Below are 111,232 nucleotides of genomic sequence, written 5' to 3'. Positions count from 1 at the left end.
GCCAGCTTACCCTTCCCCCTCCCCGTATCCTCAAGTCCATTCTCTAGTAGGTCTAGTCTTTATTCCCGTCTTGCCCCTAGGTTCTTCATGACCATTTTTTGTTATTTTTTAGATGCCATATGTATGTGTTAGCATACGGTATTTGTTTTTCTCTTTCTGACTTACTTCACTGTATGACACACTCTAGGTCCATCCACCTCACTACAAATAACTCAATTTCGTTTCTTTTTATGGCTGAGTAATATTCCATTGTATATATGTGCCACATCTTTATCCATTCATCTGTTGATGGACACTTAGGTTGCTTCCATGTCCTGGCTATTGTAAATAGAGCTGCAATGAACATTTTGGTACATGACTGTTTTTGAATTATGGTTTTCTCAGGGTATATGCCCAGTAGTGGGATTGCTGGGTTCTATGGTAGTTCTATTTTTAGCTTTTTAAGGAACCTCCATACTGTTCTCCATAGTGGCTGTATCAATTTACATTCCCACCAACAGTGCAAGAGGGTTCCCTTTTCTCCACACCTTCTCCAGCATTTATTGTTTGTAGATTTTTTGATGAAGGCCATTCTGACCAGTGTGAGATGATATCTCATTGTAGTTTTGATTTGCATTTCTCTAATGATTAATGATGTAGAGAATTCTTTCATGTGTTTGTTGGCAATCTGTATATCTTCTTTGGAGAAATGTCTATTTAGGTCTTCTGCCCATTTTTGGATTGGGTTGTTTGTTTTTTTGATATTGAGCTGCATGAGCTGATTGTAAATTTTGGAGATTAATCCTTTGTCAGTTGCTTCATTTGCAAGTGTTTTCTCCCATTCTGAGGGTTGTCTTTTCATATTCTTTATGGTTTTGTTTGCTGTGCAAAAGCTTTTAAGTTTCATTAGGTCCCATTTGTTTATTTTTGTTTTTATTTCCATTTCTCTAGGAGGTGGGTCAAAAAGGATCTTGCTGTGATTTATGTCATAGAGTGTTCTGCCTATGTTTCCCTCTAAGACTTTTATAGTGTCTGGCCTTACATTTAGCTCTTTAATCCATTTTGAGTTTATTTTTGTGTATGGTGTTAGGGAGTATTCTAATTTCATTCTTTTACATGTAGCTGTGCAGTTTTCCCAGCACCACTTATTGAAGAGGGTGTCTTTTCTCCATTGTATATTCTTCCCTCCTTTATCAAAGATAAGGTGACCATATGTGCGTGTGTTTATCTCTGCACTTTCTTCTTGTTCCATTGATCTATATTTCTGTTTTTGTGCCAGTAGCATACTGTCTTGATTACTGTACCTTTGTAGTATAGTCTGAAGTCAGGGAGCCTGATTCCTCCAGCTCCGTTTTTCTTTCTTAGCGTTGCTTTGGCTATTCGGGGTCTTTTGTGTTTCCATATAAATTGTGAAATTTTTTGTTCTAGTGCTGTGAAAAATGCCAGTGGTAGTTTGATAGGGATTGCATTGAATCTGTAGATTGCTTTGGGTAGTATAGTCATTTTCACAATGTTGATTCTTCCAATCCAAGAACATGGTATATCTCTCCATCTGTTTGTACCATCTTTAATTTCTTTCATCAGTATCTTATAATTTTCTGCATACAGGTCTTTTGTCTCCTTAGGTAGGTTTATTCCTAGATATTTTATTCTTTTTGTTGCAATGGTAAATGGGAGTATTTTCTTAATTTCACTTTCAGATTTTTCATCATTCCTGTATAGGAATGCAAGAGATTTCTGTGCATTAATTCTGTATCCCGCTACTCTACCAAATTCATTGATTAGCTCTAGTAGTTTTCTGGTAGCATCTTTAGGATTCTCTGTGTATAGTATCATGTCATCTGCAAACAGTGACAGCTTTACTTCTTCTTTTCTGATTTGGATTCCTTTTATTTATTTTTCTTCACTGATTGCTGTGGCTAACACTTCCAAAACTATGTTGAATAATAGTGGTGAGAGTGGGCAACCTTGTCTTGTTCCTGATCTTAGTGGAAATGGTTTCAGTTTTTCACCATTGAGGACTATGTTGGCTGTGGGTTTGTCATATATGGTCTTTATTATGTTGAGGTAAGTTCCCTCTATGCCTACTTTCTGGAGGGTTTTTATCATAAATGGGTGTTGAATTTTGTCAAAAGCTTTCTCTGCATCTATTGAGATGATCATATGGTTTTTCTCCTTCAATTTGTTAATATGATGTATCACATTCATTGATTTGCGTATATTGAAGAATCCTTGCATTGCTGGGATAAACCCCACTTGATCATGCTGTATGATCCTTTTAATGTGCTGTTGGATTCTGTTTGCTAGTATTTTGTTGAGGATTTTTGCATCTATGTTTATCAGTGATATTGGCTTGTCGTTTTCTTTCTTTGTGACATCTTTGTCTGGTCTTGGTATCAGGGTGATGGTGGCCTCGTAGAATGAGTTTGGGAGTGTTCCTCCCTCTGCTATATTTTGGAAGAGTTTGAGAAGGATAGGTGTTAGCTCTTCTCTAAATGTTTGCTAGAATTTGCCTGTGAAGCCATCTGGTCCTGGGCTTTTGTTTGTTGGAAGATTTTTAATCACAGTTTCAATTTCAGTGCTTGTGATTGGTCTGTTCATATTTTCTATTTCTTCCTGGTTCAGTCTCAGAAGGTTGTGCATTTCTAAGAATTTGTCCATTTCTTCCAGGTTGTCCATTTTATTGGCATATAGTTGCTTGTAGTAATCTCTCATGATCCTTTGTATTTCTGCAGTGTCAGTTGTTACTGCTCTTTTTTCATTTCTAATTCTATTGATTTGCGTCTTCTCCCTTTTTCTCTTGATGAGTCTGGCTAATGGTTTATCAATTTTGTTTATCTTCTCAAAGAACCAGCTTTTAGTTTTATTGATGTTTGCTATTGTTTCCTTCATTTCTTTTTCATTTATTTCTGATCTGATCTTAATGATTTCTTTCCTTCTGCTAACTTTGGGGCTTTTTTGTTCTTCTTTCTCTAATTGCTTTAGGTGTAAGGTTAGGTTGTTTATTTGAAATGTTTCTTGTTTCTTGAGGTAGGCTTGTATTGCTATAAATTTCCCTCTTAGAACTGCTTTTGCTGCATCCCATAGGTTTTGCGTTGTCGTGTTTTCATTGTCATTTGTTTCTAGGTATTTTTTGATTTCCTCTTTGATTTCTTCAGTGATCTCTTGGTTATTAAGTAGTGTATTGTTTAGCCTCCATGTGTTTGTATTTTTTACAGATCTTTTCCTGTAATTGATATCTAGTCTTACAGCGTTGTGGTAGGAAAAGATACTTGATACGATTTCAATTTTCTTAAATTTACCAAGGCTTGATTTGTGACCCAAGATATGATCTACCCTGGAGAATGTTCCATGAGCACTTGAGAAGAAAGTGTATTCTGTTGTTGTTTGGATGGAATGTTCTATAAATATCAATTAAGTCCATCTTGTTTAGTGTATCATTTAAAGCTTGTGTTTCCTTATTTAATTTCATTTTGGATGATCTGTCCATTGGTGAAAGTGTGGTGTTAAAGTCCGCTACTATGATTGTGTTACTGTCAATTTCCCCTTTTATGGCTGTTAGTATTTGCCTTATGTATTGAGGTGCTCCTATGTTGAGTGCATAAATATTTGCAATTGTTATATCTTCTTGGATTGATCCCTTGATCATTATGTACTGTCTTTCTTTGTCTCTTGTAATAGTCTTTATTTTAAAGTCTATTTTGTCTGATATGAGAATTGCTACTCCAGCTTTCTTTTGATTTCCATTTGCATGGAATATCTTTTTCCATCCCCTCACTTTCAGTCTATATGTGTCCCTAGGTCTGAAGTGGGTCTCTTGTAGACAGCATATATACGGGTCTTGTTTTTGTATCCATTCAGCCAGTCTATGTCTTTTGGTTGCAGCATTTAATCCATTTACGTTTAAGGTAATTATCGATATGCATGTTCCTATTACCATTTTCTTAATTGTTTTGGGTTTGTTATTGTAGGTCTTCTACTTCTCTTGTGTTTCCTGCCTAGAGAAGTTCCTTTAGCATTTGTTGTAAAGCTGGTTTGGTGGTGCTGAATTCTCTTAGCTTTTGCTTGTCTGTAAAGATTTTAATTTCTCCATCGAATCTGCATGAGATCCTTGCTGGGTAGAGTAATCTTGGTTGTAGGGTTTTCCCCTTCATCACTTTAAATATGTCCTGTCACTCCCTTCTGGCTTGCAGAGTTTCTGCTGAAAGATTAGCTGTTAGCCTTATGGGGATTCCCTTGTGTGTTATTTGTTGTTTTTCCCTTGCTGCTTTTAATATTTTTTCTTTGTATTTAATTTTTGATAGTTTGATTAATCTGTGTCTTGGCGTGTTTCTTCTTGGATTTATCCTGTATGGGACTCTCTGCACTTCCTAGACTTGATTGACATTTCCTTACCCATATTAGGGAAGTTTTCAACTATAATTTCTTCAAATATTTTCTTAGTCCCTTTCTTTTTCTCTTCTTCTTCTGGGACCCCTATAATTCGAATGTTGGTGCGTTTAATGTTGTCCCAGAGGTCTCTGAGACTGTCCTCAATTCTTTTCATTCTTTTTTCTTTATTCTGCTCTGCAGTAGTTATTTCCACTATTTTATCTTCCAGGTCACTTATCCGTTCTTCTGCCTCAGTTATTCTGCTATGGATCCCTTCTAGAGAATTTTTTATTTTATTTATTGTGTTGTTCATCACTGTTTGTTTGCTCTTTAGTTCTTCTAGGTCCTTGTTAAACATTTCTTGTATTTTCTCCATTCTATTTCCAAGATTTTGGATCATCTTTACAATCATTATTCTGAATTCTTTTTCAGGTAGACTGCCTATTTCCTCTTCATTTGTTTGGTCTGGTGGGTTTTTACCTTGCTCCTTCATCGGCTGTGTGTTTCTCTGTCTTCTCATTTTGCTTAGCTTACTGTGTTTGGTGTCTCCTTTTCGCAGGCTGCAGGTTCGTAGTTCCCATTGTTTTTGGTGTCTGCCCCCAGTGGCTAAGGTTTGTTCAGTGGGTTGTGTGGGCTTCCTGGTGGAGGGGACTAGTGCCTATGTTCTGGTGGATGAGGCTGGATCTTGTCTTTCTGGTGGGCAGGTCCACGTCTGGTGGTGTGTTTTGGGTTGTCTGTGGCCTTATTATGATTTTAGGCAGCCTCTCTGCTAATGGGTGGGGTTGTGTTCCTGTCTTGCTAGTTGTTTGGCATAGGGTGTCCAGCACTGTAGCTTGCTGGTCGTTGAGTGGAGCTGGGTCTTGGCGTTGAGATGGACATCTCTGGGAGAGTTTTGCCGTTTGATATTATGTGGAGCTGGGAGGTCTGTTTTGGACCAATGTCCTGAAGTTGGCTCTCCCACCTCAGAGGCACAGCCCTGACGCCTGGCTGGAGCATCAAGAGTCTGTCATCACATGGCTCAGAATAAAAGGGAGGGGAAAAAAAGAAAGAAAGAAGAAGATAAAATAAAATAAAATAAAGTCATTAAAATAAAAAATAATTATTAGAAAAAATTTTTAAGTAATAAAAGAAAAAAAGAAAGAAGAGAGCAACCAAACCAAAAAATCCACCAATGATAACAAGCACTAAAAACTATACAAAACAAAACAAAAGGGACAGACAGAACCCTAGGACAAATGGTAAAAACAAAGCTATACAGACAAAAATCACACACAGAAGCATACACATACACAGAAAAAGAGAAAAAGGGAAAAAATATTTATATATCGTTTCTCCCAAAGTTCACCTCCTCAATTTGGGATGATTCGTTGTTTATTTAGGTATTCCACAGATGCAGGATACATCAAGTTGATTGTGGAGATTTAATCCGCTGCTCCTGAGGCTGCTGGGAGGGATTTCCCTTTCTCTTCTTTGTTCGAACAGCTCCTGGGGTTCAGCTTTGGATTTGGCCCCGCCTCTGTGTGTACGTCGCCTGAGGGTGTCTGTTCTTCGCTGACAGGACTGGGTTAAAGGAACAGCTGATTCGGGGCCTCTGGCTCACTCAGGCTGGGGGGAAGGAGGGGTACGGAGTGCGGGGCGAGCCTGCGGCGGCAGAAGCCAGCATGACGTTGCAACAGCCTGAGGCGCGCTGTGTGTTCTCCCAGGGAAGTTGTCCCTGGATCTCGGGACTCTGGCAGTGGCGGGCTGCACAGGCTCCCGGGAGGGGCGGTGTGGATAGTGACCTGTGCTTGCACACAGGCTTTTTGGTGGCTGCAGCAGCAGCCTTAGCGTCTCATACCCGTCTCTGGGGTCCGTGCTGATAGCCGCGGCTCACACCCCTCTCTGGAGCTCCTTTAAGCGGCGCTCTTAATCCCCTCTCCTCGCGCACCAGGAAACAAAGAGGCAAGAAAAAGTCTCTTGTCTCTTCGGCAGCTCCAGACTTTTTCCCGGACTCCCTCCTGGCTAGCTGTGGTGCACTAGCCCCCTTCAGGCTTTGTTCATGCAGCCAACCCCAGTCCTCTCCCTGGGATCCGACCTCTGCTGCCCGAGCCTCAGCTCCCAGCCCCCACCCGTCCTGGCGGGTGAGCAGAGAAGCCTCTCGGGCTGTTGAGAGCTGGTCGGCACCGATCCTCTGTGCGGGAATCTCTCCGCTTTGCCCTCCACACCGCTGTTGCTGCGCTCTCCTCCGTGGCTCTGAAGCTTCCTCCCTCCGCCACCCTCAGTCTCCGCCCACGAAGGGGCTTCCTAGTGTGTGGAAACCTTTCCTCCTTCACAGCTCCCCCCACTGTTGCAGGTCCTGTCCCTATTCTTTTGTCTCTGTTTTTTCTTTTCCCCTACCCAGGTACGTGGGGAGTTTCTTGCCTTTTGGGAGGTCTGAGGTCTTCTGCCAGCGTTCAGTAGCTGTTCTGTAGGAGTTGTTCCACGTGTAGATGTATTTCTGATGTATTTGTGGGGAGGAAGGTGATCTCCACGTCTTACTCCTCCGCCATCTTGAAGCTCCTCCTCTCCTCTGCCTGTTTTTTAAATGCTTGTTTTGTTGTTGTTGAGTTGTGTAAATTCTTTGTATATTTTGGATATTAACCTCTTATCGGATATATGATTTGTTAATATCTTCTCCCATTCCATAGGTTACCTTTTCATTTTGTTGATGGTTTCCTTTGCTGGTCAGAAGCTTTTTAGTTTGATGTCGTCTTATTTATTTTGCTTGTTTCCTTTGCCTTTAGAGTCAGATCTAAAAAAACATTGCTAAGACTGATGCCAAGGAGGTTACTGCCTATGTTTCTTTTAGGAATTTTATGATTTCAGGTCTTACATTCAAGTCTTTAATCCACTTTGTGTTAATTTTTGTGTAAGATAATGGTCTAGTTTCATTCTTTTGCATGTGGCTGCCCAGTTTTTCAACACAATTTATTAAAGAGACTGTCCTTTTCCCCATTGTATGTTCTTGGCTCCTTTGCCATAAATCAATTGCCCATATATGTGTGGGTTTATTTCTGGACTCTCTGTTCTGTTCCATTGATCAGTGTGTCTGTTTTTATACCAATCCCATACTGTTTTGATTACTATAGCTTTGTAGTATAGTTTGAAATCAGGGATCACAATACCTCCAGCTCTGTTCTACTTTCTCAAGATTCCTTTGGCTATTCAGGGTCTTTGTGGTTCCATACATATTTTAGAATTTGTTCTATTTCTGTTAAAAATGTCACTAGAATTTTGATAAGAATTGCATTGAATCTGTAGATTGCCTTAGGTAGTATGGACACTTTAACAGTATTCATCCAATCCATGAGCACGGAATATCTTTTCATTTATTTCTGTCTTCTTGAATTTCTTTAATCTTGTCTTACACTTTTTTTGTGGGGGGCATGCCACATGGCATGGCTTGGCATGGGGGATCTTAGTTCCCTGACCAGGGATTGAACCCACCCTCCTTGCAGTGGAAGCATGGAATCTTAACCACTGGACTGCCAGGGAAGTTCTGTCTTACAGTTTTCAATGTGCAGGTCTTTTACTTCCTTGGTTAAATACCTAAGTATTTTATTCCTTTTGATACAATTGTAAATGGGATTGTTTTCTTAATTTCACTCTCTGATAGTTTGTTACAAATGTATAGAAACACCACATATTTCTATATATTAATTTTGTATCCTGCAACTTTACTGAATTTGTATATTTCTAACAGTTTTTTGGTAGAGTTTTTAGGGTTTTCTGTATATAGTAGCGTGTCATCTGCAAATAGTGACAGTTTTACTTCTTTCTTTACAATTTGATTGCCTTTTCTTTTTCTTGCTTAATTGCTGTTCTAGAACTTCCAATACTATGTTGGGTTTTTTTTGGCCATGCTGCATGGCTTGTGGGATCTTATTCCCCAAGCAGGGATTGAACCCACGCCCTCAGCAGTGAAAGCACGGAATCCTAACCACAGGACTGCTAGGCCTCCAATACTATGTTGAATACAAGTGGCAAGAGTGGGCATCCTTGTCTTGTTCCTAATCTTTATAATATTATTTTTACCCTTCAAAAATGTGGTACATTCTTAAATGTAGAAACTCCCTTTAAAAACAATCTCATATAATGTATTTAATGAACCCATAATGAATGTAGTATGGTGTAAAAAAAATTTTTGTCATAGCATATAATCCTGAATATAAGAAAACACTAGTTTTCTAAACATTTACATGGTTGGATTATATTAACAAAAATATTCATAGAAAATACTATTGGAGAACTGACACACTTTCCACCTATGGTTGCTTATTGCTCACCTAGAATATAAGCAAGATATTGTACTGTTTCCTAACATAAATTTATTCCTTAAAAAAAAAAATGCTAACAAACATCCTACAAAGGTAGCATCCTTAAGCATCAATGTATGCAGTTTCTTTTAAAAACTTTGTAGTTAAAGTAGAAGTCTTTCTCTTGGTTATTCATCCATAAGTCTATCAATCTTCTATCTACCTACCTGTTTGTTGTGGGAAACTTCATTTTTGTGTGCTAGCTGGAGGTTTTTAATATTTACTTCAAAAAGGTGCTTTAAAGATTCTGCAGAAAAGAAATTATTTTATACTACATTAGGCAGGTTGAAGCTCCCAAGAAATCGATTTTTTGTTTTTATGTGTTGCATAATGTTTTGATTTGAAAATGTAATACTTTTTACAACATTTGAACATTGTTGTGTTAATCAATATTCAAATGCTTTTTAAAATAGCTCACTTTAGTACATTCCTTCTTGGTAAATAAAGACTTCCTGAAGATTTACAAGTTAATTCACTTGGTGGGATGAGCATCTGAGTGAACCTGCCCCCTACCAATCTTGTGATATTCATTTGCACCAGTACAGTTTTGAATTTTGCATTTTTTAATCAATTCTATTTTCTTTCCTGGTTCCTCATATTTTTATTATCACTAAATAATTATATCCCATTTGTGCCTATTTTAAAAAATATGTATATACATCTTGCATTAATTTGAGTGTGATTTATTATAAATCTATAGTCCATTCAGATCTGTTTTTGACTAATCATGTACTCATTCATTTACCTTTTTTAGTGTTCACTCCAAAGAATAAGATATTCATCCCCTTCCCCCAAATACTAAATAAATTAATGATAATTTAGTTTAAAGGAAAACTTGATTAACTTTATGTGCTCAATAACTATCTCTTCTATTTTTGTTTCCTCTTCAATGAATGACCTTGCCTTGGCTTATAACCCAGTGAACTTCACAGGGATCTACCATCTCCCTCTAAAGGATTTACCTTTAGACCCTGAGGTGTGCTTTAGAAAATCTTTCTCATGATCCCTTTAAATGGAGGAAGCCAGTCCAATAGTGAATGAAAGACCTAGAAGCCTAAACTCTTTTGAGAAAGGTTTAATTTTATATTTCCTATGTCTCCTTGAGAGCAGCTGGGTGCTCAGGAAGGAATTTTGTCAAACTGGGGAGATGTTTGAAGGCAGTATTAGTCATTGGTCCATGTAGTTCATAGTGTTTCTGTTTTACAGAGGCTCAGAGAATTTGGATGAATTGCTCATGGTCACAGTAGCCAGTGAGCAGAGAAGCAGAAGGTAAACATAGTATTTTACTCCTGATCCTATGACAATTCTATTTTACTCAATTGTAGAACTGTGAATTTCCCTTCAAAATCTACCAATTCCCTATGTTCTTTTGCTAGTTGCCCCTTTTCTTCATATGCCTTCTGAATTTGAGCTATACAAAATTTCAGGCATGGGTAGTATACTGAGATTCATAACATTGTCTCTAAGAGGTTAAGGGGAATTCCCTGGCAGTCCAGTGGTTAGGACTCTGCGCTTCCACTGAAGGGAGCATGGGTTCGATCCCTGGGTGGGGAACTAGGATCCCGCAAGCCGCCCAATGGAGAAATTTGAAAAACAATGAAAAGTATCTAAGATAGAATGCACCCATAAACCTACCATCTAAGGTAATTATTAAAATTTTGGTGTATGTCAGAATGTTTTATATGTATAACTTTATGTAATTCTTATCAAGATGGGTATGTTTTATAGTCTGAGTTTTTATTTAACTCTATCAGACATCTTCCAATGTCAAAGATTCTATGATATTTAAAATATTTTAATATAGTCCAGTGTATAAATATACAATTAATCCATTTTGCATGTTTAGCTTGCCCTTCTTTTCAACCTTGGAATCAGTCTGGAAGCCAAGCAACTAAACTTGTTAAAATTGTGTCTAAGTAAATAATAAACAAGCTCTGATTGAAGTGATATGGACTTCTCCTAAAGTAATGTAAATTTAAATTCATGGAAACTTTGACTTGCAGGGTGATAGAGCTTTTAATCTCTGTCATTCAGCCTTGGGTTTGAAAATAAGTCCCATCATATATTAACTGTCACCTTGGGTGAATCATTAATCTGTATAATACAATCTCAGTTTCCTATCCATGAAGTAGCAATGGCCTACCTCACAGAGTCATTGTGAAGATTAAGACAGTGCTTGATACATAGTGAGCACTCCGTTTAAGCCATTTTTAATCTACTTTTTTTCCTTTCTCCCAAAAAGTTGAAAAGGCAAGTCTCACTACTTCAGCTTTTGTAAATACATTACCTGTTATTCATTTTTGTGGCATAGTTACAAAAGTATCTAAAAAGAAAATAAAATACAGGTTAAAATGTACCCTGTGTACATGGCAAAAACCACATGTTTCTAAATGGTTACGGATGTGTGGATCCATAGTGGGAAGAATTGCCTTATAAAGGACAGTAACTGGGACAACTGGTGAAATTTGAATACTGACCATATATTAGGTAGCATTATGACATTTTAAAATTTCCTGAATTTGTAGTTATATTGTGGATATGTATGTATAGTTTTATAAGAAACTGCCAAACTGTTTTCTAGATTGGCCTATACCTTTTTACCAGCAATGTATGAGGGATTCTGTTTCTACACATCCTCACCAGCATTTGGTATTTTGAATATTTTTTTTATTTTAGCCATTCAGATAGGTATATGATGATATCTCATTGTGTTTTTTTTGTTTATTTATTTGGTTGCATCGGGTCTTAGTTGTGGCACGCGGGATCTTTTGTTGTGGTGCGCGGACTCCTCAGTAGTTGCAGTGTGCGGGCTCCAGAGAACACAGGCTTCAGTAGTTGTGGCACATGGGCTTTCTAGTTGTGGTGCGTGGGGTCTCTAGTTGTGGTGTGCAGGTTTTCTCTCTCGTTGCAGTGCATGGGCTTCTCTAGTTGTGGTGCACAGGCTCAGTAGTTGCAGCGCAGGGGCTCCAGAGAGCACGGGCTCTCTAGTTGTGGTGTGCGGGCTTTCTCTCTAGTTGTAGTGCACGAGCTTCTCTCTAGTTGTGGCATGCAGTCTCTCTAGTTGTGGCACACAGGCTCTCTAGTTGTGGTGTGCGGGCTTAGTTGCCCTGCGGCATGTGGGATCTTAGTTCCCTGACCAAGGATCGAACCCATGTCCTCTGCATTAGAAGGTAGATTCTTAACCACTGGACCACCAAGGAAGTCCCTCATTGTGGCTTTTTTTTTTTTTTTTTTGGCTACGTTGGGTCTTCGTTGCTGTGCACAGGCTTTCTCTAGTTGTGCCGAGCGGGGGCTACTCTTTGTTGCGGTGCACGGGCTTCTCATTGCGGTGGCTTCTGTTGCTGCAGAGCAGGGGCTCTAGGCATGCGGGCTTCAGTAGTTGTGGCATGTGGGCTCAGTAATTGTGGCTTGTGGGCTCTAGAAGCGTAGGCTCAGTAGTTGTGGCGCCCGGGCTTAGTTGCTCCGTGGCATGTGGGATCTTCCTGGACCAGGGCTCGAACCTGTGTCTCCTGCAGTGGCAGGTGGATTCTTAACGACTGCGCCACCAGGGAAGCCCCCTCATTGTGGTTTTAATTCATATTTTCCTAATGGCTAATGATGTTGCATCTTTTAATGTGTTTAATTGCCAGCTGTATATCCTCTTTAGTGAAACATCTATTCATATTTTTTGCCCATTTTCTAATTGGATTATTTGTTTCTCTGCTATTGAGTTTAGAGAATTCTTTATATATTCTAGATCCAAGTCTTTTGTCAGATATATGGTTTGCAGATATTTTCTCCCAGTCTTGGCTTCTCTTTCTTTCATCTTAAAAAGGTCTAAAGTTTTAAATTTTGATGAAGTTCAATTTATTGATTTTTTTTCTTTTATGAATTATACTTTTAGTGTTGTGTGTAAGAACTCTTCACTTAGCCCTATGTCCCACAGACTTTTTCCTATGATTTCTTCTAAAAGTTTTATAATTTTATGTTTTACCTTTAAACCTATAATCCATTAATTTTTATGTAAAGTTATGAGGTTTAGGCTGAGGTTCCTTCTATTTATTTATTATTTTGTTTATGGTTGTCCAATTGCTTTAGCACCATTTGTTGAAAAGACTTTCCATCCTGCATCAAATTTGCTTTTGCATCTTTTCTGACAAAAAATCACTTGAGTGTACTTGTGGGTCTCTTTTGGGGTTCTCTGTTCTGTTCCATTGGTCTATGTGTTTATCCCTCCACCAATATGTAAATTGGGTATGTAAGAGTATGTCTTTTTTCTTAAGAGATACATCAGAACTATTTGGTCATGATACCTGCAATTTGTTCTTAAATGGTTAAGCTAAAAGGAAAGACACACAGATAAACAAATGTGACAAAATATTAACACCTAAAGACAATAGAAGAAGGGTATATGAGAACTTACTGTAAATAGTCTCGTAAATTTTCTGTAAGTTTGAATTTTTTTCAAAATAAACCAAAAAATGTGTGGTCTTTTTTTAAAACAAAGCATTTTTAACAGGGGCAAAAAGTGACTAATTTGTGACTTGCCTTTTGAAATTTAAAACTGTGTCTTCAAGTTGACAAACTACAGAACTCCAGCAGTTTATGGAGAAGATTAAGCTGAGCAGAGATGATGATTTAGAAGGAAATAGTGGTTAAGTCTGTGATTCTAGTACTATGGAGCTGAGAGGAGCACTTTCCAAGGTAGTAAGCTTTTCCAGAATGTTTTCAGACTGTGGCATGCATGATTCTTTCCCATTGAAGTTATCTCCATAAAATAGCTCCATCATTCCATACTCTAGTCTGATCAAAATTAAATAACAAAATTTTGGCCTCTGCTTTTGAATACGTGAAATAAGACATTCTTGCAATATCAGGAGTTTTAAAAATTTCATTTCAGTTTAAACTTAGTCATTTTCTTTGATCATTCCTCATGGCCTGGTTTTAGGGTCTTCATTGTCTGGTCCTGGTTCAATTTTGTTAATGCTCTGAATTGTTGATTCCTTGATCACCATACAGTGCTTTAAATTTTCTTCTGATCAGTGCAGGGTAATTTGGTACTATTATGTACATCGTTTTAGAAACCACATTTTTATCAAAATTGCTCAAGTGTACATGAGCACTGATGGCAATCTATGTCAGTTATAACCTCTAAAATATTTTTTATAATTTAGGACCTTACATTTATGACTACTGAATTTATCTTTTTTAGTTTTGGCCCCTGTTGCCACTTATATGTTTTGAATTTTGATTTTGGCATCTTACATATTAGCTATCACTCCAAGATTTATTTGCAAATTTGGTAAGCAAGATCTTGACCTTATTGTACAGGACCAAGGCCAACTCAGGAGCATGCCACTAAAGACTGCTTTAGACAGGCTCCATCTACTAAACAATAATCTTTGAGTACAGTTATTAAACTACTTATAAATATGCCTAAATATCCTAGTCTCTTGCCCTTGCATATTGATCATGAGACTAACAATTCTTAATCTACCGGTCTATTAAATGCATTAAAATAAGAAATGTTTTTAGTTCAATTTGACTTACTGAATATGCAGTGGGTCCTTTAATTACTATTTTCTAATTACTTACAAGTCAGCTATTCTAGAATTTTGTCAAGTAACATGATTCTCACTGATAATGTCTAGAGTACCCTTTCTCTGTCCTTGGAAAATTAGTTCTATTAGGGATGCTTAAGGGGGGACTATATGTGAGATGTTGTATTGTCTTCACTGGCGAAAGGTGTGGTTATTTCAATGTAGTTAGAAGTTTTTGTTTCTTCCATTAGTTATTTAGGCCATGGGTTTTGGGGAGGGCATTCTGGTTCTGAAGAAGTATTTCTTTTTTTTTTTAATTAATTAATTTATTTTATTTATTTATTTTTGGCTGTGTTGGGTCTTCGTTTCTGTGCTAGGGCTTTCTCTAGTTGCGGCAAGCGGGGGCCACTCTTCATCGCGGTGCGCGGGCCTCTCACTATCGCGGCCTCTCTTGTTGCGGAGCACAGGCTCCAGACGCGCAGGCTCAGTAGTTGTGGCTCACGGGCCTAGTTGCTCTGCGGCATGTGGGATCTTCCCAGACCAGGGCTCGAACCCGTGTACCCTGCATTAGCAGGCAGATTCTCAACCACTGCGCCACCAGGGAAGCCCTGAAGAAGTATTTCTTGCACCAAAAATCAGGAACAGGTTGATCTAGATAGAGGTCTATGATATCATGAGTATGAGGTTCTTCAGTGCAAACATGTCTAAATTGAAGTGAAGATTCTGTTTTCAGGCTTGTTTGTTTCTTATTCCTGATAAATAACCCTGATGCTTATTATGGGATGTGGGCCAATAGGATGGTAAGGAGGCAAGTTGATCTGAGGTTTGTGAAAATTATAATACAGGAAAGGGCATATTAATTTTATAACAGATTTTGAGTTGGGTTTGAGACATTACATCATTTAATCCAAAGATGGAAATGTACACATGAAGTCAGTGTAGACTATGTCCTTGTTATTCTAAACCTGGGACTTCCTAGTTTACTTGTCTCTTGTCTTGCCTTTGTCATTACTTGAAGATTATTTGTAACATCAAAAAATGTAAAGTGATTATTGTCATAATCATCATCGATTGATATTTATCCCACCTTGAGAACATGACAGGGCTGGGTCCCCCTGGGCTGTGTGTCTTGGGTTATCTGTGAGCCCAGGCCCAAAAATCAAAATTCTGAGGTAAAGCTAGAGGTTGGTTAATGTGTGACAAGTTCAAAATCACTGAGACAAGAGGGAAGGGATAAACTCTAATGAACTGGTTGTGGGATAGAGATGCTGGTCAACACAAGCAGACACAGTAGGAAGAGAAGGAGTCAAGTATGAGTATTGTGGGATGTGTGTCGGGTTCAGGCAAACCTCAGCAGAAGTAGAACCTTGGAAGACGGGCATCCTTTATGTTCTTTTCATGTTACCTGCAGATTGGACATGAAGCTTTAACGTGGAAGGCTCTCAGCAAACAGCTGTCATTGTCACCATTGTCATGGGGTTGTCACTCTCATCCTTATCATTCTGGTATGCAATTTATCTGGACCTAGAGATGTGAATTCATCTGAAGCAGCTATTTACTTTTATTCATGTATATTGTGCTTTAACTATGTTTATGCCACTCTTTCTAGTTAAATATTATTTTCCTCGGTAGAAAAGATGGAAGTCAGGGTTTGTATCTCTAGAACCTTAATACTGAGAAGTCCGTTGTTTCCTTGATGGAGGTCTCATAGCTAGTTAGTACTTGTTTAATTTTACTGTGCTGAAATACTTGTTTTTCTAGTCATATATATGGCACTATACTCTCCTGGCTCTCCTTAGATGCCTCTCCTTTGCTGGTTGATCTTCTTTGACCAGGCATTTAAATGTTCTTCAGGGCTCAGTCCTACCCTTCCTCTTTCTCACTGTATTCTTTATCCCTAGTCAAGGATTCTCATCCTTCATTGTACATCGGTGATCATATTCATACAGGTTTCAAGTACCGTCTTCGTGTTAACCAATCTCAAATTTTCATCTGCACCTCTCCTCTGAGCACCAGACCTGCATATCCAACTATTTGCTCAGCATCTCTGATTGTCTCCCAGGCATCTCAAACTCATGAGAACTAAGACCACACTTACCTTCTCCTCATTCCTAGTTCTCTGTGTTCTAAAACTCAGAATCATAGTAGCTTCCAGCACTTCTTTAGGCTAAAAAAGCCTGGGAGTCATCCTTAGCTTTTCTCTTTTCCTTACCTCACATATGCAAGTCTTATCAAATCCTGTTTATTTTATTTCATATATATCTCTTAAATTTCTTTACATTTCTTCCTATTCACTGTCATCCCACTACCCAAAGATATCACCCCTACTTGTGGGATGCTATCAGTCTTCTGCATCTCCTTTTGTTCCCCTTAGTATATGTCCTCGAATTTCTCATCATTTTCTGGTTAAAACCATTCAATAACTTCCATTGTTCTCACACAAAAAGGGGACAACACAGAAGCTTTTAAGTTGGCCTCCAAACCTACATGGTTTGCTTCTTGCTTAACCTTCCCAGCTGCATCTACACCACTCTCCTTACTAGAGACCAGGGCATTGTAGCCGTAGATTCTGTTCCTCCAAAGTTGCCATACACGTTCCCACCAGAGAGACTTCACACCTGCTGTCTTTTCAACAGAGGACACCCTTACTCTGATGCCCTCCCCCATCTAGATATGTGTGATCTATTCATCTGAAAGTTCACTTCTCACCTTATTTGCTCAAGGCAGTCCTGGTGGCCCCGTACTGGCTAGGTTTTGCTAAAAGCTCCCAGAACACTCATTTCCTGTCTTCCCTACACAAGTACCTCCAAATACACTACTTACACTGAATCCTTGTCTCAGGGTCTACTTCTTGTGGAAGCCAAACCAAGACATGCACTAAACCTCAGAGTGTGTCTGAGTGAGGTGCCAGAGTAGAGGCATCAGCATTACTTGGGAATCTGTTAGAAAAAAAATTCGTAAGCCCTGCCCCAGGCCTTTGATACAGAAACTCTGGGGATGGAGTCAGCAATCTGTCAGCCTCGAGGTGATTCTCGAGCACCCCACTGGAGTAAATTGTACCTTCTGCCCTCAACAAAACCTATTTCTATTTCTTCCCTCTTTTTAAAAACATATCTCTAAAAAATTAAAAAATAAAATCTTCAGAATTTTTCAAGAGTCCTAGATATCCTGGGCACTAACCTTCTTGAAATGATTCTTGAGAGGTTTAGGCCATCACTGCTATCTATCTTGTGTATATGTCCCACTTACGAGACTGATCCCATTTTTAAAATGTGGTGTCTTTCCAACGTGTGGTTTGATTTCTTTAAATATTTCCCCCTGTCCTTCCTCATTGGGATCAGTTTATGATAACATTGTTAGAATACCCTTTCTAGGAACTTTTTTCTTTTTAAAGTCTCTGGCCTGGGGATCATACTACCTTCCTTTGAACTTGTTGAAATCTGATATTTTTTCTCCACTAATTCATCAGTCTTCCGCCAAAGAGAAATTTTCCTTTAAAGAATTTCTTTGCAATCTATTAAGACATTCAATTCAGAATTATTTTCAGTTGTACCTTAATAATTTAATAATCTGCTTTATTTTAAGAGGTATTCATTCTCAACAATGTTATATATTTTCACCATCTTCCAATATTGAATCTCGAACTGAATCTTTCTTTGTATTTTGTGTTTCTATAATGAAATCCAGGCACCTGCCACTCTCGCTTCTTTGGTCAAACTCTTAGTGGAGTTTTGAACACAGAAAGATTAAACTTACCAGCTTTCTTCCACTATAAAAATGGAGGCAGTCATCTTTTTTATAGGAATGCTGGTGCGTAAGTAGAAATATTTGATGACCTTAGAACTTGAGTGTAGTTTTTGAAAACTATAAATTGTGTACTGTTTTGTTCTTTTGATATTTACCAATTTCTGCACACAGTAGATAGAACAACTTCCTTAGCCTGGAAATCGATACAGTTTTCTACGAGTCTCCATTTTAGAATCTACGACCTGGTTTTAGTCAACTGAAATTCTTTCCACATAGTCTGCACTTATTCTCATGTCTCTTGTTAGTACCTCTGCTTTGAATGCCTTTCCCATACCTTATCTTGCTGAAATTCTATTTATTCATTTTAAAAGCTATAGCTCAGCAATATGAATTGAATGGTTACATTAGGTATGTTCTAGTGCTTGAGATGTATCAATAAACAAAACAAAGATCTCTCCCTTCATGAAGCTTATATTCTGCTTGATCCCCAAGCAGAATTTATTACTTCAATAGCAATTTGTTTATACCTCTATCATTACAATTACCTCATTCATTACAATTACATACCTCTACATTACAATTAATTTGTATAAGTCTCTTTCCCAATTAGACCAGTGGTTTTCAACACTGCCTGTTCAACAGAATCACCTGGGAAACTTTGGGAAAACAACTATACCCTGGTCCCATCTCCAGAGATTTTGATTTATTTGGTTTGGGGAGAGGCCCACATGATCCTACTGTGCAGCCAGTGTTAAGAACCACTGCAACAGACCACACTATGAAATTTTTTTTTTTTTTTTTTTTTTTTTTGCTGCCCCATGCAACATGTGGGATCCTAGTTCCCCGACCAGGGATCGAACCCGCGCCCCCAGCATTGGAAGCACGGAGTGCTAACCACTGGACCGCCAGGGAAGTCCCCCACACTATGAAATTTTTGAGGGTTATGGTTATGCTACTCATTTGGTGTTGCCCTACACCTAACATGTAGTAAGCAGTCAAAAAGCATTGAGTGTGGCAGTAAGAAAAATGGTACTGGCTCTTCCTTTACTGAGCTACTAAGACATTGATATGTATAGTCTCTATGGGGCCTTTAAGAAATTGGGTTCATTTCAGGTAATTATTAAGACTTATAATCAATAAAAATTAACAGGTAGACAGTATCCAGAGAAACTGTGGAAAGCATTTCATAGAGAAACTTGAGAGAAAACTTGAAGGTTTAAAAAGCAAAGGTAAGGAGTGAATTATAAATTAGGAGAAACTGAAGAGGAGAATTATGAAAGAGAAGTAGTTAAAAAAAAAAGCACCCTTATATTTATTAAATACTCTATAACTTTAATGTATTTGGAGACCAGTGTTCTGCTTGATTCTCACAATGATGATGAGTCAGGACAAATATCATTCCCACTTTTCAGATGGTGAATCTGAGTCGAGGTAGATGAGTTTGGGTGACTGGTCCAAGGTTATATACCAGTGTTGCTGATTGCAAGTTCATGTGCCCATGGCACAGTGAGACCAAACAAACCAAAACATTGGAGTTTGGAACAGAGAAAGGTTTACTGCAGGGCCAAGCAAGGAGAATGGGTGGCTCATGCTCAAAAACCCAAACTCCTCTATGGTTTTTGAGGCAGTTTTTAAATTTACTTTTTATTTTTAAATATTTTTTGGCTGTGTTGGGTCTTCATTGCTTCATGCGGGCTTTCTCTAGTTGTGGTGGGCGCTGGCTTCTCATTGCGGTGGCTCCTCTTTGTTGCGGAGCATGGGCTCTTGGCACGCGGGCTTCAGTAGTTGTGGCATGCGGGCTCAGTAGTTGTGGCTCACGGGCTTAGTTGTTCTGCGGCATGTGGGCTCTTCCTGGACCAGGGCTCGAACCCATGTCCCCTGCATTGGCAGGCGGATTCTTAACCACTGTGCCACCAGGGAAGTCCCCAAGGCAGAGTTTTTATAGGCAAAATTTGGGGTGAGGGCTGCAGGTTGTGTGACTCTCTTCAGATTGACTGGTGGTGAAGTAACAGGGCGGTGCTCCAGGGATCTTGCGCTCAGCCTGAAGTCACCATCCTGCACCTGGGTGGGGGCCATACAGAAGAACTTAAGATATTGTTATGTATATCCCTTGAGGAGGAACCAGGATCCTGCTTTAATAGCTACACTATTGTTTCTTGACTGCCTTTCCTTTGTTTCTGCATTCCCTCACTCCCCTAATTAGTAACTGAATCTGCCCTTTGGAACACAGGGAAGGTCTCAGAGGCTGAAGCCTTTTTCCTACAAACTAGAAACAGGGGACGTGGAAAGGCTTTGTACCCTGGAGGGACCCACAGGGTCCCGCTCGGTTTCAATTCTCCTATGAATGTTTAAACAAGTCTGTTAAAAGCAAGATCCTGGAGTGCTGCTTGGGCTGATGACACTAGGAATAAAGTCCCAGAATGGCATTGTGTGTGCCCCACCAAACAGTGCTGCTCTTCCCTCTCCCTGCAATGTTTAACCCCATCTCCCCACCCCCCCAGCCTTGGCCCCTTGACCTTCTGGCTCAAACCTCAGCCCAGTCTCTTCTGTGACGACATCACTGACCCCTTCAGGGGGACCTGAATGCTCTTTCCCAGGCCCCCAATGGACGAAGATGTCAGGTGAAGGTGATCGCATCACAGCAATTGTCCCTCACATCTCCTCACAAGGTGGCGTCTCCTCCAGGCAGTGGCTAATAGGTGCTCAATAAATGCTCATGAAAGGAATTTGTTATTGCTTGGAGGATATTGGGGTTTTAAAATAAAGATTACATGGTAATTTGGGAGAAAACCATAATTATGTCTAGACTGTAACGTAATGTGCAACCCTGCCATGATTTTAAGTTCTTGAGACACTTGTTATCCTGAAAGATGTAAAGGATTGTAATCCATTTTCATGAGTCTATGAGAGGAAAACTGGTGGTGTTGAAAATGCAGAAGGTGTTAGGGATGGCATCAAATCACAAGAGACACAATAAGAAGACTGGTTAAAACACATACGTCAGGACTTACCTGGTGGCGCAGTGGTTAAGAATCCACCTGCCAATGCAGGGGACACGGGTTTGAGCCCTGGTCTGGGAAGATCCCACATGCTGCAGAGCAACTAAGCCTGTGTGCCACAACTACTGAGCCTGCGCTCTAGAGCCCACGCACCGCAACTACTGAAGCCTTCTGTGCCACAACTACTGAAGCCCGCACGCCTAGAGCCCGTGCTCTGCAACAAGAGAAGCCACTGCAATGAGAAGCCCACGCACCACAACGAAGAGTAGACCCCACTCGCCGCAACTAGAGGAAGCCTGCGCGCAGCAACGAAGACCCAACGCAGCCAAAGGTAAATTAATAAATAAATAAATTTATAAAAACAAAAACAAACAAGCAAACAAAAAAACCATATATGTCTAAACAGCCACTAGGTGGCAGCCTAGAACTATGACATTATGGAGAGAACACTGAAAGACCAGTTGCTTGGAATATGGCCAGAGTGGAGAAGAGAAAGCAGGCATATTGAGCAATTTGAACCAGAAAGGGAGAAAGACCATGATTTGTAGTACTTACTGCACACATCTTTATAATTTTGTTTTTCCTAGAAAAAAGGACAGGCACACACGTATACACTCACACACAGCAAATTCTCATCCCATACACACTTAACTTGTGTCACTCTCAAGAAGCCCCACAGTGAGTCTGAGGTGTTTCAAGCATGAGCTGGCTGTTTCCTCAGGGGGGCCTCACTTTCTCTGTACCCTGTATGTAGGGTTTATAGACTATTCAAGCACTCCCTGAGGGTTATTTTATTTTATTTGGTTTTCACCTGACATATTTACTTTTGAACCTAATCCTCTTAATAAATTTTACTCTACTCTGCTTATAAAAGTATACACAAATATAAATTTATATATGTTCTATATAACATATATTTTATATATTATGAAAACATAAAACATATACTGATAAGTCAGGCAACCAGTGCTTTCCAACATGCCTTGAATACAGTAGGTGCTCAATATATGTTTGCTGAACCGAACTGAAGGGAAACAGAGATAAAATGTCCAGGAAAAGGAAGGGGCAGACTTAGTAGTAGAGCTGCTAGATTCAACACAGTATAGACAGTCATAGTGTAGAGGGTCATGCACTATTCCACATGGTGCAGGGGGTCCTAGAGGGACGCAGTGTAGACGGGCAGAAGGCAACAAGGGGGGAAGAGAATGCCTACCTTGCTTCCTTTTCTCAGAGTAAACCTGCTGCATCTAGGGATCTATGAAACTCAGCGTTCACTCCTTAGTTTTGATCCAAACTGACATCATGTCCACATGTCCTTCTAATGATTTAAACACCTGTTCCTCTAATACAATTGTGATTCTTTAGGAAAAATAAGAATATCGTGAAGGTGATTGATAGAAGGCAAAGTTTATGAGGGCAAACATGCTGTTTGAACTCTCATATTTCCAGTTCCTTACACAGAGTAGGTATTTAATAAAAATTGATTATACTCCAACCTGCCCGAAAAGAAGTCCAAAAACTATTCACTGAACCATGTGAATGTAGGGGATTACTGAAGTAATAGAAATGTTATTTATAGTAAACCACGTGTATACCACTTCAAATATAGCTTTTATGTATCTAACAAATGGAAATCACATGTAGCAAAATCAGACTCACACTAGGCTACAAACTATGGATATAGGGCAAAGGGTACTATATCACCCTGACTTCAAGGAACTTATAACTTAGAGGGAAAAGACGATATGTCCATAAAAACATCTCCAATGATGTATGGCAAAATAAATTCCATAGAATCTCAGAGGAGGGAGAGATCACTTTATTGACATCAAGGAAGAGGAAACTAACATTGACTTAGACTTTGGAAGGTGCATCATACCTAGATCATAATAGGAGGGGCAGAGTGCCAGGAACAGACTCAGGAAGATGTGTTTAGGAGAAGGTGAGGAGAGCAGGATGGACAGAGCAGAAGTTCATGGAGGGTGTGGTGGGAGATAAGATAGACTCCGATAGGGCAGAGCGTGAGGACTCCTGGGAGCCAGGCTTTAAGGGTCTGTTCTTGTGTACCCAGGGGCACTCAAGGTCTTTGAGGAGGGTAATGACTTGTGGAGGCTGAACTTTTGAAAGATTACGCAGTGAATATTGGTTTGGTTATAATGAGAGATTTAGATGGTGTTTTACTTTGTTTTTTAAAAAAATCACCCAAATACTATAAAATACAATCCGTAGCTACTATGCATATATAAATGTTCAAACATTACAGCCAATAGATTTATCACACAATTACAATTGGATGACAAAATACATTTTTGTATTTGTATTGGGGCCAAGATCAACAGAGTCCAAGCTTTAGTTGATTGAAGTCAGGAGGGTCAGTTACTTTAGGTTCCAGTTGATGTGATGGTTTAGGGCCCAAAGGGGGTTTCAATTCTGCAAAACAGCTCAAGAAAGTGCTTCAGGCTAATCTTTACCCCTGAAACAGAACTGGGAGTCTTTACAACTGCTTTATTTTCTTTGCTATTGTTATTTCTCTTGCCTCATAACAGTTTGTTCTTTTGTTCCCTAAGGTCATTACAGAGACCTGTTCAAGGGTAAGCATTGTGGCCGGGCTGAGATCACAAAATGGCTTAGGCCAAAATGGCTTCGCTTATGTCAAGAAATCCATGCCTGCTTCTCTTTCTCCAGGGAACCCTCTACCCTATCTGCTTACCAAATGGCTCAGGCGTGAGTGTGAGGAAAGCAGGAGATCCAGAAAACTGGTATCCTGGTTGATGTTCCCTGGGAGAAGGAGGAACCATTCGCTGTGATGAGCTTGCAGGAGATGGAGTTGCCCTGAGAGGGACAAAGTGAGTTGAGTTCTAGATCTGTTGATTTTGAGAGATGTCCAGTAGAAGCAGGATTTTAAATGTGAATCAAGGATAGGAGGTCATAGTTTCAATATCACGAGAACAGATTAGGTCACCCAGACTAACCTGTAATAGTATTTAATATTTAACATTTATTACACACCTCCTATGTGTTATGCATTAACTTATTTAATTCTCCCAATAGATCTATTCAACTGATACTTTTATCCCATTTATATAGAAATGAGAGATTAGCAATAATAATAAGAGAATTTCTACAACCTCTTCCCCACCCCCATCTACCCACCTGCTTCAGGTACTCAGTCTACTCACCTCACATTCTTGGTCTGCTGTGGATGAAGTTCACCATTTGTGTGATCTCATCCTCACTCACCTACTAAATGACATCGTTCCAGCAATTGTCCCCTGTCTCTGTCCATCATAAAATTTTCCCTCTCTACTGGCTCATGCTTAAAGGGTTACAAATGCACTATTACTTCTGGTTCAAACAAAACCAAAACCCAAACTCTCTTGACCCCATTCTGCCTCTAGTTCCTGTCCCATTTTTGTTCTTCTTCTTACACCTCAAAAGAGTTGTCTGTACTCATTGTCACTAACTTCTCTATTTCATTCTTACTTGACTTACTCCAGAATGGCTATTATTGCTTCAAGTCTCCCAAAACTGTATGTAACAAGGTGGCCAAAGATAACATTTTGCTAAATCCAGTGATCAGCCCTCAGTTCTCATCCTGTTTGACCTACCTGCAGCGTCTGACTCAATTGATCACCCCCTCCATCTTTTTGTGGCTTGCTTTGGAGGCTGCCATGCTCTCTTGGTTCTTCTGTGGCCCTCTCTGGTCACTCCCTCTTAGTTTCTTTTCTTATTCCTCCTTGTGTCCCTGAACTTTTAGTGGGTAGGGCCTCAGGGTCCAGTCCTTGCAGGCTTTCTCTTTTCTATTTTACACCTTAGTGGTCTCATCCAATCTCATGGTGTTAAATACTCTTTGCTGTTAACCCCAAATTTCTGCCTTTAACCTATACCTGCCCTCTAAACTTCCTATTCATAGATCTGTCATCTTCAATTTGATGTCTAAAGGAAAACTCAAGCTTAATTTGTCCAAACTGAACTCCTGCTCTCCCCGTCCCCATCCAAGCTTGGTTGTCCTTCAGTTTTTCCACTTTTAGCTAATAGCAACTCTATTGTGCTAGTTGCTCAGGCCCCAAACCTGGACTCATCCTTGATTACTCCATTTCTCCCATATGCCATATCCAGTCCAAATTCTGTTGATTCTACCTTCAAAAGATGTCTAGGAATCCAACCTCTTAGTACCATCCCCATTGCTACTTTCCTGATCTAAGCTGTCATCAGCTTCCCTGTGGATTTTTGCAATAACTTTACAATCTGCATTTGCTGACCTTTCAGTCTGTTCCCAAGATAGCAGCCAGAATGATTTCCCTAAGACTTTTTTGATCTTGTTATTCCCCTGCTCAGAATCATCCAGTGGATGCTTATCACACACAGAGTAGAAGCCAAGTTTTTGGCAAAGTCCTACAAGCCCTCTCCCTACCACCACAAACACACACACACAGACATCTGGCCATTACCCATTTGACTTCCCTATAGATACTCTCTCTTTCACATACACACTCTAGCCACACTGTCATCCCTGTAGTTCTTTTAACATGTCAGGTATGCCTCCAACTCGGGGTCTTTCATTTGCTGTCCCCTCTGCCTGGAACTTTCTCCTCATAAAAATCCCCAAAGTTTTACTGCCTCACTTCCTTCAGATTATTATTCAAATATCACTTTCTTAGTAAGTCCTTGTGAAACTGCACCTGAGATGGGACTGGAACCCACAATCTTCCAACTGAAACCAAACAACTCATCTCAGGACTTAATGAAGCTCAGGTTCTTTATGTCTCGGCACAGAAGGAATTCAGCAAGAGGCAAAGTGATAGGTAAGAAGTAGATTTATTAATATAGGATGCTTGTGAAGGATCCAAGTGGGCAGGCAAGAGGGCTCTGCCCCAAGAATTAAGTGGGCTACATTTTTATAATCAAAGGAAAAGTGGGGAGGGAGAGAAGACCACCTTCCTCCTTTTCCTTTGTAAAGATGTTGCAGGAAAATATGGTGCAAGAGGATGGTTATGTCCCAGGTCTTGGGTGAGTTCCTGGGACGGGCCGCCAATGAGGGTCCTTGGCTTCGCACAGGAAAGAATTCAAGAGCGAGCCATAGTAAAGTGAAAGCAGGTTTATTGAGAGAGACACACATTCCATAGACAGAATGTGGTCCGTCTCAGAAGGTGAGAGTGGCCCTGAATTATGGGGTGGTTAGTTTTTATGGGCTGGGTAATTTCATAGGCTAATAAGTGGGAGGATTATTCCAACTATTTTGGGGAAGAGGTGTGGATTTCCAGGAATCCCAGGCCCACTTTTTGGCCTCTTATGGTTGACCTCGGAACTGTCATGGCACCTGTGAGTGTGTCGTTTAGAATATGGTGATGTGTTACAGTGAGCATATAATGAGGCTCAAGGTCTATTGGAAGTCGAATCTTCTGCCATCTTGGGCCTAATCTGTTCTAACTAGGATTTGTCGTATCCTCAAGGGCTATGTCATTCTTTTAAAGGTTGTGCCCTGCCCCCTTCCCTCCTGTCTCACTTCCCTGAAAATCCTATTGAAAATTTCTACCAATACTCCTTATTCCCTTTCCTAATCATGGTGGATTTGTATTGTCAACTTAGCTGAGCTGGAACTCTGTTTCTCAGGTTGTCTTCCCTACAGAGTTCCCAGGTCATACGGGCCAAAGAAACATTTTGTACGAGATTTGGAAGATGGAAGTGAAGGTACAGCCATATTGTTTTTACACTCAGAGGACTGATAAGGTGTACAAGGTGCTGCTGGTGTAGTCACATATGGTGTCGATTACCTGCTGCCTCTCCTGGCTGGCTCACCTGGCTGGCATGGAGCAGTGGCTGGACCCACAACTCCTATAGCTCTAACCGGATCCTCCTTTAGTTTCTGAGACTCTGAGATCAGGGGTGTGTTTAGCTCCATGATGAAGGGCACCAGCTTCCCCTGTAAGACCTCCCTAGCCCACCCTCCACATCACTGAAGTTGGAGGCTTAGAGATGATGAGAGAGCAATGAGAGTTCCAGTCCGTCCTCTTGGTTTCTAGCTCAGCCGCGCAGGTTCCATCTTCCTTCTATTACTTCATGTCCATCTCCCCTTCCTGGCTACCTCCCTGCTGACTTCAGGCACCAGCAGCAGACACAGAAGCAATAGCCCCATACAGACTGTTCAACAAGCCCCCGCACTGCACAAAGTCAAAATCTCCATAATAAATCCTTGTGTGTTTGTGTGTGTGTGTGAGAGAGACAGAGAGAGAGAGAGAGTGTGTGTGTGAGAGAGACAGAGAGAGAGAGAGAGAGAGAGTGTGTGTGTGAGTGTGTGTGTGTGTGTGTGTGTGTGTTATGCTGGGAAATGTTGAACCACTAACTTTCCGGAAAAAAAAAGAAAAAAAAAGCCCTGATTCATAGCATTTGCCAATTTCCCTGGTAGAATATTCCTACCTTGGCAATTTTAAACTACTGATGTGGTGTCACTAAATGGAGAAGTGACGGGGAGATGCTAACAATTAGATCTCTCAGGCCAGTACTAACCAGCTCCTGCACACCACTGGGAGTATCCCCTAGTGGCCTTGCTTCTCTGACTGCACCCTGTTTAATTTTTTAAACTCTAAGCACCTTCTACCATGCTACAGATTTTAGTCATGTCTCCTATCTTGGGATGTAAACCCTACCGACGCAGTTATTTTTGTTTGTTTTGTTCCCTGCTATATCCCTGGCTCTCAGAACAGGTCCTGGCACTTAAAGCTGTTGCATATGTGTTTATTGATTGCCACATTTTTTTTTCTTTTTTCTTTTTTTTTTTGGCCACACAGCGCGGCATGCGGGATCTTAGTTCCCCAACCAGGGATCAAACCTGCGCCCCCTGCAGTGGAAGCGTGGAGTCTTAACCACTGGACCGCTAGGGAAGTCCCTATGTGTTTATTGAAGGAAGGAAGGAAGGAAGGAAGGAATGTAGTGTGGGAGGAGGCCTGGGGCAAGATGAGAATAGAACCCTGGATGTGGTGGAGGAAGAACCTGGGTAGGAACTTTGTCAAGGTGTCACCTGGTCTGGTTCAGTTCAGCAAATATTTGTTGAGTACCTCTTGTGTGCCAGGTATTTTGCTAGCTGCTGGGGCACATAAAAAGAATAAGTTGTGGTAGGGCAATAAGGAAAGGTAAAGGGGGTTTCCCTGAGAAGCCTCCTGGTTTCTCCTTTCTCTGGATGTTATATTCCCAAAGCACCTTGGCCATGTTCTGTTGTAGCCATGCGATGTTAGTAATTAGTTTCCAGTCTGCCATCCCTTTTGGCAGTGGAATCTCAGATGACAGGGCTGTGGCTCAAAATCTGAACCCTTGGTGCCCAGCCCAGTGCTTAGCACTTGTAGGTGTATAGCGTCTGTTTGATGAATAATTAAACTACAAGGAGATTTTAAAATATTTTAGACATCTCAGCTATTTGTCTCAGGCTTTCCTAGGAGTCATTTTCTCTTAGTGGTTTCCATGCAAACTTAACAGAAATTGGATTATTATAATAATTTTATCCTTCAGTTCTCCAAAATTTAAGCCTGTTTTGGGGATCAGAAATAAATATTAAGTAGTATTTTAGGTCCCATTTGGGATTAATAGAGAGTTGATTTGCAGCCCAAATTTTTTATTGGGAAATGTCACTGTTTGTATAACTGATAACTGATCAGGCCACTTTTGTTTATTCATTTTCTTAAAAGGTGTTGTTTTACAGGATCTCTAATCCTGAAACTTCATACCCACCACTCACTAAATTCTGTCCCTCTGGTCTCGGAAAAATGTCATATAACTAGAGATTTTCTCTCCCCGACCACTCATATAAATAGTGCCCTCAGTCACTCTTGACCTCCTTGCCTTGAATTGTATGTCTTCAGGGTGCACATCACTCCCTCTTGTGGTGTTCTAAGGTCACAGATCTGAGAGCTGTCTTCTCCCCCATGAGAACATAAGCTCCGTGAAGGCAGGACTTCATCTGTTCAGTTCACTGCATTATCCCCCCACACTGAGAATAACACCGGCATAAAATAGGGCAGGAAATCTGTTGATTAGATGGTTATGAGCCACTTAGAGCAATCAGTGGATTTGTTCTTTTAAAAAAATTGATACATAGGGAATTCCCCGGAAGTCCAGTGCTTAAGACTTGGTGCTTTCACTGCCGTCTGTGGGCCCAGGTTCGATCCCTGGTCGGGGAGCTAAGATCCCACAAGCCCCGCGCCAAAGCCCCCCCAAAAAAGGGCTTCCCTGGTGGCGCAGTGGTTAAGAATCCGCCTGCCAATGCAGGGGACACGGGTTCGAGCCCTGGTGCGGGAAGATCCCACATGCTGCGGAGCAACTAAGCCCGTGCGCCACAACTACTGAGCTTGTGCTCTAGAGCCTGAGAGCCACAACTACTGAGCTGCGTGCCACAACTCCTGAAGCCCGCCTGCCTAGAGCCTGTGCTCCGCAACAAGAGAAGCCACCGCAATGAGAAGCTTGTGCACCGCAACGAAGAGTAACCCCCACTCTCTGCAACTAGAGAAAGCCCACGCGCAGCAACGAAGACCCAACGCAGGCAAAAATAAATAAATTAATTTAAAAAAACAACATAATTGGCATGGCATGTGATATTTTGTAAGATTAAGGTGTACAATGTGTTGATTTGATACATTTATATATTGTAATGTGATTAGCTAACACCTCTATTATGTTACATATTTCTTTTTTAGTGGTGGTGGGAATAATTATGATCCAGTCTCTTAGCAAGTTTGATATTTCTCTCTCTTTTTTTTTCTTTGGCCACACCGCATGGCATGCGGGATCCCCTACCAGGAATCAAACCTGAGCCCTCTGCATTGGGAGGGTGGAGTCTTACCCACTGGACCACCAGGGAAGTCCCAAGTTTGATGTTTCTAATACAGTTTTGTTGTCTACAATCTCTATATCGTGTATTAGATCTCCAGGACTTATCTACTGGTTGCAAGAAGCACATTTTCTTTTTAGAAAGATTCCAGAAACAGATAAAGGTGGGTCATGAGAGCTGATACTAGGACTGCGTGGTCCACAGCACCTGCCTCCACCTTTTCTCTGCAGATGGAGAGATGGCTCCTCCACGGCTCCTCTGCCCCTTCCCTTCCAGCTCTTGCCAGGCCTTCCCCCATTACTCTTCTCTACCCCATCTTTCCTGGCTCTGGCTTTGCTGCCAACATGCCCAAGTCTCTTTCTGTCTCTCTTTATTAGAACCTGTTAGAACCTTCCTTAAGTTACCATCCTACCTTTCTCCTTTTTCTCACCACCCAAACGTGAGGATTCTCAAACCTGAGGATCGTGTTGACAATGTCCATCTCTTGCTCATCTATTCTTCCCTTAGGCTTGTATTCCTAAACATTTCTGGAAACTTCTTTTTATGCAACTACATCCTAAATGGTCTCTCTTAATCTTCTTGAATCTATCCTCTAAGCAGCAGAGTAATCTACCTAAATGAAAACCCAGTCATGACAATTTCCTGCTTGAAAACTTCCTTGCCTTTCCATTGGCTTTAGGATCAAGTTCAAGCTTGCTTAGCATGGCATCCCAGGGCCGATGTGGCTGGTTACTGCCGGCTCTTCCCCACTCAGCTCTCACCATTCTTGATGCACATTTGGCTTTCCATCTGGAACCTCTGTTTTATCCTTGCTTGCACCATATTCCTTTCTTTGTTGTGATTTCTTTGGTCTGGCTGCCTTCTGTCTAAAATGTCCCAGGTTCGGGAATTCCCTGGTGGTCCAGTGGTTGCGATTTGGTGCTTTCATTGCCGAGGGCCAGGGTTCCATCCCGGGTTGGGGAACTAAGATGCCGCAGGCCCCAGCAGCGTGGCCAAAAAAAAAAAAAAAAACAGTCCCTGCTTCTTCCCCACCCCCATCCAGCTAATTCCAGCTGATGCTTTCTTAGACCTTTATTTTTTTTTATTTTTTATTTTTTAAAATTTATTTATTTATTTATTCATTCATTTATTTATTTATTTTTGGCTGCGTTGGGTCTTCGTTGCTGCGCACGGGCTTTCTCTAGTTGCGGCGAGCGGGGGCTACTCTTCATTGAGGTGCGCAGGCTTCTCACTGCGGTGGCTTCTCTTGTTGCGGAGCACGGGCTCTAGGCGCACGGGCTTCAGCAGTTGTAGCTCGCAGGCTCTAGAGTGCAGGCTCAGTAGTTGTGGCGCACGGGCTTAGCTGCTCTGCGGCATGTGGGATCTTCCCGGACCAGGGCTCGAACCCGTGTCCCCTGCATTGGCAGACGGATTCTTAACCACTGAGCCACGAGGGAAGCCCCTAGACCTTTATTTTTAAAAAAACAACCATGTTTCTAGTTGTCTTAACATCATTGATAACCCACCATTTGTCTACTGTTTTTAAATATCAGCTCTAGCATATGGCAGATACTTATATTTGGGTCTGGTTTGGGGCTTTATATTATTTTATTGATCAATCCGTTCCTGTGTTGTTACTGCTTTTATGTTTTTTTTTATATAATTTTTTTTTTTTTTTTTTTGGCTGCATTGTGTCTTTGTTGCTGGGCGGGGGCTTTCTCTACTTGTGGCGAGCGGGGGATACTCTTCGTTGCGGTGCATGGGCTTCTCATTGCGGTGGCTTCTCTTGTTGCAGAGCACAGGCTCTAGGTGCGCAGGCTTCAGTAGTTGTGGCACGCAGGCTCAGTAGTTGTGGAGCACGGGCTTAGTTGCTCCGTGGCATGTGGAATCTTCCCGGCCAGGGCTCGAACCCGTGTCCCTTGCATTGGCAGGCAGATTCTTAACCACTGCGCCACCAGGGAAGCCGTTACTGCTTTTACTGTTATAAATTTCCAATGACGTTTAATATCTACTAACAGGGAAGACAAGTCTCTCCACCTTCTTCCTACATAAACACTTTCACCCGCCCCTTCTCTAAATTCTTTTCAAATTTTTCTTGACTATTTTCAGATGTTTATTTTTCTAGGTGAGCTCTGGAATGATTTTTTTCAAGTTTATCCCTCTTCAAAAGAAAGAATTTGGATTGAAATTGTATAATTATAAAGAATTTTAGAAAGTATTACTTTGTTACTATAAGGTCAGAAGGAAGAAAGTAGAGGAACCAGCGATTGTTCAACTGTAATTTTCATGGTCCCCGCTCACCATTAATTTATTCTACGCTTTGGTTTTTGGTATGGTACAATTGTTGATAAAATGACTTATTGTCAGGAAAAATTGTCCAAGACTAGGAAATTAGCTAAAGAGATTATTGGGCTATCTTTCAGTGGAGTGCTTTGTACTGCCAAGAGAACACTGTCTCCTACTGACTAGGGCAAAATTGAAGTTGCAGAACACTGTTAGTCATGCAGATGATCTTTGGCAACACAAATGCAAATGCTCTAGTCCAGTAGAGGTACAATTGACTTTTGACCTATAGAAAGATAACCTCAATATGACATTTCATTTTCCTATATAATGTTAATCAGTTTTGTAACTATTAGCACATTTATTTCAGCATTCCTGATTGCCTAAATATGACTGTCCTTTAAATTCTTCTTGAAACTGGTTCTTACATCTCATTGATTTTAAAAAATTAATTAAATAAAAGCTTTGACAGGTGTACACTTGATATTTGCATGAGAGTCATAATTCTACCTTTTCGAAAACTATACTTTACCAGTATTGCGCCTTATCAGACTATGTAGGAAATGTGATTAAAGCAAAATTGCTTTGCCTACAATCTATACAAGTAATACATGCATATAAACTAATTAAACTGTACAGAGCCAGCAGGCTTAGAGATCTTTAACCCTGGAAAGATCATGGTCCCCAACACCTTACTTTCAAATAAAAACAGTAGTAATGTTAAAGAAAACTTTCAGACAATTTAGTCATGAGCAGATGTCAAAGTTTTATGACATTCTTTTAGGCAAGGGAAAGGCCTTACGGAGGTTAATTTAAAGATTTAGTCTCAGTAGGGATTTTTTTAATATATAAAAATGTTGACAAATATCTTTTTTATTGAAGTATAATTGACCTACAAGACTATGTTAGTTCCAGGTATACAATATAGTGATTCAATATTTCTATATATGACAAAATGATCACCATAACAAGACAGTTACCATCTGTCACTATACAAAGTTATTACAATATTATTGACTATATTCCCCACACTGTACATTTCATCCCCATGATTCATTTATTATGTAGCTGGAGTTTTATACCTCTTATCTCCCTCACATATTTCACACGTTCCTCCACACTCCTCCCCTCTGACAAACACCTGATTATTCTCAGTATCTTTGAGTCTGTTGCTGTTTTATGTTTGCTCATTTGTTTTGTTTTTTAGATTTCACATATAAGTGAAATCATACAGTATTTGTCTTTATCTGTATGTTCACTCTGTATGTAAGTATGTTCACTTAGCATAATACTCTCTAGGTCCATCCATGTTGTTGCTGAGTAATATATTTTATGGCTGAGTAATATTCTTTTGGCTGAGTAATATTCCATTTTTTACGGCTGAGTAATATTCCATTGTAAATATAGAAACCACATCTTCTTTATCCATTCCTCTACTGATGGACACTTAGGCTGCTTCCATATCTTGGCTATTGTAGACTGTGCTGCAGTGAACATAGGGGGTGCATATATCTTTTTGAATTAGTGTTTTTGTTTTCTTCAGAAAAATACCCAAGAGTGTAATTGCTGATCATGTGGTAGTTCTATTTTTAGTTTTTTGAGGAACCTCTATACTGTTTTCCATAGTGGCTGCACCAATTTACATTTCCACCAATAGTGTACATGGGTTCCTTTTTCTCCCCATCCTTGCCAACACTTGTTATTTCTCATCTTTTTGACAGTTGCCATTCTGAAAAGTGTGAGGTCATATCTCATTGTGGTTTTGATTTGTGTTTCCCTGATGATTAGTGATGTTGAGCACCTTTTTCATGTGCCTGTTTGCCATCAGTAGGTCTTCTGCCCATTTTTCAATCAGGTTGTTTGTTTTGATGTTAAGTTGTATAAGTTCTTTGTATATTTTGGATATTAACCTCTTATCAGATATATCATTTGCAAATATATTCTCCCATTCATTAGGCTACCTTTTCACTTCATTGATAATTCCTTTTGCTGTGCAAAGCTTTTTAGTTCAATGTAGTCCTATTTGTTTATTTTTGCTTTTGTTTCCCTTGTCTGAGGAGACATATCCAAAAAAATATTGGTAAGACCAATGTCAAAGAGTGTACTGCCTATGTTTCTTTCTAGAAGTTTTATAGCTTTAGGTCTTACATTTAAGTCTTTAATCCATTTTGAGCTTATTTTTGTATACGGTGTGAGGAAGTAGTCCAGTTTGATTCTTTTGCATGTAATTGTCCAGTTTTCTCAACACCATTTATTGAAGAGTCTGTCTTTTCCCCATTGTATGCTCTTGCTTCCTTTGTCATAGATTGACAATATATGTGTGGGTTCATTTCTGGGCTCTCTATTCTGTTCCATTGATCTATATGTCTGTTTGTGTGCCAGTACCATACTGTTTTGATTACTGTAGCTTTGTAGTATAGTTTGAAATCCAGGATGATAGTACCTTCAGCTTTGTTCTTTCTCAAGTTTGCTTTGGCTATTTGGGAACTTTTGTGTTTTCATATAAATTTTAGAATTATTTGTTCTAGTTCTGTGAAAAATGCCATTGGTATTCTGACAGGGATTGCTTTGAGTCTGTATATTGCCTTGGGTAGTATGGCCATTTTTACAATATTAATTCTTCCAATTTGTGGTATGGTGTATCTTTGCATTTGTTTGTGTCATCTTCAGTTTCTTTTATCACCGTCTTACAGTTTTCCAAGAACAGATCTTCTACCGCCTTGGTTAGATTTATTCCTAACTATTTTATTCTTTCTGATGCAATTGTAAATGGGATTGTTTTCTTAATTTCTTTTTCTGATAGTTCATTATTAGTGCATAGAAACACAACAGATTTCAGAATATTAATTTTATATCCTGCAACTTTACTGAATTCATTTATTTGTTCTAATGATTTTTTGGTAGCATCTTTAGGATTTTCTATATATAGTATGATGTCATCTGCAAACAGTGACAATTTTACTTCTTTCCAATTTAGATTTCTTTTATTTATTTTTCTTGTCTGATTTTCATGGCTGTGACTTCCAATACTATGTTGAATAAAAGTGGTGAGAGTGGGCATCCTTGTCTTGTTCTTGATCTAAGAGGAAAAGCGTTTAGCTTTTCACCATTGATTATGATGTTAGCTGTAGGCTTGCCATATATGGCCTTTATTGTATTGAGAAATGTTTCCTTTATACCCACTTTGTTAAGAATATTTTTTTTATCATAAATGGACGTTGAATTTTGTCAAAAGCTTTTTCTGCATCTATTGAGATGGTCATATGATTTTTGTTCTTCAGTTTGTTAATGTGGTGTATCACATTGATTGTTTTGCAGATTTGACCATGGTGTATGATCCAATGTGTTGTTGCATTTGGTTTTGGTATATTTTATTGAGGATTTTTGCATCATGTTCATCAGTGATATTGAACTTTAATTTTCCTTTTTTGTGATGTCTTTCATTTTGATATCAGGGTCATTGCTGACCTTGTAGAATAAGTTCAGAAGCTTTCATTCCTCTTCAAGTTTTTGGAATAATTTGAGAAGGTTAGATCTTAACTCTTCTGTAAATATTTGGTAGAATTCACCCTTGAAGCCATCTGGTCCTGGACTTTTGTTTCTTGAGAGTTTTTTATTACTAATTTGATTTCATTAATGGCAGTTTGTTTCATATTTTCTATTTCTTCCTGTTTCTGTCTTAGGAGATTGTACATTTCTAGGAATTTATTCATTTCTTCTAGGTTGTCTATTTTATTGGTGTATAATTGCTGGTAGTAATCTCTTATGATCCTTTGTATTTCTGTACTGTCAGTTGTAACCTCTCTTTCATTTCTGATTTCATTTTTTTGGGTCTTCTTTCTTTCTTTCTTTTCTTTTTTTTCTAGTTTCTATTTCATTTGTTTCCATTCTGATCTTTATTACTTCTTTCCTTCGAACTTTAGGTTTTGTTTGTTCTTCTTTTCCTAGTTCCTTTGGGTGTAAGGTTAAATGGTCTATTCGGGACTTTTCTTGTTTCCTGAGGTAGGATTGTATTGCTATAAACTTCCTCTTAGAACTGCTTTTGCTGTATCCCATAGATTTTGGTTCATTGTCTTTTCGTTTTCATTTGTCTCCACATATCTTAAAAAATTTTTTATTATTATTATTATTTTTTATTTATTTTTGGCTGCACTGGGTCTTTGCTGCTGCACACGGGCTTTCACTAGTTGCAGAGAGCGAGGTCTACTCTTCATTGCAGTGCATGGGCTTCTCATTGCGGTGGCTTCTCTTGTTGGGGAGCATGGGCTCAGTAGTTGTGGCTCGTGGGCTCTAGGGCACAGGCTCAGTTGTTGTGGTTCATGGGCTTAGTTGCTCTGTGGCATGTGGGATCTTCCCGGACCAGACATTGAACCTGTGTCCCTTGCATTGGCAGGCAGATTCTTAACCACTGTGCCACCAGGGAAGTCCCAGTGTCCAGGTACTTTTTAATTTCCTCTTTGATTTTTCCAGTGACTCATTAGTTGTTTAGTATCATATTGTTTAGCCTCCACATGTTTGTGTATTTTGCAGTTTGTTTCTTGTTGTTAATTTCTAGCCTCATACTGTTGTGGTCAGGAAAGATACTTGATATGATTTCAATCCTCTTAAATTATTGAGACTTGTTTTGTGGCCTAGTATGTGATCTATCCTGGAGAATGTTCCATGTGCAATTGAAAAGAATGTGTATTCTGCTTGGGTGGGATGTTAGCTGGACTTTCCTCTGCCCAGATCTGTGAACCTCTAAGGGAGGGCACCTGGTCTTCTGTGAGTTGGAATTCTACTGTGTCATTTTTCTTGGCTTTTCCTCTCTCCACCAGAAATGCTGTGTCTGGTTTCCTCAGAGACCTCCAGATAAGCCCACCTTTGTCACTGAAGGAATGTTAAGACTGGGACTCAGAAGGTGAAGTGCCAGGGGCAGAGGGGTGAAGCTGAAAGCGAGGGCTGAGAGAGGGTGATGAGAGGATGGAGAAGCTGGTGAGAGGAAGGGGAAAAGGATGCCATGGTTGGGAATCTTCCCAGGGCATAAACTCTGAACCTCATGGGAGTCAAGAGGACGAGTTACAACTTCAGGCCGGTGCAGTTTTTTTTTTTTTTTAACATCTTTATTGTAGTATAATTGCTTTACAATGGTGTGTTAGTTTCTGCTTTATAACAAAGTGAATCAGCTATACATATACATATATCCCCACATCTCCTCCCTCTTGCGTCTCCCTCCCACCCTCCCTATCCCACCCCTCTAGGTGGTCACAAAGCACTGAGCTGATCTCCCTGTGCTAGGCGGCTGCTTCCCACTAGCTATCTATTTTACATTTGGTAGCATATATAAGTCCATGCCACTCTCTCACTTCGTCCCAGCTTACCCTTCCCTCTCCCCATGTGCTCAAGTCCATTCTTGACGTCTGTGTCTTTATTCCTGTCCTGCCCCTAGGTTCTTCATAACCTTTTTTTTTTGGATTCCATATATATATGTTAGCAAACAGTATTTGTTTTTCTCTTTCTGACTTACTTCACTCTGTATGACAGACTCTAGGTCCAACCACCTCACTACAAATAACTCAATTTCGTTCCGTTTTATGGCTGAGTAATATTCCATTGTATTTATGCGCCACATCTTCTTTATCCATTCATCTATCGATGGACACGTAAGTTGCTTCCATGTCCTGGCTATTGTAAATAGAGCTGCAGTGAACATTGTGGTACATGACACTTTTTGAATTATGGTTTTCTCAGGGTATATGCCCAGTAGTGGGATTGCTGGGTTGTATGGTCCAGTGCAGTTTTCAGACTTTTGAAGCCCTGTGTCTGCTCTCTTAATTGGGACCTCGCTTCATGTCTCTTCAAATATACTAAAATGTACTAAAAATACTAACATGCCACATTATGCAAATATAATTTTCCCCCATAAAATAATGGGTGTAATTCTGCTTTTGAAAATATTTGTTTGTAACTTTTAATTTTTTATTGCCTTTTTAGAAAAAAATTTTATTTTATATTGGATTATAGCTGATTTACAGCATTGTGTTAGTTTCAGGTGTACAGCAAAGTGATTCAGTTATACATATACATATATCTATTCTTTTTCAAATTCTTTTCCTATTTAGGTTATTACAGAATATGGAGCAGAGTTCCCTGTGCTATACGGTAGGTCCTTGTTGGTTATCTATTTTAAATATAGTGTAATGTGTATGTCAATCCCAAACTCCCAGTTTATCCCTCCCCCTCACCTTTCCCCTTTGGTAACCATAAGTTTGTTTTCTAAGTCTGTGAGTCTATTTCTGTTTTATAAATAAGTTCGTTTGTATCACTTTTTAAAGATTCCACATATAAGTGATATCATATGATATTTGTCTTTCTCTGTCTGACTCACTTTACTTAGTATGATAATCTCCAGGTCCATCCATGTTGCTGCAAATGGCATTATTTCATTCTTTTTAATGGCTGAGTAGTATTCCATTGGGTATATGTACCACATCTTCTTTATCCATTCATCTGTCGATGGACATTTAGGTTGCTTCCATGGCTTGGCTACTGTAAACACTGCTGTAATGAACATTGGGGTGCATGTATCCTTTTGAACCATGTTTTTCTCTGGATATATGCCCAGGAGTGGGATTGCTGGATTATAAAGTAGCTCTATTTTTAGTTTTTTAAGGAACCTCCATACTGTTCTCCATAGTGGCTGTACCAATTTACATTCTTACCAACAGTGTAGGAGGGGTCCCTTTTCTCCACACCCTCTCCCATTTATAGTTTGTAGACTTTTTTTTCTTTAACATCTTTATTGGAGTATAATTGCTTTACAGTGGTGTGTTAGTTTCTGCTTTATAACAAAGTGACTCAGCTATACATATACATATATCCCCATATCTCCTCCCTCTTGCATCTCCCTTCCACCCTCCCTATCCCACCCCTCTAGGTGGTCACAAAGCACCGAGCTGATCTCCCTGTGCTATGCGACTGCTTCCCACTAGCTATCTATTTTACATTTGGTAGACTTTTTGATGATGGCCATTCTGACCAGTGTGAGGTGATATCTCATTGTAGTTTTGATTTGCATTTCTCTAATAATTAGTGATGTTGAGCATCTTTTCATGTGTCTCTTGGCCATCTGTATGTCTCCTTTGGAGCAGAATAAAGTTTTAAATGCACAAATAAAATACATAGAATTACAAAGGAAACCAATTATATTAAAATACAGTTAGCAAAACAAATACGTTTGTGACATAGTAATACATGTGTCTACTAATGTATTAAATGACAAGATCTAGCTGTGGGCCAAATAACTACCATAATTCAAATCAGCAATGAGTATAAAGAATATTTTGAGATATCAACATACTGTGATCTGATATGAAAATATTTGTTATTTTTATTGATGACAAAGTCACAGGTACCACTAGCGTTTGTTGCCTATTTTTGCGATGGAGGGAAAAGATACATTTTAAATAGAGGTGAATGATATTAAGATGTAATTATAATATTTCCTCTATTTAATTCACAGAACCCCTGAATTCTATCCATGGCTATGGATCTCAAGTTAAGCTCAACGGAGGTTGAAGGATGCCCCATGATCATGAATTGTTATGTGGGAGGATTACAGACATCAAATAACTCTCAAACCTGAGAGATTCTGAGGCTGTCTCTGATCTCAAAGCTCCCAGAAGAATTACCCCTAACTCTCCTGGTACCACATCAGTTAGACAGAAAGTAAGTGCCCTGGAGTATTTGAGATGTTCACAGTGATTTCCAACGTCCAGATCAAGGCCAGAGCTATGACTCTGAATTGTGCTCTCCATTCTCTGGGCAAATGACCCCAAACAGCTCTCCTGAAGCACCCTTCCTTAGAAGATTTTAATTTCTTCCAAAATGTATTTCATCTTTAGCTCTCAAGTTCACATGTCACACCAAACCACCACTAACCCACTTTCCCATCCGTCCATCCAACCACCCATCCAAACATTTAACCAAACATTTAATAAGGATACCATGATGTAAAGGTATGACTGTGAACTTATCTCTCTTTCCCTTGTTCATAAACTCATACTGGAAAATATCTACATTAGTGCAAAAGATAACCTATGATAGAGTCATCCTCAGAAGTTTCTAGGGTAGTTAAAGCTATTCAAGTCACTTCACTATGCAGGACCGGTTTTAGGGCCAGTTTGTGAGATATGCTGGTTATTCTTTTTTTTTTTTAATATTTATTTATTTATTTTGGCTGCACCAGGTCTTAGTTGCACGGCACGTGGGATCTTTAGCTGTGGCATGTGGGATCTAGTTCCCTGACCAGGGGTCGAACCCGGGACCCCTGCATTGGGAGCCCTCTGTCTTACCCACTGGACCACCAGGGAAGTCCCTGGTTATTCTTGTCTCATAGTCCTCAGCCCTGAAAAGTCTACTGCTGGTAGTAAATTCCTTAAGCTCACATGTAAGATGACACATTACCATGGTAATTCATTATCTCTCTTTTTCCTCTCTCAGATGAAGATGGAACAGTAGCCTGTATGTCCTGTCTGCTTTGTCTGAAAACAATGATGACTTCATCTGTGAGGTGAGGTGTCATTCTTTTGTGTCCCAGGCCCAGACATAACTCTTCAGAACTCTCATCCGGGGAGCCAGCTCCATGGAAACAGTGACCAGCGGCTTAAATTATGACACTTGAAGCAAATGTTGTTCTTTCCCTTTTATTCTTACCCAAACCTGCAATGAATCACATCTCACCGCCTCCATGAACATCTTCTCCTTCTGGCCACACAAAGTCAGCAACTCGAGGGCCCAGAACCCATAGCAGCACCTGTCAAAGCAAAGGCCTCAGTCATAGAACAGCTGAACATTATTTATCTATAGCTGAAGGTTCCCATGGTGTATGTATGAGTATCAGCTGCTGCTGCTTCCCACCACCATGGTGGGGACCTGAAAATCCGGTGCTCATGGCACTGTCGCTGTGACTCTCCTCCCCATCTGAGGGCATAGTTTGTACTTCAGAATGGTGGGGCTCCCCCTCTCCTTCTTAGCCCACCTGGCACTTTGGTGACCAGTGAACCCTGTCAAAACCAGGCTTTCTGTAGTCTTCTCCACTCGGATTGCCCCAAGAGCCCATCTCTCCTTTGAAACTGGCTTCCTAAATCCAGCCATAGATTATAAGCAGGTATTTTACTGCTTGACCCTGGCACTTGGTGTATACCTTCTTTTATTACACTCATCAGATTGAATCTTACGTGATTTAAATGCCCCCGTAAACTATTTAAGAGCAGGGTTCATGTCATTTGTTTCTATATCCCCATCACCTAGCACAGTGTCTGGCTGTGGCTCTCTGTAAATATTTTGGAATGAATGCATGAATATGTTGAGTAAAGAATAGTGTAGTTTTCCATATTTTCCTTTGTTCATGAATTCCCTTTTACACACATCTCTGGTTCATACCCTAGTTTGGTCTATATTCTAGGCACTAACTTTATACATATAATTTTTAAAACATGCTAATCATGCCCATTTATTTTATTATTTCTATTTTACACGTAAGAAAGTTGAGACTCAGAGAGTTTCTTTCCCATGCTCAAGTAGCTAATAAGTAGCTGAAGTTCTTAGCTAAGGGTTTAAACCCCAGTCTTTTTGAGTCTCATGCTATCTTTCCCCTCACTATAAGGCAACGGTTCTCAAAGTGTGGTCCACAGGCCCCTGAGTGTCCCTGAGACCCTTTTAGGGCTCCACAGGTCAAACTATTTTCATAAAATACTGACATTTTGGCCTTTTTTTTTTTTGGCTGTGTTGACAATGCACCTTGACGCAAAGGCACTGGCACAGTAGTCATTGTATTCTTTACTGCCAGGCACTTGCGGTAAAATCAACAACAGAACAGTCTACCTTTAAAATGTCCTGATGAAGCTATAAAAAGTAATTTTGTTAAATCTAGACCTTTGAGTGCACATCTTTTTAACATTATGTGTGACAAAGTGGAAAGTTCACACAGAGCGCTTTTGCTACATTCCAAAATACGATCTTTGCCTTGAGGAAAATTATTGGTGTGATTGCTTGAGATGTGAGCTGAACTAGTTGTTTTTTTCCTGGAACACCATATTTACTTAAAGAACAACTGACAGACAAAACTATGGTTATTAGGTATTTGACAGAAATTTTTTGGCAAATGAATGGAATGAGCCTAAAATGTCCAGGAAACCAACTAGCAGTATTTATTGTCAATGATAAAAATGGAGCTTTCAAGAGAAAGTTAGAATTGTGGAAAACTTGTATCTGCCATCACGAATTTGACAGTTTCCCAAATACTTATAAACATTTCTGATGAGATTGATGGTGATGTTAACAAAGAGACTTATCTAATAATGTACAATTAAATGTGTTAACGTTTGGAAGATCTAGATTTTCTAAAAGATGAATGATGTTACAATGCATAAGTAGAGGATCCATTCAAAATGCAAGATGGACCAACGGATTTTAATATAACAGAGTACGAAAAGTTCATTGATGTGGTTTAAGAAACTACAGCTTGTCAAGTTTGGGTGTAGTATTTGAGAAGATCCGCCACAATTATCCCAAAAAAGCTATTAAAACACTCCTTCCTTTTTCAACTGACATTTCTGTTTGAGGCCAAATTTTCTTTATATACTTTAATCATAACAATACGTTGCAAGGAATTGAACACAGAAGTGCATCTGAGAATCCAACTGTCTTCTATTAAGCCAGACATTAAGAGATTTGCAGAAACAGAAAACGATGCCACTCTTCTCACTAATTTATTTTTGTCTTTTAATATGTGCTTATTTTTCATTAAAGTATATTATTTATGTTAACAGACACTAGGTTTTAAATTGTTATTTTAAAATGAAGTACATTCAGTTAAAATTTTTTCTCAGTTTTAATTTTTTTTTTTTTTTTTCTTTTTGGTCACGCCGCGTGGCTTATGGATTTTAATTCCCTGATCAGGGGTTGAACCAGGGCCCTCAGCAGTGACAGCACGGATTCCTATCCGCTGGACCACTGGGGAATTCCCTCAGTTTTAGTTTTAATAAGGTCAGTATTGATAGGTAGTTCAGAACAATAAAATTTCTTTGGGGGTCCTCAATCATCTTTCAGAATGAAAATGGGTTTCAAGAGAAAAAGTTAGGGGACAGCTGCAGAGGAATGCCCACGTGTCAAGAAGGACCAGGGGCCAGACACACCGGCTAAGTGCTTCAGAGATCCCTTCCATTCACAGTCGATGACAATGAAGTGAATCATACACTCAAGCTTTTCTTCCTCAGTAATTTTTGTGGTTAAAGTGACCCAGGCTTAATGTTATTGCGAGTTAAAAGCTGGAGCCCAGAAAATGAAAGGAAGAAAGAAGACTAGTCTCTCAAATTTCCTTTGCTTCTGCCCAGCAAGATTTCTCCTGCCAGAAGCAGCAAAGGCTTAAGCAGTGCCATTGACACCAGACACTTGAACAATCCAACGTAGCAGAGTCAAGTTCATCCCCCAGTGCACCAGTCCGGTCTTGTGCACTGTGTGGGACCTTGTTTACCTCATGCTCTCTTTCTGTTGTTGCACAGCAGGTAGTGTCATTTACGTATTCTTTGTAAAGTAGTTGTCATTTCAGCACACATCTGGGTGGCTTACCTCTGCAGGACACTGTAAAACAAAACGAAACAAAAAAGCCAACGCAGGGGAAAACAGGCTGGATGACGCACGTTGTGTTGGGCACATGGAACGTGCCACCTGCTAGTTGTTAAACCAGATTAGTTGCACTTTAGTGATTGTATCTCAGGGCCTATAACAGTGTCATCTTAGCTGACCCAAATAGCCAATGATCCATGCTCTCAACTTACATGTTTTTGAGGAAAAGCACTTATGTGATTGCTTGAGATGTAAACTGATTTAGCTGCTTTTCTCATTCCATGAAAAAACACCATATTTACTTAAAGAACAACTGACAAACTATGGTTATTGGGTATTTGGCTGAAATTTTCTTGAAAATGAATGGAGTGAGCTTACACTGAATACATTCATATTGATGAGTGCCTTTTGAACTGTGTTAGTGTCGGGCATACACAACCCCACTCTTGGGAAGTACTCTTATGTCATTTTGCACGTAAGTCTGATTTGGCTCAACCAAACCATGAAGCGTTGATGTGTACACAGGAAACCCGTAACAATAGATCACAACAAAGCCTTACATTTCTTCCCAGTGGGAAATGTTAGTTCTTATTGGACAAAAACACTCAGGACAAAAACATGTGGTTTTGTTGGCCTCTGTGCCCATAAAAAAATGCTATGCGCCTAGTGGCATTGGGGTAGGCTTATAGAAATTAGAGCATTTTCTAGATACTGATTTTCCATAGTTTATTCCCATTTCTCCCAGCAAATGTTTACCAAGCACCTATTAAGTGCCAAGTACTGGAGTTACAAATTTCAATGAGACTGATTTCAGTTAGTTACTTGGGAGAGGAAGATTTGTAAATAATAACTATACTTTTGGGTAATGAGTGCCATACATAAGTGCAACCAAAGCATGAAGAAGGAATGATTCATCCCTTCTTCCAGGTGTTTGCAGGCCTGAGCTACAGGAGGAGTGAACTGGACTGGAGTTTGAGGGCATTAAAACTCTTGAGCAATCTCATGAAGTAGATGAACGGGTATCAGTGGATGCCCACTCTGGACCTGTTGGAGCTTGGGGTGAATTCTTAATGGCACCAGGCCAGCTGAACTAGATTAGGGTTGCAGAACTTTCTGAGCCACCTGTTGATCCTTTTGTAGTGATGGCAGGACGCTGTTTATCTCATCATGCTGCAGCGATTTCCCCCCCTCTGTTTCTTTGTGGGCTGCCTCTTAGCAGAAGAGCTCCCTCTATGAAACCAGTGCAGAGATTTGAAGAAGGATCATTCTGTGTAGGAATAGAATTGTTCCTCACTCCCTCAGCCAGCTGGCTTCTTGACATCTCAAAGGTTACTCCCAGTCCTTTGATCAAAGATGTGACTGTATTGTCATTCATGGTCCTTGTGAACTATGATACATAGCATCTTTGTCTTCAGCCAGGGGTGTAGCTGACAATCAAGCCACTTGTATTAAGTGGCAACAGTAGTCACCTCTAGCATGACCAGTAGCCATCCCATAAACAGGTGATCATGAAGAGTCTGGCAATAAAAGAAGAGCAGCAAAAAGGTAACCATTACAGGACGGTTCATTTCCTGTGTCAACCTGGCTAGGCCACAGTGTCCAGATATTTGGTCAAACACAAGCCTAAATGTCCCTGTGAAAGTATTTTTAGATGATATTAACACTTAAATCAGTAGCCTTTGAGTAGCAGATTACTCTCCGTACTGTGGGTGAGCCTCATCTAATCAGTTGAAGGGTTGAAGAGACAAAAGACAGAGGTCCCCAGAAGAAGAGGAGATCCTGCCAGCAGACTGCCTTTGAACACAAGCTGCAGCATCAACTTTTCTCTGGGTCTCCAACCTGCCGGCCCACTCTGCAGAGTTTGGACTGGCAAGTCTCCACAATGACGTGAGCCAGTTCCTTAAGATAAATTTCTTTATCTATCTATATATACATCCCGTCGGTTCTGTTTCCCTGGAGAACCCTGACTGGCAAGCCTCCACAATGACATGAGCCAATTCCTTAAGATAAATTTCTTTCTCTATCTATATATACATCCCATCGGTTCTGTTTCCCTGGAGAACGCTGACTAATACAGTAACTTACTACAATTTTGAAAAATGGGGTAAGAGACGGTAATGTGGGGAGGGGCTTAGAAGATCTGTGTGAAGAACATGATTTAGTCTGTTCAGTGCCAGGGGGTGCAGATGTCTTAGGAACTCTTCTGCCCTTCACTTGGCTGGACCCCTATTGAATTTGTGTCCCCCTAGCTGCCCAGGGACTTCTCTAGTCACCACACCCCACCCAATTCTTTTCCTTTTTCCTAGATCCATTTAATTAAATTTAAATTTATGTACCTCCCCAGGATGTTATAGTAGTGCTTATAAGATTTCATAAAAAGTTAGCATTGGGAAATTAACGAAATAACTTACAAAACTTTTTTTTCATCAAGGTTTTTTTTTTAAAATTATTTATTTATTTATTTTTGGCTGCCTTGGGTCTTCGTTGCTTCATGCAGGCTTTCTCTAGTTGCGGTGAGAGGGGGCTACTCTTCATTGTGGTGCGTGGGCTTCTCATTGCAGTGGCTTCTCTTGTTGCGGAGCACGGGCTCTAGGCATGCAGGCTTCAGTAGTTGTGTCACATGGGCTCAGTAGTTGTGGTTCTTGGGCTCTAGAGTGCAGGCTCAGTAGTTGTGGCGCATAGGCTTAGTTGCTCCGTGGCATGTGGGATCTTCCTGGACCAGGGCTCGAACCTGTGTTCCCTGCATTGGCAGGCAGATTCTTAACCACTGCACCACCAGGGAAGCCCTTCATCCAGTTTTATTGCGATATAATTGACATACAACACTGTGTAAGCTTAAGGTGATTTGCCTACATACATAATGATTTGAGTTACATACACTGTGAAATAATTATCACAGTGTTTGGTGAGCACCCATCATCTCATGGAGATACAAAATTAAAGAAGCAGAAAAAAATAGTTTTCCTTGTGATGAGAACTCTTAGGGTTTACTCTCTTAACTTTCATATAGAACTCATAGCAATGTTCATTATATTTACCATGTTGTACATTACATCCCTAGTACTTATTTATTTATTATTATTATTATTTGTAATAAATTCATTTATTTATTTTATTTTTGGCTGCATTGGGTCGGTGTTCGTTTCTGTGCGTGGGCTTTCTCTAGTTGCGGCTAGCAGGCTTCTCATTGCAGTGGCTTCTCTTGTTGCGGAGCACGGGCTCTAGGCATGCAGGCTTCAGTAGTTGTGGTGCACGGGCTCAGTAGTTGTGGCACGTGGGTGCAGTAGTTGTGGTTCGCAGGCTCAGTAGTTGTGGTGCATGGGCTTAGTTGCTCCGCGGCATGTGGTATCTTCCCAGACTAGGGCTCAAACCTGTGTCCCCTGCATTGGCAGGCAGATTCTTAATCACTGTGCCACCAGGGAAGCCCCCTAATATTATTTATCTTTTTTTTTTTTTAAGTGAAAACAAGTTTATTTAGAGAGATACACATTCCATGGACAGAATGTGGACCCTCTCAGAAGGTGAAAGCAGATCTTATTTATCTCATACCTGGAAGTCTGTGACTTTTGACTGCCTTCATTCAATTCCCCCTGCTCCTACCCCCTGCCTCTGGGTACCACAAATCCGATCTCTTTATCTATGAGTTTGTTTGTTTTTGAAGTGTACTTGACCTACAGCACTATGTTAGTTCCTGTTGCACAACATAGGGATTCAGTATTTCTATACATTTCAAAATGATCACCACTACATGTCTGGTTACCATCTATCACCAGATAAACATATTACATAGTTATTGACTATATTCCCCGAACTGTACACTTCATACCTATGACTCATTTATTTTGCAGCTGGAAGTCCACACCTCTTAATCTCTCTCACCTATTTATTTCTTCCCCCCACCCCATCTCCTCTGGCAACCACCTGTTTATTCTCTGTATCTGTAACTCTGTTCCTGAAAAACTATTTTTCTGACTGGGGGGAAGGAGAGTCAGGTGAAGGAAACAGGCACTACAAGAAGAAAGATACAACGTCTTTTGGATCTTTGTTGCAATCCCTCTGTCCTGTTTCCTGTTAAGAAGTTTTTTACACTCATGGTCTGCTACCCTCAGGTCTAGAATGTACTCATATTCCATGGGGATCTTGAGAATCACATTCCTAAGAGAAATATGCTTTCCCGATAGTTTAAGAGGCTTTCAGAGCAATCCATAGGCCTAGAATCTCAAGCACTGGGTTTCCTGTTCACGAATGCCTGTTCCTTCCATATTACCTGGGAGAAAGGAAGACCAGAGGAGGACCAGCAACCAGAGGCAGACATTTTCCTGGGATCCAACTTCAGATTCCATGATGAGCTTGAAAAAGTTTCCTAGGTGTGGGGTACAAGTGAGGGAAACTGGAGGTGTGTTAGACAAGCCAAGTGTAGCTTCTGCCTTAAAGAGCATCATTGACAACCCCAGAAAGAAGGAAATGTAAAAGGTATCCATTAACTGTAGTCAAAACACATTATAGTTGGATTTCAGCCATGCCTCCATGACTCTGTGAGATTCGTAGCAAGGCTCTGTCCATATGCTGTAATTAGGGTCCAAAACAGACTCCAACAGTCCTGTAGGAACTCTTGCTTCTTATCTCCCTGCTTCCAATTTGCTAACTTCGAATGTGAGCTGCTTGTCCTGACACACAGAATGCAGTCAGGAGTCTCAGTTTCACATCTCAGCTCACAAAAAGAGATGTATATAATAAATACCTTTATTTTTTTGTAACCATAACTATTATTTTGGGTCCCTATCCACATAAGTGGGAGATATTTAATTGCAGCCAGTTCAGGATTTCCATCTTTTACCCCTAGGCTTGTGCCTAAACTTAACAGCTGAGGTCCCATCTGCTCCTGATGTCATGTGTCCTCACAAGCATGCTCTGAAACATCCATCCCTCTCTCTGGTCCCTTGTTGTCATTCTGCGCAATCCGCTGTGGAGACATTCTTTTTTTTTTTTTTTTTAATCTTTATTGGAGTATAATTGCTTCACAATACTGTGTTAGTTTCTGTTGTACAACAAAGTGAAGTGAATCAGCCATATGCATACACATGTCCCCATATCCCCTCCCTCTTGAGCCTCCCTCCTATCCTCCCTATCCCACCCCTCTAGTTTATCGCAAAGCACCGAGCTGATCTCCCTGTGCTATGCGGCTGCTTCCCACCAGCCAACTATTTTACATTCGGTAGGGTATATATGTCCATGCTACTCTCACTTCGCCCTAGCTTCCCCCTCCCAACCTGTGTCCTCAAGTCCATTCTCTATGTCTACATCTTTATTCCTGCCCTGCCACTAGGTTCATCAGTACCATTTTTTTTTAGATTCCATATATATGAGTTAGCATACAGTATTTGTTTTTCTCTTTCTGACTTACTTCACTCTTTATGACAGACTCTAGGTCCATCCACCTCACTACACATAACGCAATTTCATTTCTTTTTATGGCTGAGTAATATTCCATTGTATATATGTGGCACATCTTCTTTATCCATTCATCTGTCGATGAACGTTTAGGTTGATTCCATGTCCTGGCTATTGTAGATAGTGCTGCAATGAACACTGTGGTACATGTCTGTTTTTGAATTATGCTTTTCTCAGGGTATATGCCCAGTAGTGGGATTGCTGGATCATATGGTAGTTCTATTTTTAGTTTTTTAGGGAACCTCCATACTGTTTTCTATAGTGGTTGTATCAACTTACATTCCCACCAACAGTGCAGGAGGGTTCCCTTTTCACCACACCCTTTCCAGCATTTATTGTTTCTAGAGTTTTTGATAATGACCATTCTGACGGGTTTGAGGTGATACCTCATTGTAGCTTTGATTTGCATTTCTCTAATAATTAGTGATGTTCAGCATCTTTTCATGTGCCTCTTGGCCATCTGTATATCTTTCTTGGTGAAATGTCTATTTAGGTCTTCCACCCATTTTTTAATTGGATTGTTTGTTTTTTTGATATTGAGCTCCATGAGCTGTTTGTATATTTTGGAGATTAATCCTTTGTCTGTTGTTTCATTTGCAAATATTTTCTCCCATTCTGAGGGCTGTCTTCTTGTCTTGTTTATGGTTTCCTTTGCTATGCAAAAGCTTTTAAGTTTAATTAAGTCCCATTTGTTTATCTTTGTTTTTATTTCTGTTACTCTAGGAGGTGGGTCAAAAAAGATCTTGCTGTGGTTTATGTCAAAGAGTGTTTTTCCTATGTTTTCCTCTAAGAGTTTTATAGTGTCTGGTCTTACACTTAGGTCTTTAATCCATTTTGAGTTTATTTCTGTGTATGGTGTTAGGTAGTGTTCTAATTTCGTTCTTTTACATGTAGCTGTCCAGATTTCTCCAGCACCACTTACTGAAGAGGCTGTCTTTTCTCCATTGTATGTTCTTGCCTCCTTTGTCATAAATTAGGTGACCATATGCACGTGGTTAATCTCTGGGCTTATTCCTATCCATGTGGCCCCTCAGACCTGGTAGCTTTCTTTAATACTTCTGGCCAGTCTTGGCTTCTTAGGAGTTATTCTCCTCTGCTGAAGACATGCTTTCTTTTGTAGGTATTGCTGTTTCCTTGTATCTCTTTTTTAGTCTTTTTTAAAAAAATTAATTAATTACTTAATTATTTTTTGGCTGTGTTGGGTCTTTGTTGCTGCACGTGGGCTTTCTCTAGTTGTGGTGAGCGAGGACTACCCTTCGTTGTGGTGCGCAGGCTTCTCATTGCAGTGGCTTCTCTTGTTGAGGAGCATGGGCTCCTCTAGGCATGCAGACTTCAGTAGTTGTGGCACACGGGCTCAGTAGTTGTGGCACACGGGCTTAGTTGCTCCGTGGCATGTGGGATCTTCCCAGACCAGAGCTCGAACCCGTGTCCCCTGCATTGGCAGGCGGGTTCTTAACCACTGCGCCACCAGGGAAGCCCCTACATGTCTTTTCATATCCTTTTTATTAGCACGGAATGGAGCAAAGACCAATCTTGAGTGGGGAAGGAAATACTGAGGGGAAAAATTCGTATTTCAAAAATATTACCCTGCATCACACTTAAGTTGAGAGTGAAAGTGCGGGAAATGAGAGAGTAGGTTGTCTCTAAAGAGAAATTACCCCAAGAGGAAAAAGTGAGAAAGAATTGAGAGATGGATTGGGGACACTAGTTTTTCAGAAAACCAGTGACCCTTCCTAGTCTTTTACTCTAACAACTCCCACTTGACTTTGCTTGATGGGAATTTTCAGGAGAGACGTATGTTGCTGTTTTTTTATTGCTACTTTATATGTGAATATCAAATATGCCAAGTTTCTAGGACATTAATGGATTTTGTATTATAATTCAATACATTTTTATTAAATGAATGAACAATAAACAGCCATGGACATACATGGATATATTAAAGCAGCTCAGGGCTACAAGGGCAGAAAGAGCTTCACAAATGTTTCCATTTGAAAGATTGAGTTTAGAAATTAATTGGATTTTTTCCCCTCAAATGGCACTTAATAATCTTGGGGACCAGTATTATACATTAGAGAACTTATTAACAGGTCTCAGCCAGGCACTTGGCTATTGAATGTTGACACAGGAGGAAAAAAAAAAAAAAAAAACCCCACACAAAAAAACAACCAATGAACCCTGCAGAACAGTGTTAAGGATACTGGACTTTAACTTTTTGATTGGAGGTGTTAGTACTGCAGTGGGCTGACCTGCCAGATGGATCATTAAGATCAAAGGCTATACGTTATGATGTTTGCCTTTTAAAAAGTAAATGCTACTCTGAATTTCATAGGTTGCAACTTTCAGCTGGAAGTGACAGCATGGATTCTTGGTATCTGCCTTCATTTCTTTTCTTTGCTGCCCTCCTCCGGGTTTTTGGCTTGGTAAGAAAACAATGTATGGAAAACAATTAGAAAAAATTGGGGGTAGTTGATACTGATTATTAAAGAACAACCTGTTCGTTTTTTGTTTTTTAAGGAATTTCAAAGTGTCAATGAAATAAACATTTCTTTTTGGCGAGCAGGGACAGGCAGGGTACTGGAAGTGAGAAGACCCACCAGAAGAAAAGTCAGGGACACTGACATAAAGTTATGTTTTATCTTCAGTTTCATTGTTGTGTAACAAGTTTTCTTTTCATAAGATGGAAAATGTGAAATTTGAAAATCATTCCATTTTTACTGCAGAATGTGACACATATTGCTGTTACAGTAATGTGAGACATGACGGAGTGAATGATGAATGTCACGGGCACAGCAAATACTTACGTTTTGTAGCATGGGATTTCTTTTCTGCTTCTTCATCAGGTTAGACCAGTCTTTCTACAGTGACAGGTAGTTGGTACCACAAACCAACTTGAGGTTTGTTTTATTTATTTATTTTTAATTTGTATTGGAGTGTAGTTGATTTACAATGTTGTGTTAGTTTCAGGAGTACAGCAAAGTGAATCAGTTATACATATATACAGAGCCACTCTTTATTTATTTTTTTTTAAGATTCTTTTCCCATATAGGCCATTACAGAGTACTGAGTAGAGTCCCCTGTGCTGTACAACAGGTTCTTATTAGTTATCTATCTTATATAGATATGTGTATATGTGTGTATGTCAATCCCAATCTCCCAATTTATCCCTCCCCCCCTTATCGCTTGGTAACCATAATCAAGGTTTTAAATGAAGTTTCAAGTGCCTGGGGGGGAACATTTAGTTGCCATTTTTAAATAACAATTATTATGTTGAGCTGATATTCTGTGAACAGAACTACAGCAGTGAGAACAGGAGATACTATTGAAGACTTATTAAAACTGTAATTATGAACAAATACTTGATGACTTTTTTCAGGAGGTGTGTTGGCATTACTCTGTGAGTGTGTGCCTGTGTGTGGCCAAGTGTGAGGCAATCAAGGCACTAATTAATATCAAAAAGGATGGTCATCATCCAACCAGTTATTCCCATGCTTGCCAAACACCCCAACTGATTCTAGTATCTAGATTCTAGTATCTATAGGTAAGTATTTAAATAAAATTGTACCTTACATTTGTATGACAAAGTTTACCCAGTTCTTTCACATTACATCATATAACCATCATAATACCCAGGCAAAGCAGACACTGACCATATTATACAGATATTCTGAGTATCAGGAAGGTGAACTGACTTGCTGTTAGTTGGTGGAAGCAGGAATAAAACCCAGACCTACTGTCTACCGGTCCCATGAGCTTTTTAAACTAGACTTCACTAAGAAATCTCAGGTTTACTTAGTTTTTTCCATTGGGTATGTGGTCTGGGTTTCATTTGGTCACCTGTAGCGAATCTATTTTCAGAAGTTTTTTTTTTTTTTTTTTTTTTTTTCCAATTGCAAAGTATAGCCATAGATTTTTTTTTCTGGAGTATTTGGTATTGACTTTGAAGATGGAGTCTTGAGAGAAATGTGAAAGTAAACCATGGTTAATGAGGTCTTCAATAAAATTTTCTTTTTAAAGGATAGTTAAAAATTATAATAATATTTCAATATTGGGAATAAATTATTAGGTTTTTCAAACATAGCTCCATGAATTCTTTAGAATCATGTTCACTTTAAATCATGTTTAAAGTGAACACTTAATTGAGCGCAGGACTCTTATGTTCTGCCTTCTTTTCAACCTGTGAAGTTGGTTTCTTGTTTCTTTCACCTTCAAATCCATACAACAGGCTGTTTCATTTTTTACGTGAAATGAGAAGACCCTTGGGTCAAAAAGTTATCTTAGACTCTGATTTAGCTCTCTTAGGTATATGCCAGAAAGTAATCCATAATATTAAGGAAAAAAGAAAACCCCACAAATGGTTAGATATAAATTGGAATCAATAAGACCATTTATGTCACGGGCATCATAATAATATATCTTTTTTATGTGTTTGTTTCCCAGCCAACCCCAGAAATCTTTGGTGAGTCTATTTTGAGTTTTGCCCTATGCTATAGTAAAAAAAGGTTATGTGAATAATAGAACAACAGAACAGAAGAACTTAGGACACATTTAATGCTAAGCACAGTGCATAATTGCATTTGCATTATTGCATAATTGCATTGAACTTTGATCAAGCGCCGGCTTCTTTTGATTTATTGAGGAACGTTTTATTGTTTCTGCTCCAGGGTTCCACCTACTCAGCAAAAAAAAAATAAGTGGTGGTATAAGAAAGTCCAAACACAGTGACTGACACATCGGCATCCCATAAAATGCCTACTATTATTATTTTTGTTATTTTGTGTCAAGTCAAATGGACCTGATGTCTGTCCTATTCAGTCGTACACTTAGAGACTTGCCCATATTATCTACCTCTTTGCAACTTAAGAATAATTCAAATATAAATTAGGAATTTTGCTTGAGATTTCCAAGGTACACTATTAGCAAGGAATATAAATATATGGGTAGATTGGACTGGTTTGACCGAATTTAAACATTTGCTTCCTATTTAATCTAGTCATCTAATCTAGTCTTTCAAATTAAGCTTAATATTATATGGAATGACCAATTTCTTATTCCTGAAGTTATTTGGCATACAAGGGACATGGGTAAAACAAGAGTATATATGCAAAAGCCCCATAGCCCCAAGCCTGGCTCATGGGAGGTCTCAATCAATCGATCAATCAATCAATCAATCAATCAATGTATGTTGAATCAGAGCCTGGTACTCTCTTATCTGAGGCAAAAGAGCCTTGCTTACTTCTAATTGGTAATTGATAAAGATTTTCTTCTTTCATAAACACGATGTTCAATGTGTTTTTTTCTTTTTGTTAAAGATGTAGATGGTGGAATTGACCGGGATGTATTTGATATCAATGAAGGTTTGTGGATTTTTTTAAAAAATTCTTTATTAAGTGGGAAGTTTGAATCCAATTTGCTAACACAAATTTTTATCTTCCCTCTTAGATTTGGGACTGGATCTTTTTGAGGGAGACATCAGACTTGATGGGGTGAGTTGAAACAATGCAAGGAAAGACCTTCAATTAACCACTGCAAGCTAAGAGTATCTGAGAATGATGGGACAGCATGGGCTTTGTTAAGCCCAACTATCTCTAAGGATGTAGAATCATAGTTGACACATTTAGTCAATGAATACTTTATACTCTAAGGGATTCATATAATAGTATCTTCATCATTCATTACTCAGATTTCTGTGTGGTTAAAACCACCGTCACTCACCTTGTATGCTTTGGTCTTATTGATCTGACTGATTTTCATTATGGGAACAATATGATATTTTCATTTTTAAATAGAACCTCACTGATTAAAGCCAGTTGAAGCAAAATTAAACTGCATTTGTAAATTCAATGAATCAGGTTTTTACCATAAGAGAAAGGTTTTGTGACTTCTACTCTGACAGCCGAGAATAGTGTTGCCACATAAAGATCTGTCCAAACTATTCATAAAGAGTACTGGTTCTTACCTAGGCATCATGGCACACAGATGAACACAGGTACCTTACATGTAGTTTATGGGAGCTTAAACATCCCTCAACCCCCACTGTGAACTTCAACTCAAGAAACAGAGCTGCAGTGTCTGAGGTTTAGTCCTTGGTCTGCTCTTCTCTCCTCCTTGATCCTATCCTGTACCAGGGCTTTAAATGTCATCTCTATGCTGATGACTCCCAATGTATAACTCTGGTTCATTCCTTCCCCTGAGCTCCTGACTTGTCTATCCCAATGCTAATCCATCAGTTCCATTGGAATGTCTACAAGATACCTCAAACATAATGTGTCCTCAACTAAACTCTGATTTCCCATACAAGCTGTTCCTCCCCAGTTTTCCCTCTTCATAAAGTCATCACCACTCCCTCTCCCCACTCCACTGAATAAGTAAAAAACCCAGGAGTCACCTTTGCTTCTTCCATTTCCCTTACCCCACCATCCACTCCATCAGCAGGTTCTATCATTTCTATCTCCAACGTATATATGCTCCAAAGAATCCACTTTCCTCCTAATTTATCTACTTCAAATGCTGCCCTCCTAGAATCTTTTCCACCCTGCCCCTGTCCCCTATCCCCCACAGCAAAGTGAACTTTTAAATAAGCAACACCACCATTTCACTTCCTGGCTTGAAACTCAATGGCTTCCTATCGTATTTAGAATAATATCCAGATTTACCCACAGCCTTTAGGACTTTGCATGGTTTAACTCCTGCCTACCTCTCCTCCCATCTCCTCTCTTCTTTGATCTCATCTGCTTAGGCCACTGGCCTCAAACATGCAAAATGTACCAAGCATATTCCTACCTCAGAGCAGAGCAACTACTGTTTCCTCTGTCTGGAATGATCTTTCCAGAGCCCCTTTCAATACTGGCTCTTTCTTATCACTCTCATTTCACCTTCAATGTCATCCTTTCAAAGAGTCCTGTCCTGACCTCTTTATCTAATGCACTCCCCTAATCCCTTTATTCTTGTCCGCATCTCCCTTTTTCATTTCCTCTGCTACTATTAAATATATCCTGTTTAAGCTTTTTTTTTTTTTTTTTAAACAGTAAAATCAGCAGCTTTTTTTTTTTTTTTAATTTTTTATTTATTTATGGCTGTGTTGGGTCCTCGTTTCTGTATGAGGGCTTTCTCCAGTTGTGGCAAGCGGGGGCCACTCTTCATCGCGGTGCACGGGCCTCTCACTATCATGGCCTCTCTTGTTGCGGAGCACAAGCTCCAGACGTGCAGGCTCAGTAATTGTGGCTCACGGGCCCAGTTGCTCCGCGGCATGTGGGATCTTCCCAGACCAGGGCTCGAACCCGTGTCCCCTGCATTGGCAGGCAGACTCTCAACCACTGCGCCACCAGAGAAGCCCCTGTTTAAGCTTTTTAAAAAATATTTATTTATTTGGTTGCATGGGGTCTTAGTTGCGGCAGGTGGGCTCCTTAGTTGCAGCTTGCCAGCTCCTTAGTTGTGGCACATGGGCTCCTTAGTTGCGGCTCACTGGCTTGTTAGTTGCAGCGTGTGGACTCTTAGTTGTGGCATGTGAACTCTTAGTTGTGGCATGCAGGTGGGATCTAGTTCCCTGACCAGGGATCGAACCCGGTCCCCCTGCATTGGGAGTGTGCAGTCTTATCCACTGCGCCACCAGGGAAGTCCCTAGACTGTTTTCTTACATGCTGTTTGTCTCCTCCACTAGATAAGAGCTCTAGGAAGGTAGAGACATTGGTCGTTTGGTTACCAATGGATCTCTGTACTCTTGAACAGTGTTCATTTTGTTGGCTGGATGAATACATTAATGAAACATTATTAGCTTTCTATTATAAAAATTGGGAGGGAGACGCAAGAGGGAGGAGATATGGGGATATATGTATATGTATAGCTGATTCACTTTGTTATATGTATAGCTGATTCTGCTTTGTTAAAGCAGAAACTAACACACTATTTTAAAGCAATTATGCTCCAATAAAGATGTTAAAAAAAAATACTTGATAAAGATGGACCAGGAAAAAAAAAATTTCAAATACTTTAAAATTGTTTGAAAACTTTGGCCTAGCTCATGTGCGATTTTTTTTCTGATATTATGAGATCAAGATGATTGAGGTTTTGCTATCACTTCCTTCTTGTATATTTTTAATCTCTAGTATAGGAAACTAGTCTATGAATCTACCATATTTACTGTCCAGTTTTCCAACAATCATTATTTACATGATTTTGCATGGTGCCTTCTTCAACTTTATCAACAAATGATAGAAATTAGTGATTTCCCATCAGCCAATCAGAGAATTGTGCATAAGCTGATCACATACCCTGCAACCACCCTCCCTCCCCTGGTCTTTAAAAATGCTTTGCCAAAACCCTTTGGGGAGCTCGAGGTTTTTTTGGGCCTGAGCCACCCATCTCCTTGCATGGCCCTGCAATAAAGCTTTCTCTGCTCCAAACTCTGATGTTTCGGTTTGTTTGGCCTCACTACGTGTCAGGCCCACGAACTTGCGCTATTACAAGGATATGTAAAAATATGAATAATTGAAGTGAAATGATAAGATTAAAGGAAATGTTAATGCTTGTCATTCTCCTTATTAAAAAAGCCAGAAATTAGTGATGTCCTCCTAAAACCTTTGTTATAATATGATAAAAGTAGGCGTACACACATGTGTACATGCACGCACACACACTGGCAATTTGTTTAGGCTGGCTGGGAAAGCCTAAAACTTCCTTTATTTCTAGATTAACTATTGATTGTTTCATAAATTTTTGACTGATACATTCAATGAATCCTTTCCCACTTATTTTTGACAGGTACAAGAAAGAAATTCCATCGTTGGAGAAAGATATAGATGGCCTCATACTATTCCATATGTTCTAGACGATAGCTTGGGTTAGTATGCACTTTGGAGTGCCCACAACTAATGTATGTTCCTGACAGAATATGATGACAGTATTTCCAAGGGAAGACTCACATGGCCTTTAAGGGTTTTTTTCTTTGTTGTTTTGTGTGGCTAAGTACACTTTAAAAAAAATAAGCAAAATGAAAAATGAACAGAACCTAAATGATTTTGTCTGAAATATTTGCTGAGTTTTGACCAATAAAGGGATGAATTCAGCCAATATTTATGGAGAGCCTACTCTGTATTGGATGCTTGGGACATCATAAAGATTAGGGAGCTAGTCTTTATTTTAAAGCAGTGGTTTCATATATGTTCAGACTTTACATATGAGTTTGAAACATGAAACAACCAACCAAACAAAACTTTAGGAACTGTCATTATTTTACTAATATTTTATTTGGACAGGTGAGGAATTTAAACAACAAGAACCCGCTATCATCTTTTATCATCTTTTTTTTTTTATAAAATAAATAATGTTTTAATACTAAAAGGTCAGAAGAACCTAATCCAAAAGAAAGGACAGCTATTCTATATTAGAAATTTATTGTAATGGAAAACTCTAAACATGGTCCCCATTTAGTAAAAATGATATCCTTGACCAGCATCGGTTTAGGAACTGCCATTTGGGAAATTTTTCCTTAAATATCGTACATTTCGGTAGAGATTCAGATAAACCAAAAGCTAATTATAATAGAATGCAATAAATGTAATGATTAGTGATATGTTCAAAATGTTATGGGAGCACACTGGAGGACATTTAACTCAACCTAGATATAAAGGCATACGCATTAGGGAGCAGGTGACCCTATGCAGTAGTGCTGCCATGAAGCTTGTGCAAGTTGTACACCACACATAGGTGCCTGGGGAGGGGGCACAAGTGGGACTGAAATTAAGTTTGCATTATATTCATCAAGAGCATTCATTTCTTTGCATGAAGTACTATTCATCCACCTGCCAAGCCAGCACTTGCAACATCTGCCCAGATGAGGTGCCCCTCCCTTCCTTTCTTTCTTTCTTTCTTTCTTTCTTTCTTTCAAGTATATTTGATTTACAATATTGTGTTAGTTTCTGGTGTACAGTGAGGTGGCTCTTTCTAATTCACAGAAGGGAACTATGGGGGCTAGTGCAGCCTCTGGCAGCAAGGGAAGCATGCTCTAGGCAGATGGATCACTATGTGCAAAGGCCTGGGGAAAGGAAGAAAACCCCTGGTGGGAAGTAGGTTGAGAGCGGGGAGATAATGAAGTTGAACAGGTAGGCAGACTTCAGATTGGGAAGGACTTGAGTCTTTCCCATGTTAAAGAACTTGGTGTGTATACCAGTGGTAATGTGAAGCCACTAAAGGTTTTAATGCAGAAGTGAGATTGTTATCACTCTGATTGCAGTACAGAAGATGTATTATCAGTGGGACAGAAAGAGAGTGGGAAGATCAGTTAGACTCTTGAAGAAATTCAGGGGAAGATTAAAGAGTTTCTGAACCAAGACTCTCTCAGCAAGGATAGACAAGAGTGGATAATTCTAAGAGAGGCTTAGGAGACAATTAGATTTGGTGATTGGTTCCAAGAGATCAAGAAGAAGGTGAGTCTAGGGAAAGAAGTGCTAGTGTCCAAGATTATGTCTTAGACAACTGGGTGGATGGTAACACCTTTAACAAGAATAGGGAATATGTCTTGTAGAGGGTAGGATAGAGAAATGTGGTGGAAATTGGTTTTTGGCATGCAGAATTTGAAATGCATCAGGCTCACTGTGGTGGAGATATCATATAATGGCTTGGTGTCTGATCTGGTCATTCAAGATAGAGAAATCTAACAGGGAGTTATTAAGGGTATAGAGATGGTTGAAGCTATGGATATGGATGAGATTCTCACATAGTGCATTGCATATAACAAGTACTTCATAGATAATGGATCTTATTGGATGACCCAGGAAGATTTACTGAGTAAGAAGATGGCACAGAATGGAATTCAGCCTGGGAGAGCAACTTTTTGGAATTGATATAGGTGGGAGATCTGATAGAGATTTTTGAGAAGGGAAGATTGGCCATTAAACAGATGAAACACCAAGAGTAGGGTAGAAAAAGCCAAAGCAACAGTAATTAATAGGATTAGAAGCTATAAAGAGCTTGTGTAACATCAGGAGAGAATGATGTTCATTGGCTTTTGGAACTGGGGAAAATCTGAAACGTTTTATTAAAATTAAAAATATTTCAGCTTTATTGAGGTATAATTGACATAAAATTATAAGATATTTAAATTGTAATTGTGGTGATTTGACATATGTATACATTGTGAAAGGATTCCCACATCGAGTTAACTAACACATCCATCACCTCACATATTTCTCCTTTTTTGTGTGTGTGAGAACATTTATGTTCTACTCTCTTAGCAAATTTCAGTTATGCAATACAGTACTATCAACTATAGTCACCATGTTTTTTTTTTTTAATAAATTTATTTATTTATTTATTTATTTATTTTTGGCTGTTTTGGGTCTTTGTTTCTGTGCGGGGGCTTTCTCTAGTTGCGGTGAGCGGGGGCCACTCTTCATCGCGGTGCGCGGGCCTCTCACCATCGCGGCCTCTCTTGTTGCGGAGCACAGGCTCCAGACGCGCAGGCTCAGTAGTTGTGGCTCACGGGCCCAGTTGCTCCGCGGCATGTGGGATCTTCCCAGACCAGGGCTCGAACCCGTGTCCCCTGCATCGGCAGGCAGATTCTCAACCACTGCGCCACCAGGGAAGCCTAGTCACCATGTTTTACATTAGATTCTCAGATCTTATTTATTTTACGGTTGAAAGTTTGTACCCTTTTACCAACCTCTCCTTATTTAAATATTTATTTTTAATTTTAATCTTTTGATTAAAAATTTAAAAATACTTTTGTTTCAAAATCATATATATGTATGTATATAATACATATACATATGTATATATATAATACATATACATACGTATATACACATATATACGTATGTATATACATACATATATACACATATATATGTATGTATATATAGCTTAAAAACTTTATTCTCCTGTGTTCCGTGAAAGATCAGTGAGCTTTAATTTGACTGTATCTCTCAGGCTATTTTTGCCATGTATTTTAACCAAAGTTATCCTAACCTTATGAGCTTTATGTACCTGTTTCTTTTTTCAAAATTTTTTGCTTTTTTAAAATTGAAATATAGTTGATGTACAATATTATATGTTACAGGTGTACAATATAGTGATTCACAATTTTTACGGGTTATACTACATTTATGCTTATTATAAAATATTGGCTATATTCCCCATGTTGTACAATATATTCTTGTAGCTTATTTTATACCTAATAGTTTGTACCTCTTAGTCCTCTACCCCTATATTACCCCTCCCCCCTTCCCTCTCCCCACTGGTAACCACTAGTTTGTTCTCTATATCTGTAAGTCTGTTTCTTTTTTTGTTATATTCACTAGTTTGTCGTACTTTTTAGACTCCACTTATAAGTGATATCATACAGTATTTGTCTTTGACTTATTTCACTTAGCATAATGCCCTCCAAGTCCATCCATGTTGCTGCAAAAGGCAAAATTTCATTCTTTTTTATGGCTGAGTGGTACTCCATTGTATATATACATATACCACATCTTCTTTATCCATTCATCTGTTGATGGACACTTAGGTTGCTTCCATATCTTGGCAATTGTCAATAGTACTGCTATGAACATTTGGGGTGCATGCATCTTTTCAAATTAGTGTTTTTGGTTTTTTTGGATATATACTTAGGAGTGGAATTGCTGGGTCATGTGGTAGTTCTATTTTTAGTCTTTTGAGAAAACTCCAAACTGTTTTCCATATGAAATGCTGCCAGTAGGGCTTTAGTCTTTTAGCTTAAGCCTCAGGTATTATCTGGCTGTTAAGATGCAGCTCACCTGAAAGGGGTAAAACTCGAAGCAACGGTGTACAGCTTCCTGTGAGTGAGTTACAGTTGCTTGCCTGAGTGCCAGATTTGAGGTGAGTGGTAGGGGGAAGTAGGGAGGGGAGGAAAGGGGTAACAGGTGGGAATAGAAATGAAGACCAAGGTGCTAGGAGCAGGAAGGGGCTAACAAGGGGAAGATAATTCTAAACAGCTGCTTGCTTAACTCCTAGGCTTGTCTGGGACCTGCCTTGTCCTTCGGAGCCTGGGGATTTAGATAACAGGATCCCTGGTGGAGCTCTTCTGCATCTGTGATGCAAAGTGAATTAAAGCCCTTGGTAAATAAAGGCACAGGGTAAATAAGGATCTTATCTTGGTAGAAAGCTATACTTTTTACAAAACTTTCACATTTATTCCCTTATTTGAGTCTCCAAACAATTCAACGCAGGATAGAAACTATCCTCATTAAGCTTTGGTAAAAAGCGAAGGCAAGCAAGCTCCTTTTATGTTCAGTTCAAAAACAGTCATGTGGTGGTCGGTATCATCATGCCTTATTTTAAGGAAGTGTTAGATCTGAAATAGTGACCCAAATGTGATACTTACAATACAGAAAATTTGGAAACAATTTAAATATTTGACAGTAGGAAGTTAGTTATGTATCTTACAGTCATATAATGTGGCCATTAAAATGGTAAAAACAATACTGATGAAGCAAGATTTTAAGATATATTATTTAGTGAAAAAATAGTTTATAAAATATTATGTAGGCTCTGACTTTACTTTTTATAAAAATATGTATATTATGTATGTACATATTCATAAGAAAAAAGTATGATAAATGTGGTTATTTCTGGGTAAGATTTTATAATTTCTTTCTTTTTGTTTATATTTTCTAACTTACTTACAATGAATATGTATTATTTGTGTGATATTGTAAAAGGTTGAATTCTGAGTGCCTCTTATAGATTCATGGATTTTAGGTCCCACATGTATCTTGTTCTTTACTTTCACCTAGACAGAGGCATTCTGAAAAATGTCTTTAAATGTTTGTGCAATGGACATGTAAGAAGGTAGGAAGGAAATAAACATTTGATAAATGCTCACTTTACAGTAGTGCCCCCTTATGCTTGGGGGATATGTTCCAAGACCCCCAGTGGATGCCTGAAGCTGCGGGTAGTACCAAACCCTATATATAGCATGTTTTTTCCTCTACTACATACCTATGATAAAGTTTAATTTATAAATTAGGCACAGGAAGAGATAGTAACTAATAAGAAAAGAGAACAATTATAATACACTGTAATAAAAGTTATGTGAATGTGGTCTCTCTCTCTCTCAAAATATTTTATTGTACTGTACTCACCCTTCTTCTTGTGATGATGTGAGATGACAAAATGCCTGCATCATGAGATGAAATGAGGTGAATGACGTAGGCATTGTGATGTAACATTAGGCTGCTATTGACCTTCTGATGACACATCAGAAGGAGGATCATCTGCTTCGGGTGATGCTGGGTCACTGACTCATGATGATGTTGATGATTGGGTGTTGGGAACAGATGATGGATGTCCAGGGTTGGGGAATCCCTGGTGGGATGGAGCGGCATGGCACAAGATTTCGTCAAGCTCTCAGAGTGGCGTGCAACTTAAAAATTATGCATTGCTTATTTCTGGAGTTTTCCATTTAATATTTTTGGACCTCGGTTAACTGCAGGTAACTGAAACTGCAGAAAGAAAAACTGCAGATAAAGGGAGACTATTGTCCTTGGAACTTCACCTCTACTTTCTCTGCTATCCTCACAATATCCCTGTGTTGATTTTAATTCCCCACTTAGCTGATCTGATGATAATACCAAAGCTCTAAGGGTAAATTAAATTGGCAAAGATTATGCATCAAAAGTAAGTGGTGAAAAAAAAAAAAAAAAAAGTGGTGAGGATAGGGGAGAACTTAGCTGTGTCTGGTTCCAAAGTCCACACACCATCTTCTCTGTCATACTGTCTCCCACCTCCCGGCAGACACCATCCTTCTCTTCACCGTACTTGACCCCAGCTGTGACTGTCTCTCCATATGCACCTGATACAGCTCCTTCCTCCGGGTTGCCCTCTGAGCTTCTTTTCCTGAACGTCTTTGTTGCTTTCACGCCTCTGCCTTCTTTGAGCTCCATTCTATCTAACCTGTTAGCATCACTCAACTTGAAAGCAATGGTTCTTATTCGTGTTTTGGACCCGGAATTCACTTGCGAATCTTATGAATGCTCTCCCCAGAAAATGCACTTTGCAGAGATAGATATAAATATAGATATAGACATAATTCTTTGTCTACTATTTCAACATATTCATGGTCCCTCTCATCTCAAGGTCCTCAAATTAAAAACTCTGCTGTGAGGCTTTAAATACATATTATAGCTTCTTAGATGAAGCATGTGACAGTGATTGTTCATTCTGGTTGCCTGCGAACCAATGTATATGTTCTCTGAGGTAAGGAAATGCCCTTTTTGCTATTTGCACCTCTAATGACTCCAGGGAAATATATATGGGGTGAAAAAAAGCTACCTGAAGAACAACCAGTTAATTGTTGTTAATTAAGCATGTGATACTTGATTGGTACTGTATACTAAGTTTTTAAAAAATAAAACACTAAATATTCATGGAGGGACTAACTCATGATAAACAATATATTGCATGGCCTGTTTCCATGGTGAACTGTTCAATGGTGGTAATTTTAATAAGTTTACTTTTGTTTGTTTTCTTCCTTCAGAAATGAATGCCAGGGGAGTTATCCTCAATGCATTTGAACGCTATCGCCTAAAAACATGCATTGACTTCAAGCCTTGGTCTGGAGAACCCAACTATATATCAGTGTTCAAGGGCAATGGGTAAGTTGAAGAGTTGGTCTTCTAAGTGTTCTGATGAGAACTGTTGTGGCTGGGGCATTACATCACAGCAGTTGCCCTCGACCCTAACCTTGGGGGGTCGGGGGTTCCGTTGCTGTTTGCTGGATCTGTTTTCTCTAGCCATAAAAGAATATTTTCATACATGCAACCAGACTGCCAATGTTAAGACAAGGAAGGTGGGATCGCATGCCATCCACCCTATGACTCTGTGAACTTCAGCCTGTTTGTAGTTTCTATACTCCTTATTTCTGCCTTCAAGTAAAACCCATCTGTATGCATGCACACATGTATATTTAAATTTATTTTAACCTAAGAACTCTTACTACTTCAGTTAAGAAGATGATAGTTATTTGACTCAAGGTCAGCAATTCTGAATGGTTGCTATACCTATAAAACCCTTATTCAAGGACCATCTGAAAAATTTTGAAATTTCCAGAAAAGATCAGGACTAGGCTGCCTGGAGGATGATTCACTCCTTTTTAAACATTTGGTGTCAGCCCAAGTTCTCCAAAGATCATCTGGTCTGGAAGGCTTTTCATACCTCACTGGGGTTTTGAGAGAAATACATGGTGTCCAGACATAAGTGAAGGATCTAGGTGGGTACCTAAGTGGATTAGGCATTAGGGATTTTGCCCTAGGACCTCCACCTGCATCAATATAAAACCCTCTCCCCCTTCTCCTGTAAACTCTCCTTTAAGCTGCTGGTCTTCAGTGGGAAATAGGCGCATTGGGAGGCAAGAACTCTCCATCGGAAAGGGCTGTGACAAAATAGCAACAGTTCAACATGAGTTTCTCCACGCACTGGGATTCTGGCATGAACAGTCTCGGTCTGATCGGGATGACTATGTCAGCATAATTTGGGACAGAATTATTTCAGGTACATTTATCTTGTTTTCTTACATTGTTTTTAAGTTAAATACTGAATTTCTAAACATGTGCCCTCTTCTGCCATTGGTGCTGTCTATTAATAATGGGAAAACTCTGATGTTTTGATCTTACTTGATTTGGCTCTAATTCAGTAGGAGTTGAAGTGCCTGAAGGTTTTGGGGGAACAGTATTCCAGAACCCCAGTTTGAGCTGGATGTGATCTTAGAAACCAGTGTTTCCCAAAGATTATTTTATGTAGTGCCATTGCACAATTTGTTCAGGGGGGTTGTGTGGAAAGGAATCTGTGGTCAAATTAATTTGGGAAATTCTAGGTTAAAAGAAATTAAACTTAGAGTTATTTACACTGCTGTACTGTTCAGTGTCTTTGCTAGACTAACACGAATTGTAAATCTCCAAGAGGAGCATTTCCCAAAATGACTTGATCATGCTTTTTTTTTTTTTTTTTTTTTTTTTTTCCTTTTTGTGGAGTATTTGGATTTATTGTTCTTTTTTTAAAAATTTTTTTTATTTTTTATTTTTTTTAACATCTTTATTGGAGTATAATTGCTTTACAATGGTGTGTTAGTTTCTGCTGTATAACAAAGTGAATCAGCTATACATATACATATATCCCCATATCTCCTCCCTCCTGCGTTTCCCTCCCTCCCTCCCTATCCCACCCCTCTAGGTGGTCACAAAGCACCAAGCTGATCTCCCGGATTTATTGTTCTTTGGAGCCCATGTTGGGAAACACTGCAGCAGTTGAACAGCCTGAACTTTTTGTGACTTTGTGCTCAAAGTCAGAAAGGTTTTAATAACCATGTCCGACTAGAACTCACGTTTTCCGCAGTGACAGTTTCCCCATCCGTCCTGCCTCCATAGGGTATGGTGGGGGTGTGGGGGGGGAGGGGGAGGGGAAGGATGGCATCGCTATCAAGTGAGGCCAGTGAGAGCTGCTCTGCGCTGAGGGCCCCTGACATCACAATTCTAACATCACATTACCTGCCCCTGGCCTCACCCCTACCCAGAGTCTGGGGGAAGGCACTGAAGCCAACTGAAAGATTTCTAGAACAAGGGAAGTGTTGAGCTTTAATCCATGGCCTCATTCTTTAGGATTTCCAATGTCTTATTTCTGTTAGAAACTTCTGCCTCGATTTGATAACACATCTTTATTCTTTGTTGATCAAATCTACCTTGTTGTGTCCGCAAAATCTTTTGATTTCCCATTGCGATCAGTGGCCCATTGGTATGATGCTAAGCGGTCAGGAATCTTCTCTAAATGTATTTATTTACATACATCTACACGTATTCCAGAAACTAAGAATAACTAAGATAACTAAGAAATCACTGACGATGTCAATCCTTTCTGATGACCACGTTATCATTCCCAGGTCCTACCCCACCACACCTCCCAAAGTCCTCTTATTTTCATCTTCATCCGCTGAGGATACCCTACCTCTCCTCATTGCCAATGACCCTGAGTGTTTCAACAACACCTTTTAGAATCCTTCTTTCCATTAGCAGTTCTTAGAACCTTAGGCCAAATGCTAAATTCCAACTTTGAGCTGAAATGAAACCTTAGATAAGTTCAGCATGACAGCTGGTATCACAATTCTAAGTTTGAATAGTCTATTCTAAGATAGGAATATATGAAACACTCTTGAAATACCATAGAGTGTCAGTTGTAGCCAAGGTTGCACTGTTTATTATAGTCTTTATTTCTAAGTTAACAGTCTTTGGAGTAAGATAAACTAAATTTTGTGAACATCAAGTAATTAAAGATTTTTATCTATCATTTAGGCAAAGAGAAAAATTTTAAATCCTATGATGACCGGAAAGCAGACTCCCTGAACGTTCCCTATGATTACAGCTCAGTGATGCACTACAGTAAAACTGCATTCCAGAATGGATCGGAACCAACAATTGTGACAAGGATCCCAGACTTCATGGATGTGATTGGCCAACGAATGGATTTCAGTGACTCTGATCTCTTAAAGTTGAATCAACTGTATAACTGCTGTATGTGACAGGTTCTTTGAAATGACTTCTCTTCCTCTCTGCTCTGTAGGAAAACATTCTGTTCTGTGCCATTTTGCCGAGCACTGCTGGGTTTTCTGAAATTATAGTTAGATAATTGTTTGATAATAATAGTTTGATAGTTGAAGTTTGATATTCTGAAAGAAAGAAAAGAAAACAAAACAAAACAGAATAGCCCCCAGATACCAGACTACAACATGGAAGCAGCATTTTTCTTCTCACAAGTTCTGGGCTTTAGATATAAAAACAAACTGAGTCCTGTAGCAGCATGAGCATGCCCCACTCAAGTTTTTGAAGCTGTTACTAATGCAAATGTGGACCAACTTGATATTCAAAACTCTTTTCTGCCCAAATGAGGTGTACAGTCATAATAAAAATGGGATCAAATAATCCGGGTTGTGGTTTATTACTCTGAATAACTAGGGGAGTGTAGACTCAGGTTTCTATAATTAGTTAACCTGATAAACAAGACGTGGGGCAGGCAGCTTATACAGAACTACACAGTTGGTCGATTGTCTTGGTTTTGCAGATATCAAGAGATCTTGAAGCCACCATCACCCAGAATCAGTGACGAGTCCCCTTTAATGTCATCCTAGACTTCCTAGTGCTTCTGGATAATCTCAGTTTTTATTACTTAGATTATCATGTTATATATGAGTGTCAATAATTGTTTTTTTGCTTTGGTAGCCTCTTCCTTGAGCTTTATGGAGTCGTGCGATTTTGAACTGGAAAATGTGTGTGGTATGATTCAAAGTTCAGAAGATAGTGCTGACTGGCAACGGGTCTCCCAGGTTCCCGAGGGGCCAGAGAGTGATCACTCCAACATGGGCCGGTGCAAAGGTAACAGGAGTGAGATACTTCCAGATTTTACTCTCAGTGGTTCTAACCTCTTTCTTTGCTGTGAAATACTGGGATTTGAGTTCTTATTTTTATTAGAATTATTAATGATAGCCCACTAGTGCTACTCAGGAATTGGTTCTGTGCCTTATAAGGATATGGTTAATTTCTTTGCTTTTTACTGTCCGAGTTTGCTTTTTTTCCCCATGAGTCAGCGCTGGGCTCTGTGAAGCCTCTACCCATAGTATGTGCCCACAGCAAGAGGGGCTGCCCCTCCCCCTCCCCGAAAGGACTCTTTTCTCTGGAGCAGTGGGGTTGTTTTCTTGAAGCCTGAAGAATCCAAGAGAACTTCCAGTGAACAGCACCAGGCTGTGAATTAATCAGTTTCAGAATTTCAGCTGGTTGTGATTACACGTTCCTGTTACAAAAATACTTTAAATGAAGGTAGAAAGTACAATTTATTTAATTTTACACAGATGAGTATTCTTTTCCATTGAAATTTTGTTTTGAATCAAATAGTCATTTATTCGGCTACAAGCACCACATTTTTATTTATTTGCTCATTTCTGGCAACAAATATGTAAAACTAGCCTTCAGAACCCAGGGCCATTGCTTGACAGCTCAGATGATCTGGGAAGGGGTTGAGATCTCTAAGAGCATGGAGGTGCTTTTCCTTTTTCTTTTTTGGGGGATTGGTGGGGACAGGACAGATGTTGTTTAAAGGTACAAACTTGTAACGAGTAGTAAAAAGCCCTAGAGATCTAATGCACAGCATAGTGAATATAGACAACAATATTGTATTATAATCATCAAACTTGCTGAGACTAGACTTAATTATTCCCACCACCAAAAAGAAATGATATTATGTATTGTGATAGAAGTGCTAATTATTGCTACAATGACAATCAGATGCCAGTATATAAATGTGTCAAATGAACATGTTGTGTTCCTTAAATTTACACAATGGTACATGTCAAACATATTTCAATTAAAAAAATATTTTTTAAATGTAGATTTGAATAGTGGATAGTGGTTCTACATAGATCAGTAGGAGGGAGGAAGGGAAGGGGCGGGTGGAGAGAGAGAGAGAAAGAGGGAGAGAGCGAGAGGCTAAACCAAACAGGTAACACTTTTTCCCATTTTTGAAAACTAACATGTGTAGTAAGAAAAAAGTGGTCTAATGTTGCTTTTTTTCATAGACTGCCTGCTCCAAGAACTGCATTTAAACGCTCAAAACAGTGTCCTGCCTACAGTGGGAACTAGGTGGAAATAGCGTGCCCGCGAGACACGCATTCCTGTATCTGGTATCTGTTTTCTCAGTTCTGCATTTGTCCTCTTTAACAGGTTCTGGTTTCTTCATGCATTTCAACAGTAGCTCTGTAAATGAGGGGGCCACAGCAATGCTGGGAAGTAGAATACTATACCCTAAACGAGGATTTCAGTGCTTGCAATTTTTTTTATATAACAGTGGAAGTGAATATGACCAACTGAACATCTATATCAGGGAGTATTCCGCAGCCAGTGTGAACAGGACTCTGACCCTTGTGGAAGAAATAAAAGGTACACTATCAACATTCTTATTCTTGGGTTCAGAGTGAGTCAGTCTTAACCCTTTACTTAATGCAAAACCACTTACAACAGGGTAGGGGCTATGGACTTAGTACTTTTTTTTTTTTTGGACTTAGTACTTTTCAATGTAGAACTGGATCCTACTTGCTTTATGCGGTGGTTGGGAAGCTAAAATAAGAGTCCTTTCTGTGCTACAGAATACGTGACACTTAAGAAACTGTAGATCAGTCTCTGGCGTTGCGGAAGTCCATTCTTGGCAACTAATAAAAAATATAATGGAAACTAGCTTAGGCAAAATGTGAAGAGTTACTGGCTCAACATAACTATATTGTAGGATGGAGAAGAGAGGAATTGGCCTCAGGCAGGATGGGACCTGTCCCTGAACATGGTTGGGGACCTTTCCTGTTATCTCAGATGGGCTTTGTCCGTAAAACTGGTGCTTTGGCTGTTTCACTTCCCAGCTTACACTTTACCAAATGTGCCATCAGACTAGAGAAGGGACTCTTCCTGTAATTTCTAGCCTAGAAAAATAAATTCCAGCGAAGGATTCTAATTGTTATGACTTGAGTTAAATGCATCTTCTGGAGCAATTCTGAGTGGAGAGAGGGCATCACTGATTAGGCGGCCACGCTTCCTTCTAATCATGTGTCCGGGAGGTGGGTCACGTTGACCACATATTAAAGCAGATGGTTCAGAAGGTCCCCTGAGGAAGGGAGGGGCTGTGCCCTGGCGGCTGCATTACTGTCTGCTCCACACAATGACCTCTTGGTTTGAATGAATTGACTAAAACCTATTATAAAACTGATCCACATTATGTCATATGTCATGCCATTTTCCCCCTGTTTAACAATGAGAAACAATCTGAAACGTAGATGATATTTTCCTTCATGAACACCTATAAGCTGAGGTTCTTAACCTTATTTTATATATATATATATATATATATATATATATATATATACACACACATATATACACACATTATACATGTACATTTTATGTATCTAATGCATATATAAAAGATTATAAATAAGATTATTACACACATATTTGATTATACATATATAATCCCTTGCATTAGCAATCTGTGGGTGTTATTATTGACAGATAATAGCACAAAATGTACTTAAGAAACCTGCTTAGGAGTCCAGAATTTAAACTGAAAGTACTGGTAAAAATGAAGTGGAGGCTCTCATGAAAGGTTTTTGTTCAATCTGGGGTCCTTCCACGGAGAATAGCATTTTCTGTAATTTGGATCTTTCTAACTTATTTTCAAGCAACATGTTTCTCATTAAATGCCAATATATTTAAGTTTGAAGGCATTGGGTTAACTACTGTTTTGACATGAATTCCTGAGCTATTCTCTACCTGGGAGGCTTCTGAAAACTTTTAAATGGACTGCTTCTTATTTGGGTATGTGACATCAGAAAATAAGACAAGATGTCATACAATGTGCTGCTAGCTAGGGGTAGGAGTAATAGTGGAGGGGATGTGTAGTCTGGGAAGAAAGGAGATGGTACCAAATATTAGATATGTAACATCGAGTCAGTTGTAAGATGTGGGCTTTCTAGGGTTTGGTGAATTCATGCTTAATACTGCCAAAGAGTTGACTAAAAATTTTGCATGTGAAGGAAGTATTCCAATCAAAGTATAAATAGATTAAAGGAGGCTTCGGCTGAGTATCACAGGAATCTGGGGTACAAGTGTAGAGTATTGGGCTTGCTTGTCTGTTTAACTAACTGAATGGGAGGTAACTTGTAAGTTGGGCATGGAGTTCTCATGAGTTAGATGCTATCGTTTGCTCACCTATCTCTGGGAAAGGGTGATCTATCTAAGAATCAGCTAGATAAGCATCCAAATATTCCAGAGAGCTGCGCCATCCCCACAGAAATGCCTTGAAGTAACTGGGCCTGGGCTGGAGGCGTAAGAAAGCCATACCTCACACCCGCAGGAAGCAGTAGGTCTAGAAAGATCCTTTGTCCATGAAGGTTAGAACTCTAATGTCGATTTGCACATGATTCATAGTCCTTTGTTCTCTTTGGAATAATAATGTCTCTTTTGCAGATATACCCATTGGGAGCTGGCAACTTTACCACGTAACACTGAAAGTGAGCAACAAATTTAGAGTGGTATTTGGAGGGGTCAGAGGCGCTGGTGCCTCACGGGGTGGCCTGTCTATTGATGACATCAATCTTTCGGAAACACAGTGCCCTCATCATGTCTGGCATATAAGGAATTTCACACAGCTCATTGGCAGCCCCAGTGGATCTGTCTTCAGTCCTTCATTTTATTCTTCTAAAGGCTATGCCTTTCAGATTTGCTTGAATCTAAGTAGTTTGCCTAATGTAGGAATGTATTTCCACTTGATCTCTGGAGCCAATGATGATCAATTAGAGTGGCCATGTCCTTGGCAACAAGTCACGATGACCATCTTGGATCAAAATCCTGACATTCGGCAGCGTATGTCCAACAAGCGGAGTATAACTACAGACCCATTTATGACCACCGGTTTGTGACTCATCTTTTTTATTGCTAATGCACAATCACTGCTCTAGGAGGGATGGATGATTTGGGAAGGAGAGACTGCATAGCCAGGTAGCTAGGGAATTTTGAGCCCCAAATCTAAGGATCAGAAGATATTTAGGGGAAGGGCTTCAGCTGCTGTGGACAGAGTCTCCCAGGCAGGAGACTGTCAGAAATGTCAGCAAAGATGCCAACAAATTGAGAAGATATTGGCTATATTTTTGGAAACTGATGACAATACCTGAATTCCCAGGGTTGTACGAGGAGTGTTTTAGTTTTAGAGTCCGATGAACCTGGGTTCAATCCAAGGTTTGCTTCTCATTAGCTATGTAACCTTGAGCAGATAATCTCTTGAAATACCAGTGTCCTCAGAAGTAAAACTGGGACAGTAATAAAAACCCCACACATTTGTTAAAAGTATCTCTACAGATCAAGTAGGGAAGTCTGTGGAAGGGCCTGGTATGGAGAGGCTCTCAGATGTTGAGTTCTCCTAACCCATGCTGTCCTGGTCTTGCCTCTGAATTGTCAAAAACAGTTCAGCTTTTGTAATGGGGGTGGTTTTTGATCAGAACGAAGGTGTTGAGTAGGTGCTCCGTAGTGATGGGAATGGATTACAACTTCTTATTAAAGAATTCTGGAGGACTTGTCAATGGTGACACCATCCCCCCTCTTTCTAGTCTGAAAAAGAAGCAGCACCCAGAAAGCAATGATCACATTTCTAATTGTAATAATCCTTTGCCCTCTGGGAACATGATAAAGTGAAAAATGGAATTGTGGCAAGGTGAATATTATTGCCAAATCTGAATTCTGTATATGAAAAGAATGGACCTGAGTGACTTGGGGAAAAATATATATATATAATCTGATAGGAAAAAAATAGTATTCACAAAGAGGTGTGGGGATTTGATGTTCAGAATTTCTTTACCTTTTTCCAAAACATTTCTCCCTGAATCATGTTGAAAATGGCTCAAGGTTGGGTGGGTCGCCACCTTTTCCCAGGAGCAGTGCTTCTCAGTGTCTTCTACTCCTGAAGGACTTTACTCTGTTAGGTGAATAACTCAGTTACTGAGATGAATTGTTCAGTGCTAATATTAAAAACTCTCTCACTAACACATTGATTTAACTCAGCTAAAAGGACTACCTGTAACTCAGAAGGCCACTAAAGAATGATTCTAATGGGCAGCGGAGTTTCTACACTGCTCATTCAGTAGAAGTGTGACACCCCACGTAGGAAACTTTTGATACCTCTCCACTCATATTCCAGAATATGGTCCTCCCTGCCATGTCATCTCATTTCTTTAGGACAGTGTAAAGGAACAAACTCCAGGGACTTGCCAGGGAATACATTACAGGTCAATAGCATCACTGAGTTATTTTGAGCTCTATCCTAATTGTGCTTCACATTGCCTGTGCTTTCCTACACCAAAAGCTATGATGATGCTAAACACAATCCATTAATATAAATTGCTTTTTCAGGTAATGGAACCTATTTTTGGGACAGGCCTTCCAAAGTGGGAACACCAGTTTTTTTCCCTAATGGAACTCAGTTTCAAAGAGGTAGTGGCTATGGAAACAGTGTCTTTATGACCCATGAGAGGCTGAAAAGCAGAGATTTTATAAAAGGAGATGATGTTTATATCCTCCTGACAGTGGAAGGTATGTCAATAAAAATAGTTTTATCTAAGCTGCTTTTTTTTTGTGGTCGTTGATTATTTACTGTGTTCTTCTGGATTCCTTTTTTAGATATATTAGAGACGTGGGAGGGAATGGGCAAGAGTGAGATTTTTTTAGTATGAATCATTAACAATATGAAAATAATTTAAATGGAAACAGGGACAGTTCCAGGATAAAGAACTTAATTAACACGGCATGGGGCAATAGTGGAAAGCTTTAGTCCAGAACACTTCTTTAGAAATAAGCTGAAGTATAGCCATTATACCCTAGAATTTAACTCTAGGATTCCAGAAGTAAAAATATCCCAGAAACACATAAAATTAGAGTGGAAATGATCTGGCTTTATTGTCTCTTTCAGATATGTATACATACATATATAGAGATGTGTGCACACACACATATATCTTGTCAGTAATAGCATTAATCTATTGTCTTCTAAAATTTCTCAGCCATGGCAGCCAATAATTACATTTTCCAGGAATGCTGTTGGTTTCCATGCCAAGGCCCAGGCAAGCACGTGTTCAGTTGTAGCCCCACAGGCTGGATCAGCTCCCCTTTGTGTCTAGATTTCAGCCTGCCTATTTATTTTTTCACTGCCTATAAACGTTACTGAACGGTGCTTCACGAGTACCTGAATTTCTCACAAACCTGAAGCCTGAACATTTTATTTTGAAACTTAAAGATCAAATGCTTGTTAAACCCCAAACTGATTTCCCTCCATGCTCTCCTCTCACCCTCCTTAGACATATCCCACCTTAATACTACACAAAATGAGCCAATCCCGACCTTGGACATCAATGACCTTTGCACAGGCTTTAAATGTGAGAATGATGGCGTTTGCATTCTCCACCATGGCAAAGCTGAGTGCCGGTAAGGATGCAATCTACCCATTCTTTTGTTACATATTTTTTCATTCCCACAATGTAGGATTCATATGATATTTCATATGAATGAAATCAGTTGATTCTCATCTCAAAACCGTTCATAAGATATTTATCTTTTGCTCTCCATTTGGGACTTTGGGTTGCCAGCAGAACGACAGAATTATTTATGCAAAGATAGCACGTTATTCTAATTGCCTGAAACAGTCCTCATGAGTTACATATCTTATTAGGTCCTCACAACGGGCTGGTGTGGTTACTGTGACTGTCCCCGTTTCCTAGATGGAGATACCTAAATTCTAAGAAGAGCCTGGCCACAGTCATAGCTGGGATGTGGAGGAACTGGGACACTGAGAACTACATTCTCTCCACTACCTATGCTACCTTCCTTGCCCAGCTGGGAGCTGCTGTGTTAAGTCCCAGATTAGGAGTAATTCCATTGTTCCTTTCCGTTGGCCCTGCCTGTGCTAGTCTAACCAACCCTTCTAGCCCAGAATGGGTGACAAATAGTTCCATCTGCCAATGACCTGAGTGTTGACTCACACCTTCAATGGTGAAGATTTTCAGATTAAAATATCAACTCATAACTCTGAGTCACGTTCCGCACATGTAGGTGTCCGTCAGGGGAAGACTGGTGGTACATGGGAGAAAGGTGTGAAAAGAGAGGCTCAACTCGAGACACCATTGTGATTGCCGTGTCTTCCACTGTTGCTGTGTTTGCCCTGATGCTGATCATCACCCTCGTCAGTGTCTACTGTACCAGGAAAAAGTATCATAAAGAGACAGGTTCAAATATGACTCTGGAAAATGTAAGTTGACTCTCATATTTGGTTATTCAAAACCTATTGATGGAATTATATAAAGACAAATTAGGACTTTTTATATATCCTAAAAAAAAAATTTCTCTACTCCCTATGCTGGGGACAACAGCTTTGAGACTATGAGTTCTTGTTATGTTCACTATAAAGCAATGGGTCTTAAATTGGGATCCATGGAGGGTTTTGGGGGGGGGATTTTGTTATCCTTCAGGAACTGTACCCAGAATTTTGTATGGTTGTGCAATTTTCTGGGGTGGGAGTCTGTGACCCTCCTGAAAGGCACAACTGATTTTGCCTACACATTTCAACCTTCCTGGTTAAGGGGAGAGGTGACCTGTAAGTATCATCGTTCTAAAGGTTGAGCTCAGGCTTGTAGGAAGGGGGTGCTAGGCACATTTGGGGCTTTTGCATTAAAGAAGTTTCCAAATGATTCTGGCTTCATGTGTGGTAACTAAGTCTAAGGCAAGATTTTCAAGTAGAAGTTTTAAAGTCTTGCCTCAGAAGGTCTCTAGAATGGCAATACACTCTTGAAATTACCCTGGGGGAGCAGACTCTTTGAGATGGATATTTGCACGCAGGACGTTTACTGTGCGTGCTCTCGGGAACACCAGTGATGGAGTGAGGGAAGGTGGACCAGGCAGAGGGCGAGGTTGGATTGTGCTGTGGTTGCAGCTGAGGCCTCAGCATCCTCTGCAGGGAGCTCTGGAGCTGGGATGGCCCTTAGAGTGCCCTGAATTGAGGCAAGGGGGCCAGGCCATTGTACTCCCCACATCAACAGCCATTGGATTGGGGCTGTCCCTGGGGAAGGAGCAGAAAATTAAGCAAGGCAGCACCCTTTGGGGTAGGGCATGTCCTGCAGGAAAGCTTTCATTCTGAAGGGTAGGACTAACAGAGAACCCCAGCACCCACTACATACCCCAGTCATAGGGAGCACAGTTTCATATGCAGATTCCTATTCTCACTCACAAAAGAGCACTTCTAACGGAATAGAATCTGAACATCATTTAAAAGTGAAACTTAAAAATTCTTCAAGTTCTATTTCATTCGAAACAGAGTCTCTGAAAATTACTAGCAAAACTGAAGACAAAACACGCCCAATTAACACATCTCTGAAACCGAAAATACTGCAATTACCTTAAGCATGAGGATACTTTCTTTCTTTTTTTTTTTATTATTATTATTTATTTTTGGCTGTGTTGGGTCTTCGTTTCTGTGCAAGGGCTTTCTCCAGTTGCAGCGAGCGGGGGCCACTTTTCATCGTGGTGCGCGGGCCTCTCACTATCGTGGCCTCTCTTGTTGCGGAGCACGGGCTCCAGACGCGCAGGCTCAGTAATTGTGGCTCCGCGGCATGTGGGATCTTCCCGGACCGGGGCGCGAACCCGTGTCCCCTGCATTGGCAGGCGGACTCCCAACCACTGCGCTACCAGCGAAGCCCATGAGGATATTTTCTTAAAAAAATGATTATTCAAGACATGCTGTATTTTAAATTTTCAATTTTTTTAAGTAGACAAACTTATTTGTTTAAAGACACTTGTTTGTTAAAGACAATAAATTTGTGAAGTTATTCAAAAGATGGACAACGATAATGAACAGAGAGCAAATAGTTTTATTCTCATACACTGCGGCCATGCTTCCTCAGCCTCAGCAAGATGTTTAAAGCCAGTCATAGGCAGTGGATCAATTACTTCACAAGCTTATTAGAAAACGACTTAAAATATATATAGGGTTTTTTTTTTTAAAAAAAAAACAGGTATTTCCAGCTTACTTTATGGCTCAAAGTAAAAGGGACAGATCAGCCAATGACCCAGTAGGTCAACCTGGTGGAAGCTGTGCCCACCGGCACGGTGCTCTGGGCTAGTAGGGATGTACTTGGGGGCTGGAGTAGGAATGGTGGGGGAGTGGTTAGGGAGGAGAGGACCAGTTAGCTGGTGGATGGGACTGCCAGGATATTCCTCTGGAAACTGGTAGATGTAAGTGCTATTATAAAGGCCAATTTAGGGCTTCCCTGGTGACGCAGTGGTTGAGAATCTGCCTGCTAATGCAGGGGACACGGGTTCGAGCCCTGGTCTGGGAAGATCGCACATGCCGCGGAGCAACTAGGCCCGTGAGCCACAACTACTGAGCCTGCGCGTCTGGAGCCTGTGCTCCACAACAAGAGAGGCCGCGATAGTGAGAGGCCCGCGCACCGCGATGAAGAGTGGCCCCCGCTTGCCGCAACTAGAGAAAGCCCTAGCACAGAAACGAAGACCCAACATAGCAATCAATCAATCAATAAATCTTAAAAATAAATAAATAAATAAAGGCCAATTTATCGACCTAACATTGGAATTAAAGAAAATGATACAACAAAAAGAAGAGAAAGAAGGAAGTTAAATCAATAAAGGAGAGAACTATTAGAGTATCAGGGACATGGTAGGGCCATTAAGTGGAAACACACTCCCACACACACAACCACCATATTATAAAAACAGAACTGTTTTGCCTCTGGGTCATTTAAACACATGCCCAAGAGCAAGGAGTCAACTTACATTTTCCTTAGTCTAGGCATTTCTACAGTAAATTTACTGATAGCAGAAACTCCAGCTCTAGTTTCAATCTTAAATCGGAATGACCTTTTTCCTGAGACTGAAGTGTGTGCTCACCCTCATGTTTTAGCATCTGAATAAAGTGGGATAGACCAGAGCATGTTCCTGGAGACGGAGCCTGGGGGCCCCCTTGCCAGTTGGGAGGGATGCCAGGAGACTGCTCATGGCACTTCATTTAAACATTAGACTGTTTCATTGGATTCATTTCAATGGCAGTTTTTAAATTTAGAAATTAAGTGATCGGTTGTTCTTCCCCCTTTTAGCAATATGCACTTTGAAGATTAACTCAGCAATACAGCCAGCAAATGAAATGAAAAATTCTTCATGATGGTTTCACCTACAATATATTACACTTCACCTTCTATAAATGGATCTTCTCTGTACATAGCTGGATATACTACAAATCATTATTTTGGTAAAGGTCTAATTGGTGAAATGTTGCTTGTGTTTTTGTTTTTAAAGGAGGGGAGTAAGAAAATAAAAAATAAAAATAGATAAAAGTGGAGAAGCAATTCAGGCTGTTCTGGAAGCATGATATTATCTATAAGACGGAGAGCAAGAACTGGGGGCAACTTTCCAAATGACTGCCTTCTCTTTGGGGGCCAAGTGTGTTGGCCTCACAGGTGATTCCCTAGAAACCCACTGGAAACACCCAATGGGAATGATCTTCCATGTGGAATCTCAGCATTTCCATGCTGTCCTGTCCCAATGTAGGGAGGGGTAGAGGGCAGCTCCTTTCTGCCTGGGGACATGTGCCCCCCCCCCCGCCGCTCTAAAACTGGCCACTCTCTTGTTTTCTTTATTATTATTATTATTATTGACCATGTTTGTGGCTTGTGGGATTTTAGTTTCCCGACCAGGGATCAAAGCCAGGCCCTCAGCAGTGAGAGCGCAGAGTCCTAACCACTGGACCACCAGGGAATTCCTTCTCTTGTTTTCTGACTTAAGCCCCATAGTATGTGAGTCTGGTTTAGAATCTGTTTGAACATACAACTAAAATCAATAAGAACACTTTAAACTCCTAGAACAGTTCTCAAAGTTTTGGGTTTCAGGAGCCTTTATACTTTTAGAAATTATTGAGGGCCCCAAAGAGCTTTTGCATATGAACATTCCATTTATCAGTTCTTACCACACTAGACATTCAAACCAGGAAAATTGAAAACGATGTCTTTATTAATCCTTGAAAAATAACAAGCCCATATGTGTTAACATAAATACTATTTTCTTGAAAAATAACTATATTTTCCAAAACAAAAGAAAATTTAGCAAAAAGAGTGGGTGTTGTTTTACATTTTTTGCAAATCTCTAATATCTGGCTTAATAGAAAACAGCTGAATTCTTACATAAGTGTCTGCATTCAGTCTGTTGCAATATATTATTTTTGTAGAAGAATACAAAGAAAATCTAAACTTACACAGATATATAGTTGGAAAAAGGAGGCATATTTGAATAGCTTTCCAAGTCATTGCGGATATTCTTTTTGAATATTCTTTGTTAAAAGTGGACAAATGGTAATTTCTTAAAGGTTAGATACAATTGGAATCTGAAAACATATCAATGAATTTTGGTACTCCATCCAGTAAATCTATTGGTCTATCTCATATTTTGAATGGATCTTTCATCTATGCATGATTTTGTCGTATCGTGCATTGATTATTTAGAAAATATTGGTTCACTGACTTACGTAGCTCTTACAACTTTTGGTACATTTCATCACACAGTATCAAAACATAACATTAATGTCAACTCGTCTCATTAAAAAAGTCTTTAAGTCTTGGAAGTTGATGCTCATGGTGTCAGAAACAAATTTTCCAAAATGCTAATTTTTGCTTGAAAGCTTAAAGTTTATCATTGGCAATAAGTACTATCCTCCTTGTAATGACAGGTACATGACTTCATTGAATTTTTAAAATTCAAGTCTTATTTTGAGATCATTGTAGATTTACATGCAGTTGTTAGAAATAATACAGAGATCCCTGTATACCCTTCACTTAGTTTCCCTCTACGGTGACAACTTGCAAAACTTTAGTGCAGTGTCACAACCAGGATGTTGATATTGATACAAACTACAGAACAGTTTCATTACCACAAAAATCCATCAAATTGCCTTCATATAACCAAGTCCCTTTCCCTCTCGTTCCCACCTCCTGTTTAAACCATGGCAATCTGGGACTTCCCTGGCGGTCCAGTGGTTAAGACCATGCTTCCACTGCAGGGGGCGCGGGTTGGATCCCTGGTTGGGGAACTAAGATCCCGCATGCCAAGGGAGTGGGGCGGTGGGGGAAAAAAAAAAAGCCCTTGGCAATCATTAATCTGTTCTCTATTTTTATAGTTTTGTCATTTAAAAATGTTATATTAATGGAACCATGCAGTATAGAACTTTTCGGGATTGATTTTTTTTTTTTAAACTCAGCATAATTCTCTGTAATTCATCCAGGTTGTCGTGTGTACAATAATTTGTTCCTTTCTGATGGCTGAATAGAATTTCATGTTATGGATGCACCACAGTTTGTTTAATCATCCACTTGTTGCAGGACATTTTGGTTGTTTCCAGATTTTGGTTATTGCAAATAAAGCTGCTCTAAATATTCATGTACTGGTTTTCATATAGATATAACTCTGCATTTTTCTGGGATACGTGCCCAGGAGAGCATTGCTGGGTCATATGTTAGTTGCATGTTTAGTTTTTTAAGAAACTGCTACTGATTTGCATTGTGCCTATACCATTTTACATTCCCACCAGCAGTGGTGATGCAGTTTCTCTGATCCTTACCAACTTGGGTGTTATCACTTTTTTTTTTCCTGATAGACTCTATTATTTAGAGTAGTTTTAGAGTCACAGCAAAACTGAGCAGAACTTAGAGAGATATCCCCTATACCCCTTGTGCCCACATACACACAAGCTTCTCCCACCATCAATATCCCCACCAGATAAATTTGTTATAATTGATGAATCTACATTGATACGTTATTATCACTGAAAGTCCATAGTTTACATTAGGATTCACTCTTGGTGTTCTACATTCTATGGGTTTTGACAGGTGAATAATGACATGTATCCACTACAACAGTGTCCTGTAGAATAGTTTCACTGCCCTAAAAAATCCTCTGTGCTCTGCCTATTCATCCCTCTCTCTACCCGCCCCTCCCCACAACCACTAATCTTTTTACTGTCTCCATGGTTTTGCCTTTTCTAGAACATCATTTAGTTGGAATCATACAGTAAGTCACCTTTTCAGATTGGCTTCTTTCACTTGTCACTATTTTTTTTTTTTTTTGGCCACGCTGCTTGGCTTGTGGGATCTTAGATTTTAGTTCCCTGACCAGGGATTGAACCCGGGCCTCAGCAGTGAAAGCGCCGAGTCCTAACCACTGGACCGCCAGGCAAGTCCCTTGTCACTATTTTTTTTATTTTAGCCATTCTGATTAAGTGTGTAGTGATATCTCACTGTGGTTTTAGTCTGCACTTCCCTAGTGACGCACGATACTGAACATCTTTTCATGTACTTATTTGCCATCTCTATATCATCTTCCGTGGACTATCTCTTTACATCTTTTTTTTTTAATATAAATTTATTTATTATTTATTTATTTATTTATTTATTTTTGGCTGTGTTGGGTCTTCGTTTCTATGTGAGGGTTTTCTCTAGTTGAGGCAAGCGGGGGCCACTCTTCATCACGGTGTGCGGGCCTCTCACCGTCGCGGGCTCTCCCGTTGCGGAGCACAGGCTCCAGATGCGCAGGCTCAGTAGTTGTGGCTCACGGGCTTAGTTGCTCCGTGGCATGTGGGATCTTCCCAGACCAGGGCTCGAACCCGTGTCCCCTGCATTGGCAGGCAGATTCTTAACCACTGCGCCACCAGGGAAGCCCTCTTTACGTCTTTTACTCATGCTCTAAATGGATTTTTTGCTCTTATACCATTGCGTTTTGAGACTTTTTAATATATTCTAGATCTGTCCCTTTGTTGAATGTATGGTTTGGAAACATATTTTCCCACTCTGCAGCGTGTCTCTTCATTCTCCTAAAAGGATATTTTGCAGAGCAAAAGTTTTTAATTTTGATAAAGTCCAATTTATCAGTTTTTCCTTTTAGTGGATTGTGTTTTTGGTATTCCCAAGTCTCAGAACTCTTTGTCTAGCCCTGGATCCTGAATATTTTCTCCTGTTTAAAAAGATGTTTTATATATATATTTTGTTTTATATTTAACTCAGTGATACATTTTGAGTTAATTTTTATAAAAGGTGTGAGGTTTAGGTTGAAGTTAATTTTTTGGCTATGGATGTTCGATTGCTCTAGGCATTGTTTGTTGAAAAGGCTATAGTTCCTCTATTGAATTGTATTACATTATATATATATATAATTATAAATAATTTATATATAATGTAACAATTTTTAACTTATAATTATATATCTAATGTAATACCTAGAGAACCACTATAAAAGCTGTGCAAAGGGACACTAAAAATCATATATAATGTATTAAACTATATATATGTTATATATTACATTACATATGTATATGAAATCATAGTATTCATTCAATTTTGAAAAAAAATCTGCCAAATAACTAAGTCTGAATGACCATTATTTATCCTTTAAGTGTTTTTTAAAGTAAAAATGGTATTCTATGAAAAAAGTGGCTAATTCATCTAACTCAAAAATCTTACAGGTGCTTTTCCTTAAGATAATCATTGTACTTCATTATGCGGCAGAAGTGCTTTATTAGTACGTTCCACTTTATCACACAGAATATAAAAAAGATGTATGCTCAAGGTTTGAGATTTTGTACAGTTAATAACGGTTACTGCTTCATTAAGGATATTCTTAAGTAAAATTGGCTTTAAAATTATTTACTCATTTATTTATTTACTGCAAGTGTGTAACAGTGAAGATTACAATGACTATTATTTCAGTTTGGTACCACTGCCTTGATTTGTGCTAAGATACCAGCAGTTCTAGCCATCATTACTTTTTATTTTCCAATTTTTTTATTGTGTTAAAATTTTTTAAACTATAAAATTCACCATTTTAACCATTTTAAAGTGGCATTTAGTACATCACAATGTTATATAATCACCAGCACTATCCAGTGCTAGATTATTTTCATCACCCTAAAGAACATTCTGAATCCATTAAGCAGTTACTCCCCTCCCCACCTTGAAGCCCCTGGCAACCACTAATTTGCTTTCTGTCTTTATGGATTCACCTATTCTGGACATTTTGTATAACTAGAATCACATAATATGTAACCTTTTACGTCTGGTTTCTTTCATTTAGCATAAGATTTTCAAGGTTCATCTACATTGTATCATACATCAGTACATCATTCCTTTTCACAGATGAATAATATTCCATTGTATGAATATACCACTAATCAAAGGAAGTTGTAGGAAGTCACTGTAGCGACAAAAGAGAAATTGTTGCCCACACGCTGGTGGTTAAGAGTGTACACTCTGAAGCCAGACTGCTTAGGTTCAAATTTCACAACATGGGGCTTCCCTGGTGACGCAGTGGTTAAGAATCCACCTGCCTAATGCAGGGGACACAGGTTCGAGCCCTGGTCGGGGAAGGATCGCACATGCCGCGGAGCAACTAAGCTTGTGCGCCACAACTACTGAGCCTGAGCTCTAGAGCCTGCGAGCCACAACTACTGAGCCCGCGCGCCTGGAGCTCGTGCTGCACAACAAGAGAAGCCACCACGATGAGAAGCCCGCGCACCGCAATGAAGAGTAGCCCCCGCTCGCCGACTAGAGAAAGCCCGCGCGCAGCAACGAAGACCCAATGCAGCCAAAAATAAATTAATTAATTAAAAAAAAACTATAAAAAGAAAAAAATCTCACTACACACTTGCTGTGTGACCTGGGACAGTTATTTAATCTCTCTGTGCCTTAATTTCCTCATCTCTATACTGAGTAGTAATATTATTTAGCTCATAATGTTGCGAGGATAAACGACATAATATATGTAAAGTGCTTAGAACAGCACCTGGCACATCACAACCACTATGTAGGAAAGAACTGCTATTGTTAGAAGAGGAAATACAAAGGGATGATGAAAGGGAGGGTAAGAAAGCAGGAGGGAGAATCTTGGATGATAATGGATTGTTCTCAGTGAGTTTTTTAAAATAATTGTATATGTGCCTCTCCTCACAACACATGCTCATGGCAGTTTACAATTAAAACCCTGGATAAGAGAATTCGGCCCCTCAAAAGTTGATCTCATCATTGTTTCTTTCTATGCAGGGTCATGACCATTTGTGCTGCAAACGTTATTTGTCTCCCATTGTTTGGTTCTTGGATGATTAACACTACCAAGTTATGGGCAAGCTGTTATTATTCCATCATCAGGAATTCCCTACTTGAGAATGAGATAAATTTTTGAGAAGTTTGTATTTTCAATTCTAGGAGCAATAGATGAAAACCTCTCCAATTTCTTATATATGAATATAGTCATATTACTCATATGTAGTATATGAAGATATCATGAGGACAAGGGAGTGAGTAGGTATGTATACACTTTAGCAAAATGCCATTTATTAATATCATGTAGCCATATTGGGTTCAAATTTGAGTTACCTGTTAGTCTCAGGCTTTAAGCTTTTTAATAGTATATGGATTTTTATTTTTACAGTGGTTTCCAAAGGTTATAACTGGAGCATATAACAGTTTACATAAATGTTTCTTCTTTTTCAATTATACAAAAACTCCCATCCCACACCCAGTTTTCTTTAAAGAGGGGAAATGGAGCCATCTCAGTCTGTTGTGATCCAGTACCTGCCATGATTCTCACACCAGGATATTTTTCTTTAACTACTTTTTCCATCGTCCCTGTATCCTGTGATTATTTAAGATACATGGCCTGAGGTATTAAATAACTAAGTACTTCTCCAGTGGGGGGAGTTCAAGAATTTTCATCATTGTTTCAAGGCAGGGAGTAGGGGGACTTCCCTGGCAGTCCAGTGGTTAAGACTCCATGCTTCCACTGCAGGGGGCACAGGTTTGATCCCTGGTGGGGGAACTAAGATCCCACATGCCACCAGGCGCAGCCAAAAAAAAAAAAAAAAAAAAGCAGAGAGTAGGTCCCTTTAATGGAATGTTGCAATCCTATAAAATGAGGGAATTGGATTTGATCATCTAAAGACCTTTTCCCATGCAAGCATCATTCTGTGGTTCCATGCCCACCATTGAGCACGGTTGTCAAGTCAGACTTGTGAGGCCTTTGATTGCAAGTTTATGATGCCATTTGTTTCTACCAGTTTTGACTGGCAAGGGATGATGGGTATTTCTGGAAACCAGCTAAAGTGGCACTGCCCTATGGTTAGAGCATAATCACAGTTTTCAATTCTTGTGGGCCACTAGCTTTAAAATTATGAGATTCTTAAAGAATTTTAAATTTAAGATGCTTCACATTATTTTAATTTTGCACAGAGAGAGAGAGAGACAGACTTTTTTTTTTTTTTTCAGCCAAGCAGCACGGCATGTGGGATCTTAGCTCCCCGACCAGGGATGGAACCCACGCCCCCTGCCTTGGAAGCACGGAGTCTTAATCGCTGGACCACCGGGGAAGTCCCCAGAGATTCTTTATTAAGACATTTAATACTGTGCTATTTCAAATTAAGAATTTCACATTTTGCATGGAATTTAATTACACCTTATTTCATAGGCAAAATCATGCCCATGTTGTTAAACACTCACATTTGCTCTTTCATTCACTCTTTTGGGCCTTTTGGTACCTGGGGATTTTGATGAGTTAATCAGTTCTTTTAAATACCTGGGAGAGAGTGAACATCATTTAATCTTAGGGCTCAAAATGACATTAAAATCCCTCTATTTCTATGGACACCACTGCTTAGGGCCTGGAAAGAATGGTTCCATTCAGATTATCTTTATTTATTAAAATTTTTTTTTTTAGTTTTTAAAGTCCATACATCTGTATATAAATTTTTATTTTGTTTTTTCTACTGTCCTATTATTTGTTTTAGAACATTCCTATTAAATGTTTCCACCCAACACACACTTACATACACACACATACACATGTGTCAAGCTTGTGTTCATAGAAACTTCGTTCCCATCAGGGTTCTAGAGCCCTCTGCGGCACATACCGGTTAGAAACTGAGATCTTTAAAAGTGAGACTCCAGCCTTGACCCCTGAAAGACTATATTGAGGACAAAAAATTTCTGTGAAAATTATAAACTTATATCAAATGTTCTCCTTTGGCATGATGAGCTTGTGGCATTGCTTTCTTCTAGGAAATCTCTCTTTCTTAAAAAAATTATTAAAAATTAAAAAAATTTTTTTATTTTATAAAAAGTTTATTGAGTTTATCTTTAATATCATATGTAAATAAGAACATGGACTGCAGAAAGTACAAACAATTATACTTCGGCATCTAGAATTTTACCATAAATCCAAAGTTCACCACTGAAGTCATGTCTGACTGCTAAAGCCATTAGACTAGAAGCCTTCTAGAACATTGACTCCAGTGCTCAGATGTAGTTTACATCAGAGACAAAGTGCTTGCCATCATTAGAGTTACCGATTATAGGAAATTTTCATCAGAGCTCTTAGATGGCTGGGAAACGCTGTTATGGAAACAATCACTGGCCAGTTAAACACCCATTTCAAACCAACCTAGGAGGTGGAAACAGGCCCCTGGAGGTGGACAGTTCATAAATCTCTTTTAGGATTTTGGAGATTAGCAAGATCAGAAGAAGAAGAGAACTAACCTTCTTCTTGGTCAGGAGAAGGGAACTAATATTTTCCGAGGGCCCCGTACTCAATTCTAGACTTTGCAAGGCATTTTATATATTTAATTCTCACAACAGTCCTTTGTGATATTATCCTTATTTGGCAGGTGAAAAATATTATGTTTAGAATTAGGTCAATCTGGCCTTCAACTTGTGCTTTTTCCAACTCTGCTATGTACGTGTGGTGCTGTAGGCAGGGTGTGCCACCTGTTCGACAACAGAAATTCAATGGAGTAAATTTAAAGCTCAGATTGGCTTTATTAAACGATTCATGAATTGGACAGCATCCCATCTGGCAAATTGAAAGGAATTCCACCAAGCTGTAGAAAAGGGAAGGATTTTAAAGGTGAAAGGGGCAGAAGAAGAAAATTATTAGCAAAGAATGCATTGTTTTAGGCAAGGTCACCTTCCTAGAGGGAACAGAAGGGGCAGATGACCTCACCAATGCTAACCAGGTGATTCCAGGTTGACTGGTTAAAGGTTACCTTTCTGGCCGGGTGGGGTGGGCAGGGGAGCGGAGGGGTTGAAACTGCAATTAAGTTAGGTATTGAGTCTTGGTTTGCTGATGCAAGTTTAGCACAAGTGACTCCATTTGGGGCCTGCTGTCTCTTTTTTAACACACTCCACTGAAAAGCCAGCCATACCTCAGGGGTGGGAGATGATACATCTGATCTGCCTTTTAAGTACTATCTATACAGAACATACGTTAAATCTTTAAGGAGAAAATTTTCAAGCAAAGCCAAACTAAACCAAACCTCTACTTGTGGAACAAACAGAAAAGAAATTGTTCTGGTAAGTATGTGTGATAATGTGACTTCTAGTAAGAAATATATATTTGGTCTTCTGTTCCCACCACAGTGCTCCTAAAAACCCTGGAATTTCCTAAGCGATGAGAACTGTAAAGGTGTCTTATGTTAGTGAGGTGACTTTTGGAACTCACCTAAGGATGGGGGCTGGTTGCCAGGGGAACTGACCAAGATTAAAGGGTTGGAACTTTCATCCCACCCTCTGATTTCCAGGGAAAGGTGGGACTGGAGGTGGAATCAATCACCAATGGCTAATGACTTAATCATTTGTGCCTATATAATGAAGCTTCCATTGAACCCCAAAAGGCTGTGGTTTGGACAACCGGGTTGGTGAACACATGGCAGGATGGGAAGAGTGGGCTGCTTAGGGAGCATGGAAGCTCCACCCCCTTTCCCCATACCTTGTCCTACACGTCTCTTTCATCTAGCTATTCCTGAGTTATATCCTTTTACAATAAGACAGTAATCTAGTAAGAAAAATGTTTCTCTGAGTTCTGTGAGCTCCTCTAGCAAATTAATCCAACCCAAGGAGGGGGTCATTGGATCAGAAGCGTGGGCGGCGACCTGGATTTGCAACTGACATCTGAGGTAGGACTAAGTCCTTAATTTGTGGCGTCTGATGCTATATCCGGGTAGATAGTGTCAGAACGGAGTTGAATTGTAGGACAGCCAGCTGGTGAAGGAGAATTCCTTGGCGGTGTGGGGAACGCCTGCCCCTCCTCCCCGCGCGCCCGCTCCTGACGTCGGAATTGGGAGCAGAATGATCAGTGTGGGAATGTGAGGTAGAATCTAACAGTGTGACTGAGACTACAGAGGAGTTGTTCAGACTGAAGAGTTTGCTTTACCAAGGAATTTATTATTTGACCTGCCAATCCAAGGACTAGGCCTCAGACTTAAGGCTCTCCTCATCTCTGCTTTTAACTGCTCTTGACCTCCTGAAGACGTAAGGCCTGGATTCCGGTTTCTGCCATTCAGTAGGCCCTTCTGTTCCAGAGCTGATGGCTAGAACAGGTTCCGAGAATATCTTAAGCTCCCCTCCCCGCTCCCTGTCTAGCCACACATGGACCCCACAGAAATAGGTCTTCCAGAGGCTTGGAAAAGTCATACACGGGCAGGCGCAGGGGGAAGAGGGAAAAGGTTAGATATTTTTAATTTTGTAAGTGATTAAATTGTTTGCAGGTTCCCAGTCACTACATTAGGACATCTAAACTGTGAGGAGAATTTTTTAAAAAGGAATCTTATTTGTACATCTTTCATATAACTACCTCAAGTGTATATAGTTCAGATAATGTGTTGAGTTAGCTATCTGGGTTTTTTTTTTTAATATATATTTATTTATTTATTTATTCATTTATTTATTTTTGTCTGCATTGGGTCTTCGTTGCTGTGCACGGGCTTTCTCTGGTTGCGGCGAGCGGGGGCAACTCTTTGTTGCAGTGCATGGGCTTCTCATTGCGGTGGCTTTTCTTGTTGCAGAGCATGGGCTCTAGGTGTGCAGGTTTCCGTAGTTGTGGCTCGCGGGCTCAGTAGTTGTGGCTCGAGGGATCTAGAGCACAGGCTCAGTAGTTGTGGTGCAAGGGCATAGTTGCTCTGTGGCATGTGAGATCTTCCAGGACCAGGACTCGAACCCGTGTCCACTGAATTGGCAGGCAGATTCTTAACCATTGCACCACCAGGGAAGTCCCGGTTTTTTGTTTTTTTTTTTCCTTTTCCAAGTATTTTCAAATACTACATGTTTTTTTGGGTTGACTTGTGTTCTTACTCTAATGGTCACAATAAAAAGATTTAAGTTTTTGTCGTCATTTTCTGATAACTGTATAACCAACAAAACAAAGTCATCCCCAGGTCCTTAAGGACTAGCTTTCTGAATGAGTAGCTTTAGATCAAAGGTGTCCCCTTTCTGGGGAATGACTCAGTCTTCATAAACCTTAATGAGAGTGATTTGGTACCCTCCAAAGCAGCTAGGATTATGCAACATTTCCTTTTAGATGGAGCCTTGGAAAACTATCACATGTAAGGAGCACGTGGGGTTGTCAGGATGGTGTGATAATGCACTAACTGATAAGGCAGCTGCACTGTCGTCAATGTACAACAAACCCTTGCTTATCTGTAAACCTTAGCCAGACCCCTCATCCGACTCACAAGGGTGTTCTCTGCTTCCAAAGTTCAGCAGTATTTCATGAATTAACTTTCATAGCCTGAAACCTCCTAAGCTAATATTAAGATAACTATAAAAAAGGTAGTTAATATCAGAAAAGAATTGAATACACTTCTCTCCTTGGAAGCTCTAACAATCCCAAGAAACTTATCTATTTTCTATTCTTAATCCTCTTTATCTGCCTCCAATTTGTGTCTTCTTTTGGCTGCTGCTGCCTCTGGTTATAATTTCTTGGATCATTTATAGTAACAATATAAGAAGGAACAAGGAAGGAAGGGAAAGCTAAAGAATGATGGCCCTGAGTGACAGATGGGAATGTTTTCTCGAGAGAATTCTATCAGAGTCCACTGACTAGTGGCATTCATAAACTATGTGATATGCCAATCGACAAGTAGCCCACAAAAGAGACTCCCCATTAAATAGAACCCATTTAAACAGACCACTTCCTTCAGGTGTCACCCCTGGGCTTTGATCTCTCAGCTAGTAAATCCTCGAGCTGAGATTTTATAAACAGATAGGGTAGGGGGGTCCCTGGAGAAAGAGAACCAGGCATGGCTCTCCTGACATAGGAGAAGCCATTTTTGGCCTAAGGCATTTTGTGATCTAAGCCTGGCCACATGCATGCCTGACCTTGAACAGGTCTCAGTAATTAATGATCTTAAGGGAAGTGAGGGAATTCAGGAACAAGGGAAAAGCACTCAAGAAACAGTAGTTCAGCAATAAAACAAGGTCCTGTTTCCTCCTCAAGGGATATCATACCAATCTGATACATATCTGAGTTCTGCAGGAACTAAGGTCCCCCCATCCAGGTGGAGGATGGTAATGACCTGCTGAGACCCCAGACTGGTTGGAACTTAAGGGATGATGATCTTAACCTTTTCTGACCCTCTTGACTTCAATCAGCTGAAGCTTGGATGCTGGTAAACTTCGCCCCAATTCTATGCTGAATTCTCTTCTGCTCAAGCCCCTTCATGAATATGCATACACCACCCAAACCCCTTCATGAATATGCATATACCTTTAGCTTGAAATTTCCCCAGTTTTGCTATTTGGGGAGGCACTGCTCTGGGAAAGATCCCTGGTGTTCTCCCTACCTGCTGCAAGAAATAAATCCTTCCTTCTCCTGCTCTTTGATTTGGTTACGTCTTTTGGCTCGACACCCACCAAGAGGTGAACCCAATTTTTGGGTAACAATTTGACCAGGACCTTCTGACTCAAGAGTCCAGGCATTTAACCACTGCTCCCTGGCAGAGTCTATGAGAAATGAGAAAGAAAGTGTAGCTGTCTTTAAGGAAGCACAACTGCTGTTTAGTCACAGACATCCCAGTGGAATTCCAGAGAAGTAAGAAAGATAAATTCTAGAAACAGCTGAGTTGAAACTTGACTTTTGGTTGTATAATTCAGGACTCCTTGGCTTATAAGTGAAGAGTCGTAAGTTTGCTTAAGCAAATGGGGACTGTATTGGCTTGCAAATTCTGACCTTGGGAAGGCTGGGTTCGAGCTGGCCCCAGGAGTGAACGGAATCAGGAACATGTGTGCTACCGAGTCTCGTTCTCAGCCATCCCAGTTCCACCTCTTTGTGTGTGCTGGCTTTGTTCTACCAAACCAGCTCCTCTGTGGTAGGGGACGGGGTGCTGGTGCTGCCAGACTCAGGGCCTAACGGCTCTGCCGCAGCAGACAGGATGTGGTGCTTTCTGCCTCCAGCCCCATTCTGCAGTATCCTGGGGAAGGGTTTTGACTGCCATGGCTTAGCTTATGTGCCAGTTTCTTGCGGCCAGGGGTAAGGTGCCCTGTTCAGCCCAGTCTGGTTCAGTGCACACACTTGTGGCAAAGGAACGGGATGGAATGGATGCTGGGAAATCACTGTGGATTGGATGCCCACTCTATTTTGTGCCTGCTATAGGTAACTGATGTTGGAATGACCAAAAAATTTAATAAAAATTTTTAAAAATTTAAAGAAAGGATAAGATTGTGTTTTATACAGTTATGCTACAGGCCAGGTTTGATTCCTTAACCAGATGACCGTACAATTAGACTCATTAGTTATCCTCTTCTTTATTTGACAAACCACTAATATAACATTATATGTCAATTATACTTTTAAAAAAAAACCTTAAAAATATATCAAATTATACACTTAAAAAAAAGAAAAAAGACAAAAAACAGAGGTACTGGGGAGGGAATTGGGGGGTGATTTCCTGCTACATATTCTTCTGCAAGACACAATCAACCCTGGTATCAGAACCCCCTTCCCACCATGTCCTGCCTTCCTCCCCTGCTCCCCACCCCCATTCATAGGCTGCATTATTCTGGAAGACTTCAGGGAAAAAGAAAGTAGTTAATGGCCCCCCAAAGTTGGTGATTATGAGATACATCCCACATAGTTATTCTTTAGAGATCTTTTTCTCATTCATTAAAAGGAATGAAAGACTGCCACTCTATTTAGCATTTGAATTTCTTATACTTAATCATGTTTCTTTCCATTTGGTTTTAAAAATTGCATATGTTAAGATTTGTAGAAATGAAAACATTGCTTAGTCTAGCACTAGAGATAGTCTTATTAGACAAAAAAAAAAAAGCCTTAATTACCATCTAAAAATTCTGATGATGGTTAAAAAGGACACACTAATTGTAAATAATGGGAATAAAGAAATAAACATTTTAATTTTGTAATTATTAGTCAGTTATTGCAAAATTCAAAAGAATCTAGAAAAAATTGCCAGAGGTAATAAGTTCTCCTAATTGTATATATAACATAAATATTGAAGATTTATTACTGTATGTGTGTGCCATAATGCTAAAATATGCAATGATAATGAAAGATTCTTTTTTTTTCTTTGTGCAAATATTGAATTACTGAGAATTAACTCAGGACACACAACATTTAAGAAAATCATAAAAAGCTTAACATGAAAAATAAAAGAGGACAAGAATAAATGGACAGATACATAATATTCCCAGTTGAGAATTTTAAATAAAGGAGACAATAATCCTAACTAAATATAATACATAGGTTTATGCATCACTGATGCATTATCAAGGGAATTTATAACAGAATAGAAAATAGAACTTGACAATCTGATAGTCACCAAGAGCACTAAAAGGGCTCAATATGAATTTATAAATGTGTACATATTTACATAAAATTGATCATATTTGAAACATTTTAGAAAGTAATGAAAACCAAAACATTATACTACTGAGTTAAAAGAAGAAGAATTGCCCAAAGGATTCTATTCCATTGCTCATATATTATAAAATTAATGTATGACAGAACAGGAGCTATATGGCAACCAGAGGGTAATTCTGCCCTCAGCTTGCCTCTCTGCCTCCTTGCTTCCAGGGCTGAGTATCTTCCATGTACTTGGCTAACTGGACTCAGGGCCTGCCAGGTCTCCCTCTTCTCTACATACACATCCAAGGGTACAGATCACTATGTTGCTGTACCTTGCATCTGGCATTATCTCAGGCTTTTGGTGCAGGCATTAGTTGAGAGGTCCCAGTTGCATGCTCCAGCCCAGTTTCATCACAGGGATACACTGGGAGTATTAGACACTAGCTCAGTTCTATCAAAGTGATACTTTCTTCTTTGCTATTTCTTATAGCAAATTTTTGGGGAGCCTGAGGGAAGGCTTGGATGGATATGGCTGACAGAGGTGGACTTGAGAATTCCTGCTTCCCTGACTATAATACAATATAAACTCACTATAAATTCTTCCTAAGTCATTACTAAGATTATTGTGGTAACTGGATAGCAGGATAGGGAAAATTAATTTAGATTTATACTTAGTTTATATACTGCAATGAATTTGCAACTGTTTAGAGGCTTAAACATTAAAAAGTATATGAAAAACTGGAGGAAAACAGGATAGCATACGTTTCCCTAGCCTGGGCAGTAAAATTAAGTTATCGTTAACAGTAACCTCAACATAATAAAGACCATATATGACAAGTCCACAGCTAAGGTCATACTCAATGGTGAAAGGTTGAAAGCTTTTTCTTTAATATCAGCAACAAGACAAGGGTGCCCACTCTAGCCACTCCTACTCAGCATAGTACTGGAAGTCATAGCCAGACCAATCAGGCAAGAGAAAGAAATAAAGGGCATTCAAATTGGAAAGGAAGATGTAAAATTGTCTATGTTTGCAGATGATGTGATCCTATTTAAAGAATATCCTAAAGACACCACCAAGGAACTAATAAACAAATTCAGTAAAGTTGCAGGATATAAAACTAACATACAGAAATCAATTGAGTTCTATGCAGTAACAGTGAACTATCTGAAAGAGAAACAAAGAAAACAGCCCCGTTTATAATAGATTCACTTTGTTGTACAGCAGAAACTAACACAACATTGTAAAGCAACTATACCCCAATAAAACAAAACAAAACAAACAATAAAACATTTGGGAATAAATTTAACCAAAGAGGTGAAAGATTTGTACACTGAAAACTATAAGACTGATAAAAGAAACTGAGGAAGACACAAGTAAATGGAAAGATGTCATGTATTCTTGGATCAGAAGATTTAATATTGTTAAAACGTCCACATTGCCCAAAGCCATCTATAGATTCAATGCAATCCCTATCAAAATTCCAATCCCATTTTTTATAAAAATAGAAAATCCTAAAATTCATATGAAACCACAGAAGACCCCAAATATAATAGGGAAGAAACTGTGTATTCTGTTACAAATTAATCGTTAAAGGGATGTTGCCTATAAGCTTAAATTATACCTAATGGCCCATCTCTGGGAAGCCGGCCTCCCCAGGTAATGAGCATTAAGCTCAAATACCTTTGTCAGTTTCACAAGAAACATCCTGACCAGGCCCACCTGTGAATAACTGCAGGGAGATAGAAATCATCACATCCCCTCCGGAGGCGGACCAGAACCAGGAAGTGTTTGGCTTTACTCCCTCCCCTTTAGTATAAAAGAAGCCTGAATGCTCACTCAGGCAAGATGGTTCTTTGGGATACGAGTCTATAATATTCTCGGTCTGCGGGCTTTCTGAATAAAGTTGCTATTCCTTTGCCCCTGCAACTCATCACTCCATTTATTGGCCTGCCGTGAGGCAAGTAGCACGAGCTTGGACTCAGTACCACATTTTGGCCCAGCCAGCCAGGAGCCTTGTTGCTTGTGGCTGGCCAACCCCAGTTGGGCCCTAGCAGCTGCCGGGACCACTTGTTCTAAGGATCTTCTCTTCAAAATTCCCCGAAGTGGCACCGGCTCCCCCAGGGCTTGGCAGTTGGAGCGAAGAATCGACATTTGGGAACCGAGGGGCTTCATACAGTAGGGTAAGTTGCTCTGGTGTGTACAGCCGGGAGCTTTATTTCCTCTCTGTTTGGGGCTTTTTTTCCGGAATAAACCAATTTTTTTTGTATTTGAGTGGGGTACCCTGTTGGAGAGAGGAAAGAGCTGTTGGACTTTTACCCAGTTTGTGAACCGGTTTGTGGTTTCTTTGGACGCTAGCATTTGTGTGTGCCGTTTGTGGTTTTTTGGCTTGAATTTCTGTCTTTAAAAATAGGGAATGTTTCAACTATCCCTAAAGAAAGTGCTCTGAGGCGCATTTTGGATAAGTGATCTGATTACAGCTATGAACCCATGGGTGAGAAGAGGATGATATTTTATTGTTACATTGTGTGGCCACAGTACCTGTGAGGATCTCCACAAGTGGTTTAGGCAGGGTTATCCTGGGACTCTGTGTACCATGTACTGCTACCCTTGCTGTGTTAATTACATCGTTTATGGTCTCCTGTGTCACAGGTATATGTAAAACCCCAAGATTGAACTTGAGGGTTTATTTAGGATTTTCTGTTTGTCCTTTAGGTTTTTTGTTTCATTTTGTTTGGTTCCGTTTCTCCATTTACAGCCAAATCGGTTTTGCGATATTTAAAACTTTTACTAATGGAGGAAAGGAACAGGGAAAGAACAAAAAACCTGTCTGTTCTTGTCCAAGAGTGAGACATTCCCAGGAAGAAGAGAAACGTTCTACTTGGTTCCTAAAATCACCAAAATCTACACATAGAAATAAGTGTCTTTTCCATAAATACTAGTAAAAAGTGTTTAGCCATCTAGACAGCTGACCTTGATTTGTCCCATCTACCAGAAACCCAATTTGAATCCAACCTCTTTTGTAACTGGTGGGTTTTACATTGTTGTTCCCAATTCATGGCTGAAATTTTGGAACGGGAACTGTGAGGTCCCTGTGTTTTTTTGTGTGTTTGTACGTGTGTTAATAGTTGTGTGGCATTTCCAAAATTAATTGTCTTAAAGGAAATTAAGTGCTTATATATATACTCATATAAAAAACTGGCCAGAATGAATTTTGGGTTCACATGATCTAGGAAATATTCAGTATTGAATTAATATCTGGTATCAGAGTTAAGTTAAGCTTGTTGGCTTGATTAATACAGACATGTCTTTTGAGTCATCAACGTTAAGCATAATACTTTTATTGTACTTAGGTTTACTAGAAATTAAATAAGACCTTATTATTCTTGTTACAAAATATGTCAGCAAGAAAAATAATATGATAACGCTTTTGAGTAAATAAAATAGAGGTAAATGAGTTAAGAGTTTTAGGTAAACTCTATAGAAATAATTACGTTTTGGGAATGTCTATGTAAAATAGTCTCAAGATTTTGTATTTTGAAACTAAACTAAATTAAATGAAGAGAATTCATTGACTATCTGGGTCATTTCAAATAGGATAAAATATTAGAACATTATTTGCTGGGCATATCTACATTTGCCTATCTTTGCCTTCTCCAGAGAGTTTGTCAATCAGGAAATGCTGGTATGACAGTTTACAAGTACTTGCTTCTTGGTTTTCACTAGAGATTAAGGTTTTAAGGTTAAGAATTATAAGGGAAACATTTCAGTATGCAAAGATGTAGGATGTGTGTCTTCAGCAGAGAAGGTATGAGGAATGAAAATGCATTTTGTAAAAGGGAAAAAGGTGGTTTTGTCCTAGAGCTGGTTGTTTCTGAACGGAAAAGAAAGTGAGGGACAGAGTAATATGGATACAGAAAGTTTGTGGAGGAGGAACACTGAAAGAGTTTTGTGCATAGTCAGGATTGGCTAAGATTGAACTTAAGAAAATGAATCTTAAAGGTAAAGTGGCACAAAACCTGAATTTGGTTCTCTAAGAGGACAAAGTTTTCTTAAAATATTGAACTGCTTTTGGTAATAGATTGTGAGTTTCTTTGTTTAAGTGATCTGTACTTGCCTTTGAGCTCTTTTATTATCGGTGGTTAAAACTTTTTGATATTTTTGACAAACTTCCCAAAGATCAAATTCTAAATGAAGTTCACTTGACCTCTAGCTAACTTTGAGGTTTTCCAAAGGGTCCCTGGAACAACTCAAATTATTTTCTCTCCATCTCAGAGAGAGAAATATTAAACTAATTAGGCTTATTTGGTATGTTAAATTATGTGGGCAGCATCATCAAATAAGTGTGATAAAACTTCTTGTATCATGTGGGTAAATGCTATTAATGTACACATTCTGGAAATCATATGGAATTCCTAAAGTTCTAGTATATCCTGGTAAACGATAGCAGTCATAATTTTATTTTATTAAAAATTTAAAAAAATTTTTTTAATTTTTATTTTATCTTTTGGCCACACTGTGCAGCATGTGAGATCTTAGTTCCCTGACCAAGGATCGAACCTGTGCCCCCTGCACTGGAAGCACGGAGTCTTAACCACTGGACCACCAGGGAAGTCCCATCAGTCATAGTTTTAGTAATTATCTTAAATTGTTGTATGTCACAGCAGTAACCAAGTTTCTTTTCAATTGCATTGTAATCCCAGTTGGTTGATGCCAAAGCAAAAAGGCAACCTTTTAATGGTTAGAGGTGATCAACTGCTATTTATGGTTTTACAGTGGCTTTTGAATGACTCTTTAGCTATTTTGTGAAGAGCAGGGAAGAATGATGAAATTCTTATGTGCAAGCATTTGTGCTATTACATCAGGGAAAATAAGAAAAGGAAGGGAACGAGAGTGAGGATATGTTGCTTCAAACCTTAACCCCTCCCTTTGAGCTAGCTGTCCCAGCCGCTCTGGCCGTTATGCCAGTCTTAATCAATGGTGGAAGAATGGTCTCAGAATTGTCTCAATTGGCCATTTAAGTTTAATAGTAAAAGACTGATTAATGATAACAATGCATCGTAAAACCTTCAGAAGGAAAGGAGAATATTTTGTGAGCAATTTGTTTTGTGTGTAGCAGTTTTAAGTTATTTTTATTTTTCTAATTATTAAAAAAATTTTAATTGAAATATAGTTGATTTACAATGTTGTGTTTCAGGTGTACAGCAAAGTGATTCAGTTATACATGTATATATCCTTCTTTAGATTCTTTTCCCTTATAGGTTATTACAAAATGTTGAGTACAGTTCCCTGTGCCATACAGTAGGTCCTTGTTTATCTATTTTATATATAGTAGTGTGTATATGGCAATCCCAAACTCCTAATTTATCCCTCCCCCTGTCCCTTTCCCCTTTGGTAACCATAAGTTTTTTCCTATGTCTGTGGGCCTATTTCTTTTTTGTAAATAAGTTCATTTGTATCATCTTTTTAGATTCCACATATAAGCGATATCATGATATTTGTCTTTGGCTTACTTCACTTAGTGTGATAATCTCTAGTTCCATCCATGTTGCTGTAAATAGCATTATTTCATTCTTTTTTTATGGCTGAGTAATATTCCATTGTATGTATGTACCACATCTTCTTTATCCATTCCTCTGTTGATGGACATTTAGGTTGCTTCCGTGCCTTAGCCATTGTAAATAGTGCTGCAGTGAGCATCAGGGTGCATATATATTTTCAAATTATGGTTTTCTCCAGATATATTCCCAGGAGTAGGATTGCTAGATCATAGGGTAGCTCTATTTTTAATTTTTTAGGGAACCTCTATACGGTTTTCCATAATGGCTGCACCAATTTACATTCTTACCAACAGTGTAGGAGGGTTCCCTTTTCTTCACACCCTCTCCATCATTTATTGTTTGTAGACTTTTGACGATGGTCATTCTGACTGGTGTGAGGTGATACCTCATTGTAGTTTTGCTTTGCATTTGTCTAATGATTAGTGATGTTGAACGTCTTTTCCTGTGCCTTTTGGCTGTCCCAATGTCTTCTAAGTTATTTTTTAAAATCAGTACTTTTTAATTGGTTAAAGCCCTTCTTAAGGAAATTATCCCCTGATTTGGATTAAGGCATTGGAACTACATTCATCCTGGAGACCACAATCAACAGGAAAAACTGAGAAAATGAATACCAACTTAACTTGGGATAAGGCCTTGCCAGTTGCCTTGCTCTGGATCAGTGGCTCCCAGAAGCAGGCTTAAATTAAGCCCCTTTGAAATATTGTATGGTAGGCCATTCCAGGTGTCTGCCCAGGTGAGAGAATCTGTAAATGCTCTAAAAGAACTAGCAGTTGCCAACTTGTTAAAACTTTGGGCTCTATACCAACCTCTGTTCACGTATTTGCCTCCAACAGGTCTGCCCATCCAACTGAAGTAGATGGTTTTTTCACTGGAGCTGGAGAAGCGTCAACCAATTTGTGTAATTTTGTCCAAATAAACAACACAGGAATTTAGTACATGTTTTGGGAACCCCAAGTTGAATTACAAATGAACAAAGTGCTAAGGGGGTTCATCACGTTCAAATAGTTGTAGATAAAGGACTGACTAAAGATTCTAAGGAATATTTGTAGCCTCTGGAAGTAGCCAGAGTGGTCTTTGTCCCTTTTCCCACAAGATTATGGAATGGACATTGACAGTGGGGAATTGTAGTAATAGGGAAGAACCTTTGTATTCTATTACAAGTTAATCCCTAAAGGGATGTTGCCTATAAGCTTAAATTATACATAATGACCCATCTCTGGGAAGCCTGCCTCCCAGGTAATGAGCATTAAGCTAAAATACCTTTGTCAGCTTCATAAGAAACATCCTGACCAGGCCCACCTGTGAATAACTGCAGGGAGATAGAAATCATCACATCCCCTCCTGAGGCTGACCAGAACCAGGAAGTGTTTGGCTTTACTCCCTCCCCTTTAGTATAAAAGAAGCCTGAATTCTAAGTCAGGCAAGATGGTTCTTTGGGACACGAGCCCACCATCTTCTTGGTCTGCTGACTTTCAGAATAAAGTTGCTATTCCTTGCCCCAACGACCTGTCTCTCCATTTATTGGCTTGTCATGCAGCAAGCAGTACAGGCTTGGACTTGGTAACACAAATAACATTTGAATTTCTTATACTTAATCCTATAAAAAGCAATCCTGAGAAGAACAAAGCTGGAAGCATCACACTACCTGATTTCCAGCTATACTACAAAGCTCTAGTAATCAACACAGTATGGTGCTTTCATCAAAACAGACACATAGATCAATGGAACAGAATAGAGAGCCCAGAAATAAACCCTCATAGAGGGCCAAGAATACTCAGTGGGGAAAGGATAGTCCCTTCAATAAATGGTATTGGGAAAACTGGATATTCACATGCAAAAGAATGAAACTGGATTCCTATCTTTCACCACTCATAAAAATTAACTCGAAATGGGTCTACTGAAGGCTTAAACATAAGACCTGAAACTGTAAAACTCCTAGTAGAAAATATAGGAAAAATGCTCATTGACATCGGTCTTGGCAATGAATTTTTGGATATGACACCAAAAGCCCAACCAACAAATGCAAAAATAAATGATTGGACAACATCAAATGAAAAAGATTCTGCACAGCAAAATAAATCATTAACAAAATGAAAGGCAACCTAGAGAATGGGGGAAAATATATGCAAACTATCTATCTGATAATGGGTTAAAGAACTCATACAACCCAATAGCAAAAAACCAGTCGGATTTAAAAATGGGCAGAGGACCTGAATAGACATTTTTCCAAATAAGACATACAAATTGCCAGTAAGTACATGAAAAGATGCTCAATATCACTGATTGTGAGTGCTCATAGACTCTGGTGGTGGTGCAGCTGTGTCACGGTGGCTAAGCCGTGATGCCAGGCTGGGACGTGGCTGTCCTGAAGGTGTCCTTTCATGGAAGGTTGCTACTGCAGCTGATGTGCTGGAGCTGTCCTGTGTTCTCTGAAACCATGCTAGAGTGTGTGGCGGTGTTACCAGTGTTGCATAAGGATCTTTTTTATATTTTATTATTTATTTTTGGCTGTGTTGGGTCTTCATTGTTGTGTGCGGGCTCTCTCTAGTTGTGGCGAGTGGGAGCTACTCTTCGTTGCAGTGCGCGGGCCTCTCATTGCGGTGGCTTCTCTTGTGGAGCATGGGCTCTAGGTGCATAGGCTTCAGTAGTTGTGGCGCACGGGCTCAATAGTTGTGGCTCGGGGGCTCTAGAGCACAGGCTCAGTAGTTGTGGCACATGCGATTAGTTGCTCTGCGGCACGTGGGGTCTTCCCGGACCAGGGCTCGAACCTGTGTCCCCTGCATTGGCAGGTGGACTCTCAACCACTATGCCACCAGGGAAGCCCAGGATCTTATATAAGGATAATTGTTTTGGTTTTTCCTTTGCATTTCACTATTTCCCTAGGACTTGGCTTTTTTTTTTTTTTTTAACATCTTTATTGGAGTAAAATTGCTTTACAATGGTGTATTAGTTTCTGCTGTATAACAAAGTGAATCAGCTATACATATACCTATATGCCCATATCTCCTCCCTCTTGTGTCTCCCTCCCACCCTCCCTATCCCACCCCTCTAGGCGGACACAAGCTATCTATTTTACATTTGGTAGTGTATATATGTCCATGCCACCTTCTCACTTTGTCCCAGCTTACCCTTCCCCCTCCCCATGTCCTCAAGTCCATTCTCTACGTCTGCGTCTTTATTCCTGTTCCCTAGGACTTTGATGTGAGTTCATGAGAGCTTCCCAGAGGAAAAATATTGGACTTACTAAGGATGTGCAGAACTCAATTCTACCTCACCTATCAGAAACCTGGTACTGCTTTTTTTTAAGCCAATCATGGGGTCTGATCACTTACCCTTTAGGGTCCTCTCAGAGCAGGTGCCCAGTGACCATTAATGACAGTCTCTTGGTTGGCCAATCCCACTGCCCTTTAGACTTGATTCATAATGTTCAACCCTCCAGGTGAGGACCGTCTAAGTAAAGCTGTGATTCCAACTCACATTTCAGCGCCCAAGGGTGTCCTTGTATGATGGTATTGCAGTGTAACTTCTGTTTACAAGTTCACCCAGAAATTATTTTCAATGCTACTGAGTGCAACTGTACAATCCATTTCATCCATCCATTCGTTCATTCATTCAACAAATAGTTTCAAATGAAAAAGTTTTGGTTCTTAAAATAGCAAGATTTATCACCTACAGTTCATTGCCAAATGGCAGCGAATGAATAGTTCTTTTGTATTTCAACATACTGGAGGTAGACTGTTAATTGATTAATTTCATTGACCTGTATTTGGGTTTCGAATCTTATAAAATGCTGATGTATTATAACTCAGTGTACAAAGTGATAAATGCTCTCTGAAATTTATGGAAAACATCCAGTACTCTTACCCATGGAATTCTTTTTTTTTTTTTTTAATAAATTTATTTTATTTATTTACTTTTGGCTGTGTTGGGTCTTCGTTGCTGCGCGCGGGCTTTCTCTAGTTGTGGCGAGCGGGGGCTACTCTTCGTTGTGGTGTGCGGGCTTCTTCATTGCGGTGGCTTCTCTTGTTGCAGAGCACGGGCTCTAGGCGCGCGGGCTTCAGTAGTTGTGGCACGTGGGCTCAGTAGTTGTGGTTCGTGGGCTCTAGAGCGCAGGCTCAGTAGCTGTGGCGCACGGGCTTAGTTGCTCCGCGGGATGTGGGATCCTCCCGGACCAGGGATGGAACCCGTGTCCCCTGCATCGGCAGGCAGATTCTTAACCACTGCGCCACCAAGGAAGTCCCTACCCATGGAATTCTTATCTGTATCTCTTTACTAGCATCCCCTAGCCCTCCTTCTCTGACAGCAAATGGAAAGAGATGAACTTTAAAAATCTTTCAGAAAGCAAAGAAGTCCATCTGTAGAAATGTAGGTTATTGTTATCTTTTAAAAAAAGACCTCAACCTAAAAATTCCATTTTTCTCCTTCTGTTCAAATCCAATTGCCCATCTGCTCTGCATTCCTTGCTTCCCTGTGGCTTACTTTGCACCTTTTCCCGGGTTTATTAACACTTGTCATTCATTCATCTGCTCTCAAATCGGCAGCAGCCGTGGTCTAATTTAACAGCTAAATGACAGACTGTTCCTCTGGCTTTCATGTAGCCTAATTTGAACAATCCGCAGCCCTGTTTATTTTATTTTAATTTTCAGCCTTCTGTGGATGTTATCTCCAAGAGCAGCAGAGGACGTTTGCTTCTGAGCTCAGTGCAACAGATGCTCCGCTTATCTTCCCATAGAGAAGGTGACCAGGAAAACTAGAACCACGACAGTTTGGGGGGCTGGGTGAACCTGCATCAGAAGAGGTGCTTCTGGGACAGGGGGAAGCTTTCTCTGACCTCTTTCCCATTTTGAATACTGAAAACACAAAGTGAAGAGAAACATGCTCTTTTAAAATATAGAATGTCCATATAAAACTATTCTATAACACATGGTAAGATACTAGGTTATAGGACTCTTGGGGTTCCTATTCATCTTTACAGCATTCCTAGACTTCCCCTCATCTCTCTACCCCTCCCCACAACCACATGCTTGAAAGTACTCAGTTAATATTCATAGAATTGAATTGAATAGATTAGCATAATCAAAGCCCTGGTAAATAACACATTTCAAAGAATTAGTTTTCAGAAAGAAGCTTTAAAACAGACAATATCTTGTTTGGATCATTATTAATAGCTGGTTAGGCCTAAATAATATTCAGGGTACACTTTTCACTTGCCTATCAAATATAATTGTGTCATTCTCCCTCTTCTCAGAATCGCAGTCGTTCTGTTTGACATATAATGTTAGGCAATGAACAAAACCCATCACCCCAAATTCCAAATCCTTGTGAAATTTGAACTAAAAGACTATAAACTTATAGCAAAAAGATAAAACCTTTATTATCCAGAATTTATTTTCTTACATAGTTTATACTATTTCTTGCTTAAAAATTATATTACAGCACAAACTGTTGGGTGTAAGACAGGCTCAAGGATGTATTATACAACAGAGGGAATATAGCCAATATTTTGTAAACTGTAAAGCTGTGTAAAACAAAAAATTTAAAACATTGTATTACAATTGGATATTTGTGTAGACTTAGCTCAAATAGTTTTGCAATTGTCACAGGCCTTGGTTCTAACTGTGACCCAGTCTAAAGCATTAGGGCCTGTTGAGAGGGTCTCAGTGAGGGTGTGATGAGCAGTCTGTAAAACCTTTCCCTGTGGAACAGTACTGGATATTGAGTCAGGGCTGATATGGATGGAGGGAAGGTGGGTGAAATATGAAGATTCGAGAAAGGGAAAATGGGCTGGCCACAAGGCCAATTTGAGAAAATCCTGCGCTTTTACCATTCACCCCTTCATAAATACTACTGAGCACCTTCCTTGTGGCAGGCTCCATTTTAGGCTCTGGGGACACAGCAGGTGACAGAACAAAGTTCCATCTCTCTTTGACTTTACATGCAATCAATAAAACCATAAAAAAAAATGTTAGGCAAAGGATTACAAATCAGCTTAAGTACAAGATTGTGATTGTGTGGCTACGCTATTCTGGGAAGTCTGGTCATGTCTCTTGAAGGTGACAATCAAGTGGAAATCGGAGTAATTTATAACACCGAACATGGAAGATACTGAGGTATTCTTCAGGAACATTTTCTAATGAGTTCTTAAAATGACCGTTCAAGGGAAGTGTTGAAAGCTGAAATCCTTCTCTTGGAAACTTTTCCACCGTTGCCCTCTTAACATTCTGCTTATACATCTATCATAGAACCTAAAACACTTTGATGCACTGATAATTTCTTTACATGTCTCTCCTCTTGTTTTCTCCTGTAAGCGCCTTAAGGACAATCTTTGCGTCTTCCTTTTTTTTTTTGTCTGTGGCTGGCAATTCCTGGCATGGAGTAAGTATTTAATAAATGCAAGTTCAGTGAATTTATTTATCTCATCTCCACAACTAGACAGAAAGGCGGATATTGCGTCACATGTATTTTTGTATCCCCCTGAGTGCCTGGCATCAAGAGGGACAGAGAAAGTGGTGGATAAAACTTTGCCAATTGGAGGTTCTCGTATAAAAGCATCTTGAAGTCTTTGCTCAAATTCCAAACGGTCTTTGAGACTTTCCTCAAAGGGTAAAATGGAAAGATGGGGGAATAGCCTAGGTTAGAGGGAGATTTAGACAATAGTCAGGTTTTTTAGGGTGTTTATTGGATTTTTGAGTAGATCAAAGTTGGGATTTAGGGCTGGATAAAAGGAGGGGTAGTATGGAAATATGTGGGGAATTTGGGGTCGGGGGTTGATGTATTGGACACAGGATATTTCTGAAAAGGTCATATGACGTTCTCAAGGATAAAAAATGTTTTCAATAAAAGGCAAGCACATTTTTTATACAAGAAAATGATGACACAGTAATTGTGCTAGTTTGGCTTTTTGTTTTCTTGCTAGTATTACATCACTGAGTCACACAAGCGTGGTGAGGAGGGGACAGTAAAAATAAGTTATCAATGCACTATTAACTCAGCGTGCTCTTACCTATTAATAAGACATTGATGTCTCCTCTTATGCGTGTCCCATTGCGAAGCATTTTCTCATTACCTCCAAGTGGCATACACAAAATGGCTTTTTTAATATACTCTTGCCTGTGGATGCTTGGTGCTAAAGACTTGTTTAAATGGTCAAAGATATCCTATTTAAGAAACAGGAAACACATTGCACATTATCAACATTAGAACAGAATCTCATTATCCGTTAGCTGGTATTTGTACGATTTATAACTCACTTTAGATTGAGTTTTGCAGGATTTGATGATCTTTGCCACATCATCAGCTGAAAACGTAGGTGCTGCGTCCTTGTTCATCAGTTGATATTATTAGTGGGGATTATGGCCTTGTGTTTTCTAGGCTGCAGAAATCTTTTAAGAGATGCTGCTAATTAACTATTAAATAAATGCTTGGATGAAGTTATCTTCATAACAAATAAGCTACTTGGAAATTGCTTTCAATAAAATGGGATGAGTTAAATTTCTTTCTATTTTTGTTAACCTTTGACTGTCTGCTCTAAATCCCAGGCAGAACACTATACTGTGTGTACTTTTTTTTTTTTTTTTTTTTAAGACTTGTGCTCTCTAAAAACTTTTGAAAGAAGGAACTGGTAAAGAGATCTTCTCTGAAATAGCCTGTGGGAGATGCTCCAAGTGACTACTGATGTCCTATCTGCTTTGAGACGAATCTGGCACAATGCATCTGGTTGTTCACACAGAGAGAGAAGGAAATCTAATAGAGGCAAATGTTTCAAACCATAGAAAGAAAATCATATTATAATTTAGCAAGAATTACATATTAAGTTGCAGACTTTTTCAATGAGAAAAGAAAAAGAAAAACTAAAAAGCTAGGAAAATGGTGTGCCCTGTATTTTTTTAAGCCATGACATTATTTCGCTGGACTGAAAACTAACTGTAGGCTTCAATTGTAAGACTCAATGTAGGCTTCAGTTGTAAATTTAAGAAAAAATTTAAATAGGTAAATATGGCTATCTCAAGACATATCTTTTCTAAAAATTCACTACTTGAAGAGTTTGTTTTCAAAAGCAGAATGGGAATGGTTAATTTGTTTATATTCACCAGTCCAACAACAGAAATATTTATTGAACCTGACTAGGGTGGGACAGGCTGAGGGGCAGGTGGGGCAGTCTTGGGACCAGGACTAAAGTAAGACATGAGAGCTTATAATCTAGAGACAAAATGAGAAGCTTAGACCCCAGATCACCTTCTGGAGGAGAATGGCTCTTACGGTCCTCATATGGGGACTTGCATGCTCGTTCAAACAGTGTTGAGGATAGAGCCAGCCTAAGGCATCACAGAACAAAGACCAGGAAAATGAGAAAAAGGCTGCTATAACATCAGAGAAGAAGAGGACTTGCTGAATTAAAATCCACCAACCAACCGATGCACTCACTCACCCACTCACCCGTCAAATAACCAACAGATAGTACCGAACACCCACTACCAACAAATGGCTATGGTGGTTGCCACGGAGGAGACCCAGTTCCTGACTCAGAAAAGGAATCGAAATATCAACCCTTTCTTCCAGTGAAAAGGTCAATCCCTGATGGTTCATTATCTTCTCATTTCACATGACAAATAATAACAAAGAATCTCCCTCTTTCTGCTAATATATGAGTTTTGTTGCTTTTTTTGTTTTTCTGTTGGGATTAACTTTCCTGTTTCAAAGAAATGAAAGTGTGGTTCTTGCTTCCTAAAGGCAATTTTATTCCTTCTGTACTGCTCCCAAGACTCTATTTAAGCTTTGCAAAGTCAAAGAAAGTTAGATGTGGATTATCCTAGACAGAGCAGTATACTGACTCATCAACCATCCTTTGTGGAAGGTAACACTTTGTTTTTCCTGTAACACCTTGTTGCATTCCATTCATGGGGGTTGTGGTGATGGGGGCTGTTGGTATAAATACATTTTAGGCTGGAAGTGGCAGAACAGGGAAAAATAAATTTTAAAAACTATACATATTTGTCTGGAGCTAAGGATAAAGAAATCAGCTTTTTAAAAAATCGTTTCTTGGTTGACTTGTGGGTAAGTCTCTTTCTACCATCTTATCTTTCTTGTCAACATTCAGACGTTTCAAAAGAAATTCCTGATGGAGAGGAACTCCAATCCAGCTCTAATTATACCAGTTTTGTTCCTGTTTTTAGGTATTTCCTTCAATGTGGAGGACCAGTTTGATTTGTGGTTGTGGCTTTTATGTACTGGGGAAGGGGGGCCTTCATGGTCACGAGATAGCTGCTACTCTGGAATAAGTTTAAATTCCAGAACCCCAAACAAACTACACAAAAGGATTGATTCAAGGTAGAAAACAGATCTTGGCCTTCACCAGAGTCTGCAGGAGGTGCCTGAATCTCGGCTCTGGCTGTCTAGAGAGTTTCTCTAATCTCTGGATGGGCCTTGTCAAATCCATTCACTCATCAAGCTCTATTTCAATCAATCAGTCAACTGGGCATCCACTATAGGCCATGTACTGTACTTCATGTTGAACATAATCAATAAAATATGACTCCCTTCCCCAATGCAAAGACTAGTGCCTTTGTTTTACAGTTTAAAAAAAAGTTTGTTTTAAATTCCCATTCATATCCATTTATGATAAAGTGAGGCTAATTTCTTTTTTCACTATGTTTAACACAAACTTGACATATCCATCCCCCGCCCCCCGAAAGAAAAAACAGGAGTAGGGGAAGGGTGTTAACAGGAATGAGAGAACAGTTCTATGTTTTAATATTTTCGTATATGTTGATATATGTCAGCAAGAAGGGCAAATGTATTTCAACTAGCAGGCAACTCCTTCTTCTGGAATAGGAAAAGGCTAAAAATATGAATCATGTCTATCTGTTCTTTATCCTGTTTGCCTGAGACTGGCTACATAGTTTGCCGGGCTCAGTGCAAAATGAAAATTTGGAGCCCCTTGTGGAAATTAATCTCAAGACGGCAACAGCATAGCATTAACCCAAGTTTGGGGCATTTTTTTTTTTTATTCCCTCCGGTACTTAATAAAGTAGGGAAGACTGGTGGAGGTGGAAGGCCCAGACCCTACCCCAACCATGTGACACTAAATAAAAAAATAGTTGGGCATGGGCAAGGCTGAGGGTGGTGCAGCAAACACTGGCAGCCCAGGAGGGACACAATCCCCCTCCCAAGCTATGCCCACCATCAACCCTGGACCAGTGCTGTGATCAGTGAAGGGTGGGGCTCTTGGCTACAGAAGTCCCCGCAGCCACTGAGTGGCCCACTGGACCGTGGAGAAAGGGTGTCTTTGGTATTTGGACCCTTATTTATTGGCAGAAATCTGGACCCCTGGCTGGTCCAGTCAGACCCAGATTAAAAAGAGGCCATTGTATCTCAGACCTCTGGATTGTTCTTTTCAAGATCTAAAAGACCAATGGGTCATTGTTACCTGGTTCACCCAGGACAGAGGCCATGAAAGGGTTATTGTCACTTAGTTCTCTGATTGGTTTACTCAGGCTCCTGGACATCAAAGAGTCATTGTTACTTAGGCTCCCAATTGGTCCACTCAGGACCCAACATCAATGAGTCACAATCACTTAGCCTTCTGATTGGTCCATTCAGAGCTTAGGACAATAATGGTTCCTGCTACCAAGACCTCTGATTGGTCAACAGGAACCCATGGTCAGGACCTGAGGGGCAGGTAGGGCCCTAGAAGCCCCTGGGATGGGGAACGGGATTAAGTGCTTGGAGTTGTGTGACTGCATAAGTTGCTTGCCCAGGAAACTGGTCTTGTACTTACTATTATATGGCGTGGAGATCCCACATTTCTTATACCCTGCCAACAGCTTAATTTTTAGTGAGCCACATGGCCATGAAGAACTAAACTAGATGATCTCAAGGTAGTAGCCTCCATCAGCTTTCCAAAGCAAGGTCTGGGAAATGTTGGAGAGATATTAGGTTAAATATAGTCAAACAGGTTTTTACTGAGAATTTCTTAGAGCCTTTAATATACTAATATGCATTATGCATTTTCAGGAGGTGCAATATAATATGCAGCACTTCTCAAATTTTTGATGGGTTTGAGACAACTGAAAATACAGGCAAGAATAAGGATGTGATCCCAGAGAGTTAATGACCTGACTTGTTCTAGAGCTCAGTTCTGTCCTCAACTTCTGACTCATGTATCAAAAATATCTCCAGCAGGATGGCCTGCATTCCTATGGTCAACACTGGGGCAATGAATATATATTGCATAAGTGCCCGTGAAGACACTGCTGGTTGTTTATCCAGTGTCTCTTCTTCTTTGCTCATAATCCTGATTTGTTCAGGGTTGAAAATACTCACCTAAGTGACATTTGCCCCTGGGGTGGTCATGTGACCTAGTTTTGGCCAAGTGGAAATCTATAGGGATTTAAAAAGGACAGAGTCAGTGGCATGTGCCTTTTGCTCTTTACACTTCCAAGCTTGCTTTCTGCTTGGAAGTCAGGAAAAATGCTTGTGACTACAGGATCCAGGTTATAATCATGAGGACGAAAGCCACCGGGGTAGTGCAGCAGGAGACCTGAACGATCCTGGTTCCGGGATGGCTTCCTTGAGCAGCTGCACAAGCCCTAAATGCCTTCTTTGGGCTTCTTGTTACCGAGGAAAACAAACCCCTTTTCGACTATGCGGCTGTAGTTGGGTTTTCATTCTGTGCAGCCAAACAGAACCCCACGTGGTGGACGGCCTGAAATGCAGCACACCCAAAGCTGAAGCAGCAACCCCTTCCCACCCTGCTCCTCAGTTTCTTTTCTATCCAGTTGACCAGGTGGACAACCTGGATGCCATCCTCAATCCCTCCTCGCCTCTACTCCCAGGAGCCGTGACCCCTGTTCCACTGGTGCTGCTGAAGGTGCTCTGGGTACAGCTCTCCGCTCCACAGCCCTGCCCAGCAGAAGCGCAGCCTCTAGCGCCCCTGGGGAGCAAGCTGTGCAGCCTCTGACTTTGAGGAGGTCCCAGGCTCACCGTGGTTTCAGAGGCCAGTGTGGCTGGTGACAGATAGGAGGGTACCCCGGTTAGGGATCGCCCCCTTGGTAGATCCCTGCCCAGCTCTGCTGAGGGATGCTTTGTGACCGAACTCCTGTTTCATCCTTCCAACCAGGATAGGGTCCAGTGGAGATTCTCGATTAGGCACCATCATTTATCATTGAATTCATATTCTATTGTTTCTTCTCATATCTAGGAGCCCCTGAAACACTATCATGGTATCAATCTTTTACTTTCAGGTCCCATATTGTATTAGGAGGGGGAGTGGCGGAAGTTTGAGAGTCATAGGCACCTGGGGCTTTAGGCGCTTGCTTCCAAGTAGTAGCTGCCACGT

At 39.8% G+C, this 111,232-nt stretch overlaps 1 protein-coding gene across 1 annotated transcript; it reads left to right on the top strand.

The window, feature by feature from the left end:
- Window positions 1–51,447: 51,447 nt before the first annotated feature.
- Window positions 51,448–110,854, top strand: MEP1B (meprin A subunit beta). The gene is made up of 15 exons (XM_061169233.1): window positions 51,448–51,510; window positions 53,528–53,546; window positions 54,400–54,444; window positions 54,530–54,573; window positions 57,848–57,926; window positions 64,581–64,698; window positions 65,415–65,593; window positions 67,384–67,602; window positions 68,308–68,460; window positions 69,802–70,017; window positions 72,091–72,534; window positions 74,026–74,205; window positions 74,967–75,093; window positions 75,718–75,913; window positions 110,657–110,854. Exons 1-15 carry the CDS (start codon window positions 51,448–51,450, stop codon window positions 110,852–110,854), a joined length of 2,280 nt encoding a protein of 759 aa, XP_061025216.1.
- Window positions 110,855–111,232: the final 378 nt, after the last annotated feature.

This window comes from Eubalaena glacialis, chromosome 15 (genome assembly GCF_028564815.1).
Source record: "Eubalaena glacialis isolate mEubGla1 chromosome 15, mEubGla1.1.hap2.+ XY, whole genome shotgun sequence".
Taxonomy (NCBI): domain Eukaryota; kingdom Metazoa; phylum Chordata; class Mammalia; order Artiodactyla; family Balaenidae; genus Eubalaena; species Eubalaena glacialis.
This window is presented reverse-complemented; position numbering and strand designations above follow the sequence as displayed.

Coding starts and splice junctions, on each gene's coding strand:
- MEP1B (XM_061169233.1), top strand. CDS start 51,448: ATGGATTCTTGGTATCTGCCTTCATTTCTTTTCTTTGCTGCCCTCCTC. Junction 57,927..64,580: donor TGTTCTAGACGATAGCTTGG/GTTAGTATGCAC, acceptor TTCTTCCTTCAG/AAATGAATGCCAGGGGAGTT. Junction 72,535..74,025: donor AGACCCATTTATGACCACCG/GTTTGTGACTCA, acceptor TTGCTTTTTCAG/GTAATGGAACCTATTTTTGG.